This window comes from Macaca nemestrina, chromosome 10, assembly GCF_043159975.1.
Source record: "Macaca nemestrina isolate mMacNem1 chromosome 10, mMacNem.hap1, whole genome shotgun sequence".
Lineage (NCBI taxonomy): Eukaryota > Metazoa > Chordata > Mammalia > Primates > Cercopithecidae > Macaca > Macaca nemestrina.
In genome coordinates, this window is record NC_092134.1 from 86064589 (window position 1) to 86186484 (window position 121896).

General features: G+C 39.8%; 1 long non-coding RNA gene and 1 pseudogene across 1 annotated transcript; one reads left to right on the forward strand and one right to left on the reverse strand.

Annotated features, from left to right (window-relative positions):
• Nucleotides 1-856: 856 nt before the first annotated feature.
• On the forward strand, nt 857-11791 carry LOC105470166 (starch-binding domain-containing protein 1 pseudogene; annotated as a pseudogene).
• Nucleotides 11792-53813: 42022 nt separating this feature from the next.
• Nucleotides 53814-117613, reverse strand: LOC105470074 (uncharacterized). The gene is made up of 3 exons (XR_980252.3): nt 116819-117613; nt 115051-115110; nt 53814-54165 (listed from the first exon to the last, which is right to left on the reverse strand). It is a non-coding gene; the product is annotated as an uncharacterized lncRNA (long non-coding RNA).
• Between the last annotated feature and the right edge of the window lie 4283 nt (nt 117614-121896).

Genomic DNA, 121896 nt, shown 5'->3' on the forward strand with positions numbered 1-121896 from the left:
AAAGTGCTATACAAATGTTGATTGTTTTTTCTAAATCAATTCTTCAGAAGTGTAGGCATTATAGGAAAATAAGATGGAAAGGCCGTAATGCTAACAGAGATTACACTTTATTGTTGATTGTATTATGAGATTCTGCTTTATGGCAAATACTCCTGGGAATATGTTTAGCCACCTTTAGTTCATGTGACTACCTGATGTCAGTCTAACAACCCTATTTGTGTGACAAACCGCATGCTTGAGTCAGTTGCAGAGCTCTATGTAATGTTATAAAACAGAGGTTTGGTTTTGTTTTTTTCCAAGATAATTGATTAGAGGTTTTCAGTGTGCCTTAGCTGCTTGGAAATAGCAAAATCAGTCATAAAGATCAACTCTGTGGGCTTGAATTCAAGAAGGAAAACAGGAATCCACCAGAATAGTGAAGGACATCTCATCCCAGGTCCCAGAGAGGAGAAGGCGGGCAAGCTGCCCCGATGATGGCATTTGTCTGACAAAAGTGAGTGAAGCCCCAGAACGGGACAGGAGGAGGTAGAAAGCCTCCCTCTGTGATTCACCTTTGCACTGGGAATCCATACAACCCAGGCTAAGGAAGAGCACTTTGTTTCTCCAAAGCCTTGGCACGAACTTGGGGAGAGGCTTGGAGACACTGAAAGGAAAGGACACCAGATAAAGCTGCAGGCAGTTTCCCAGGCCTGAGTTGGAGACTGCGGCACCATTTTTAATCTGGGTGCATAAAACATCAGTCATTATTTGGTAGCCTGGCACCATGGCCATGCAGCATTTTAGTCTTGGACTAGAGATTGGAGCACCTGCTCCGGAGCTGAGTAGGAGCCTTCACAGTCAGAATTGAGTGACAAGTATGGAAAAGAGCCAAGCTGTAGGAACTGGAATTGTTCTCTCCCCAGTTGCAGGTCTGGTGCAGGAGGAGAAGGCCAACAGCCAGTTTCTCCTTGGTGAGAAGATGTGCAGCCAGGGCCAGTTTGGGGACCTGGAACTGATCTACATGTGCCATTGCTGGGTGCCCCAGCCTGCTCCCCTGAGATTGTGATGTAGTAGAGCCCTTTCTGCTCCACACACAGGCTGATCTCCAAGCATTCAGAGCACTCGCTCTTCTGGATCAGCATCCTGAGCTGCTCCACCTTTCCTGTGCACAGATTTGGATGCCATGGGGCCTCTTCTGTTCCATATCCAGGCAGATCTCCAGGCAGTTAGAGCACCCCCTTGATGGAATCAGCAGCTTGAGCCACCCTACCCTTCCTGTACATAGAATGTGGTGCAGCAGGGCCCTCTCCACTTTACTTCCAGCAGATCTCCAGGCATTTGGATCTCCCACCCACCTAGACCAGCAGCCTGAGTTGCCCAGTCATCCTACACATAGATTGTGGTGCAATGGTGCCATCTCTGCCCCATGTCCAGGCTGATCTCTAAGCATTTGGAGTGCATCACCTGCATAAGCAGCCTGAGCCACTCCACCCTCCCTATGCAGACATTGTGGTGGAATGGGGCCCTCTAAACTCCATGCCCAGGCAGAGCTCCAGGCATCTAGAGCAGTCATTCTCCTAGATTTGGAATTTAGGTGACTGCATTCCCTGTGCAGAGAACTTGAAGCTAAAGAAGTTCCTCTTCAGCCCCAAGGCACACCTAGACACACCTCTGGGCACTTGGTGGCTGTGCTCTGGACCTCCCTTGGTGCTGGTGCTTGTGCCTGCCATTGGGTGACTTGTAAGCAGGCCTGATCTAGCCCCAACGATCTTTATCCCTCAGCTATGGTGCTGAATAGGGTGCTCAGGCCACTGTGAACTCCACAGATCTGCCATTTGCCCCCAGAAACAGAGACCTTCTCCAGTAAACAAGGATTAAACATATACCCATTTATGTTGGCCACATCTGGCTCTTACTCATTAGAACCATTAACTTGTCTGTAGGTTGAACTGCCCAACATAAAACTGGCTGACAGAAGTGCATAGAGATATTGAAACAAAGGCAAAAGATTCTACCCTACATTCTCTACAGTCATATCCCCTAGGGAGAGGGGGAAAAGGGAAGAAAATAGTAACGCAGGAAAAGAGAGAAAGGAAAAAAAATCCTATCTGCATGAAAATAATGACAAAATTTAGAAGTGTCAGTGGCCTCAGATGAGAAGGAACCAGTGCACAAATTCTAGCACCATGAAAAATCTGAGTGCTGTGACACCATCAAAGGATCACACTAGCTATCCAGCAACAGTCTCTAATCAAAACGAAAACTCAGAAAGGAAGGATGAAGAATTCAAAGCGTGGATTACAAGGAAGCCCAATGAGATCCAGGACAAGGTTGAAAATCAACACAAAGAAACTTCTAAAGCAATCTAGGAAATGAAGGCAGAGATAAACATCTTAAAAACAAATCAATCAAGTGAGTTTTTCAACTCACTTAAGGAATTTCAAAATACAACTGAAACCTTTATCAATAGACTAGCCCAAACAGAAAAAAGAATTTAAAGCTAGAAGACTGATCTTTTAAACTAACTCAGTCAGAAAATAAAGAAAAAAGAATTTTAAAAATGAATGAGATCTTCAAGAAATATGGGATTATGTAAAGCAACCAAACCTATGAATTAATGGCATTCTTAAGAGAAGAGAAAAAGTAAACAACCTGGAAAATATATTTGAAGGAATAATCAAATAAAATATTTCCAGTTTTGCCAGAGAGGTAGACATTTGGTACAAGACATCCAGAGAACACCTGCAAGATACTATACAAAATGAACATCACCAAGGAATATAGTCACCAGACTGTCCAAGGTCAATGCTAAATAAAAAATTGTAAAGGCAACAGAAAAGATCAGGTCACACACAAAGGGAACCCAATAAGACTAACAGAAAACTTCTCAGCAGAAATCTTTCGAGCTACAACAGTTTGGGGGCCTATTTTCAACATTCTTAAATAAAAGAAATTCCAAACAAGAATTTTATATTCCACCAAACTAAGCTTCAGAAGTGAAAGAGAAATAAAATCTTTTCCAGACATGCAATTGCCAAGGCAATTCATCACTACTAGACTGGCCTAACAAGAGTCCCTCAAAAGAGGTCTAAACATGGAAAAGAAAGAACAATACCCACTACCACAAAAACACACTTAAGTACATAGTCCAGAGATGCTATAAAGCAATTATACAATACAAACTACAAAGCAACCAACTAATGACTCCGTGATAGGATCCAAACCTCATATACTAATATTAACTTTGAATGTATATGGTCTAAACACCCCAATTAAAAGGCAAAGAGTGGCAAGTTGGATAAAAAAAAGGAAGAGCCATTCATTCTGCTGTCTTCAAGAGATCCATCTGACATGCAATAAAACCCATAGTCTCAAAGTAAAAGGGTGAAGAAAAATCTATCACTCAAATGGAAAACAAAAAAGAACAGGAGTCACTATTCTTATATCAGATAAAATAGACTTTAAACTTACAGCAGTAAAAAAGGACAAAGAAAGGCATTATGTAATTATAAAGAATTCAATACCACAAGAAGACTTAACTATCCTAGATATATACCCCCCCAACATTGGAGCACACAGATTCATAGAACAAGTACTTTTAGACATACAAAAAGACAGCCACACAATAATAGTGGGGGACTTTAACACCCTCACTGACAACATTTGATGGGTCATCAAGGCAGAAAACTAACAAAGAAATTCTGATCTTAAATTTGACACTTGACCAATTGGACCTAACAGACATTTATAGACTACTCCACCCATCAGTCACAGAATATACATTCTGCTCATCTGCACATAGAGCATACTCTAAGATTGACCACATGCTCAGCCATAAAGCAATAAATAAATTCAAAAATTCAAAACTATACTAACCATACACTCAGACCACAGTAGAACAAAAATAAAAATCAATATCAGGACGATCTCTCAAAGCCACACAATTACATAAAAATTAAACAACTCTCTCCTGAATGACTTCTGGTAAACAATGAAATTAAGGCAGAAATCAAAAAAGTTTGAAATAAATGGAAACAGAGATACAACATATCAAAATTTCTAGGATGCAGCAAAAGCAGTGTTAAGAGGAAATTTAATAGCTCTAAATACCTACATCAAGAAGTTAGAGAGATCTCAGATTAATGATCTAACATCACACTTAGAGGAACTAGAAAAGTAGGAGTAAGCTAACCCCAAAGCTAGCAGAAGAAAAGAAATAACTAAAATCAGAGCGGAACTGAATGAAGTTGAGACAGAAAAAATCCATACACAGAATCAACAAACCAAAAGTTGACTCTTTGAAAAGAGAAATAATGTTGATAGACTGCTAAGTAGATTAACAAAGAAAAAGGAGAGAAGATACAAATAAACACAATCAGAAATGACAAAGGTGACATTACAACTGATACCACAGAAATACAAAGAAGTCCCAGAGATTATCATGAACACTTCCATGCACACAAACTAGAAAATCTAGACTAAATGGATACATTTCTGGACACATACATCCTCCCAAGACTGAACCAAGAAGAAATCGAATCCTTGAACAGACCAATATTGAGTTTTGAAATGGAGTCGTTCATAAAAATCCTTCCAACCAAAAGAAACCCTGGACCAGATGGATTCACAGCTGAATCCTACCAGATGTGCAGAGAAGAGCTGGTACCACTTCTACTGAAACTATTCCAAAAAATCAAGAAGAGACTCCTCCCTAATTCATTCTTTGAAGCCAGCATCTCTCTGATACCAAAACCTGACAAAGATACAACAACAAAATAAGAAAACTACAGGCCAATATTCATGATGAACATAGGCAAAAAGAAAAAAAAAATCCTCAACAAAATATCAGCAAACCAAATCCAGCAGCACATCAAAGAGTTAATTCACCGTGATCAAGTAGACTTTATTCCTGTGATGCAAGGTCAGTTTAGAACACACAAATCAATAAATGTGATTCACCACATAAACATAATTAAAAACAAAAACCATCTGATTATCTCAATAGACTCAGAGAAAGCTTGTGATAAAATCCAACATCCCTTCATGATATAAACCCTCCAGAAAGTAAGCATCAAAGGAACATACCTCAAAATAATAAGAACCGTCTATCACAAACCCACAGTAAACATCATAATAAATGGGCAAATACTAGAATCATTCCCCTTGAGAACTGGAATAAAACAAGTATGCTCATTCTCACCACTGCTATTCAACATAGTAATGGAAGTCTTAGCCAGAACAATTAGCAAGAGAAAGAAATAAAAGGCATCCAAATAGGAAAGTAAAAATTCAAATTATCTCTCTTTGCTGATGATATGGCTTTATACTTAGAAAACCCTAAAGACTCCATCAAAAGGCTCCTAGTCTTGACAAACCACTTTAGTAAAGTTTCAGGATACAAAATTTATGTACAAAATTAGTGCTATTTCTATATATCAATAGTGTTGAAGTTGAGATCCGAATCAAGAACACAATCCTATTTATAATAGCCAGAAAAAAAGAAAGAAAACCTTATGAATACACCTAACCAAGGAGGTGAAAGACCTCTAAGAAAGAGCTACAAAATTGCTGAAAGAAATCAGAGATGAGACAAAAAAATGGAAAAACGTCTCACACTCATGGATAGGAAAAAAAAAAAATATTATGAAATAGCCATACTGCTCAAAGAAGTCTACAGATTCAATGCTATTCCTATCAAACTATCAATCTCGTATTTCACAGAACTCAAAGTGTTGTAAAAGTCATATTAGACCAAAAAAGAGCTCTAACAGCCAAAGCAATCCTAAACAAAAAGATCAAAGTTGAAGGCATCACATTACTCAACTTCAAACTATACTATAAGAAGACAGTAACCAAAAAAGCATGGTACGGGTACAAAAGTAGACACATAGACCAATGGAACATAATAGAGAACTCAGAAATAAACCTAAACACCTACAGCCATCCAATCTTTGACAAAGTTGGAAAAAATAAGCAATGGGGATAGGAGTCCCTATTCAATAAATGGTGCTGGGATAGCATCAAAATGCAAGGTCTGAAAAATACCTCAAACATTAGTCTTAGGTTTTACAATTGCGATGTTATCTAAAAGAGAAATTGGGGAGGTTACAAATCTTTTGACCTCTGGCTACGTTACTCTTGAACTACAATTCTAATTTTGTGGCCAGTTTGTTAGTTTTACGAAGGTGGTTTTTATATCCAAGCAAGGAGAGGGTTAGTTTTGGGAAGGGACTAATATCTTTGTTTTTAAAGTTAAACTATAAACTAAATTCCTTCCATAGTTAACTTAACCTATGCCCAGGAATGAGCAAAGACCATTAGCTTGTGAGGTTAGAAGCAAGGTGGAGTCAGCTATGTCAGATTTGTCTCACTTTCATAATTTTTCAAAGGTGGTTTCATTCCAGCTATTGTCACCTCTTTGTGTGTGTGTGTGTGTGTGTGTGTGTGTGGTTGTTGTTGTTTTGCCTATATGCCTCTCCTTGCTTCCATTTTCACTTTGACACTTGTACGTGCCAGATTTGAGACCTTGGGTTGCCCTGAGAGGGAGAAAAGATATTTTTACTACCACATCCTGCCATCTCTGTGACTGGATATGTAAGATCAATAGACAGTAACAGATGCTGAGGTGGCTGCGAAGCCTGTGAGCTTAAAATGGATTAGGATGAATAACCATAGCACCACTTGTTAGGGTTCAAAGCTTCAGGGCCCAGGGAAATTCTCTGGCGTGGAGAGAAGGAGGATAGCAGGCCCACCAACCCAGAGGTCAGTGGGCACTGAGAAGTTGCTGGTGGGTGCTCTGTCCTCTACCCCTCAGGTACTCCCCACCAAGGGGCAGAAGCTCAGAAATATGTGCAACCTGTTTCCTGGAGATAAATGACCCTAGGGATGATTCACACCTTATTTGCCTCCTTCTGCTCATTTTCATATTACCTGTCAGTTCAGATTCATATGCTGTTTGCTGCTTAAAGCCTTATTTCCTAAAATAATGAGAACACAAACATTTTCTATACTTTTCCAGTGTTATGGCTGTATTTATGGGCTTATTTTATTTTATACCTGTGGGTAGAGTTCAATTATATCCCTGTCTTTTTCAGATATATAAAAAATAGGGCTTTCTTTATGATTCAAGATAGCTCTCTACAATGAAAAGAGCAGGGAAATAAATCAAAGGGATGAGAAAAATACTCATAGAGAAATGATGTTCTGGACAGGAGGGTCCCCATTTTATGAGCATCAGAGTAGATGGATTTCACCTAGGTCTAGAGGGGAAACAAATGGGCTGATGGCTTGTGATCTCTCTCTCTTTTTAAAGAAAACATTTGCTGAGTTCTTAAAGTACACAATGTTTCTGAAGACAACTGTGCAATATTTGGGGTACGAATACAAGCACAGAAAAAAACAACAAAGCAATTATTTTTTATTCTGTGAAGTCTCTTGGGATACAAAAAATATTTGCTTTTTCCTCAACACGATTTATCAAGATAAATCCATTTGGATTACAACATGAGAGAGAAAGAGAATTATTCAAGCCAATTAAGGCTAAGGAGAAAATTAGGCATCAAAAACTTTTCTGTCATTCTGTCCTCCTAAAATAGAATGTTAGATAAAAAAATCTCTTCAAGAAGGCATTAAATACAATGTAGAGAACTTGAATAATGAAATTGGGAAAAAACAGTGAAGCCCAATATAATCCAATATCTGGTTATCAGTAGAATGAGAATTGTAGAACTGACTTCACAGAGTTTTAAATGTTTAACATCACAATGAACCAAGGATACAGTAAACAGTGCCCTAAAGTCTAGGGAGGAGTTGGGATACAGTTTCTCCAGCTATTACTATTACAGGTATAATACAGTAGACCATTCACCTTGTAAAAATTAAAATGTTACAGGTAAGGCTAAATTCTTTTCTGCCTACTTCCTCAAATCCTAGTGCCCTCTGCACAGGAAAAATTTGTGAGCATTCTTGACTATATTTACTCATGCAGTCACAAACATTTAGTACATGTAGAAAATATATACTATTTTGGGGAAATATGTATTTTTAACAAACACAATGATTACATTCTATATGTGTAGTTTTGCAACTGCTTTTTTCCCTCAACAGTCTGTGTTCAAGATCTTCCATGTCAGTATGCATAAGTGTATCTTATATAATACATATCTCATATTATCCACTTAAACATCAGCTGTTGTAAAGATGTGCTTATTTGGCCATTCTTATATTGGTGGACATTTAGCGTGTTGCCAATCTCACTCTTACATACCTTGAACATAGAAAACAGAATTATCAGAACATAAGATATGCCCCATATAGAATCCTGTTAGCTGGCTATGAGAATACACATTTACCTATACTCTCTGCTACAGCTGATAATATCAAACAATTTTTTTTTTTTTGCCAACCTGAAGGGTATAACAAGAGTAAGTGATTGTTTAATTTTCATTTTCTTGATTTCTAACGGAATCGAGCATTGTTTTCTATATGTTTAATGCCCTATTTGTGTTTCCCTTCTGTGAATTGCCCACTCAGGTTTTTTTGGTCCATTTTTACATTAGATTGTTTGTACTTCCTTCCATTTTTAGAGAATTTTCCTCTGTCTATCCAAAAACCAATATTTTATCTATCATATGTTGATATATCGTCTCTTAGTCTTCCATTAAAAAAACTTTCTGTATATTATTCGTCATATTATAAAAGTTTTATTTTAAAGTAGTCAATTTACCAATTCTTTCTCTTATGACTTAAAAAAAATCCTAAGAAGGATCTATCTACTCAATTTCATGCATGCATTTTCATTTATTTGTTTTGAACACTTTTATACACTTTTTTTTTCTTTTTCTTTTTTTTTTTTTGAGATGGAGTCTAGCTCTGTCACCCAGGCTGGAGTGCAGTGACGTGATCTCAGCTCACTGCAAGCTCTGCCTCCGGGGTTCACGCCATTCTCCTGCCTCAGCCTCCTGAGTAGCTGGGACTACAGGTGCCTGCCACCACACCTGGCTAATTTTGTTTTTGTATTTTTAGTAGAGACGGGGTTTCACCATGTTAGCCAGGATGGTCTCGATCTCCTGACCTCATTATCTGCCCACCTCGGCCTCCCAAAGTGCTGGGATTACAGGCGTGAGCCACCACGCCCGGCCAAACACTTTTATACACTTTTTAATCTTACCCTAGGATTTTAATCTAGTTGTAATTTACTTTGTAATTAGCATGAAAAAATGATATATTTTATTTCTTTTTACCAATGGATACCCAGTTGATATAACACCACTTATTACATAATTGTCTACCTACAGATTTGAAATGTCATTTTTAGCGTATACTAAATTTCCATATACAGTATATGTATACTTTCTGTTCCATTGCAAAGATCCGCTTACCTATGCTTACTTCAGTACTATATTGCTTGTTACTCCACCTTATAATAAAGTTTGGTTTTAGAAATTAAAGAACTAGAATTTATTTTTTATTTCCAAAATTACCTTGATTACTGCTCTGCATTGACTCTTACATATTAATTTTAGCGTGATACTGCTAAGTTATATAAAAAATAGGTTGGGGATTTTTAATAGAATTGCATTGAATTTACAGATAAATTTGTGGACAATTGAATGTTTACAAATATTGAATCTTGTCCCTCATAATCTGATATACTTTTCAGTAAAAATTTACAGTGTCTTGGCCGGGCGCGGTGGCTCAAGCCTGTAATCCCAGCACTTTGGGAGGCCGAGACGGGCGGATCACGAGGTCAGGAGATCGAGACCACCCTGGCTAACACGGTGAAACCCCGTCTCTACTAAAAAAAAATACAAAAAACTAGCCGGGCGAAGTGGCGGGCGCCTGTAGTCCCAGCTACTTGGGAGGCTGAGGCAGGAGAATGGCGTGAACCCGGGAGGCGGAGCTTGCAGTGAGCTGAGATCCGGCCACTGCACTCCAGCCTGGGCGACAGAGCATGACTCCGTCTCAAAAAAAAAAAAAAAAAAAAAAAAAAATTTACAGTGTCTTGCACATTTTTGTAAATTCATTTGAAGTACTTTACAGTTTTGTTATTGTTGCAAATGGCATTTTAAAAATTACTTTTTCTTCAGGTATATAGGATAGGATAGGATAGTACCTTTTAAATCTTTTTTCATAATAGAACTTACTCTTTTCAATGCTGAGAAAATCTCTTTAAGCTTTAGAAGGGTGGACAGAAATGCATACAAGCATTTTTTTCATCAAGATGTCAGGTCTATTCTCCCCAGTGTTTGAGTAGCCCTGGAGTTGCCTATTGCTCAAATTGTTTTAAATGCAGCTTCTGCTGCTCCTCTGATCTCTCATATGAAGGTGTTCTGACATTTAAATCAAACAAGGCCAAATAGATATCAATCTTACATGCACTAACCTTAAATGTAGATATATTTTTAAAACAAACCAGTAAATACATATTGAAAACCTTTTATGCAAGACACAGTTACTGTGAAGTATATAAAGATGAATAAAATGTTTCCCCTATGCTCGGGTGCTTACAACAGAGTTAGCAGTGGATGTGTTTTGAAGTTCAGTGACCACAAATTCAGTAAGATAATAATAATAGCTAACACTCAAAGAATGAGCATTATATGCCAGAAATACATATTACTTTAATCTTTATGAAATGCCCATGCACGGGGCATTATTATTCTCCTCATTTTAGAGATGAGTCCTCTTTCTATAGGAGTATATAATAAAGAATTTGGGTGACTCTTCCTGTGTGACCTGAGCCCCTTCCTGGTCCCATTGTCTCCTGGAGTCACAGCCTCTCAGCCATTGGTGCCATATTGTCTGCCCTGCTTGTTGGAGAGGGTCTTGCCAGAATGCTTTTTGCCTGGCTGCTGCAGGGCAGCCTCTGGACACGGGGAAGGACAGGGACACGAGGAAGGACTGGGACATAAAACAAGAGAAGGATGCTTCTCTTGGGGAGGCTGCGGTTCTGGGAGGCAATCAGGGAGTCAGTGGTAAACTTAACCCTGGATCTTCCAGGCAGGAGCTGTTCACCAAACCAGAGCATCTTCAAGAAAACAGTGGACATTTGATTTCTAAAACCAAAGACCCACAGGAAGCAGCATGGAAACATCTGTGACAATTCAAGAGAACACGTTCCTGCTCGACAGATTTCAGACACAGAAGCTCTAGTTACCTTTGAAACTGGTAACTTGAGTTATTCTGAAGTTTCAAGAAATGAAAGACTTGAATCTCCTATAGCAGAATGGGTATTCTGGAAAAGGACAAGAGACACCTGCTAAAGCAGCTACATGTTTTGCAGAGAAGTTGCCTTCTAGCAACTTGCTCATAGACAGAGCCAAAGAAGTGAGCCTAGCACAATTGGACTTAGTTGACTATGAGAAGGAACTCTTCTAGGGGAGATGTTGGTTTCGGTGGCAGTCTTGAGGCTCCAGGGTTAAACCTAAAGCAGGAAATGGATAATGGCAGAAGTACTCTAGTGGAAGAAAGAGTGCACGGAAAACAAAGAGGGTAGTAGCAATATCTTCAGAGTCTCAGCAAGTTAGTGTCAGGTTCTAGATCCATTATATCATAAGTACTGATGTGCAATTCATTGCAAACTGGAAACCATGAGGGCCTTAGAAGATGGAACACTTACATCACACCTTACTATTGCAAGGGTGCATTCTAGACTCATATTGTTTTCCTGCCAGCAGGTGCGGTGGTGGAATGGAAGTTTGTGTTGGTAGAGAATGGGAAAGTTATCTGCTGGGAAAAATGCTGCAGTGGATTCCTAGAGAATGGCCACGAGGATAAAGTGGTTCACGCATGGTGGGGATTCACTCATTGAGTTTGCCTAGTATTGCAGAGGCTGTAGAAGAGTGTGGGAGATGCTGAGGTTGTGAAGTGCACTGAATAATTTAAAATAAGATAAAGACAGTGTGACTCCAAATTCAGCCATCTAAGTTGTTTTAGATTTGCCAGTGGCATTTGTCTAATGTGCAGAAAAAAGATATTAATATACACACACATGTGCAGATAATGCTTCCAGTGAGTATGGACTTTTTGTCCCCCTCTAGTATCATTGAATGATGAATTTGTACTGAATCGTGATTACTTTAGGGTTTGATCTTCCTGGGGAGTGACTTGGCTAAGCTTCAGGTAAGGACTGTGGTCACGGAGCAAAAAAACTAACCAGCTGCAAATAAACTAACCAGCTGGAGCAAAGAAACTAACCAGTTGCACAGGGTTCAAGCTTGAGCCTTTGGGTGATCCTTAGACCACGGTAGCAAAATAAAGCTCACTCAAACATAGCTGATCTCCTATTGATACACTTTGAGAAACACTCTTTACTACATGCACATTTTATATTAAAAAATAATATGGAACTGTGATCAGAAAATAATGTGATCTAGATGTGATTAATAAGGATATGAAGAGATACTCCAAGACTTCCCAACATTTTTCGCTTGATTTTACATGCCAGGCACGGGTTTGAAGGTAGCAAGTATGTCTTTGTCTTAATGATCTAAGGCTGAAAGAGAAACCAGGGGCCTAATCAGAACCAGTCATGATGGAAGTCAGGCACAGGAGCAGCCCATGAGGAAAGGGAACATGAATGGGATTAGGGACTGGGCTGAGTGAGGTGGCTTGAGTGACACCTCTTAGAGGACTGGGAAGTATAGGTACAGCCTGACTGCAGAGAGGGATGCACCCATCATTTACCCACGGGAGCCTCTGTGGGACCATCTCTCTCCCACCCTCACTCCCCTGTCCCAGTAGATTTGGAAGGATGGACGGTCCTGTAGCAATCATTTCCGTCCATCACCCTTCCCTCTCCTTTCATATAAGTAGCTATCTTGGCTAACAAATTTATACAGAATTGGCCAGGCACAGTGGCTCACACCAGTAATCCCAGCACTTTGGGAGGCTGAGGTGGGCAGATCATGAGGTCTGAAGATCGAGACCATCCTGGCCAACAAGGTCAAACCCCGTCTCTACTAAAAATACAAAAATCAGCTGGGCGTGGTGGCACGTGCCTGTCATCCCAGGTACTTGGGAGGCTGAGGCAGGAGAATTCCTTGAACCTGGGAGGTGGAGGTTGCAGTGAGCCAAGATTGTGCTACTGAACTCCAGCCTGGAGACAGAGCTAGACTCCGTCTCAAACAAACAAACACACAAACAAAAACAAATTTATACAGGATAGTGATACAGAAGTACACCTTTGCTCTGAGAAGAAATACAGCATACATTTAAACTTTAAGTTTTTATAACTGAACAAATAAAAGCTGAGTTTTAATATCTTTTAAAAAACAAAACCAAACAACTACAACAACAAATAATTTGGCTAGCATTTGTCCCCCATTCCTGGGAAGGGGCCTCTAAACTCTGGACATTTCCTTGAGTGGTAGCATTATCTATGTTATTCATGGTGGGCCCCTCAGATCACACCTGATAGTTTATGCTAATGTGGTGACTCAGCATGGGGGCTGGACACACTGGAAAGACCAATCCTATGATTACAGGTTTGGGGCTTTGAGCCCAACCTCCAGGGAAGGGAGAAGAATTGAAGATTGAGTTTAATCACATTGCCAATGAATCAATCAATCATGCCTGTGTAATGAAGCCCCAATAAAAACTCTGCATGCTAAAGTTTGGGTGAGTTTCTCTGTTTGGCAAAACTCTTTGAGTATTATCACACATCGTATCCTGGAGGAGGTAATGTTGTGTGGGACTTTGCAGAGACAGGATGATTGCGACCCTCCCAGAACTCCCCCTCTGTGTCTCTCCCTTGGCTGGTTGTGACTTGTATTCTTTTGTTATAACAAAATTGTAATTTTAAGTATAGTTCTTTCCTGAGTTCTATGAGTCATTCTAGGGAATTATTGAATATGAGGGGCTTCATGAGGACCTCTAGATTTGTAGCCAGCTGATCAGAAGTGAGGGTGGCCCTGGGGACCCCAAACTTGCAGCTGGTGTCTGAAATGAGAGAAGTCTTATAGAGGACTGTGCCCTTAACCTGTGAGATATGGCTTAACTCTGGGTAGTTGGTGTTTACAAGTAACAGTGGAAAGTTTGTCGCTTATAAACACCTGGAGGTGCCTTGTGCAAGGCAAACGACGACCCTCGAATTTGTCTTTCTGAAGTTTCAATGTTTGTATGTTTCATATTTAGAAGGGGGAGGGGAAATTCCCTTCTCTAATTATTTTCCATTCTCTGTGCTGGGAGTAACCATGCTGTGGCTTTCTTGTTTGTATATAAGCAGGAGTCTGTAAGGGGAGAAGCTCACTTTATATTATCAGTGCATCCCAGCTGAAATTTGTCAAAGAAAACCAGGCATCCAGGCTAGTGGAGAGCTGTATACAGGCTCCTTAAGAAAGAAAACTCCCAGGCGAGAATTCTGTGAGCCTCTCGAAACTTATTCATCTTGCACCTTAATTAATAGGCACTAAACACAGAATATGTAAAATGCAATTAAGATGCAGATGTGAGTCAATTTTATAGCCACTGGCTCAGAAAACGTGTGCTTTCCCATTTGAGAACTGGAAGACTTTTTTTTATGCCATGCAGCCAGAATGATACACATTAAACTTGCTTTCAGTTAATAGTTCTGTTAAAGTGTCCTGTGTTCAGTCTGCATTGACTAAGCCCCTATCTACATAGATACCCCAGCATGTAGAGCAACCTCACCTCCAAAACAAAACCACTGATATGATTTGGTTGCATCCCCACCGAAATCTCATCTTGAATTGTAATCTGAATTATAATCCTCACATGTTGAGGGAGGGATCTTGTGGGAAGTGATTGGATCATGGGGGTGGTTCCCCCATGCTGTTCTCATGATAGTGAGTGAGTTCTCATGAGATCTGATGGTTTTATAAGGGGCTTTCCTCTCCTTGGCTCTGCACTTCTCTCTCCTGCCGCCCATGTAAAGAAGGACATCTTCGCTTTCCCTTCCACCTTGATTGTAAGTTTCCTGAGGCCTCTTCAGCCATGCAGAACTGTGAGTCAATTAAACCTCTTTCCTTTGTAAATTACCCAGACCTGGGTATTTCTTCATAGCAGCGTGAGAACAGACTAATACAACCACCCTCCCAGGGATTTTTGTGAGTTCCAAATAATATTAATCACATTGCCAGTGAATTAATCAATCATGCTCCTATGTAAAGAAGCCCCAGTGAAAACTCTTGTATGCTAAAGTTTGGATGAGCTTCTCTGGTTGGCAAAACTCTGAGTAGTATCACATATTGTATGCTGTAGGAGGTAATGCTGTCCAGGACTCTGCAGGGAGAGGATGATTGCAGCCCTCTCAGAACTCCCAAACCAAATACTCATATAAAATATTGGACAGAGTTCCAGAAAGTCTATTCATAAAAGAATTCCAAAAAGTGTTCCTTTTTTAGCCAGTGAAAGTTTCTTGAAAATGTTATGAATTTAGGTGTTTGAGTTCCTGAGCTGGGTTGGGATGCTTGTGAGTTTCACTGGGGGCTGAAACACCATGGACTCCTTTTCTGAGTGAAGCCTTTGTGAGTCTGTCTCATTCTTGATGGCTGAGACAGCAGAGGTGATTTCTTTAGAAGCCACAGGAGCTACAGCTGATTCTGTGCTTCATTCTTTTTGGAGGCTGGTTTTATAGAACATTTTTGAGCTGTGACCACCATGCATATAGGAAAGAAGTGACGAATTAAAACAAATCTCCATATGTGACATCTGTGTTAGTTTCCCAGGACTGTTCTAACAAATTACCACAAATTTGGTGGCTTAAAACAACAGAAATGTATTTTCTCACAATTCTGGAGGAGAAAGAAACCAAGGTGTCAGTAGGGCCACATCCCCTCCAAAGGCTTTGGGGGAGAATTCTTCTTTGATTCTTCCAGCTTTTGGTGGCTCCGGGAGTTCCTTGGCTTGTGGCTGCCTCATTCCAAATTCTGCCTCTGTCTTCATATCTGTGCCTCCTTTTCTGTGTCTCTGTGTGTCAAATACCTCTTCTTTTGTTCTTAACAAGACACCAGTCATTAGATTCAGAGTCTACCCTAAATCTAAGATAATTTCATCTAGAGTTCTTTAAGTAATTACATTTGCAAAGACCCTATTTCCAAATAAGGTCACATTCTGAAGTTCCGGGTAGATGTGCATTTTAGAACGACACTATTCAACCCACTACAGCATCCACAGATGCGGATTTGAGTGATGTATTTGTTTCATCTCATTTCCCTCATTTTTAAACCAAGGCTAATAATGACACCTACTCTAACCCCCTCACAGCACTGTTAAGATTAAAGGAGATAATTGGTGTGAAAATCCTTTGTAAACTATTACAGGAGTAACAGGATGGATATAAAACAAAAGATCTTAACAGCTGGCCATAGGATTTACTATTTTTGTTGAAGAAAATAACCTAATGAGACTGCTTGCTGTGGCAGGGACAGGCTGAGGCTCCCAGGTGGGCAGTAACTGAAGTAACAAATATGGATGCCTGATCTGTTTTGTATATGGCAAAGAGAGGAAGATTTTATTTTGTTTTTCATTTCCCCAAAGAGGGAGTGTGACCTGGGAGAAGTTAGGACACTATCTGGAGCTAAAGGCAGCAACTAAAAGCAGGGAGACCGCAATAATTCTTAAAAACAGAAATTGCTGATTTGTGTTTTATGTTGTTTGCTTTCTGGTGTGTAACGTGACCCTCTTCCTATGATGACCAAGTCCTCAGAAATGTCAACTGCACTCAGAGGTGTTTAGAGCAGATAGAAATTTTTTGGACAAGTTTTGGAAATCGTGTCAGGGGATCAGTTTCAGGTTTCAGCAGACATGACTTGAGAAAGAAAATGCACACATATAAACTGGCACCAAGAGATAAAGAAGACTATGAGAATGTCATCCTTTCCCCCCCACTTGGGAATTAGCAGAAACTTGGGGGAGGGCTTTGGTTTCCACCAAGGCATGGAATTAGGATTGAGCTATTCTACATTTCCCAGGGCAGAATGGCCCCAGTTAACACGGGGTTACTTAGCACTAGATGTAGGTATTGAGAAACTAATGTGGTTTGGAGAGCGACACAAAACATTTACAAGTGGCAGTGGAAGATCCCTCCCCAAGATTGTAACCTTGTGTAAGGTACTGGGCTCATAGCTCTTAAAGGTATATTCTAGAGAAGCTCAAGTTCTAGATGAGATGGTCTCGTGAACAGGCAGTATTCCACATAATGATGAGCTCATGGAGAGTGATAAGTAGGTGCAGCTAAGGAGCAGGTGGGACTTGGCTCAGATACCTAATCCAAGGTTGGATTTGGGGTGGAGAGGTGTCATAACAGCTTTCTGGAACTTGAGACTTCCCAACTGTCTTAATTCAGAGTTGGCTGGGGAGAAAACAAAGTGGAGAAGATACTTCCAATGCCCCTTGCCTGACTTGCCTATCTGTTAACACTTTCCTTTTCAGTAAGAATATCAGGAGCTCAGGAAGAGATGTTTTGGAGAGGGCAGGGTCTAGTTGTGCCCCTTAAATCACACTTCACTGGGAGTACCACTTCCCTATATAGCTAATAATCAACTGTATTCAAATTGGTTGATTGCCACTTCACAGAAGCTAACATAAAAGCTAGCAAGAAGTTCCAGTGATGGTTATAAAAAAGCAAAAATAGTTATAAGATAAAAATAAAAGCAATGGAAATATATTAATATTCAAGAAGTTAAAATTTTGTTAGAAAGCTAAAGAAATTGTGTAAGAAGTAAATTACTGAACAACTAATCACTTGCTTAGTCATGAAGGAAGTAGCTACTGATGTTTTGAAAGCTTTGTAGTACCAATTGAACAGCCCTTCTCTCCAAAAGTGGCTCATTACTTATCCAGCTTTGATTGCACCATCTGAATCATTAGTTGTTAGGGTGGGTCCTCTTGTCATTTGCTCTGGAGAATGAGGCTTCTATTCCCCAAATTGTGCATATACATACATATACATATGTGTATATCTGTATGAATAAAAGCTGGTAGCTTACAAATACAGGCATAAAAGTATGTCATATATGTATACACAGTCAATCCTCATCATTTGTAGATTTCATATTTGTTAATTTGCTTACTCATTAAAATGTATGTGTAATCCCAAAATCAACACTCTTGGTGCTTCTCCAGTCATTTGCGGATATATGCAGAGTGGTGAAAAATCTGATTCGCCCAAACATGTGCATTCCCAGCTGAGCTCCAGCAGAGAACTGTTCTGCCTTCTTATTCAACTCTCTCCTACAAAGATGGCCAGAGGCTGGAGCCAGTGCAGGGTGGTGCAGGAAGCTCTGGCTCTGGGGCCAACTGGACCAGGCTTGAATCTCAACTCTGGCACCTGATGGTAGGACGTCCTCAGGCAAGTCGTTGAACATTTCTGACCATAATTTTCCTTTCTGTAAAATAAAGTAAAAAGAACCTACCGGGATGAATTGTTCTCAGGAATTAATACTATAATCTGTGTAATACACAAACACACAAATAAAATATATATTATAGATATGTATTTTCCCTGCATGCAGTGGTTCAGTTTTCACTAATTTTGTGCCCACAGCAACTTCATACAGTATAACTACCATGAACATACCATATACATATATATGTATGTATACACACATGCACATATGCAGTTACATGGAGAGAGGAACACATACTTACATGTTTGTCCATCTTTGCTATATATTCTCAAATCAATACAGGTGTAATCAACAGACTATTGTTAATGGCTCTTGTTTCTTCCATTTTTAGAAGTGAAGAAATTATCTCTCAAAAGAATTTTCCTCCTTATGAAAAGGAAGTAAATTGCTCACTTTTTATAGATGCATTCAGTCTTTTGGGGAATGTCTACGTGAGCCCATTCAGTAAACTACCTCTTTCAATACACTGAATAGTATCCCATTAGTCTGACCATGTTAATGCAACTTCAAAAGGAAAATAATTCACTCTTTTATCATAAGTATGATGAGAACTATAATGCACATAATCTCCAACTCTTTTTCTATTCATTGGCTAGGACTGCTAAATGAAGCTTACATTATTACTGTAAAAGGATGGCTGCCCATGACAAGTAAAAAATAATGTCACTAACTTCACAATAGCATGGAAATTTTGAGAATTTTTTTCAAAAGTTATAATAATAGGTTTGGAATATTCTATTCCCATTCTTCCTCTAATAACTCTCGGTGACCAAACGAACATATTTGCAAGACAGCTGAAAGGCATCAGGGCATCTGACCTTGGAAGTGAGTGAACTAACTAGTCTACGATGGCTATGGACCTTCAGTCTTGACCTCTGTAATCCTATAATATAAAGCCATTGAACTAGTGGAAAGTATTCAGAAATGGAAGTGTGGTGTTTAACTTGCCACAACTAAGGGTAAAACCATTGTATATTTATATTTGATGTTACAAAGAAAGAATTCCTGTACACAAGTCTTCTTACTAGATGGGAATTAAAGTTGTGTTCTAAATGTATTAGTTGGCATAGATTAAGTCAAAGAATAAACAGACCCCCAAACTAATGATGGCCCAAATACGAGAGGAATTAGTATCTCTTTTATATAAGAGTTCAAATGGGTGTTTCTGGATGACAGGTGCATTTCCTCTGTGAAATGTTTAAGGGATCCAGGTTTCTTATATCTGTGGCTCTGCCATCTCTTAGGCCCTCATTGTCATCTTCATCTATCAGGAAGAAAGAGAAAAGAGTGTGGGGCAGGTAAAGTCACTTTGTAAAAGCCTTGGCTGAGAAACTCTGTGCATTATTTACAGATTCCATTGGCTAGAACTCAGTTCTGTGGCCACACCTAACTGCAAAGGATCCTGGGAACTGTGGTTTCCTTATGTGCCCAGGAAGGGAAGGAGATCATGGGTTTTGGCAAGCATCAGGCCATGTCAGGCATAGGTGTTGTTATGCTGAAGGAGGAACATAGACCCTTCCCCCTCCTCCCTTGACCATGGCCATAGGTAAGGGATGAGATTTCAGAAGAGGGATAGAGGTATTTATGGGGTAAATATCCTGGGGAAGATGCTAATTGCTATTCAGAAGCAAGAACCAAGACGAAAAGATCAAAGGCAGAGGGCAATCCGTCATTGTCTGTCTCTCACTTGATTTTTCTCTTAATCTTAAAATTGACTGAAAAAATAGTTGAGATGCTTAAAAAGCAGTTCCTCACGTGAAAGTAAGAAACCCAAGCAACATGTCTATGAAATTATGCCAGCAACTTGGAACTCAAAGCTTCTCCCTCCTGGCATGTGGAAAAGTAATGCCATTTGTAGGAGTGAGTGGACATTTTCATAGCTCTCCATCTGTTGAGACCTCCCCACCCCTCAACAAAGTAATTACACTTTCCAACCTCCCTTGACCCTAGGATGCACATATGATGTATGTTCTTAGAGGTATACTACCTGTGGAAACTGGCAGAACATTGGGGCACCTGAGTCACTGGTGTGGAAATGAACAAGACAAGGTATTCTGGGGGTTGACAGTAGTGGAGGCAACCTCTTGGTCACAGAAAAGTTTGAGTGGTTCTGGAGTTGGTGACAGCAGCTGTCCCATTACTAGGCCAGCTTTGTGGGCTAATTCTGGAAGTTGTCCCTGGTAGCTTAATCTAAATGCTATTCTTCCAGATCGTCCAATGATTCTGTGACCTTTCTAATATTTTTAAATGCATTTCTTCTGCTTTAACTAACTAGAGTGAATTCTGTTGTCTGTGACTAGGAACTTTTTACCAATACTGAGATCCAGCTAGCCATTGTAGAATCAGAATGCATTGCTTTGCCTATAGAATGATTGATATTCCTTAAACTGTTTATTCACATTTTCTTATTCCAACCAGAATTAGTGCTGTTCTAAAGATGTGCAAAAGAAAAGTTTTGTCTATGTCGTACAGAATGTTAAAACTCGAGCAAAACACACTTGGAAGATAGCACATTTGTGGCTGAAATTCTGAAAGCAGGAGAACCCCAAGAGGGGATGTTACATTTCATGACACTGAGTCAAGACCACTTGTTCAGCAGCCCCTCTATCCTAGGGAATTCTCCTTCCTTAGTTAAACCCTGAAGGTTCTGCAGCATGATTTATTAAAGAAGAAAAATCCCTTCAGAGATGGACTACAAAAAGAAATCAGCTACTCTTTACAAATAGATATCTCACATTTTATTCTGATTGCTCTAAAAGGCAATGATTACTTGGGCGTAATGTTTGGAGAAGTTAGTTATTTCAAAAACTCAAAATTTTCAAAATTCAAAAATTTTCCACACCAAGTAATGTTCCTTGTATAATATAGGCTTGCCAGAGACTGAAACCAAGGGCATGCCATGAGTACTGGATATGCAGAAGAGAGATGGCCTTGGTTTTTGAGAGGAAACTTGGTGTAGTGGAAATACCATTTGGGTTCTGTTACTTACCAGCTGCCTGTGACCTTAAGCAAGTCATTTAATTTCTCTGGGTCTCATTTCCTCATCTGTAAACTGGAGACAATAATCATAGGACCTTACTCAAAGGGTGATTAGGCTTAATTAAAAGTGTGTCATGACTCTTTGTTGCAGGCAGTAGAAACCAATTCTGGCTGACTTAAGCAGAAAAGGAATTACTAGGAGACAACTGAGATGCTCACAAAATTGACAGAAAGGTGAAAGAACCGGGGCCAGAAAATGAGCAGGTGCTAAGAGAAATCAAGCAAATAAAAATGAAATCCATTGTCAACACTAGGAATGGCTGGTTGGGATTCCCCCACTGGCTGCCTGTAACTGGTTTCTCTACCACTGAGGCTAGTTCCTGCTGCTGCTGCCTGGGTGGGTCAGACATTGATGCCATGGCACTCTCACCTCCACTGACTCTAGGCATCATCCCCTCTCGATGATGACTTGAACCTGAATGGAAACTACTTATGAGACACAACTGCTAAATATTCAGGAATTTCACCAGCTGGTGTTAAAGAGTTTTAGTTTGAAATCAGCCACGGCGGGAGTTATTTACAACCTGGAAAGTGGCAAACATTACAAATCAGGTCTGTTTTTGTTTTTTGTTTTTTGTTTTTTTCCTAAAGAGCCAGTTTACCTGCAAAATACTGCCTCAAATAACAAATTTCTAGGTGTGAGTGCCTGATTGGGTGAGTCTAAGATACATGTCTGTGTTTTAGCTACCAGGGGATGGGGAGAGGAAAAAACTAGCTTTTTAAATAGCAGGAGGAGGACTTCTCTCTTACCAAGACTGAAACGGTTGGAGGATTCCTTTCAAAAGGATGAGGATTTCAAGGCTGAATAGCCTCCTGAAATTTCAAATATTCTCTGCAGTATGCAAAGGGCCTACCTAAATCTATGTATTTACCCATAATGAGTACCAAGTACATTTTGTGTCCTTGCTCATTCATTTTCTCTTTTCCCTAGTTTTTGCCACATGTATAATCCTTGCTTTTCTATTTGATACATGCTTTTAAATTCTGCCCATAACAAAATAAAGCCTTAATAAACCCTGTCCTAAGTTATATCTAATTAAGGAGAAAGGTTAGCTCAGAGGTTCCAACTTTAAATTGATGACTGTAGAATGCTGTTCTCTGTGAAGGGAATGTGTGTCTTTAGAAAGAATCATTCTTCACATGTAAGTGTTTTTGAGATAAAAATAACGAAATACGTGCAAACATTTACACCAAGATAAATTTCTTATTAAGATACTGAAGGTCTTTCTATTTATTAAATTATCCAACATCCTATCAAAAGAATTTTTATTTAATTTTTAAAGTTTCAACCTCTGGGAGTACAGAACAAGGAATTTTTATCTTAGAAAATTTAAAGTAGAGACTCTTCCAAGTAAGAGGATATGACAAGCAGCTACTATTATTTTTCCTCCAAATTCATAAGTGTAAGGTACCTGTTTAATCAACTAGAGGTTAGAAAAAAAATACAAATAAAATATTTTTCATGAAAGCTGCTTCTTTATATTGGCTACAAATGATTTATGTCCTTGGACTTGGATGAAGGGGAACAAAAAATATTTTAATAATAGAAATTGCATTGCAAAACTTTTTTCATATGTATCTTGTTTAATTCTTTATGTTTCATATTCATCACTTTATCCATATAACTGGTGGGTGCCTGAACTCACATTTGAAATTAGGAAAATTTGTCACTGTTCAGAGTCAGCTTTCATTTTTCTAAATGTCGCAAAAAGAAGGGAATTTTTTCCTAGGTGAAGATTATGCATTCTTAAAGAGGCATTTGGAAGTTCCTTTACCTGCAGCTTTTACTCACGTATTTGGAAGCGGTGATACAAAGATACTGCTGTGGATTGAGGGGATGAAGCACTTCACTGGGTGCTGGAAGAACAGAATCTACTCTGACCCCAGAGTGGTCAGTGGCTTGAGCTAGTTTCTCCCTTCCTGGGTTCATTCAGTTTCTCCATTTGAAAAGTACGTACCCATCCAGAAGTGCTTTATATTTCCTTCATCCTTAAAAAATTCTGCATCCTGAGGTTGGAGCGTCACCTCACCCAGGAAGTGCAAGGGGTTGGAGAACTCCCTCCCTTAGCCAAGGGAAGCCATGAGGGACTGTGCCATGAGGAACAGTGCTATCCAGCCCAGATACTGTGCTTTTCCCACTGTCTTCACAACCTACAGATCAGGAGATTCCCTCGGGTGCCTATACAACTGGAGCCCTGGGTTTCAAGCACAAAACCAGGTGGCCATTTGGGCACACACTGAGCTAGTTGCAGGAGTTTTTTTCATACCCCAGTGGCACCTGGAACACCAGTGAGACAGAACCATTCACTCTCCTGGAAAGGGCACTGAATCCAGGGAGCTGAGTGGTCTTGCTCAGCAGATCCCACCCCTACAGAGCCCCACAAGCTAAGATTCACTGGCTTGAAATTCTTGCTGCCAGCACAGCAGTCTGAAGTCAACTTGGGACTCTTGAGCTTGGTGTGGGGAGGGGCGTCTGCCATTACTGAGGCTTGAGTAGGCAGTTTTCCCTTCACAGTATAAACAAAGCTGGGAAGTTCAAACTGGGCACATAATCCACCGCAGTGCAGCAAAGCCACGGTAGCCAGACTGCCTCTCTAGATTCCTCCTCTCTGGGCAGGGCATCTCTGAAAGAAAGGCAGCAATCAGGGGCTTATAGATAAAACTTCCATCTCCCTGGCACAGAGCACCTGGGGGAAGGGGTGACTGTGGGCACAGCTTCAGCAGATTTAAACCTTCCTGCCTGCCGGCTCTGAAGAGCACAGCAGATCTCCCAGCACAGCACTCAATCTCTGCTAAGGGACAGGCTGCCTCCTCAAGTTGGGTCCCTGACCCCTGTGCCTCTTGACGGGGAGACATCTCCCAGCAGGGGTCAGCAGGCACCTCATACAGGAGAACTCCAGCTGGAATCTTGCGAATGCCTCTCTGGGACAAAGCTTCCAGAGGAAGGGGCAGGCACCAATCTTTGCTGTCCTGCAGCCTCCACTGGTGATACTCAGGCAAACAGGGTCTGGAGTGGACCTCCAGCAAACTCCAGCAGACCTGCAGAAGAGGGGCCTGACTGTTAGAAGGAAAACTAACAAACAGGAAGCAATAACATCAACATCAACAAAAAGGATGCCACACAAAAACCCCGTCCGAAGGTTACCAATATCAAAGACCAAAGGTAGATAAATCCACAAAGATTAAAAAACAAAACAAAACAAAAAACAAACAAAAAAAAACCCGTGCAAAAAAAAAAAAACCCTGAAAACTCCAAAACCCAGAATGCCTCTTCCCCTCCAAAGGATCACAACTCTCCAGCAGCAAGGGCAGAAAACTGGACGGAGAATGAGTTTGACGAATTAACTGAAGTAGGCTTCACAAGGTGGGTAATAACAAACTCCTCTGAGCTAAAGGAGCATGTTGTAACCCAATGCAAGGACGCTAAGAACCTTGATAAAAGGTTACAGGAACTGCTAACTAGAATAAGCAGTTTAGAGAAGAACATAAATAACCTGATGGAGCTGAAAAACACAGCATGAGAACTTTGTGAAGCATATACAAGTGTCAATAGCTGAATTAATCAAGCAGATACCAGAGATTGAAGGTCAACTTAATGACATAAAGCATGAAGAAAATATTAGAGAAAAAAGAATGAGAAGGAATGAACAAAGCCTCCAAAAAATATGGGACAATGTGAAAAGACCAAACCTACATTTTATTGGTGTACCTGAAAGTGACGGGGAGAATGGAACCAAGTTGGAAAACACACGTCAGGATATAATCCAGGAGAATTTCCCTAACCTAGCAAGGCAGGTCAACATTCAAATTCAGGAAATACAGAGAACACCACAAAGATACCCCTCGAGAAGAGCAACCACAAGACACATAATTGTCAGGTTCACCAAGGTTAAAATGAAGGAAAAAATATTAAGGACAGCCAGAGAGAAAGGTCAGGTTATCCACAAAGGCAAGCCCATTAGACTAACAGCAGATCTCCCTGCAGAAACTCTACAAGTCAGAAGAGACTGGGGGCCAATATTCAACATTTTTAAAGAAAAGAATTTTCAACCCAGACTTTCATATTCAGCCAAACTAAGCTTCATAAGTGAAGGAGAAATGAAATATTTTACAGACAAGCAAATGCTGAGAGATTTTGTCAACACAAGACCGGCCTTACAACAGCTCTTAAGGAAGCACTAACTGTGGAAAGTAAAAACTGGTACCAGTTACTGCAAAAACATTTCAAAGCGTAAAGACAATTGACGCTATGAAAAAATAAATGTGGTTCTTAGAGACCTATAAAGAGACTTAGACTACCATGCAATAATAACAGGAGACTTTAACACCCCGTAGACAGATCAATGATACAGAAAATTAATAAGGATATTCAGGACTTGAACATAGCTCCAGACCAAGTGGACTTAATAAACATCTACAGAACTCTTCACACCAAATCAAAGAATATACATTCTTCTTAGCACCACATAGCACTTATTCTAAAATTGACCACATAATTATAAATAAAACACTCCTCAGCAAATGCAAAAGAATGGAAATCATAACAGTTTCATAGATCACAGAGCAATCAAATTAGAACTCAGAATTTCAAAACTCACTTAAAACCACACAACTACATGGAAACTGAACAACCTGCTCCTGAATGACCAGTGGGTAAATAACAAAATTAAGGCAGAAATAAATAAGTTCTTTGAAATCAATGAGAATGAAGAAACACTGCACCAGAATCTCTGGGACACAGCTAAAACATTGAAGTTTTGCATACAAAACTATGAAGAAACTGCAAAAACATTCCAAAGTGTAAAGACCATTGATACTATGAAGAAACAACTGATGGGCAAAATAACCAACTAGCATCATAATGACAGGATCAAATTCACACATAAAAATATTAACCTTAAATGTAAATGGGCTAATTGCCTCAGTTAAAAGACACAGACTGGAAAGTTGGATAAAGAGTCAAGACCAATTGGTGTGCCATGTTCAGGATACCCATCTCACGTACAAAGACACACATGGGCTCAAAATAAAGGGTTGGAGGAATATTTAACAAGCAAATGGAAAGCAAAAAACAGCAGAAGTTGCAATCCTAGTCTCTGATAAAACAGACTTTAAACCAACAAAGATCAAAAAAGACAAAGAAGGCATTACATAATGGTAAAGGGATCAACATAACAAGAAGAGTAAACTAACCTAAATATATATATGCACCCAATACAGGAGCACCCAGATTCATAAATGTGGTTCTTAGAGACCTATAAAGAGACTTAGACTACCATGCAATAATAACAGGAGACTTTAACACCCCATAGACAGATCAATGATACAGAAAATTAATAAGGATATTCAGGACTTGAACATAGCTCCAGACCAAGTGGACTTAATAAACATCTACAGAACTCTTCACACCAAATCAAAGAATATACATTCTTCTTAGCACTACATAGCACTTATTCTAAAATTGACCACATAATTATAAATAAAACACTCCTCAGCAAATGCAAAAGAATGGAAATCATAACAGTTTCATAGATCACAGAGCAATCAAATTAGAACTCAGAATTTCAAAACTCACTTAAAACCACACAACTACATGGAAACTGAACAACCTGCTCCTGAATGACTACTGGGTAAATAACAAAATTAAGGCAGAAATAAATAAGTTCTTTGAAATCAATGAGAATGAAGAAACACTGCACCAGAATCTCTGGGACACAGCTAAAGCAGTGTTTAGAGGGAAATTTATAGCACTAAATGCCCACATTAGAAAGTGGGAAAGATCTAAAGCTGACACCCTAACATCACAATGAAAAGAGCTAGAGAAGCAAGAGGAAAGAAATGCAAAAGCTAGCAGAAGACAAGAAATAACTAAGATCAGAGCAGAACTGAAGGAGACAGAGACACAAAAAAACCCTCCAAAAAAATCAATGAATCCAGGAGCTGGTTTTTTGAAAAGATTAACAAAATAGATAGACCTCTAGCCAGGCTAATAAAGAAGAAAAGAGAGAAGAATCAAATAGGCACAGTAGAAAGTGATGAAGGGGATATCACCACTGATTTCACAGAAATACAAACTACCATCAGAGAATACTATAAACACCTCTATGCAAATAAACTAGAAAATATTGAAGAAATGGATGAATTTCTGGACACACATACCCTCCCAAGACTAAACCAGGAAGAAGTAGAATCCCTGAATAGACCAATAACAAGTTCTGAAATTTAGGCAATAATTAACAGCCCACCAACCAAAAAATGCCCAGGACCAGATGGATTCACAGCCAAATTCTATCAGAGGTATAAAGAGGAGCTCATACCAATCCTTCTGAAATTAATCCAAATGATAGAAAAAGAGAGACTCCTGCCCAACTCATTTTATGAGGCCACCAACATCCTTATACCAAAACCTGGCAGAGACACAACAAAAAAAGAAAATTTCAGGTCAATATCCCCGATGAACATCGATGCAAAAATCCTCAATAAAATACTGGCAAACTGAATCCAGGAGCACATTAAAAAGCTTATCCACCATGATCAAGTTGGCTTCATCCCTGGGATGCAAGGCTGGTTCAACAAATGCAAGTCAGTAAACATAATCCATCACATAAACAGAATCAATGACAAGAACCACATGATTATCTCAATAAATGCAGAAAATGCCTTCAATAAAATTCAACATCTCTTCATGCTAGAAACACTAATTAAACTTGGTATTGAAGAAATGTATCTCAAAATAATAAGAGCTATTTATGACAAACCCACAGCCAATATCACACTGAATGGTCAAAAATTGGAAGCATTCCCTTTGAAAACCGGTACAAGACAAGGATGTCCTCTCTCATTACTCCTATTCAAAATAGTATTGGAAGTTCTGGCCAGGGCAATCAGGCAAGGGAAAGAAATAAAGGATATTCAAATAGGAAAAGAGGAAGTCAAATTGTCTCTGTTTGCAAATGACATGATTATATATTTAGAAAACCCATCGTCTTAGCCCAAAATCTCCTTAAGCTGATAAGAAACTTCAGCAAAGTCTCAGGATACAAAATCAATGTGCAAAAATCACAAGCATTCCTATACACCAATAATAGACAAACAGAGAGCCAAATCATGGATGAACTCCCATTCACAATGACTGCAAAGAGAATAAAATACCTAGGAATCCAACTTACAAGGGATGTGAAGGACCTCTTCAAGGAGAACTACAAACCACTGCACAAGGAAATAAGAGAGGACACAAACAAATGGAAAAACATCCCATGCTCATGGATAGGAAGAATCAATATTGTGAAAATGGTCATACTGCCCAAAGTAATTTATAGATGCATTGCTATTACTATCAAGCTACCAATAACTTTCTTCACAGAATTAGGAAAAACTAGTTTAAATTTCATATGGAACCAAAAAAGAGCTCATATAGCCAAGACAATCCTTAGCAAAAAGAACAAATCCTGGAGGCATCATACTACCTGACTTCAAACTATACTGCAAGTCTACAGTAACCAAAACAACATGGTACTGGTATCAAAACAGATATAGACCAATGGAACAGAACAGAGGCCTCAGAAATAATGTCGCACATCTACAACCATCGGATCTTTGATGAACCTGACAAAAACAAGCAATGGAGAAATGATTCCCTATTTAATCAATGGTGCTGAGAAAACTGGCTAGTCATATGCAGAAAACTGAAACTGGACCCCTTCCTTACATCTTGCACAAAAATTGACTCAAATGGATTAAAGACTTAAATGTAAGACCTAAAAGCATAAAAACCCTAGAAGAAAACCTAGGCAATACCATTAAGGACATAGGCATGGGCAAGGACTTCATGACTAAAACACCAAAAGCAATTGCAATAAAAGCTAAAATTGACAAGTGGCATCTAATTAAACTAAAGAGCTTCTGCACAGCAAAATAAACTATCATCAGAGTAAACAGGCAACCTACAGAATAGGAGAAAATGTTGCCATCTATTTATCTGACAAAGGGCTAATAACCAGAATCTACAAGGAACTTAAACTAATTTACAGGAAAAAAACAAACAACACCATCAAAAAGTGGGCAAAGGATATGAACAGACACTTCTCAAAAGAAGACATTTATGTGGCCAACAAACATGAAAACAAGCTCATCATCACTGGTCATTAGAGAAATGCAAATCAAAACCACAATGAGATACCATCTCACACCTGTTAGAATGGTGATCATTAAAAAGTCAAGAAACAACAGATGCTGGAGAGGATGTGGAGAAATATGCACACTTTTACACTGTTGGTGGGAGTGTAAATTAGTTCAACCATTGTGGAAGACAGTGTGGCTATTCCTCAGGTATCTAGAACTAGAAATACCATTTGGCCCAGTAATCCCATTACTGGTTATATACCCAAAGGATTATAAATGATTCTACTATCAAGACACATGCACATGTATGTTTACTGCAGCACTATTCACAAAAGCAAAGACTTGGAACCAACTCAAATGCCCATCAATGATAGACTGTATAAAGAAAATGTGGCACATATACACTATGGAATACTATGCAGCCATAAAAAGGATGAGTTTGTGTACTTTGCAGGGACATGGGTGAAGCTGGAAACCATCATTCTCAGCAAACTAACACAGGAACAGAAAACCAAACACCACATGTTCTCACTCATAAGTGGGAGTCGAACAATGAGAACATATGAGTACAGGGAGGGGAATATCACACACCAGGGCCTGTCGGGGGTGTGGAGGGCAAGAGGAGGGAAAACATTAGGAGAAAGACCCTAATGTAGATGACAGGTTGATGGGTACAGCAAACAAACCACCATGGCACATGTATACCTATGTAACAAACCTGAACGTTCTGCACATGTATGTCAGAACTTAAAGTATCATAAAAAATAAACAAAACTATAAAAAAAGAAGAGATACCAGAGAGTCTGCTAAAAAAGAAAATCTGCATCCCAATTACTAATTCTAATCTCATTTCTCAGTTGAAAAACACACTTAATTATTAGTAGCTCAGCTGGGCACTAATGAAAACTTGTCAAACAGCCATGAAAGGAACAGAATCTCCAGTTCACACCTGCATTACAGAAATCCCCTCCTCTGGCCTTTTTCAATGAGTAAACACTTATTTTTGGCAGTGTTGGCTTGGGAATAGTGTCTCTATAGAAACCACTGCCTGGGTGAACACTTTCCTTGGGAATGAGCAGCTTCTCAACATTTACATGTCATCTCAATTGATAGAACAAGTAGAACTTTCAAGATCTCCAAGCCTTTTTGTCAGCTGGCAGGTTAAATTCTAAATTAGATGCAATGCCTGAAGGAGCATGTGAGCTGAGAAGCATCAGTGTTTTCATGACAGCTGAGAACGCCATGTCTCCATACAAATGTTAATTCCACTGTCATTGTGGGTTTTTATATACCATTAGTTTTATTTTCAACATTGAGTGGAAATGAAGAGACATTTTGGGATTTCTTTTGGGATTTCAAAGCCATTTGTGGTTGTTGTTGTTGTGTTTCTTCCTGTGCTACCACCCCAAGCTGGGTGCTTTCAGAGCTGTAGGTGTGGTGGGACACAGTTCCCTCAGTACATCTCCGGAAGCTCTGAGCAAGCTTTGGGGGCTGGATCCAGAACAGTGAAAATCTGGAGCACCTCCCATTTCATGCCTTGGAGTCTCGACAGATTCTCAAACAGAACGCTGTAAACCTACTCTATACGTTTGTTAAAAATAAACAGAAATATATGAAGTCCCCCAAATGTATCACCCCAGTGCCATTACACCCAGAAATAGCTTCCATTTGACACCTAAACTATAAGATGTACAATGTTACTGCTTTTTCCTCCCTCCACCCCACAATGTATGGATAATTGTCAAAGTCCAGAGTACCACCTGGCCTCTGGGGAAAGTGGAATGGTAAATTTGGGGGAGGAAAATTTTCTTATGGGTCAGCTACAAAGGCCAGTTTTAGCAAGCAGAATCTTCTTGTGCCTGATATGTTTGAGTGAACCAAGAGGCGAAAACAACTCCATGCTCTGGATTGGAAATCCGAGCAAGATTGGTGTCCAGGCAGGATGATAGGAAATATATCTTAATTTTGAACAAAGCATTTTGCTTAGAATGTTAGGTGAATAGGGAAATCGCGATGCAGAGCTGCTCAGGGCTTTCTGATTTGTGGCTGTGGCACAGGTAGCTTTGGCCTCGTTTAGAAATGGCTACTTGATGTCTCACCGTGAAGTGCTCCCAGCGTTCTGATAAGAAGAGCAACACTCTCTGTTCTGAAGCATATGTTGTTCCTGCTCTTCAGGAGGGATGGGGACAAAGAGCCCAAATGAACGCACACAGTTTTTAATGTTTTGGGAGCAGTGTGTGCCTCTAAATTCACTTGGTGCTTGCTCAATTTTTCATTTCCTGTGTAGATTCATTCTTAGATTGGAAACAACTTCATTATCCACATATTCAGATTAATTCCTGAGTCATGCCTGGTTTCTTCTCTTAAAAACAGATAACAAATCTGGACTTTGAGAGCCAGAGTTTGACCATTTTTCAATCTGAATGTATTCAGGATAAGATGTTCCATAAAGATCAACTGTGATGGGACCACTTCTGATTTATTAGGCAGGCTGAGCATCCCAAATCGTGCAGAGAAAAGAAACAATAATAATTCAACAAAATGACTGCCATTTATTGTCTGCTAGATTCCAGGAATTTTGCACATATTAACCTCGTGTTATCTGCACAACAATCCTGTGAGTTAGATTTTATTTTCAGATAAAGAAGCTTGTTTCAGAAATTAACTTGCCCAGGCCACACACAGCATGCAGTGGTCAAGCTAAGATGCGCACCTGAGTCAGACTGACTCTTGAGACCGATGGTTACATACTGCCTTATGAAAGGACTACTTCTGCAAAGCAACTCTCAAATGCTGAAGAGCCAAGAAACCAAAGAAGGCAGACAAATCCAGTTTGTATTGGGTGATGTATTGAGAAAACTTACAGACAGACACATGGTCTTGGGTGGCTGCAAGAAAGGTAGATCTCCATGCAGTTGTCCCTCAGACCCAAGGCCTATATACCACAGGAAAGGGGTATATGTGTTCTACCAAGATAGTTAAAGGCGGTTCTCCAGAACAGGCAAGAATGCGGTGTGTGTCCTAGCCTATAACTTGTGTTATAACATCAAAATTGCTTTTTTCTTGCACTAGGAGCAGTAAATAAAGTAGAAACCAGGAGGCATTCCCAGGACTGGGGCAAATCAGAAGCCAACATGGCAGATTGGCATTCAAGATGGAGTCACTTTTGTCTCCACATATACTCAGCAATGCTGCATCACCAGTCAATAAGCCACATGGCATGGCATATTTTTCTTGTACCTGTGAGTTTCGTATTTAGTATTTTTGTTTGTATTCTAGAAGACTGTGGCTCTCTACTATAGCTAAGCCTACTAGAATCCTTCATAATAATGGAGAGGCAAATACTGGATGAAAAGAAATTGAATGGTGATAAATAGAAACCATATTATGTGAAACGCAGAGAAGATATTTCTTATTAACTAAATGAGACTGTAGCCTGGAATATGAGAGCCAATCCTTCAGTAGTTATTGAAATGCCAACATAAGCAGAGTCCTATAGTATGGTCCCTAGCAGAATTCATTGTAAGTTATTGGTCAACAACTATTAGAGGAAGTTTTAATGTTTGTGAAATACAGCTATAAGGGATCAGTTGTACTCTGTGAGGTACAATTGTTTGAAATTGTGAAACAACATACAATTGTAACCGTGTTTGAAAGAAGACATTTTAGGAAAATACTGGAGCATGAAATATCATTTTAAAAAATCTTCCTTTAGTTTTTCTAAGAAATAGGATGAAGTAATGTAGGGCAACTGTGGCACACAAGAAAAAGGGTTGCCATTTGCACAGATTGCAGTGCAAGTGGTGCCAGTTGGATGTGCACAACAGTGAGGGGCAGCCCTCACTGAATTAGGAGAAATCCTAAGAATCTTCTCTACTTAGACATATGAGGCTTTCTGCTGGTTTCTGAGCAACTCGGTAGATGATGATGCCATTTAGTGAGATACAAAATATTGGGGAAGAAATGAGTTTGCTTGGGGGAAAACAAAAGGTTCTGTGGGGAGGTTGAGTTTTAGAGGTTGACTATGCTGTTGGGTACATGAGACTGGAGCTGTGGGGAGAGGTTGGGACTGGAGATAGAATTTGGTGAGTTATCAGTGTATGGATAATTCTTAACCCCATGAAACTGAGGAAGATGTCTTAGGGAGAAGGGAGAGAAAAAAGAGGCTGAGGACTGGTGTCCGCCAACATTTAGAGGTCAGGAAAAAGCAAAGGAGACTGACAAGGGAGCAGCCAGTGCAGTTCAAGGAAAACTAGGATAGTTTAATGTTCAGGATGGAAACAACTGAGAAGAGCGCTTCAGGAAGGAGAGTCAAAGGCTGGGGCACACGCTGCTGAGAATTAGCAGAGTCTCACTGACTCTCTCTTCCTTGTTTTTCTAAATATGCTTCCTTATCCCCAAACCCATGACTGCTCTCTTAGTTCAGAAATACAATGGCCTCTCAATGAAGCTCCTCGCCTCTTGATTCAGCTTCCTACAGTCCACATTGCATGCTATCCTGGGAGAACAATCTCTCTAAAATGTCAACACGATTATGTCACACCCAGATTTAAAACTGTGCAATGGCTGTCCATTTTATGGGTAATTATAAGTTATTGGTTAACAACTACTAGAGGAGCTTTTAATGTTTGTGAAATACAACTACGAGGGGTCAGTTGTACTCTGTGAGGTACAATTGTTTGAAATTGTGAAACATACAATTGTAACCGTGTTTGAAAGAAGCCATTTTAGGAAAAAAATATTTTCTATGAGGCTATCACCTGGAGCTTAACTCCCTCCCCACCAGATCCAGCTTTATGGTCTCCCACACATCCTGTGCTATACCCCAATTCACCACATCTAATGTGCCATGCTTTTTTTCTTTAACCTCCATGGAGTTCCTCTTGGCTGGTACTGTTCCCTCTGACTGAAATACTTTTCCCCACTCTAGTCCTTCTGACATGTCTCAGTATATAGGTCTCGGTTCTAGAGTTATTTTCTCTGTAAAAGTTTCCCCTGATCTCCCCTAAACATATTAGACATTGTCCATTCTACCATCCCATAACTTGCCATAAACATCTCAATTATAGCCCTGTCCATGTGTATTGCAACTGCTTTTTATTAATATTATGATACGATTAAACCATGAATTTCCTTATGAGTGGGGGCCATGCATTTTCTTTTTAATGTTCCCAGTGCCAAGTACAGCATTTTGTTCCTATGAGAAGTCCATAAGTAAACATTGAAAGAAAAAGACCTCACAGATTTTATAAAAGTTCAAATGTCTATATTGACTATGCTTCCACAAAAATATTCCCTCTCTCTCAGGGGATTAGTGATCAATAAAAACCAGTGCTAATTAACCTGGCTCTTATCTGCATGTTTGGGATGAATATACTGCCCAAATAGTGCCAGATTAGGGGCTCCTGGTGATTGTTCCATTTTATGATTCACCAGAGGCCATTTCTGACCATTTCCTTCAGGTGCTCAAAATTGTGAGCCATGCAGCTAGCTCCTTACATAAGGAAAAAACCCTGCTTGTCCCATTTATTGGAAGCCCAGAGCAATATTACTTCAATTAAATTGATTCAGTATTTGTCAAAGTTCTCCCAGCTACAGAAATTGTGCCTTGAAACAGTCAGAAAGAAAATTTAACCTGGAAAGACTCTGCATTTTTATTAATATAATTTTTAAAGACAATGCCTTATATAACCGAGTCATAATCCCTCTAGGATAAGATAGAGGGAGGGGAGGGAAGAAGACTACGTTAGCCTGGAGTTGAAATAATTTATTGTGAAGATTCAGGGAAAGCACTACAAAGTCAGATTCTGGCATTTAAGAAAATAGAAAATACTTTAGTATTTCCCCGGCACTAGGTTACATAATAGCAGGCACATAATCACCCTGTCTTGTTTTTTTCTGTCTTTGCACATAAAAAAAAAGTTATTTAAAGATAATCTACTGCTGAAAAATCAAAAAAATAAAGTTCAGGCTTCAGAGTGTTATTAAAGCAGCCACTTTGACCTCCCAAAACTTGACCTCTTAGAGGTCAACTATTCTAGCTCTTCCCTCTGTGTTTCATCAGAAGTAATTGAAACATACCAGAAGAATGAGAATCTTCTATTTTTAGAGGCCTAGAAAATAAATCTCCATCATTAACTCATTTCTCTGTACACTAACCCTCTGAAATTTCTTCCACATGTCCAAAGGCCCTCAGGCTTCCTTTGCCTTCCTCCCAACCTGATCAATGCCATCCATAAAACCACATCTTGCAATTGGAATGCTCTGGGCTGCACTTAACAGAAACCCTGATGCAAACTAACTTAGGAAACTTACAGTATCTCCCCACAGCAAATCTGAGGTCATGTGGACTCTGGAGTTGTTTGATTTTGTGACTGAAGAATATCCTTGAGGATGCAGGTTTTTCCATCTTTCCTTACCAAGCGCAGAATTTGTTGTAATGTCAGGCTGGTAGCAAGATCCAGTACACATCCAGACAGGACAAAATCCAGAGGGAGAAGAGCCATCACTTCTTCCTATGTATCCTTTTAGAAAAAAGAAAGCCTTTTTTTGGAAATTCATCAGCAGACTTCCTTCCATGTTTCTTGGTCAGGATTGGCCATTCTTGAACGAGGTATTGCAAAGAAGGATACAATGTTCACATTCAACTGATCACAATTAGGGTAGACCACAAAGACCACTACATCTGTTTGTCCCTCCTTCTGCTGTTTCTATCTGGCTTCTGGCCCTCTCCTGTACCCTATACCATTTACTCGGTCAGGATTGGCCATTCTTGAACGAGGTATTGCAAAGAAGGATACAATGTTCACATTCAACTGATCACAAGTAGGGTAGACCACAAAGACCACTACATCTGTTTGTCCTTCCTTCTGCTGTTTCTATCTGGCTTCTGGCCCTCTCCTGTACCCTATACCATTTACTCAGCTAATTGGGAAGAAAGACAAAAAAGAGAAGGACAAGAGAACAAGTAGGAGTGCAGGGATAGATCGAGACTGTAATTGGGGATACAACTTAAAAGTGGGAGAATTGAATTTATTGAACAGAATATTTTCCATATTTTTTTAAGTAAGCGAGTTAGATCACATGTTACTAGAGTTTTCATTTAACCTTAAAAAGTTGTGATCTGACTATTGATGGGGGCATTGTCAGTGAAGTCAGACAAGCACTTGTGTCTTTAGGTCAAGCAGTTTAATTGTATTGAGCCTCAGTTTCCTTGTCTGAAAAATAGAAATAATAATCACCTTGTTGTTTGCTGTTATCACTAGAAATATCATACAACCAGTGCTAGCATCACGCCTGGTACTTTATATATAGATAATTAATTAAAAAAAACAGGTGTTTATAATTAAAAAAGAGAAGAAATTTGAGATGCTGGAGAAGCCACCAAGAAAGTTGACATCAGGGACCCCAGCAAGGCCAAACACTTTTGATTGGTGATCGTAGAGGGTAACTGCCAATATTGAATCATTCGTTGTACTAAATGCTTTACTTATGTTGTCTCCCCTAAACTTGTATTTCTTTCTTCATTTTACAGATGGGCATTCAGAAGGTCATATGACTGGTGAGTGGACAAGCCTGCTTGGAGATCTGGATTTGTCTTGTGCTGAAGCCCAGGCTCCAGACCAGCACGTGATCATGTTTCCAGACATAATTCCCTTTACTCAAGGTTACCTGGGTTGTTCATTCTGAACAAACCAGGCTAACATAGTATCCTAGCTTTTAGACTTCTTTGACTTGTGCTTTATTTATATATAGAATCTTTTAAAAGAGCATGTATATTGATAATTTATTATCATATACAGTATGTTTTCACCCCATACCAACACTGATAGAGAACAAAAAAATCTCTTCACGTTTTCCAGAAAGAAGCTGCTGGCACCAAAAGATTAGTGAACAATGAAGATTTCACTAAAGACGTTATGGAAGGCACAGAGGAGGGAGGTTACATTGCACATTGCACAGCAACCTGCTGACACTTCTCATCCAAACTATCTGCTCTCGAGATTCCTTCTTTTCCAATGAACCTGCAGCATGAGGAATTGTTCTTAACGCTTTCCCATGGCAAAGCCCCATGAAAGGTCAATTCCAGTTCCTTTCACCTTGCTCCCACCCCCACATAGAATTCTACCCTTCCCAACCTGTACCATGCAGAACACTCAGCACTTCTCTGTTTTTGGCTTTTACATCCCAGTTCATCTTTGGAATCAAATAGAAGTGTCTCCCCCTTACAGGGACCCAACCAACTTAGAAAATGGGTGGAGAAGAGAGTGATATGTAATCATTTGTCTTTTAAAAATGGAAGCTGCCTCACATCTTCTTGAAATGAAGTGAGATATAAATAAATACCTCATCTACACTTCCCAGGCTTACTCTCCAGTATTCCTTGATCTCAAGCTCTATTGAACTGTTTACTCACTTTTATTAAGATAGTCTGAGGGCCATTTGAAAATGTTTATGAGATTACATGGCTGTTAAAAAGAACAGTTTCTCCTCTTTACTACCTGAAGATATCTATATATCTTTAAAGATTTTTTCCTCTGACTCTAAAAGTAATGCATGCTCATTGTAGGTTATTCGGAAAATTCGGGAATGTATCATAAAAAATAAAAAAATCTTTTATAATTCTACTGCCCAGAGTGAAATTCTGTTAAAATTTGGGTATATTTTCTTATAATCTTTTCTTCTATTCTCTTTCTTTCTCCCTCTTAGTGATTTAAGAAGTGAATAAGAACAGAAAACTCTCTTACTTTTGCTGGTAGGAGAACAGACGGGCAAATGAGAGTTGGAGGACAGCATCAGAATGACCCTATTCTCACAAGAAAGAAGAGAAAACTCCTAAATAACAGCATAACTTCTGTAACTGTAGTCCCCAAACTTAAGCCACTCAGGAAGTGATATGAAGGTATAACAAATATCTTTATAATTTTTACTTTTTACTTTTTTTTTTTTTTTTTTTGAGACGGAGTCTCGCTCTGTCACCCAGGCTGGAGCGCAGTGGCCGGATCTCAGCTCACTGCAAGCTCCGCCTCCCAGGTTTATGCCATTCTCCTGCCTCAGCCTCCCGAGTAGCTGGGACTACAGGCGCCCGCCACCTTGCCCGGCTAATACTTTTGTATTTTTTTTAGTAGAGACGGGGTTTCACCGTGTTAGCCAGGATGGTCTCAATATCCTGACCTCATGATCCACCCGTCTCGGCCTCCCGAAGTGCTGGAATTACAGGCTTGAGCCACCGCACCCGGCCATAATTTTTACTTTTTAAGAAGATAAAAGGCAAATATGCTAATGCATGTTGAAATTGCAATTTATTTTTAAATAGAAATGAGTTAACATAATGTTTTTAAAGAGATGAAGTTTTAAAGAGTTTTCACCCATAATTTAATTTCTGCTGAAAACAACCTGCATATATGTTTTTGGAATCAATGTTAAAGGTATCGTTTACTTCTTATGCTTAATCGGCTATCCTTAATGGGTCTCTCACTCTGTTGCTAAAGTTGGTTATGATTAGGGGTATTATGGAACCCTGTGGACTTTGTTTATCCACATAAACAATTGCATTCAAGTCCATGGATTTTAAGAATTAAAAAATCTTAAACCAAGCCAGGCGAAGTGGCTCATGCCTGTAATCCCAGCACTTTGGGAGGCTGAGGAGGGCAGATGGCTTGAGCCAGGAGTTGGAGACCAGCCTGGCCAACATTACAAAACGCTGTCTCTATGAAAAATACAGAAATTAGCCAGGTGTGGTGGAATGTGCCTGTAGTCCCAGCTACTTGGGAGGCTGAACTGGGAGGATTGCTTGAGTCTGGGAGACAGAGGTTGCAGTGAGCTGACATCACACCACTGCAGTCCAGCCTGGGTGATGGTGACAGAGCAAGACCCTGTCTCGAAAATGAACAACAACAAAAGCCAGCTGTTGTTATTGTCCACTGAGCACTTACAATATGCCAGCTGTGAGGCTACGTTCTTTTTTAAAAATACACAATCTCATTTAATTCATATAACACCTTTAGAAATGAGTTTTATTATCTCTCATGTTTATTGCTTGTGGAAGAAATGGAGTTTCCAGATTTTATGTTATAAACTTGCTCATTGTAGCATATTGCATGAATGACATTATTGTATAAATCTAGATTCGGTGTTCTTAGCTAATAAGTACCTTTTCTGTATTGTCATGCCAACAGTTCAGACACTTTTAGGTAATGCCATTTGGTTGTGGTTATACATACGTGGGTCTGGCATCAGCCCTATAATATTAGTGGAGGGCCAAGAAGGCCTTACCACTCAAACCTCTTAACATGAAATCTTTGAATTGGGGCATAAATGTTATCCTAGGAGTGCATTGAGATGTGGGGAAAGAGATTAAATCATTATCAACCATTGACATTTTATCTTGAATTGGTTTATTGATTAGTTCACTGGCCATCTCACAGGATTCTGAGAAAATAAAATTGCTGTTCCTTTTTCTAATGAAAAGTCTATTTCTCAGAGTGTGATATGGGAGGAGGGCATCTGGAAAGCCATGGGGAAATAGGGAGACAGGAGGGAAGATCAAATGCCAAACTCCAGGAGTGGAATGAAATGTAGAGATGGGACTCCACATACAGTTTTCTCTAAATTGATAGTTGTGCCCATGTCTGGCCAATGTACTGAATGTCCTTACCTATACAAAGACCATAGTCATGAGACAGAAAATCCAGGGGCAATTTTATTTTATTTTTTCATTTTTTCCATAAGTTACTGGGGTACAGGTGGTATTTGGTTATATGAGTAAGTTCTCTAGTGGTGATTTGTGAGATTTTGGTGCATCCATCACCCGAGCAGTATACACTGCACCCTGTTCATAGTCTTTTATCCCTCGCCCCGCTCCCACCCTTCTCCCCAAATCCCCAAAGTTCATTGTATCATTCTTAAGCCTTTGCATCCTCATAGCTTAGCTCCCACATATCAGTGAGAACATACAATGTTTGGTTTTCCATTCCTGGGTTACTTCACTTAGAATAATAGTCTCCAATGTCATCTAGGTCACTGCAAATGCCGTTAATTCATTACTTTTTATGGTGGAGTAGTATTCCATTGTATAAATATACCACAGTTTCTTTATCCACTCGTTGATTGATGGGCATTTAGGTTGATTCCACGATTTTGCAGTTGCAAACTGTGCTGCTATAAACATGCATGTGCAAATATCTTTTTCATATAATGATTTTTTTCCTCTGAGTAGATACCCAGTAGTGGGATTGCTGGATCAAATGTTAGTTCTACTTTTAGTTCTTTAAGGAATCTCCATACTGTTTTCCATAGTGGCTGTATTAGTTTACATTTCCACCAGCAGTGTAGAAGTGTTCCCTGTTCACTGCATCCATGCGAACATCCACTGTTTTTTGATTTTTTGATTACGGCCTTTCTTGCAGGAGTAAGGTGGTATCACATTGTGGTTTTGAGGAAATCCAGGGGAAACATTACATCTGGTTTAGCTTGCATTTTATCATGAAGTATTTGAAAAGCAGATCAAGAAATTTGGAAGTATCAGTATATTTTAATCACACAGAATTATGCATTAACAACTGGCTATAAAGTTGGTAAAAATACAAAAAAAAATGAAAAACAAAGTTAGTTTCTCATCACATACCAAACCCCAAATAAATTCCAGATGATTTAAACGTTGGGTCTTTAAAGAAAAAAGTTAACAAAAGAAAATATAGGTAAGTATTTATTGAGAATATTGTGGTAGGTTAAAAATGTCTAAATATTGGGGGGGGGGGGCCTGCCCAGAATGGCCGAATAGGAACAGCTCCAGCCTCCAGCTCCCAGCGTGTGGGACACAGAAGACGGGTGATTTCTGCATTTTCTTTTTTTTTTTTTTTAATTTATTTATTATTATTGTACTTTAAGTTGTAGGGTACATGTGCATAACGTGCAGGTTTGTTACATATGTATACTTGTGCCATGTTGGTGTGCTGCACCCATCAACTCATCATTTACATCAGGTATAACTCCCAATGCAATCCCTCCCCCCTACCCCCTCCCCATGATAGGCCCCTGTGTGTGATGTTCCCCTTCCTGAGTCCAAGTGATCTCATTGTTCAGTTCCCACCTATGAGTGAGAACATGCAGTGTTTGGCTTTCTGTTCTTGTGATAGTTTGCTAAGAATGATGGTTTCCAGCTGCATCCATGTCCCTACAAAGGACGCAAACTCATCCTCTTTGATGGCTGCATAGTATTCCATGGTGTATATGTGCCACATTTTCTTAATCCAATCTGTCACTGATGGACATTTGGGTTGATTCCAAGTCTTTGCTATTGTGAATAGTGCTGCAATAAACATACGTGTGCATGTGTCTTTATAGCAGCATAATTTATAATCCTTTGGGTATATACCCAGTAATGGGATGGCTGGGTCATATGGTACATCTAGTTCTAGATCCTTGAGGAATCGCCATACTGTTTTTCATAATGGTTGAACTAGTTTACAATCCCACCAACAGTGTAAAAGTGTTCCTATTTCTCCACATCCTCTCCAGCACCTGTTGTTTCCTGACTTTTTAATGATCGCCATTCTAACTGGTGTGAGATGGTATCTCATTGTGGTTTTGATTTGCATTTCTCTGATGGCCAGTGATGATGAGCATTTTTTCATGTGTCTGTTGGCTGTATGAATGTCTTCTTTTGAGAACTGTCTGTTCATATCCTTTGACCACTTTTTGATGGGGTTGTTTGTTTTTTTCTTGTAAATTTGTTTGAGTTCTTTGTAGGTTCTGGATATTAGCCCTTTGTCAGATGAGTAGATTGCAAAAATTTTCTCCCATTCTGTAGGTTGCCTGTTCACTCTGATGGTAGTTTCTTTTGCTGTGCAGAAGCTCTTTAATTTAATGAGATCCCATTTGTCAATTTTGGCTTTTGCTGCCGTTGCTTTTGGTGTTTTAGACATGAAGTCTTTGCCCATGCCTATGTCCTGAATGGTACTACCTAGGTTTTCCTCTAGGATTTTTATGGTATTAGGTCTAACATTTAAGTCTCTAATCCATCTTGAATTAATTTTTGTATAAGGAGTAAGGAAAGGATCCAGTTTCAGCTTTCTACTTATGGCTAGCCAATTTTCCCAGCACCATTTATTAAATAGGGAATCCTTTCCCCATTTCTTGTTTCTCTCAGGTTTGTCAAAGATCAGATGGCTGTAGATGTGTGGTATTATTTCTGAGGACTCTGTTCTGTTCCATTGGTCTATATCTCTGTTTTGGTACCAGTACCATGCTCTTTTGGTTACTGTAGCCTTGTAGTATAGTTTGAAGTCAGGTAGCATGATGCCTCCAGCTTTGTTCTTTTGACTTAGGATTGTCTTGGAGATGCGGGCTCTTTTTTGGTTCCATATGAACTTTAAAGCAGTTTTTTCCAATTCTGTGAAGAAACTCATTGGTAGCTTGATGGGGATGGCATTGAATCTATAAATTACCTTGGGCAGTATGGCCATTTTCACAATATTGATTCTTCCTATCCATGAGCATGGTATGTTCTTCCATTTGTTTATGTCCTCTTTTATTTCACTGAGCAGTGGTTTGTAGTTCTCCTTGAAGAGGTCCTTTACATCCCTTGTAAGTTGGATTCCTAGGTATTTTATTCTCTTTGAAGCAATTGTGAATGGAAGTTCATTCATGATTTGGCTCTCTGTTTGTGTGTTACTGGTGTATAAGAATGCTTGTGATTTTTGCACATTAATTTTGTATCCTGAGACTTTGCTGAAGTTGCTTATCAGCTTAAGGAGATTTTGGGCTGAGACAATGGGGTTTTCTAAATATACAATCATGTCATCTGCAAACAGGGACAGTTTGACTTCTTCTTTTCCTAACTGAATACCCTTGATTTCTTTCTCTTACCTAATTGCCCTAGCCAGAACTTCCAACACTATGTTGAATAGGAGTGGTGAGAGAGGGCATCCCTGTCTTGTGCCAGTTTTCAAAGGAATTTTTCCAGTTTTTGCCCATTCAGTATGATATTGGCTGTGGGTTGGTCATAAATAGCTGTTATTATTTTGAGGTACGTTCCATCAATACCGAATTTATTGAGCGTTTTTAGCATGAAGGGCTGTTGAATTTTGTCAAAAGCCTTTTCTGCATCTATTGAGATAATCATGTGGTTCTTGTCTTTGGTTCTGTTTATATGCTGGATTATTTTTATTGATTTGCGAATGTTGAACCAGTCTTGCATTCCAGGGATGAAGCCCACTTGATCATGGTGGATAAGCTTTTTGATGTGTTGCTGAATCCGGTTTGCCAGTATTTTATTGAGGATTTTTGCATCGATGTTCATCAGGGATATTGGTCTAAAATTCTCTTTTTTTGTTGTGTCTCTGCCAGGCTTTGGTATCAGGATGATGTTGGCCTCATAAAATGAGTTAGGGAGGATTCCCTCTTTTTCTATTGATTGGAATAGTTTCAGAAGGAATGGTACCAACTCCTCCTTGTACCTCTGGTAGAATTCAGCTGTGAATCCATCTGGTCCTGGACTTTTTTTGGTTGGTAGGGTATTAATTATTGCCTCAATTTCAGAGCCTGCTATTGGTCTATTCAGGGATTCAGCTTCTTCCTGGTTTAGTCTTGGAAGAGTGTAAGTGTCCAGGAAATTATCCATTTCTTCTAGATTTTCCAGTTTATTTGCATAGAGGTGTTTATAGTATTCTCTGATGGTAGTTTGTATTTCTGTGGGGTCGGTGGTGATATCCCCTTTATCATTTTTAATTGCGTCGTTTTGATTCTTCTCTCTTTTCTTCTTTATTAGTCTTGCTAGTGGTCTGTCAATTTTGTTGATCTTTTCAAAAAACCAACTCCTGGATTCATTGATTTTTTGGAGAGTTTTTTGTGTCTCTATCTCCTTCAGTTCTGCTCTGATCTTAGTTATTTCTAGCCTTCTGCTAGCTTTCGAATGTGTTTGCTCTTGCTTCTCTAGTTCTTTTAATTGTGATGTTAGAGTGTCAATTTTAGATCTTTCCTGCTTTCTCTTGTGGGCATTTAGTGCTATAAATTTCCCTCTCCACACTGCTTTAAATGTGTCCCAGAGATTGTGGTATGTTGTATCTTTGTTCTCATTGGTTTCAAAGAACATCTTTATTTCTGCCTTCATTTCGTGATGTACCCAGTAGTCTTTCAGGAGCAGGTTGTTCAGTTTCCATGTAGTTGAGCGGTTTTGATTGAGTTTCTTAGTCCTGAGTTCTAGTTTGATTGCAATGTGGTCTGAGAGAGAGTTTGTTATAATTTCTGTTCTTGTACATTTGCTGAGGAGTGCTTTGCTTCCAATTACATGGTCTATTTTGGAGTAAGTACGATGTGGTGCTGAGAAGAATGTATATTCTGTTGATTTGGGGTGCAGAGTTCTATAGATGTCTATTAGGTCTGCTTGCTGCAGAGATGAGTTCAATTCCTGGATATCCTTGTTAACTGTCTGTCTCGTTGATCTGTCTAATGTTGACAGTGAAGTGTTGAAGTCTCCCATTATTATTGTATGGGAGTCTAAGTCTCTTTGTAAGTCTCTAAGGACTTGCTTTATGAATCTGGGTGCTCCTGTATTGGGTGCATATATATTTAGGATAGTTAGCTCTTCCAGCTGAATTGATCCCTTTACCATTATGTAATGGCCTTCTTTGTCTCTTTTGATCTTTGATGGTTTAAAGTCTGTTTTATCAGAGACTAGTATTGCAACCCCTGCTTTTTTTTGTTCTCCATTTGCTTGGTAAATCTTCCTCCATCCCTTTATTTTGAGCCTATGTATGTCTCTGCGTGTGAGATGGGTCTCGTGAATACAGCACACTGATGGGTCTTGACTCTTTATCCACTTTGCCAGTCTGTGTCTTTTAATTGGAGCATTTAGTCCATTTACATTTAAGGTTAATATTGTTATGTGTGAACTTGATCCTGCCATTATGATATTAACTGGTTATTTTGCTCGTTAGTTGATGCAGTTTCTTCCTAGCCTCGATGGTCTTTACATTTTGGCATGTTTTTGCAATGGCTGGTACCGGTTGTTCCTTTCCATGTTGAGTGCTTCCTTCAGGGTCTCTTGTAAGGCAGGCCTAGTGGTGACAAAATCTCTAAGCATTTGCTTATCTGTAAAGGATTTTATTTCTCCTTCACTTATGAAACTTAGTTTGGCTGGATATGAAATTCTGGGTTTAAAATTCTTTTCTTTAAGAATGTTGAATATTGGCCCCCACTCTCTTCTGGCTTGGAGAGTTTCTGCCGAGAGATCTGCTGTTAGTCTGATGGGCTTCCCTTTGTGGGTAACCCGACCTTTCTCTCTGGCTGCCCTTAAGATTTTTTCCTTCATTTCAACTTTGGTGAATCTGGCAATTATGTGTCTTGGAGTTGCTCTTCTCGAGGAGTATCTTTGTGGCGTTCTCTGTATTTCCTGGATTTGAATGTTGGCCTGCCCTACTAGGTTGGGGAAGTTCTCCTGGATGATATCCTGAAGAGTGTTTTCCAACTTGGTTCCATTTTCCCCCTCACTTTCAGGCACCCCAATCAGACGTAGATTTGGTCTTTTTACATAATCCCATACTTCTTGCAGGCTTTGTTCATTTCTTTTTCTTCTTTTTTCTTTTGGTTTCTCTTCTCGCTTCATTTCATTCATTTGATCCTCAATCGCTGATACTCTTTCTTCCAGTTGATTGAGTCGGTTACTGAAGCTTGTGCATTGGTCACGTATTTCTCGTGTCATGGTTTTCATCTCTTTCATTTCATTTATGACCTTCTCTGCATTAATTACTCTAGCCATCAATTCTTCCACTTTTTTTTCAAGATTTTTAGTTTCTTTGCACTGGGTACGTAATTCCTCCTTTAGCTCTGAGAAATTTGATGGACTGAAGCCTTCTTCTCTCATCTCGTCAAAGTCATTCTCCGTCCAGCTTTGATCCGTTGCTGGCGATGAGCTGCGCTCCTTTGCCGGGGGAGATGCGCTCTTATTTTTTGAATTTCCAGCTTTTCTGCCCTGCTTTTTCCCCATCTTTGTGGTTTTATCTGCCTCTGGTCTTTGATGATGGTGACGTACTGATGGGGTTTTGGTGTAGGTGTCCTTCCTATTTGATAGTTTTCCTTCTAACAGTCAGGACCCTCAGCTGTAGGTCTGTTGGAGATTGCTTGAGGTCCACTCCAGACCCTGTTTGCCTGGGTATCAGCAGCAGAGGCAGCAGAAGATAGAATATTTCTGAACAGCGAGTGTACCTGTCTGATTCTTGCTTTGGAAGCTTCCTCTCAGGGGTGTACTCCACCGTGTGAGGTGTGGGGTGTCAGACTGCCCCTAGTGGGGGATGTCTCCCAGTTAGGCTACTCAGGGGTCAGGGACCCACTTGAGCAGGGAGTCTGTCCCTTCTCAGATCTCAACCTCCGTGTTGGGAGATCCACTGCTCTCTTCAAAGCTGTCAGACAGAGTCGTTTGCATCTGCAGAGGTTTCTGCTGCATTTGTTATTCTTTACTGTGCCCTGTCCCCAGAGGTGGAGTCTACAGAGACAGGCAGGTTTCCTTGAGCTGCTGTGAGCTCCACCCAGTTCAAGCTTCCCAGCAGCTTTGTTTACCTACTTAAGCCTCAGCAATGGCGGGCGCCCCTCCCCCAGCCTCGCTGCTGCCTTGCCGGTAGATCACAGACTGCTGTGCTAGCAATGAGGGAGGCTCCGTGGGTGTGGGACCCTCCCGGCCAGGTGTGGGATATGATCTCCTGGTGTGCCTGTTTGCTTAAAGCGCAGTATTGGGGTGGGAGTTACCCAATTTTCCAGGTGTTGTGTGTCTCAGTTCCCCTGGCTAGGAAAAGGGATTCCCTTCCCCCTTGCGCTTCCCAGGTGAGGCAATGCCTCGCCCTGCTTCAGCTCTCGCTGGTCGGGCTGCAGCAGCTGACCAGCACCGATCGTCCGGCACTCCCCAGTGAGATGAACCCAGTACCTCAGTTGAAAATGCAGAAATCACCGGTCCTCTGTGTCGCTCGCGCTGGGAGTTGGAGACTGGAGCTGTTCCTATTCAGCCATCTTGCTCCGCCCCGATTTCTGCATTTTCAACTGAGGTACCAGGTTCACCTCACTGGGGAGTGCTGGACAATCAGTGCTGGTCAGCTGGTGCAGCCCGACCTGCGAGAGCTGAAGCAGGGTGAGGCATTGCCTCACCTGGGAAGCACAAGGGGGAAGGGAATCCCTTCTGCTAGCCAAGGGAAACTGAGACACAGAACACTTGGAAAATCGGGTAACTCCCACCCTAATACTGCGCTTTACCAAGGGTCTTAGCAAACGGCACACTGGGAGATTATATCCCACTCCTGGCCCGGAGGGTCCCATGCCCATGGAGCCTCCTTCATTGCTAGCACAGCAGTCTGAGATCTAACTACAAGGCGGCATTGAGGCTGGGGAAGGGACACCCACCATTGCTGAGGCTTAAGTGGGTACACAAAGCGGCCAGGAAGCTCTAATTGGGTGGAGCCCACTGCAGCTCAAGGAGGCCGGCCTGCCTTTGTAGACTCCTCCTCTGGGGGCAGGGCATAGCTAAATAAAAAGCAGCAGAAACCTCAGCAGAGGTAAATGCCCCTGTCTGACAGCTTTGAAGAGAGCAGTGGATCTCCCAGCACGGAGGTTGAGATCTGAGAATGGACAGACTGCCTGCTCAAGTGGGACCCTGACCCCTGAGTAGCCTAACTGGCAGACATCCCCCACTAGGTGCAGACTGACACCTCCCACCTCACATGGTGAGGTACACCCCTGAGACGAAACTTCCAGAGGAAAAATCAGACAGCAACACTTGCTGTTCAGCAATATTCTACCTTCTGCAGCCTCTGCTGCTGATACCCAGGCAAACAGGCTCTGGAGTGGACATCAAGCAAACTCCAACAGACCTACAGCTGAGGGTCCTGACTGTTAGAAGGAAAACTAACAAACAGAAAAGACACCCACACGAAAACCCCATCAGTACATCACCATCATCAAAGACCAAAGGCAGATAAACCCACAAAGATGGGGAAAAAGCAGCGTGGAAAAGCTGGAAATTCAAAAAATCAGAGTGCATCTCCCCCTCCAAAGAAATGCAGCTTATCGCCAGCAACAGAACAAAGCTGGACGGAGAATGACTTTGACGAGTTGAGAGAAGAAGTCTTCAGTTGATCAAACTTCTCAGAGCTAAAGAGGAGCTACGTAACCAGCGCAAGGAAACTAAAAACCTTGAAAAAAAGAATGGATGAATGGGTAACTAGAATAATCAATGCAGAGAAGATATTAAAAGAACTGATAGAGATGAAAACCATAACACGAGAAATACGTGACAAATGCACAAGCTTCAGTAACCGACTCGATCAACTGGAAGAAAGTATCAGCGACTGAAGATCAAATGAATGAAATGAAGCGAGAAGAGAAGTGTAGAGGAAAAAGAGTAAAAAGAAATGAACAAAGCCTCCAAGAAGTATGGGATTATGTGAAAAGACCAAATCTATGTCCGATTGGTGTGCCAGAAAGTGACGGGGAAAATGGAACCAAGTTGGAAAACACTCTGCAAGATATCATCCGGGAGAACTTCCCCAACCTAGTAAGGCAGGCCAACATCCAAATTCAGGAAATACAGAGAATGCCAAAAAGATACTCCTCGAGAAGAGCAACTCCAAGACACATAATTGTCAGATTCACCAAAGTTGAAATGAAGGAAAAAATCTTAAGGGCAGCCAGAGAGAAAGGTTGGGTTACCCACAAAGGGAAGCCCATCAGACTAATAGCAGATCTCTCGGCAGAAACTCTCCAAGCCAGAAGAGAGTGGGGGCCAATATTCAACATTCTTAAAGAAAAGAATTTTCAACCCAGAATTTCATACCCAGCCAAACTAGGTTTCATAAGTGAAGGAGAAATAAAATCCTTTGCAGACAAGCAAATGCTTAGAGATTTTGTCACCACCAGGCCTGCCCTACAAGAGATCCTGAAGAAAGCACTAAACATGGAAAGGAACAACTGGTACCAGCCATTGCAAAAACATGTCAAAATGTAAAATCCATCGATGCTAGGAAGAAACTCCATCAACTAGCGAGCAAAATAACCAGCTAATATCATAATGACAGGATCAAGTTCACACACAACAATATTAACCTTAAATCTAAATGGACTAAATGGTCCAATTAAAAGACACAGACTGGCAAATTGGATTAAGAGTCAACACCCATCAGTGTGCTGCATTCAGGAGACCCATCTCACATGCAGAGATATACATAGACTCAAAATAAAGGGATGGAGGAAGATCTACCAAGCAAATGGAAAACCAAAAAAAAGCAGGAGTTGCAAGCCTAGTCTCTGATAAAACAGACTTTAAACCATCAAAGATCAAAAGAGACAAAGAAGGTCATTACATAATGGTAAAGGGATCAATTCATCAGGAAGAGCTAACTATCCTAAATATATATGCACCCAATACAGGAGCACCCAGATTCATAAAGCAAGTGCTTAGAGACTTACAAAAAGACTTAAGACTCCAATACAATAATAATGGGAGACTTTAACACCCCGCTGTCAACATTAGACAGATCAACGAAACAGACAGTTAACAAGGATATCCAGGAATTGAACTCGACTTTGCACCAAGCGGACCTAATAGACATCTACAGAACTCTCCACCCCAAATCAACAGAATATGCATTCTTCTCAGCACCACATCACACTTATTCCAAAATTGACCACATAGTTGGAAGTAAAGCACTCCTTAGCAAATGTGAAAGAACAGAAATTATAACAAACTGTCTCTCAGACCACAGTGCAATCAAACTAGAACTCAGGACTAAGAAACTCAATCAAAACCGCTCAACTACATGGAAACTGAACAACCTGCTCTGGAATGACTACTGGGTACATAATGAAATGAAGGCAAAAATAAAGATGTTCTTTGAAACCAATGAGAACAAAGATACAACTCTGGGACACATTTAAAGCAGTGTGGAGAGGGAAATTTATAGCACTAAATGCCCACAAGAGAAAGCTGGAAAGATCTAAAATTGGCACCCTAACATCACAATTAAAATAACTAGAGAAGCAAGAGCAAGCACACTCAATAGCTAGCAGAAGGCAAGAAATAACTAAGATCAGAGCAGAACTGAAGGAGATAGAGACACAAAAATCCCTCCAAAAAATTGATGAATCCAGGAGCTGGTTTTTTTAAAAGATCAACAAAATTGATAGACCACTAGCAAGCCTAATAAAGAAGAAAAGAGAGAAGAATCAAATAGATGCAATAAAAAAGGATAAAGGGGATATCACCACTGACCCCACAGAAATACAAACTACCATCAGAGAATACTATAAACACCTCTATGCAAATAAACTAGAAAACCTAGAAGAAATGGATAATTTCCTGGACACTTACACTCTCCCAAGACTAAACCAGGAGGAAGTTGAATCCCTGAATAGACCAATAGTAGGCTCTGAAATTGAGGCAATAATTAATACCCTACCAACCAAAAAAACTCCAGGACCAGACGGATTCACAGCTGAATTGTACCAGAGCTACAAGGAGGAGTTGGTACCATTCCTTCTGAAACTATTCCAATCAATAGAAAAAGAGGGAATTCTCCCTAACTCATTTTATGAGGCCAACATCATCCTGATACCAAAGCCTGACAGAGACACAATGAAAAAAGAGAAGTTTAGACCAATATCCCGGATGAACATCGATGCAAAAATCCTCAGTAAAATACTGGCAAATGGCATCCAGCAGCACATCAAAAAGCTTATCCACCATAATCAAGTGGGCTTCATCCCTGGGATGCAAGGCTGTTTCAACATACGGAAATCAATAAATGTAATCCAGCATATAAACAGAACCAAAGACAAAAACCACATGATTATCTCAATAGATGCCGAAAAGGCCTTTGACAAAATTCAACAGCGCTTCATGCTAAAAACGCTCAATAAATTCGGTATTGATGGAACATATCTCAAAATAATAAGACAAACCCACAGCCAACATCATACTGAATGGGCAAAAACTGGAAGCATTCCCTTTGAAAACTGGCACAAGACAGGGATGCCCTCTCTCACCACTCCTATTCAACATAGTGTTGGAAGTTCTGGCTAGGGCAATCAGGCAAGAGAAAGAAATCAAGGGTATACAGTTAGGAAAAGAAGAAGTCAAATTGTCCTGTTTGCAGATGACATGATTGTATATTTAGAAAACATCATTGTCTCAGCCCAAAATCTCCTTAAGCTGATAAGCAACTTCAGCAAAGTCTCAGGATACAAAATCAATGTGCAAAAATCACAAGCATTCTTATACACCAGTAACACACAAACAGAGAGCCAAATCATGAATGAACTTCCATTCACATAGCTTCAAAGAGAATGAAATACCTAGGAATCCAACTTACAAGGGATGTAAAGGACCTCTTCAAGAAGAACTACAAACCACTGCTCAGTGAAATAAAAGAGGACATAAACAAATGGAAGAACATACCATGCTCATGGATAGGAAGAATCAATATTGTGAAAATGGCCATACTGCCCAAGGTAATTTATAGATTCAATGCCATCCCCATTAAGCTACCAATGAATTTCTTCACAAAATTGGAAAAAACTGCTTTAAATTTCGTGTGGAACCAAAAAAGAGCCTATATAGCCAAGACAATCCTAAGCCAAAAGAACAAAGCTGGAGGCATCACGCCACCTGACTTCAAACTATACTACAAGGCTACAGTAACAAAAAGAGCATGGTACTGGTACCAAAACAGAGAGATAGACCAATGGGACAGAAGAGAGCCCTCAGAAATAATACCACACATCTACAGCCATCTGATCTTTGACAAACCTGAGAAAAACAAGAAATGGGGAAAGGATTCCCTATTTAATAAATGGTGCTGGGAAAATTGGCTAGCCATAAGTAGAAAGCTGGAACTGGATCCTTTTCTTACTCTTTATAAGAAAATTCATTCAAGATGGATTAGAGACTTAAATGTTAGACCTAAAACCATAAAAACCCTAGAAGAAAACCTAGGCAATACCATTTGGTACGTAGGCATGGGCAAGGACTTCATGTCTAAAACACCAAAAGCAATGGCAACAAAAGCCAAAATTGACAAATGGGATCTAATTAAACTAAAGAGCTTCTGCACAGCAAAAGAAATGACCATCAGAGTGAATAGGCCACCTACAGAATGGGAGAAAAATTTTGCAATCTACTCATCTGACAAAGGGCTAACATCCAGAACCTATAAAGAACTCAATCAAATTTACAAGAAAGAAACAAACAACCCCATCAAAAAGTGGGCAAAGGATATGAACAGACACTTCTCAAAAGAAGACATTCATACAGCCAACGGACACACGAAAAAAGGCTCATCATAAGTCGCCATCAGAGAAATGCAAATCAAAACCACAATGAGATACCATCTCACACCAGTTAGAATGGCGATCATTAAAAAGTCAGGAAACAACAGGTGCTGGAGAGGATGTGTAGAAGTAGGAACACTTTTACACTGTTGGAACTGTAAACTAGTTCAACCATTGTGGAAAACAGTATGGTGATTCCTCAAGGATCTAGAACTAGAAATACCATTTGACCCAGCCATCCCATTACTGGGTATATACCCAAAGGATTGTAAGCCATGCTGCTATAAAGACACGTGCACACGTATGTTTATTGCAGCACTATTCACAATACAAAGACTTGGAATCAACCCAAATGTCATCAGTGACAGACTGGATTAAGAAAATGTGGCACATATACACCATGGAATACTATGCAGCCATAAAAAAAAGGTAAGTTTGTGTCCTTTGTAGGGACATGGATGCAGCTGGAAACCATCATTCTCAGCAAACTCTCGCAAGAACAGAAAACCAAATACTGCATGTTCTCACTCATAGGTGGGAATTGAACAATGAGATCTCTTGGACACAGGAAGGGGAGCATCACACACCGGGTCCTATTGTGGGGAGGGGGGAGGGAGGAGGGATAGCATTAGGAAATATACCTAATGTAAATGAGGAGTTAATGGGTGCAGCACACCAACATGGCACATGCATACGTATGTAACAAACCTGCACGTTGTGCAGGTGTACCCTAGAACTTAAAGTATTATAAAAACACACACACAAACACACACACACACACATACACAAAGTCTAAATATGACACATAAGGCAAAACTAAAATGGAAATGAATAATATATTTGAATATATATATAAAACTTTTTTGTATTAATATAATAAAGGCAATAAACAGAAATAGGTTAGACTTTTATAACAGACAAAGGATTATTAATTAATATCTTTAATATATAAAAGGCTATTTTAAATCTCTTAAAAATAATTTATAAATGGGCAAAGTGATATTGTGTCAGTTATCCATTGATACATAACAAATTACCCTCAAAATTAGTGGCTTAAAACAACAAACCTTTGTTATATCACAGTTTCTGTGGGTCAGAAATTAGGAAGTGGTTTAACTGGGTGGTTTTGGCTCAGAGTCTCTTCTGAAGTTGAAGTTAAGATGTCAGTTAGGACCGCTGTCAGCTGAGGCTTGACTGGGGTTGGACAATCCACTTCTAAGGTGGCTCATTCACATGGCTTTGATAGGAGGCTTCGGCTGCTCACTAGCAAGATGCCTTGGTTCTCAGCAACATGGGCCTCTTGAATTGGTGTTGCTTGAGAGGTCTCACAGAATGACAGCTGCCTTCACTGACAGTGAGGAATCCAAGAAAGCAAGAGCAAGGCAGAAGGTATTGTTACTTCTATAGTATTCTATTGGTCACAGAGATGTGAGGTGGAAAGGGACTATACAAGGGCCTGAGTACCAGAAGGCAGGGACCACTGGAAGCCATTGTGGAGGCTGGATGCCACAGATATGAAATGGTAATTCATAAAAGTAGAAAAACATTGGCCAACTAGTGAGAAAGGGGCCTTCATGGTAGGCAGTCTGTATCACTTGAGCTACTGTAGTCTGGGCCTTTCCCAAGTACTAGAATCTGAGGCCCACAGCTAAATGGGCTGCCCTTGTGAGATAGCCCAAGGTAAATTATGGAAGAATTCAAGATCAAATTGGGTTGCCCCTTAAAAATTGACATGACCCCTTATTCTCTTAAGAAAAGGCAGAAGAGCAATACCCAGGAGGTATCTGTGGGTTAGTGGTGATAGGCCACTGGCTAAGAGGTGGTATTATAACTTCCAGTTTAAAGAATTAGTCCAGGAAGATGTGAAGCTCTTTACACTGCAGGATCGCTTGGTAGCCACGAAGGGGTACAATGATAAACAACATAGGAAAGCCCAGTTAAGCACAGCCATAAAGTTCAATTTCTTTGCAATTAGTTCTCTTTGAAAAATTTTTTCATGCAAAGAGAATTGTGCTGGAAAAAGTAAGTATTGAAGCCAAAAAGCAAATTCTGCTGTAAGGATGTATGTCAAAGTCCAGGTAATGAAGAAAACTAAAGCTTTGAACCACTAACAGCTGTTAACTGAGGAATTGATATCATTTTGATTGCTGGATTTTGTCATGAAAACTTCACTGTTAGTGACATTCCATATTTCTCTCCTAGCCTTGTACAAAGGGAGGTAGGAAAGATCAAGACCTTAAGTTTTAATAATAAAAATATAGTGGTAATACATTTTCATAAAACCAAGAAAGAAAACGGACCAAAACCATTGTTTGATTTCACACAGATAAAAAAAAAAAAATCTATCTTATCCTGGCATTCAAATTCCTTCACAAGTAGATGCTAACCTGTTGGGAACAGGTGCCCCAAAATCTGGTCATAAACTGGCCCCAAAACTGGCCATAAACAAAATCTCTGCAGCACTGTGACATGTTCATGATGGCCATAACGCCCACGCTGGAAGGTTGTGGGTTTACCGGAATGAAGGCAAGGAACGCCTGGCCCTCCCAGGGCGGAAAACCACTTAAAGGCATTCTTAAGCCACAAACAATAGCATGAGCGATCTGTTCCTTAAGGACATGCTCCTGTTGCAGTTAACTAGCCCAATCTATTCCTTTAATTTGGCCCATCCCTTTGTTTCCCATAAGGGATATTTTCAGTTAATTTAATATCTATAGAAACAATGCTAATGACTGGCTTGCTGTTAATAAATATGTGGGTAAATCTCTGTTCAGGGCTCTCAGCTCTGAAGGCTGTGAGACCCTGATTACCCACTTCACACCTCTATGTTTCTGGGTGTGTGCCTTTAATTCCTCTAGCGCCGCTGGGTTAGGGTATTCACGACTGAGCTGGTGTTGGCACTAACCTCTTTGTAAATCTTAACTTCAGTTTATTTGTCTCTTTCATCCTCTTCAGTCACATCAGTGTATTCTATGTCTTTTGTTTGTATCTTGCATTTCTGATCACACTTATTATCCTTGCCACCTCACCTATCTTATCTGTTTTTCTTTTCTCCCCCCATATAATTCTTAGACTACTTTTTATGCTTAGCTCAAATATATCTTGTTTCATAAAAATTTTTGCAGATCACTGCATTTTCTTCATTCTGTATACCCTGATAGCACCTTTGGTCTGATTTCTCATCAATTAAGCATTCATTGAGCTATCATTTATTTTTGGGGATAATCACTTAACATTTGAGATACACGCATGCACACACACACACACACACACACACACACACACACACACATATCTCTTCAAATACATTGTAAAGTTTTGGGGAACAGGGATTATGCTCTATATTTCTTTGCCCTCCTTTCCTCATTCTACTTCTTGGTGGCTACCTCCTCATCTTCCAGCAGGTGGTATACACCCTGTAAAAAGTGGGTAACCAATAAATATTTGATGGATTGATTTATTGATTAAAGTGACATGGCAAGAGACCAGACAACAGTCTGGCCCTTTTGCAACAATGTTTTACTGAGGGTGAAAGAGGGCTGTATAAATCTGGTGAAGGGTGGCTGTTGATCTTTGCTTCAAGCTAGATGTGATGTCAGCAAAAGTTATGCCAGCCCAAGAAACTCTGAAAGAATGGATGTGATATATATGCCATCACTTGGGATGCTCAGAATGATCCATTTCTGTTGACATCTCTACAAAGTTGGGCAATTTTTCACTATTTCAAGTTTCAAAGACCTACTTTTATGACTAAGTATGATTCATTAAACGTATTTGAGTGCCAGTCAAGGGTAAAAAACATCTATAACTAAAACTGGCTCATAGTAGGTGTTCAAAGAATCTTTCCTTCTTCCTCATAGCTTTGGGTGGCAAATATTCTGGTTGTTTCCAAAGTCTTTCCAAAGTGAGGTTCTTCCCCACTTCTCCACCTCTTTCCTCAGCATTTTCATGGGATGAGCTTTTGATTGTTGCTAATAATAGTTCCTTACATTTATATCATACTTTATGGTAATAAGGCAATTTCAGGTCCATAATTTCATCTGGGTATCCCATGAATCTAGCCAGATTGGTGTTAATAATCTTTATTTTTCTGGTAGAAAAATGAACCTCAGAGAACTAAGTTACTTGCTGTTGGTAGATTATTTGAAGTTGGATTTTCTGATTTAATAAAGAAGAAGAAATGAAAAGGTGGAAGGAAAGATTTTTTAAAGGTCATTACCTTCAGAGTAACACTGTGCCAGACATTACTGTTTGCCTCCAAAACAGAAGTAGATTTACAACAAGGTAAACAAGCCTAAGTCTCATGGCCTCCATTCAAACAGGCCTTTTCAAAGCCCTGGGAGGGGCCTCCACAATGTGTTTCCAGGTCAGATGTTTTTGTGAAATTTGTTAGCAAAAAGACTTTATTGTTTTACATTACCCCCAGATTGTATAAGCTTCAGGACACACAAAACCTAGTTCTGTCACTCTTCTCAAATAACAACCTCAATTTTTAGCCAGGCATATTGCCACCCAACCAAAAAAACAATATTTCCTAGCGTTCCTTGCAGAGGGGTGGCCATATGATCAATTCTAGCCAATGGCATGTAAGCCAACACAGTATTTGAGATTTTCAGGAGTTATCTTAAAATGGAGGGAAAGGGACACAATTTTCTTTCTACCTTTTCCCATCTGGCTGCTTGGAACATGGATGTAATGCCTGGAGCTTTAGTAGCTATCTGAGACAGTGAGAAAAAAGACCTCACTGGGAATGGTGGAGTAAAGGTATTTCATGGTATAGGGGTACCATGGTTTGTTTATTCATTTTCCTAGTGAAGGACATTTTGTTTGTTTCCAGTTTTTCACTATTACAAATAAAGCTGTTATGACCAAACATGTACAAGCATTTGTAAGGACATGTGTTTTATTTCTTTGGGATAAATAACCAAGAGTACAATTGCTGGATCATATGCTGGTTGCATGTTTTTTGTTTGTTTTAAGAAGCTGACAAACTATTTTCAAGAGTGGCAGTACCATTTTACAATCCCAATAGAAATGTGTAAGAAATACAGTTTCTCTACATCCTCACCAGCATTTGGTATTGTCACTATCTTTTATATTAGCTTTTCTAGTAGTGGTGTAGCGATATCTTATTATGGTCTTAATTTGTATTTCTCTTGTGACTAATGATGTTGAACATGTTTTTGTGTGCTTATTTGCCATCTACATATTCTTTTTTTTGGGACAGGGTCTCACTCTGTATTCTAGACTTGAGTGCAATGGCATGATCATGGCTAACTGCAGCCTCGACCTCCTGGGCTCAAGTGATCCTCTGTCTCAGCTTTCCAAGTAGCTGGGACCACAGGCATGCACCACAATGCCCGGCTAATTTTTAAATTTTTTGTACAGACATTGTCTCTACAAAATTCTTTGTCTCCATGTTACCTAGGCTGGTCTTGAACTCCTGGGTTCAGGCTATGTATCCTGTTTATTAAACTGTCTCTTCATGATTTTCACCCATTTTCTAATTGGATTGTTTGGTTATTTTAATGTTGACTTTTGAAAACTTTTTTATTATAGATATAAATTCTTTGTCAGGTATTTGGTTTACAAATACGTTCTCCCATTCTATAACTTCTCTTTTCATCAGGGTCTTTGGTAGAGTTAAAGATTTTTGAAATTTTGATGAAGTTCAATTTATTGATATTTTCTTTTATGGTATCATGCTGAAGAACCCTACACTGAATCCTAAGTCCTAAAGATTTTCTCCTGTGTTATAAAATTATTAAAATTTTAACTTTTACATTTAAACCTGGGATGCATTTTGAGTTAATTTTTTATATTATGTGAGGTTTAGGTCAACTTATTTTGTTTTCATTTTTCCTATGGATATCAAGTTGCTCTAGCACATTTGTTGAAAATGTTATCCTTCCTCCATTGAGTTGCTTTTACACCTTTGTCAAAAATCAACCATACTTACATGCAAGAATTTCTTGGTTCTCTATTCTCTTCCATCAGCATATGTCTGTCCCTCTGCCAGCAACACACAGTCTTGATTACTGTAGCTATATGTCAAGCTTTGAAATCAGGTAGGCTGATTTCTCCCACAATTTTTATTCATAAGAATTATTATTAGTAGTAGTAGTATTAGAGACATGGCCTCACTCTGTTGCCCAGGCTGGAGTGTGGTGGTGTGATTATGGCTTGCTGCAGCCTCTATCTCCCAGGCTCAAGTGATCCTCCTGCCTCAGTCACCTGAGTAGCTGGGATTACAGGCACACACCACCACACCTGGCTAACTTTTTTGTATTTTTTTGTAGAGATGGGGTTTTGCCATATTGCCCAGGCTGGTCTTAAGCTCCTGGGTTCAAGCAGTCTTCCTGCCTTGGCTTCCCAAAGTTCTGGGATTACAGGCATGAGCCATCATGCCCAGCTTATCAGAAATATTTAAACTATTCTAGTTCCTTTGCTTTTCTATGTGAATTTTAGAATAATCTTGTCTATATTTGCAACAAATCTAAGATTTTGATAGGAATAATGTTCAACTGTATGTCAGCTTGGAAGAAGGCACACCTTTAGGTATGTTGAGTTTTCCAATTCAAACATTCAGAATATCCTTCTATTTATTTTGATCTTCTTTGATTTTTTTCATGAGTGTTGTGTAGTTTCCAGTATGCACGTCCTGTGTGTGTATTGGTAGATTTACACCTAAGTATTTCATTTTTTAACAGCAATTATAATGGTTTTATATATATATATATATAATATATATATATTTTATTTATTTGTTTATTTATTTATTTGAGATGGAGTCTCTCTCTGACGCCCAGGCTGGAGTGCAGTGGCGGAATCTTGGCTCACTGAAAGCTCTGCCTTCTGGGTTTATGCCATTCTCCTGCTTCAGCCTCCCGAGTAGCTGGGACTACAGGCACCTGCCACCACGCCAGGCTAATTTTTTTTTTTTTCATTTTTTAATAGAGACGGAGTTTCACTGTGTTAGCCAGGATTGTCTCAATCTCCTGCCCTGGTGATCCACCTGCCTCAGCCTCCCAAAGTGTTGGGATTACAGGCGTGAGCCACCGGTGGCACAAGGCCTGGTTTTATATTTTTAATTTTAATGTCCAGGTGTCCTTACTAGTATGTAGAAATGTAATTGGTTTTTGTATGTTGATCTTGTATCCTGTGACCTTGCTAAACTTACTTATTAGTTCTAGGAGTATTTTAATTTGGGGGGATTTTCTATGTAGACACTCATGCCATCTGCAAATAGGAAGAGTTATTTCTGTCTTTCCAATCTGTGTGCATTTTATTTCCTTTTCTTGCCTTACTGCATTGGCCAGAATTTCCAACAGTATGTTGAATACCAGTGATGAGTGAATTATTATTTTGAATATTAGTGATGGAAATTCTTGCCCTTTTTCTGATCTTAAGAGGAAATCATTCATTCTTTTGGCATCAAGTAATGTTAGCTATAGGATTTTTTGTTGATTTTTAAAAATTAAGTTTAGGAAATTTCTCCCCCTATTTCTAGTTTTTAGAAAGTTTTTATCATGAATGACTGCTGATTTTGTTCAAATGTTTTTCCTGTATCTATTAATAAGATCATATAATTTTTCTTCTTTAGCTTGTTGATATGGTGGGTTGCATTGGTTGATTTTTTTAATATTTAACCACTCTGCATCCATGGAATAAACTCCACTTGGACATGGCATATAATTCCTTTTATATATCCCTGAATTCTGCTTGCTAATATTTTATTAAGAATTTTCACATCTATACTCATGAAAGGGGCTTCCTTCCTTCCTTCATTCCTTCCTTCCTTCCTTCTCTTTCTCTTTCTTTTCTTTCTCTCTATTTCTTTCTTCTCTCTCTTCCTTTCTCTTTTCCTTCTTCCCTCCTCCCTCCCTCCCTCCTTTCTTTCTCTTTCTTTCTTTCTTTCTTTCTCTTTCTTTCTTTCTCTCTCTCTCTCTTTCTTTCTTTCTTCTTTCTTTCTTTCCTTTTCTTTCTTTCTTTCTCTGATTTTTATATTAAACTAACATCAGCTTTATAAAGTGAATTTGGAGGTGCTCCCAATTTAATCTTCTGCAAGAGAATGTGTGGAATTGGTGCTAGTTCTTCTTTAAATATTTGGTAGAATTATTCAATGAAACCATATGGGCTTGAAGCTTTTGAAAAGGTTTTCAAATCCTAATTTAATTTATTTAATGGCAATAGATTATTCTAATGATCTATTTCCTATTGCATGAGTAATGGTAATTTATGTTTTTTGAATAATTGATTCATATCTTCTCGTTGTCAGATTTACGTACATAGATTTGTTTACAGAATTCTCTTATTATCTTTTTGATGTCTGCAGGGTTTAAGGTGATACTCTCTTTTATTTCCAATATTTATCATCTTTGTCTTCCTTTTTTTTTTTGGCCAGTCTTGCTAGAGGTTCGTTAATTTTATCGGTCTTTTCAAAGAACCACTTTATGTTTCACTAACTTTCTTTATTGTTCTGTTTGCAGTTTCATTGGTTTCTGCTTTTATCTTTGTTACCTCCTTCCTTTTGTTTGCTTCAGATTTACAAGCATGCCTCTGAGATATTGTGGGTTTGGTCCCAGACCACCACAGTAAAAGTGAATACCACAATGAAGCAAATCACAAAAATTGTTTGGTTTTCTAATGCATATACTAGTTATGTTTACACATAATGTAGTCTATTAAGTGTGCAATAGTATTATGTCTGAAAAATGTACCCACCTCTATTTAAAATATTTTATTGCTAAAAAATACTAACAATCATCTGAGCCTTAAGTAAGTTGTATCTTTTTGCTTGTGGAGCGTCTTGCTTCAATGTTTATGTCTGCTAACTGATCCGGGTGGTGGTTGCTGAAGGTTGGGGTGTCTGTGGCAATTTTTTTTTCTGTCCTAATATGTAATAATAATTTATTTATCTTTAATGAAGCATGATATTATACATATTTGTGGGGTATATGTGATTTTTTTACATGCATAGAATGTGTAATGATCAAGTCAGGGTACTTAAGGTGTTACCTCAATTACTTATTATTTCTATGTGTTGGGAACATTTCAAATCCTCTCTTCTAGCTATTTTTAAACATACAATATACATTGTGTTAACTATAGTCAAGCTGCTTTTCTAATGAGCATTAGAACTTATTACATCTATCTAACTAATGTTTGTACCCATTAACCAACCTCTCTTCATCCCCCTCTTCAGCCATACACCTTTCCCAGACTCTGATATTTGTCATTCCACTCTCTACCTCAATGAGATCAGCACTTTTAGCTCCTACATATGAACGAGAATATGTACTCTGTCTTTCTGGGCCTGGTTTATTTCACTTAACATAGTGAACTGTAGTTACATCTGTGTTGCCATAGATGACATGATTTTATTCCATTTTATGGCCAAATAGTACTGCACTGTGTATATATATCACATTTTCTTTATCCATTTGTCCATTGATGGACACTAGGTTTATTCCATATATTTGCTATTATAAATAGTGCTGCAATAAACATGGAGTACAGGTGTCCCTGTGATATTCTGATTTTCTTTCCTGTGAATAAATACCCAGTAGTAGCATTGTTGAGTCATATGGTAGTTCTGTTTTTAGTTTTTTGAGAAATCTCCATATTGTTTGTTACAGTGGTTGTACTAACATTCCCACAAAAAGTATATAATAGTTCTCATTTCTCCACATCTTCACCAGCATCTGGGGTTTTCATCTTTTTTGTAATAACCATTCTAATTGGGGTAAGAGGATATCTCATTGTGGCTTTGATTTGCATTTCTGATGATTAGAGATATTGGGCATATTTTCATATATCTGTTGACCATTTCTATGTCTCCTTTTGAAAAATATCTATTCATGTTCTTTGTCTACTTTTTAATGGGATTATTATTATTTTTTCTTATTGAGTTGTTTGGGTTCCTTGCATATTCTGGATATTAGTCCTTTTTTTAATTATATTTTTTTAAAATGGAGTTTCACTCCTGTTGCCCAGGCTGGAGTGCAATGGCATGATCTTAGCTCACTGCAACCTCTGCCTCCCAAGTTCAAGCAATTCTCCTGCCTCAGCCCCCCAAGTAGCTGGGATTACAGGAGCCCAACACCATGCCCGACTAATTTTTGTATTTTTAATAGAGATGGGGTTTCACCATGTTGGCCAGTCTGGTCTTGATATTGGTCCTTTATTGAATGAAGAGTTTATAAATATTATCTCCTATTCAACAGGCTGCCTCTTCTCTCTGTTGTTTCCTTTGCTGTGCAGAGGTTTTTAGTTTGATGTAGTCCCATTTATCTGTTTTCATTTTAGTTGCCTGTGCTTTCGAGGTCTTAGCTAAAAATCTTTGCCTACGCCAATGTCCTGAAGCATTTCCCCTATGTTTTCTTCTAGTAGTTTTATAGTTTCGGGTCTTAAATTTATATCTTTAATTTATTTTGAGTTGATTTATGCATATGGTGAGAGACGGGGTCCAGTTTTTTTATTCTGCATATGGCTATTTGATTTTCCCAGCACCATTTATTGAAGAAGATGGTCTTTCCCCAGTGTATATTCTTGGTGCCTTTGTAAAAAATCAATTGACTATAAATATGTGGATTTATGTCTGGGTTCTTCATTCTGTTCCATTCATCTGTGCATCTATTTTTATATCAATACCTTGCCATTTTGGTTACTATAGCCTTGTAACATATTTTGAAGTCAGGTAATGTGATGCTTCCAGCTTTATTCTTTTTGCTCAGGATTGTTTTGGTTGTTGGGCTTTTTTTAAAACAAACAAACAAAAAACACCATACAAATTTTAGGTGAATTTTTTTCTATTTCTGTAAAAAATGACATAGATATTTTGATGTGTATTGCACTAAATGTGTAGATTGCTTTAAATAAGGTCATTTTAACAATATTAATTCTGATCCATGAGCATGGGATGTTTATATCATTTGTTGTCCTCTTCAATTTCTTTCACCAGTGCTTTATAGTTTTTCTTCCAGAAGTTTTTCATCTTATTCCTAGGTATTTTGGATTTTCTTTCTTTCTTTCTTTCTTTCTTTCTTTCTTTCTTTCTTTCTTTCTTTCTTTCTTTCTTTCTTTCTTTCTTTCTTTCTTTCTTTCTTTCTTTCTTTCTCTTTCTTTCTTTCTTTCTTTCTTTCTTTCTTTCTTTCTTTCTTTCTTTCTTTCTTTCTTTCTTTCTTTCTTTCTTTTCTTTTTGTAGCTATTGTAAGCGGGATTCCTTCTTAATTTCTTTCTCAGCTAGTTCACTATTGGTGTATAGAAATGCTACTGATTTTTTGTTGTTGTTGGTTTTGTATCCTGAAGCTTTACTGAATATTCAATTTATTTATCAGATGTCAGGGTTTTTTGGTGGAGTCTTTAGGTTTTTCTAGATATAAGATCAAATCATCTGCAAAATGGGGCAATTTGACTTCCTTTTTCCCAATTTGCATGCTTTTTATTCCTTTCTTTTGACTGGTTACTCTGGCTAGGACTTCCAGTACTATATTGAATCGGAGTGGTGAAAGTGGACATGCTTGTCTTGTTTCAGTTCTTAGATGAAAGGCTTTCAGGTTTTTCCCATTTAGTGTGATGTTAGTTTTTGGTTTGTCACATATAACCTTTATTATGTTGAGGCATGTTCCTTCTGCTCCTAGTTAGTTGAGAGTTTTTATCATTAAGAAATGTTGAATTTTATCAAATGCTACTTTGCATCTATTGAGATAATCACATGGTTTTTGTCCTTCATTCTGTCAATGTGATATATCACATTTATTAATTTGCATATATTGAGCCATCCGTGCACACCTGGGACAAATCACAGTTGATCATGATGTATTATTTTTTGATATGTTGTTGGATTTGGTGGGGTAGTATTTTGTTGAGGATTTTTTCTCTAGGTTTATTGGAGATACTGGCCTGTAATTTTCTTTTTTTGTTGTGTCCTTGCTTGGTTTTGGTATTAGGGTAAGGCTGACCTCATAAAATGGGTTAGGGAGAATTCTCTCATCCTCAGTTTTTGATAGTTTGGGAATTAGTGTTAGTTCCTTTGGAACTTTGGTAAAATCTGGCAGGTTCTGGACTTTTTTTCTTGTTGAGAGACTTTATTCTGATTCAATTTAATTATTCATTATTGGTCTGTTTACATTTTCCATTTCTTTCTGATTCAATCTAAGTAGGTTATATGTATTTAGGAACTTATCTATTTTCTCAAGGTTTTCCAGTTTCTCACTATATAGTTGTTCATAATAGTATCTGATGATCTTTTGTATTTCTGCATTATCAGTTATAATGTCTCCTTTTTAATTTCTAATTTTGCTTATTTGCATTTTCTCTCTTTACTTGATCAGTCTAGGTAGTGTTTTATCAGTTTTATTTATCTTTTCAAAAAACCAACTTTTGATTTAGTTGATTTTTTGTAATTTGTTTTTTACTCTCAATTCAGTTTAGTTCTGCCCTACTCTTTATTATTTATTTTCTTCTACTAATCGGCTTGGCTTGTTCTTGCTTTTTAATTCCTTGAGCTGTGTTATTAGATTGTGTATTTGAAGTCTTTCTACTTTTTTAATGTGGATGTTTATTTTTATTTTTATTTTTATTTTGAGACGGAGTCTCTCTCTGTCGCCCAGGCTGGAGTGCAGTGGCGCGATCTCGGCTCACTGCAAGCTCCGCCTCCCGGGTTTACGCCATTCTCCTGCCTCAGCCTCCTGAGTAGCTGGGACTACAGGCGCCCGCCACCGCGCCCGGCTAATTTTTTGTATTTTTAGTAGAGACGGGGTTTCACCGTGGTCTCGATCTCCTGACCTTGTGATCCGCCCGCCTCGGCCTCCCAAAGTGCTGGGATTACAGGCGTGAGCCACCGCGCCTGGCAATGTGGATGTTTATTGCTACAAACTTCCCTCTTAGCACTGCTTTTGTTGTATCACATAGGTTTTGGTATGTTGTGTTTCAATTATTTTTTTTCAAGAGATGTTTCCATTTCCTCCTTAATTTCTTCCTTGACCCAGTGGTCATTCAAGAGTATTCTGTTTAATGTATTTATACAGTTTCCAAAGTTCCTCTTGTTATTGATTTCTACTTTTATTCCATTGTAGTCTAAGAAGATGCTTGATACGATTTTGATTTTTACAAATTTAATGAGATTTACTTTTGTCCTAATATATTGCTTATCCTGGAGAATGTTCTTTATGCTGATGAGAAGAATGTGTATTCTGTAACTGTTAGATGAAATTATCTGTAAATGTCTATTATGTCCATTTGATCTAAAGTTTGGATTAAATCCAATATATCTTAGCTAATTTTCTGTAGAGATGATTGGTTTAATGCTGAGAGTAGGATGTTGAAGTCCTTAACCATTATTGTATTGGAGTCTATATCTTCCTTTAGATCTAACAATATTTGCTTTGTGTATCTAGTTGCTCTGTGGTTGGGTTCATATATATGTTTAAAATTGTTAATTACTTTTGCTGAATTGACCCTTTTATCATTATATAATGATCTTCTATGTCTCTTTCTACTGTTCTTTGACTTAAAGTTTGTTTTATGTAAGTATTGCTACTCCTCCACTTTTTTGGTTTTCATTTTTTTCTTAATCCATTTAGCCCACCTCTATCTTTTAAATGGGAACATTATACTCAAGGTTATTATTGATATGTGTGCACTTATTCCTGTCACCTTATTTATTGATTTCTGGGGTTTTTGCATATTCTTTGTTTTTTTCTTTCTCCCATTGTGTATTATGGCTTTGTGATTTTCTATAGTATACTATTTGAGTCCTTTGTCTTCCTTATTTGTGTGTTTGCTCTACTGATGGGTTTAATACTTTTGTGTGTTTTCATGATGGTGGATATCATCCTTTCACTTCCAGGTATAGGACTCCCTTAAGCATTTCTTGTAGAGCTGGTCTAGTGGTGATGAATTTTTCCAGCTTTCGATTGTCTAGGAAAGACTTTATTTTTCCTTCATCCATGAAGAATAACTTTTCTGGGTATAGTATCTTTGACTGATTTTTTTTTTGTTTCAGCACTTTGAATATAATATCCCACTCTCTCTTGGACTGTAAGGCTTCTTGCTAAGAAATCTGCTGTTAGGCTGGGCACAGTGGCTCACGCCCGTAATCCCAGCACTTTGGGAGGCCAAGGTGTGCAGAGCACCTGAGGTCAGGAGTTTGAGATCAGGCCGGCCAACATGGTGAATCCCCATCTCCACTAAAAATACAAAAATTAGCCGGGCAAGGTGGCATGCACCTGTAGTCCCAGCTACTCGGGAGACTGAGGCAGGAGAATCGCTTGAAGCTGGGAGGTGGAGGTTGCAGTGAGCTGAGATTGTGCCATTGCACTCCAGCCTGGAGGACAAGAGTGAAACTGCATTTCAAAATAATAATAATCATAAAAATTTTTTAAAATAAATCTTCTGTCATTCTGATCAGAGCTGCCTTATAATTGACTAGATGCTTCTCTCTTACTGTTTTTAGAATTTTTTTTAGCCTTTGACTTTTGACAGTTTGACAATAATGTGCTGTGGAGAAGACTTTATTGAATGTAACTAGTTGGGAACATATGAACTTCCTGTATCTGGATATCGATATCTCTTGCTAGACTTTAGAAGTTTTCAGCTATTATTTTATTAAATAGATGTTCTATCCCTTTCATTTTATCTTGCCTTCTGGGACACTAAAAATTCAAATATGTGCTTGCTTTATGGTGTCCCATATGGCACATAGGCTTTGTTCATTCTTTTTCATTTTTTTTTTTTTATTTTTGTCTGACTGGGTTATTTCAAAGGCCTTATCTTCAACTTCTCAAATTCTTTCTTCTGGTTGATGTAGTCCATTGTTGTAGACTTTAAATGTATTTTTTATTTCATTTATTGAATTCTTCAGTTCTAGTATTTCTGTTTGGTTCTTTTCTATGACGTCCCTTTGGTAAATTTCTCATTCGCTTCCTGAATTTTTTTTCTGATTTCTTTGTATTGTTTATCTGTATTCTCTTATATCCCACTGAATTCTTTCATGTCAATATTTTGAATTTTTTTCAAGGATTTTATGAAATTTCATAAATTTCATTGGAATCTGTTGCTGGAGAATTATTGTGTTCCTTTGCAGGTGTCATATTTTCTTGCTTTTTCATGTTTCTTGTTTCCTTACATTGGTATCTGAGCATCTGGTGTAACAACCTATTCTTCCTATTATGGATTTGTTTTCCTAGGGGAGGATTTTTCCTGAAGATATAACCATGGTGTTGGTTGGGGAGGGCACCTTGGCTTTGATTTTGGGTGTGTGAAGTAGTATAGTCCCTGTATAATTTCTTCAGCTATAAACAGCAGCTGTGGAGTCTGTGGTTCCATCAGTGGCTTAGGGTGTAGTTGTTAATGGAGGCTATGGTAAAGTTTTATTGGAGACAGGCATTCCAGGTAGGCCAGTTCTTGGGCCCCAGTAGTGGCAGTGGTGGACCAATCATGCCTGTCCTTGGACCTCAGGGTGGTGTATGCTGACATCAATGTTAGTGGGGCCAAGCAACCTTATTCTTGGGCATCTAGGTTGCTTGAGTGCCAGGGATGGCAGTGGTGGGCGAAGCATGTGGGTTGGTTTTCAGGTCCCTAGGCAGTGGGCATGGGCGATATCACTAGCGGTAGTGGGATGACCCTTTGGCACTCAAATGATCTGTGCTGGTGTTGGTGGTAACTACAACTGGCTAGGTAGGCCATTCCCCCATTCCGCAAGTAGTGCATGCAGTTGGGTGCCGGCTATGGTGGTAATGACAGGTTGGTTGGGCGTGACATCAGGATCCTAGAAGGAGTGCTCAGATACCAGTAGTGGTGGTTGGGGCTGGGTGATCCCCAGACCCCTGAACAGCATGCTTGGACACTAGCAGGGGTGGAGCCAGACTGGGTGTGCCTGCCCTCAGCCCCCATTGATGCATGCAGATGCTGGCTGTGGTAGACAGAGGCAGGGTCATCCCCAGCCCCTGGTGGAATGCTCAGGTGAGAGTGACAGCATCTATGCTTGGGGAGGGCAATGTTGCTTTCTGTTGCAATAGCCACAGGCAGGCAGCTAGGGTGCACACACTTGGGCTTCAGGTGGCAGTTGCAGGTGGAATATCTTTTAAATGTGGGGCTGCCCTGCTACGGGGGCAGCAGAGTTGCTGCCAGTGGTTTGTACTTCAGCTCCAGTGGCAGCAGCCAGCAGTGGTGATGACTGTGGACAGGGAATGTCAATGGGGCTCCAGGGATGTGGAGATGCAGGGCCTGTTGAGTCCCAGGGCAGGATGTAGTGTGTTGGGGATTGGGTGTTCAAAATGACATTGTGCTATAGTTGCTTAGGACCAGTGTGAGCCGCCAGTCTGGAGCAGTGCCATTGTATTGTCTCTGCAACTCCCTATTTTATTCTCGGTGCCCAAGGGAGTTGAGAGGCACTGCTTTATGTAGCATTCCAAATCCTTTGTTGTCATTTCAACAATATTCACAGTATCTTCACTGCATGTACTGAATGTGCACTTCAGTACATTCCATGTCAAGAAACCACTTTCTTTGCTCATTCATGAGAAACAGTCCCTCATCTGTTCAAGATTTTCGGTGAGACTGCAGCAAATCAGTCACATATTTAGGTTCCACTTCTAATTCTATATATCTTGCTATTTCTACCACATAGCGAGTGTGGAACCCAGGGTGAAGTCCCTCTCCAAGTAATGCCATCACATGGTCTCTGCAACTTTCTATTTTATTCTCAGGGTAGATGAAGGTCAAGAGACTCTTCCATGGCTAGGATTTCAGGGCTCTGTGGTGGAAATGTGCACCACTGGGGATCTCCCACTTACTCTTTCCCCTGTTGGGAAGGGTCTCTGGACTCCCAACTGATCCTGGCTGAGCAGGCCGCCTCACTTTCCTCTCCCTCCTTGCTTTAGGTGTTTCCTGCCACTTCTCTGTTGAATTCCAGTGTTCTGTCTTAGAAGATCTATTACAAGTGTGATTGTCTACTTGCTATTTCAGTGCTGTTTTGTGGAGGAGGCAAGTACCAGATGCCTCTAGTCAGCCATTTTTAAGCCTCTCTGAAATTTCTTAAAATAAAGACAATGAGGTTTGCCTCATCAATTGACTCTTCACAAAAGATTTCTCTGTAGCATGTGATGCTGTTTGATAGCATTTTAATCACAGTAGAACTTCTTTTGAAATTAGAGTCAATCTTCTCAAACCCTGCCACTGCTTTATCAACTAAGTTTATGTGATATTCTAAATCCTTTATTGTCGTTTCAACAACGTTTATAGCATCTTCACCAGGAGTAGATTCCATATCAAGAAACCACTTTTTTTGCCCATCCATAAGAAGCAACTCCTCATCCATTCAAGTTTTTTGATGAGATTGCAACAATTCAGTCACATATTCAGGCTTCTAATTCTAGTTCTCTTGCTATTTCCACAACATTAGCAATTATTCCTTACACTGAAGTCTTTAACATCTCAAAATAATCCTTAAGGATTATTTCATCTTATAACATCTTATAACATCTCAAAATAATCCTCCTGTTAAGGTTGCTATTTTGACCTCCTCCCATGAGTCATGAGCGTCCTTAATGGCATTTAGAATGATGAATGCTTTCCAGAAGGTTTTCAATGTATTTTGCCCAGCACTATCTATGGCAACTATAGTCTTACAAAATTTACCTCTCAAGTAATAAGACTAAAAAGTTGAAATTACTCCTTGGTCTATGGGTTGCAGAATGAATGCTGTGTTAGCAGGCATGAAAACAGCATTCACCTCCTTGTACATCCTTGCTCTAAATTAGGCTATGGCTTAGGGAAATGTTGCGGCTGGTTTGATTTTCTGTCTAGCCCACTAAAACTTTCTCCATATTAGCAATGAGGCTTTTTACACTTTCTTATTATTTGTGTGTTCACTGCCATAGAACTTTTAATTGCCTTCAAAAACTTTTCCTTTACATTCTCAACTTGGCCAACTAATTGGTACAAGAGTCTAGCTTTTAGCCTATCTTGGCTTTCTACCTGCCTTCTTCTCTAAGCTTAATTTTTCCTAGCTTTTGATTTAATGTGAGAGACATGCAGCTCTTCCTGTCACTTGAACACTTAGAGGCCAATGTGGGGTTATTAGTTGACCTAATTTCAATATAATTGTGTCTCAAAAAATAAGGAGGCCTGAGGGGAGAGAGAGAGAGAGAGAGACAGCAAATAGCTGGTCAGTGGAGCTGTGAGGACACATGCAACATTTATCAATTAAGTTTGCTGTCTTATATGGGTGCTGTTTACAGTATCCCAAAAGCAATTACAATAGTAATATCAAAGATCGCTAATCATCATAACAGATATAAAAATAATTTAAAAGTTTAAAATATTGTGAGAACTACTAAAATGTGACACAGACATAATTTTTCCACCTGCTATTGGAAAAATGGTACCAGTAGACTCGCTCGACTTACAGCTGCTATCGACCTTCAATTTGTAAAGAGCACAGTGTCTGTGACTCACAAGAAAGCAAAGCACAATAATATGAGGTATGCCTGATTTTTGCTGTTCTTTTTCTATTTTCTTGAAGTGAGAGCTTAGATTATTAATTCAAGACTTTCACCTCTGGGTATGGAGCTGTAAGATTTTTCCTCAGCACTGCTTTAGCTGCATACCACAAATTTTAATATGTTGTATCTTCATTTTTGTTTAGTTCATTTTTGTTTAGTTCACTATATTTCTCAAATTTTCTTGAGACTAGCATGAGCTATTTATATTTGGTTTCCATGTGTTTGGAGATTTTCATGTTATCCTTTTGTTACTGATTTCTAGCTTGAAATCCATGTGGTCAAAAAAACATACTCTGTATCATTTTAATCCTTTTAAAGTTGTTGAGGTTTATTTTATCATTCAGTATATGGCTTCCTTATATGAATGTGTATGCATGTATACATATAATATATGTATACATATAATATATATAAATATGTATACATATTTATCTCCTCTGTGTATTCTTCTTCATCTTTTTCTTTCTTTTTTTTTTTTGAGAGAATCTTACTCTGTCACCAAGGCTGCAGTGCAGTGACACAATCTCGCCTCACTACAACCTCTGACTCTCAGGTCCAAGCAATTCTCCTGCCTTGACCTCCCAAGTAGCTGGGATTACAGGCATGCACCACCACACCTGGCTAATTTTTGTATTTTTAGAAGAGATAGGGTTTTGCCATGTTGGCCAGGCTGGTCTTGAACTCATTATCTCAGGTGATCCACCTGCCTCGTCCTCCCAAAGAGCTGGGATTACAGGAGTGAGCCACTGCACCTGGCCTGTGTATTCTTCTGTTGTTGGTTGGAGTGTTCTATAAATGTCAATTCATTCCTGTTATTTGATGGTGTTGCTAGTTTCTTCTATATCCTTGCTGATTTTCTGGCTAGTTGTTCTATCAATTGTTTAAAGAGGTTATTGATGTCTCCAACTATAATTGCAGATATATCTATTTTTCCTTTCAGTTTTAACAGTTTTTGCTTTATGTATTTTGAAGCTCTGGTTTGCTGTGTGGAGAATGATTTAGAGCAGCAGGTGTGGATATAATAATAGCAGATAGAAAGTGACTGACAAGGTTGAAATGAAAATGCTGGTGGCCTGGATGATGGGAGTCAGCTGTCTCTCTACATTCCAGGTCCCCCAATTGAGATGTTGCGCCTCACTTTTGATATTCTCCCACTTTGTGCCTTCTTCTTTGGTGTTTGTTCTCAAGAGTTTTTGTCACCCCCACCAACACACACACACACACACACACACACACACACACACACACCTGTCCTTTTTTCATTTTGAGGTGTGGACCATTATTAGCTATCTACAAATGTCCACAAAATGTCAAAATATTAGCTTCTATGATTTACCTCTCCTAGGGGTATTTGCATTAAAATGCAAATAAATTCATATTATTTAATAATATTATAAAAGGACTTTTTTCAATAAGCAAAAAAAGTGTTTTTAGGCAATATGAAAGGTCAATACAGAAGATTATTTTGATATAATATAGAGAACTAAATGTTCTACCATTTCTAAGGGAGTCCCAGTTGAGAGAAATGCCTGTGAGGTTACTTTTCGCAAGGCTGGTGGTGGTGGGGTGGGAAGACCTCTTCCATTCCCTGTTTCCTCTTTTTGTTCTCTTCTCTTCTACTTCTGATTCTTTTTACTTCTTCTTTGCACATCTCCATCCTTTCTGTTACTCTCTGCCCTGGGGGCAATGGAAAAATTGCCAGATGTCTGCCTTGAAGTTGTTTCATGAAGAAGGATCATGGTACTCCACAGAACACCATATAATGCCACACCCATTCTGTTATGAATTTCTATTTTTCTGCTTAACATGGTTTCATGCCTGTCAAGCTTCTCATCTCTGCATGGCTTCTCTGCTTGGTAGAGCCCAGACCGAATTCTCATTCACAGCCACTTTATAACCTCCATCCAACCTTTCTTAGTGTGAGCACCTGACTGGAGAAACTAAGCTGGCTTCTTCAGTTGACCACACTACCATAGACCAAGAAGTTCTTGCAGTAGTGCAGGCTAGGCATGTTGTCAGCTCTGATGAGGGTCTAGCAGCAGAGATGGGAAAAGGCAGAGAGATTAAAGATGGATTAAGGAGCTAAGATCATCAAGACTTGGTGATGTGCTTGTCATCTTTGAGGGTCCAGCTTAAATATCTCATATCCATGTAGTTTTTCCTCTATGCATTTCTTTCAAAACATGTTTCTCATTTGTGCTCTCATAGTTCATAGTGCATACTCCAATGTGTCACTTTCTGTTTATATATCTAAATCTTCCACTGAGTCATGATCTGAAGGGAGAGATAATGTCTCATGTCTCTTAGTATTACTAACATCCAGTGCCCAACTTAGTGAAGGGAGAAAGGTGCGAAAAAAAGGAAGAAAAGTCTTCATTAAAATATACATATGAATCTTGAACTAGATGTTGACCTCAAAACAAACCTCACAAATGCCTGGCATTGTAGGCATACCAGAGACCCTTAGGTCCATCCTAGCTACTTGTTGTGTCCTTGACTGTGTGACATCACTGTAATCAGTATCTCAAATGACAGGGGACAGCTGCCTTATAATTGGGTAACTGTTTCCCAGTTGACCAGGGAAACATAAAAATGAACACCCCTACCGACTACCATTCCTCAGGCAGAAATTGAGGAGGACAAAGCACCTTGGGTCCTTTTATGCCATAAACTTGAAACTTTGTCAAGATCTCTGTGTAAAGAGATCTGCCTTTAAGAGTCGTGTGAGTTGGCACTGAGCCTGTTTTCCTTCTCTCAGGTCCCTAAAGAGCATAATTTGAAAACACAGAATGAAGGAAATAAACCAATACAACCCCATGTAATCACGTGGCACACTCACTCTGTTGTAAGAGAGGTACTTTGCAAGTTGTGGGCATATTCTCTTTTTTTTTTTTTTTTGAGACGGAGTCTCGCTCTGTGACCCAGGCTGGAGTGCAGTGGCGCAATCTCAGCTCACTGCAAGCTCCGCCTCCCGGGTTCACGCCATTCTCCTGCCTCAGCCTCCCGAGTAGCTGGGACTACAGTCGTCCGCCACTATGCCCGGCTAATTTTTGTATTTTTAGTAAAGATGGGGTTTCACCGTGTTAGCCAGGATGGTCTCGATCTCCTGATCTCGTGATCCGCCCACCTCGGCCTCCCAAAGTGCTGGGATTACAGGTGTGAGCCACCGTGCCCGGTGTTGTGGGCATGTTCTCTTTAGTGTCAGAAGGATGGTACATTCAGAGGAAAAGAAGCTTACTATGAACTGGGACAGTCAGAGAGGTCCTGATGGATAAGATGAGATTCAAGAGGTACACGGTTCCATGGATAATGTAAAGACTCCATGAAATTAAATAATGAGGAATCCATAAGATATTTTGGTAAATATAATCAACAGTAAATATAATGAGCACCTACTATATGCAGGCCACTGAGACTGGCCTTACGCAGCGATAGGAAGAAATGTAAAACATGGAGGGAGGTGCTTACCCTCAGTGAGTTTTAGTCTTAGAGTATAACACCCTTGAGCCCTAAAAATGGTGAGTCCAGCTCCAAAACCCACAGCTTCATGCCCTCTAATCCATCACTGGATAAAATACCCAAATCCTGACAGATTACTGACACCGTCAGAACATGTCAACACTCCAGGATGTTTTGAGGAGTGGACTCTGCTCCTCAGTCTCATCAGGACTGTGAGGAACACTTTGTGAATACCTGTCATCTACTTAGGAAACAGCTGGAGATGAAGCATGGCTGTCATTGCATTTCTCTTACCGTGATCGTTCAGAATGCTCTGACAGAGCTACCAAGGAGGAGGACTGGCACAACATTATGACAAGATTAATTAGCATCTGCAAGACTGGACATGGCTCCCCAAGGGATTCTTCCCGTGCTCTGCCATGGCTGCCTCTGGTACCCTCCCCCTGCCTTGAGATGTCACCTCTGATGTGTCTGGGTCCCCAGCTGGCTTACAAGCTCTTGTGACATCAGGGGCACATTTCGTGGCATTGCATTTACAAAACTGTAAGCTGGTATATGCACTAGAGATCTGTCCTTCATTTTCTTCATTTTGTATTTAATGCTGTCTTAACTCCACAAAATAGAGACCTGGAAATGTCAACAATTAAATATAGTATAAGAATTTTAAAAGTAGATTTTAAAATCACAAAGGCAAATTTAAGTTCAATATTATGGATAATGCAGTATTCTGTATTTAGTAGCAATGAGATCTTTCAGATCTTTCTTTATTTTGAAATACATTATCTTCTAAGGAGTGTAGGAAAGATAGCCTCTGTCTAAACCAGGGGCATGAAAATTACATCCTCTAGGAATTTGAAGAAACATTGCAGAGGGCATTTGACAGCCCGGAGTCTGTCGGAAAGATAAGGCTTTATATGCTTCAATAATATCCTAGAGCAAAATAACAGCTACTGTTGAGCACTGATTTATGTAACACCCCAGTGTACTGGGCACCCTTGTTTATGATACCCCAGTGAAATAGATATTATTACCATCTTCGTTCCCAAGATTATAAAGTTGAGAGCAAGAACAGTGGGGTAACTCGTCCAGTGTCAATTATCTAGTGCATGTTTAAGCTTGCATAAAGCCCAGATATATTTGACTCCCATCTGTAGTCGTGGCCACTGTCCCTGTTGCTCTTGAATAAAAGATTGAGGGATCTGTCTTAACCTGTTCAGGCTGCATAACAAAATCTATAAACTGAGTGGGTGGCTTATGAACAACAGAGATTTCTTTCTCACATTTCTGAAGGCTGGCAAGTCTAAGATCAAGATAGATTTGCTGTCTAAAGAGAGCCCACTTTCTGGCTTATAAATGGCATCTTCTTGCTGGGTCCTCCCATGGTGGAGGGAGCGAGGGTCTTTTTGGGGTCTCTTTTTATTTTTTTATCTTTATTTATTAATTTTCTTTTTTGAGACGGAGTCTCGCACTGTCACCCTGGCGGGAGTGCAATGGCATGATCTTGGCTCACTGCAACCTCTGCCTCCCGGGTTCAAGCAATTCTCCTGCCTCAGCCTCCCAAGTAGCTGGGATTACAGGTGCACACCACCACATCCGGCTAATTTTTTGTACTTTTAGTAGAGACAGTGTTTCACTATTTTGGCCATGCTGGTCTCGAACTCCCGACCTTGTGATCCGCCTGCCTTGGCCTTCCAAAGTGCTGGGATTACAGGCATGAGCCACCGCGCCTGGCCTGGCGTCTCTTTTATAAGGACACTCATCCCATTAGTGCCATTAGCTCTGCCCTCATGATCTGGTTGCCTCTAAAAGGCCCCGCCTCCTAATACCATCACGTTGGTGGTTCGGTTTTCAACATATGAGTTTTGTGGAGCACAAATATTCAGAACATAGCAGGATCCAATGATTAATTCATTCTGTGAATTGTTACTTGTCCTACAAATATGACACAGTGTTACCTTAGAACATTAATTAACTGTGACCTGCTCTTCCAGGCCAACAATGGTACAAAATCTACAATTTTTTATTTCCAAATATTTCACCTGTTACACTGAAACTTTTCCAAAGCATGAAAACATATTTTTTAATGTTCTTCAAATTAAGTTGATTTCATCTTTCTCCAGTCACCTACTCAGAAATGAAATACTCATGCTTGTTGGGGAGTACAGCCTCAGCTTTCAACTCATGAGATCCAAAGAGACAGTGGAACCATGTTGCTCTCTTTTTCTTTTTTTGTAGTGAGTCAGACACCAGCCTGTGTGTTAGAGGAGGAAGTTCTCCCCTCTGCCTATGAGCTTGTTTTACATCACTCAGGAGATTCTTTCAGACTCTAATCATATTGGCCAAGGTTCTTCCATCATTAGCATGACTATTGACAGGAGAAAGTATCAATAGACATGTTCAGATTTAGAAGGTAGAGCAGAGTGAAACAAAGTGAGTGTAATAATTTCTACAATAATCAGGATTGCGGGCTTTGAAATGGATTGGGAATATCTCTGGAGACAGTGAATTAATAACTATGTCTTCATGGTAATACATAAAAATTGTGGAAATGAATATGCTGCATGAAGCTTTTTTTTTTTTTTCTCTCCCAGTGGACACACAACGTTGAATGATTCATTCACTGCTGGAGCAGAATGTTTTACCCTGGATCAATTGTGTGCCTTCCTGATGATACTTTAATAGAACAAGTGGGCACAGTGACAGATGATGATGGGAGGCTCAGACACAAAGTAGAACTACTGTTGCCTGGAGCCAAACAAAAATTATACCATTTAAAAACTCAGAATCCAAAGACTAATATGTTGCCCACAAAAGAACAAAAGGCAGAAAGTTTATGCTAAAATGAAGTAGGTTATAAATGTCAGTAACTCATAAAATGGGTATGTCCCACTGGGGCCAAAAGAGTTAATATAAAAAGGAAACAGATTGAGGTCAGGTAGCCTCATGAAAATCTCAAATGCTGTGCCGTAGAGACAAACGCGGTACTGAGGACTCATACCTGGACTTGGTCCAAGAGGCCTTTGAGAAAGTAGAGGCCTTTGTCTCTCCAGACCTAAGCCTCCTTATTTTGAAAGGGACTCTCTCTGATGTCCATGGAATTGAAAGAGAAGCTCTTCTTTATTGGAGAAGCTCCTTTCTACAAAATCACCTGCATGAAGGTAGACATTTGCAGGGAGAGTGGGACTGGCCTATATGATTAATTCTACCAAATGGCTTTAAAATTAATCTACAGAAACATAGAAAGAGGAAATGACACTGTGCCAATAGCAGGTCTTCATGATGTTCTTTCCCCCATAAGTTACTCTTAAGTGAAGGTAGAAACCAGGACACAGAATTTTTGTCACAGATGGAAAAAGAAAAAGGGATGCCAGTCATTTTGTTCTAATTCATATGCATTTAAACAAAAAAATCCTTCCCTCCTGGTTTCCATAGCTACTCCACCCCCTCAGTTTTCATTTGCAACTTGTCTGAGGGAGAGGTCAGGGACTAGTGGCACCAGTGCCTTCTCACCCCCACCACAGAAGAGGGTGTCAGAATCGCATGCCCTGCGTGATGCTAATCACCCCAGCCCACCGACGAGACCAAAGCAAACCCAGACAGAACTCTCTCAGCCTAAACAGTCTTCCTTTCCCCTTTCAACTCTGAAGCTCTTATAAAAAACAGATATTTCAAGGATGTCCTTTAAGCTAAATACAAACTAGAACATTGAGGTAAAACACAATTATCTGTCCTAAAGTAAAAATATAGATTTTTAATATTTCCAATAAACATATTTCAAATCACCAGTTCGAGGCACGGAAATAAGTTCATATTTCTTTTAGTGTTGAAACCATAATAAATGGAAAAAAAACCCCTCTAGATTGACAAGAAGACCAATCTTTCTCCTAGGATTTCCTTCCCCAATTGATTTCTAGGAACCTCAAGTCCATCCTGGTGGCTTTTGGTTACCACGACCAGGAACACATTCTCTGGTCCTCTCTTCATCTTCTCACATCTTCCTGACATTGTTCCTCAAGACTGTTTTCTTTCCTATAACTATTCATTCCAAGTGTCAGTAGCCTTCCCTCTCTTAATGTTCTCAAAATATAAAGAAAGGGATCCAGGCAGGGATATTAACAACTCTTTACTGAATGTCCAGAATGTTCATTCTTGGGAACCTGAGTAGAACCTCAGGGTCTATGCCAAGTTCCTGACAAGCTCACGTGATATGGGATGATCTCATCCCCTACTAGGGAGAAACCCCTGGAGCCAGGGCCCTAAACCCCTCTGCTCCCTGTAAACAGAAATGTAAAGGTGTAATGAGTGAACACATGCAAAGACCTTCACACACCTGGTACATAGTGCTTAATACGAGATAGCTGTTAGAATAAAGATTAGGAGCTAGAAAAAGGCAAACTTTGCCTTTGGTTGTCATTGCTTCTTCTTTCTTTGATTCTCTTCCTTCCTTCATCTCTCTGCACCACAATATATCTAATTTTTTAGCCACTCAGTGTCTAAAGTCCCCTAGGTACTGGCCCAGTAGCTTTCAACTTCTGCTCAGTTAAAAACATCAATCCCATGTCTCTTTTTTGTCAGGTCTTTAATATAATGTGACAGTAGTTGACACCAGTTCCCCAAAGGAATGGTTCAGAACCACATAAGAGCCTTGAAAATAGGGAATTTCTGTCTTTTTGCAAACAGAATGGTATCAATGTAAGTTTCAATTATTAAGGTGTTCAGGAAAGGTCGGAAGTCTCTCTTGGCCTTTCTGATTGTACCACTTAAGCAGGTGATTGCCTGTTTTGTTGTTTCCAAATAACTTGCCACAGGATATCCACTTGGCTGGCCCAAGGAAGAAGATTCATATTCCCCTGACTTGTAGAAATATGTGTTGAAGTTTGGAGGAAGAAAAGGGCTTGCCCTGGAGAGTTAACCACTGATCTGTGGAATAAACTTTAATTTTCTTCAAATAAAGGAAGCAGCTTTTATCTTCCACAGAAAACTCCATCTCTTAGCCTCTCACCACAGCAAATTTCCTAGGCTGAATAGAGCATTGCTAGAGTTCCATAGTAGATCCTTGGGTGAACATTTACATAGTGTAAACCTATTTCCCATACAAGGACTGTGTGGTCTATAGTGTAGGGCAGCTGGTGTGGCAGTGGGATGGTAATGGTGGTGGTGGTGGTAGTGGTGGTGGGGTGTGTGTGTATGTGTGTGTGTGTGTATGCACCTGTCAGAGATGGAAAGCAGAGTGGAATAAATGAGTTAGTTCATTACATCTTAACGTTTATGGAGTTCTCCAATTTAGCTCTAAAAAGAAACCGCAGAAGAAACAAAAGGCAACTCTATTTTGTTGGATCTTATTACACCATTTTCAGCCAAATAGCACTTGTTTCACTTTGATTTTACAGGAAATAAACTTAGCATCACATAGAGCTTAGTGATTGTGGAGTGCTACTGTCACAGAATTAACCATCTGCTGAATATCTAGGCAAGAGTTGTTACTGTCTAGATTTGAAGATAGATCTTCCCATGGATTCAGATGATTTCAGAAAAAAAATTAGAATGAGAATTAACTCCAAATGAGCCATCTGCCAGTGGTCTCTGGTCCAAACTAGAGCTGCCTCAGCCACACTGATCGAATACCTCTGAGTAGAAAGGATCTTTGGTCAGCCACACCAACTGGATGTGTGCTCTGAGTGCTTGTTTGTGTGTCTAATCCTACATGAGTTGCTGTTTGTCAGCAGTTATATATTAATATTAATAAAAGGGAAAAGGCTAAATTATTGTTTACAGATTATCTTATTTTACAGTGAGAAAACCTAAAAGATTAATTAAAAGGTTAGAACAAAGTGGCTAGATACATTAAAATCAGCATGTAAAACTGTGATGAGGAAAATGGGGCATCACAGTTGCACATTGGCTGTGATAAAGATCTTAATGACAGGACACTGTCAGCCAATGCTCACAGACAGCCTGGCATGTAAGCCCCCTGAGAAGCTCTCAAGATTTTGAGGAGAATCCATAAGCAGTTAGATTCTGTCCTTTGATAACCCCTCATTAGCCTTCCTAGGAGCAGACTGTTTAGACTGACTTCTTTGCTGGACATGAACCAATCAGTTTACCCAGAAAATGTGCAAACAAAATTCATTCTCCGTGACTGCTTTCAGTTTTTCTGTCCTCTTTCTCCTATAAATTCTGGTTTTGCCTTCTTTTCTTGACCACAGTCTACTGATTTTTCTTCCTTGTACGAGTAAATATGCATGCATATGACAAACTAAAGATTATGCTATGTCAGTAATCATTTGGAAAATAATTTTAAAAAGAGATCACATTGTAAAAATGAATCCATCAAAATGGAAAATCCCCACTTGGCATTAATTTCAATAAAAGTTCTTTTTTAGAAATATATATGGTTGTGTTTTTATTGCTATGTGACAACCCACCCCAAAACTTAGCAGCTTAAAGCAACCACTATTTTATTTGTTCCTGAGTCTTGGTTTGGTTGGGACTCAGCTGGGTGATTCTCCTGCTGGGGGTTGCTCCTGCTGGGGGTTGCTCCTGCTGTTGCACTCAGGTGGTAGATGGGCCCACAACATTCAAGATGGCTACATTCATGTGTCTGAAACCTTGGCGAGGACGGCTGGAAGGCTAGAACACCTCCCCCATCCTCCCCTGACAGCCTTGCTTTCTTTCTCTCCATGTCACTTTCTCAGTACAACTAACTTGGACTTTGCATGATGGGAAAGCCTTCATGTGTGAGCAATTTTCAATCCTCTGCATGCATCATGCTTGCTACTATCTCATTAGCCAATGTCAGTGTGGTCAGGGCCTATACAAGAGTGTTAATATAGAAAACAAGACGTTTTGAGGATCAACAAGGTAAAAGTCCACCACAACGGCCCTCTCTGCTCATCCATCGGTGGCATCACTGTATTCTGTAATTGCTAGTTTATTATCAGACTGTAAGTGCTGTGAGTTACAATCTTATCTTAGTATCCTCAGAGCTTAACATGGTTCCTGGTCAGCGTGGAAATATGCATTAGATGAATGAATGAAGGAATAAACATGTTGAGTAACCTACTTCAATAATTGCTGGGAGAGCTTGTGACATCAATTCTTACCTTGTTTTCCCTAATTCCTGCACTGCCTCCTTCCTGTGCCAGGTGTGAGATGTCAAAACATACAGAAAGAAATGCATTCACTGAGCTCTGCCTGCTTTTGTCATAGCTTTGTAAGTCTCTGGGTCATGTCTCTCTTCACTGCTTTTAGGGAACATTTGAAACCTGCAAGATATTTGGTGTGGAGTGGTTTTGTATAGCAATTTTTTAAATAAGGCGGATTTAGAAAAGAAGCCTAACATTAATCCCAGACTTCATGGAAAAATGCGAGTAGTTAGAGAAGAAAAGCACAGAGAGGGTGTATGGTCCAGGATGAGTCTGACCGAGAGGACCAACCATGCTGGAAAGAATACAAAGAATACAATGCCATCACTAACAGAAGATAAAATGTTTCTTACAAGATGCAATTGTACTCAGAAGAAGCCTGGTGAGCCCAGACAAGCAAACTCTCTTTAAGTATATTATTCTGTTCTTTTGAAAGGTTGCTATGATTTAGTTGAAAAGATGTGCAGGCTCAGCTTTGAGTGTTAGCTTTGAAATTTCATTATTTGTTCTTGTGATATGGGCTGGCATTTTCCTTCTCATGGGCTGTGAAATAACAGCGTTAGGCCACATCTGCAGGTCTCACTCTGTGTTCCTTGCGCCTGCAACCCAGGGAAATGTCCAGGTAGGGTGAGGGGCTCCCTGACTTTAACCAGATCACCTCTGCTTGCATCTTTTTTTACATATATTTTCTCTTATGTTCTGCCTAAGACCTTGTTTGGACAAAGAGTTCTGGTCCTAAAACACACATTATTAAAAAAATTCTTTCATCTCTAGAATTCTATGGCCTTTCTCAAATCCACAGACTCCCTTGAATGTTCAATTATATAGTTTCATTTTATCTTTCTTTCTGGGAAGAGAAAAAATAGGTAAATAAACTGTTAGAAAAGCAATCCCTGGCTTTATATTTTGTTTTGTGTTTATTTTGACATCCATAACAATGGTTAGGTGGGTGTCCAGAATGCCACGTCCTTTGACGGTCTCAAGGATAGAAGAGAAGTTTATGAACATCCCTATCTAAGCCCTGTGATAGCTGCTTTCCAAATTATTACCGATTTTGGAACCCTTGGAGTCTGAAGACTAAATATGCTATTTTTGTTTTGTATTCTCACACAGTCTTTGTTTCCTGGGCTTATTAAATAGAAGATTTTTGGTGTTAGCATGGCAGTCTTTTAAAGCTCTGTCCCATTTGCTGATTGTCAGAATTGTCTCTTGGCTGTGGTGCATGAATATGCTTTCATTCAATCATGAGCAAGCTCATGCTATGTGCCAGGCATTGTTCTAGGCACTGGGGAAACAGTTGTGAATGGAACAGACCTCCTGCGCTCGTGGATTTACAGTCTACAATCATGAGTAGGAGAGGGGTACAAAAAAAAAGGTAAATAAATCAGACACTTTCAGGTAATGGTAAGTGCTATAAAGAAGATGAGCAGCAAAGTAAAGGAAAGAGAATGAATGGTATGGTTGTAGACTCTCTGAAGAGGTGGTATTTTGGCAGAAAAAAAGTGAGAATGAATCCATCATTCAAAAAGCTGGGGCATGGAAGAGTGTGGGGGTGGAGAATGTTCTAGAAAAGGAGAGCAACAGGTGCAAAGCCTGGAGATGAAACAGAACTTTATATTTTGAGGAACAAAAAGAAAGCTGGGATGACTGGGGATTACTGAAGGAGAAAAAAAAAATGGCAGGACATGAAATTGGAGGGAGGTCAGATCATGGAGGGCCCGGAAAGACACAGAAAGGAGGTGAATCTTATTGCAAGTACAGTGCTATTTAGAGGTCTGTTGGTTGCTGAATGAAGAATGACTCTATGCCATTGCCCCATTTTATCTTCTTAATAGCACCCATCATAATCTGGAATTAACTTACCTGTTAATGTGTTTACCTTTTTATTGCCTTTCCCTTCCACCCCCACACCAACAGAATGTAAATTCCTAATGTGACAGTTTTGCCTATCTTATACACCAAAGTGTCTAAAACATTGTAGGGGTTAAAAATTCATTTAGAGAAGGAATGAATGAATGTACTTGTTCATTTAGACAGCTAAGCCTGAGAGAGGCAGGTGTGGTATATGAGAGGGTGACAAAGTAGAAACTAATAAAATACTTGCTAACCTTTTTCTCGTCATACCTGGGGTCAAAGAGACTGTATGATTTTCTGCACACTCCTCACTCACCCCCATATTACATACAGGTGCAATGTGATTACAGTGAACTTGAAGTCCACCCTGGGGTGTGAGGATATATGTATATATCTGTATATCACCTCAAAGTGTGATGAAATGTGGGGAGGGAAGACATTTGAGGCTAGACAGATGTGGGTCCAAATTCCTCTTCTGGCTCTTGCCTGCCATATGATTTTGAGTAACTTATTTTAAAACCTCAACCCTGACAGCATGACTCTCTCATGTGTGTTTTCTATGAGGCAGTTACTCTGCTCTGTGCTTCTCTTCCCAATGTGAGAAGAAAATGGCCAGCCCTGGTGACCGGGAAGGGTTATATGCCAATTACAGGGATGGGGGCAGCTGTAAGATGATGCAGTTGTGTTTGGCACTAGCTAAATTGCCCAGCTCTGTCCTGCCTGCTGCACCTTGAGCCATGCACAAAAGCATCTTAGAGAGGGTGTCACAGAGCCACAGAACCTGCGGTTTCACTACCTGAAAAAACAAAACCAGGAATTATAACGATAGCAAATACCCTGAGTGCTCACTGTATGCCAGGGATTGTTCTAACCATTACTCATATTGATCAACTCAATTATTTATCTTAAGGACCTACTTTACAGGTGAGGAAACTAGTTACATACAAGGCACATGGGTAGTGAGTGGCAGTGCCAGGAGTTGAACCTAGATAGTTTGATTCCAGAGCCTGAGCTCTTAACACTCCCTGTGGCATGATAGGTGGTTCAAAATGCTGGTAAAATGAGGAGTCTGTATCCATGGCCATGGTCTCAGTGGTGTAGTAGTGTCCCTTGCACTCCCACAGGGCCCTTCCTTGGACCAGGCTTCTAGCCAAGCATACCTGTGTCCTATGGCTTAAAGTCGCATGGCCTAGTGGCTGCAGAATGGCCTCAGTCTGTGACACATTGAGTTGATATTCTTCTTCTAGGTGAGAGAAAAATCTCATGGCCTCTGGTGGCTGGTATCTGTCCCAGTTCTTCTCCCACCTCCTCTGCATGATGGCAGGGGCACTGTCTTTCTCAGAACACCTGTGCTGTCATCATACACCAGCATTTTTTCCGTTGCTGTCTTATTTTATCTCCTATGTAAGCTGTATTCCCGCTGCACATACACAGTGTCTAGCATATAGTGGGTGTGCAATGCACACTAAATGAATAAGAAAAAAGGATAATTTCAGATAATGATGAAGAACCATTATAGAAATCGAACTCCTGCCTTCTGCAAGTCCAGGATCTGCGCCAAGTGAAAGAGCTGACTTACGCCATTGGCACAAACAGAGAACCATTTTAAAGTGCAATGGCAAATTTAAACATTGAAGCATGAAGAGTATTTTTGTTACTGCACCTTGCCAAATGGAACTGAAGCAGATTTTGATATAAAAATTGACAGGAAGCAAAAGTGGAATGGATAAAAATAGAAAAGAAATTACCAAGCCTTGAAAGGAAGTACACAAGATGAAAATGGAATTAAATCTACCTTGACTGGTGGAGATTATATTTTTAAAAATGAATAAATTGACAGTAAATTAACATGTAGTACATCTACAGTCTGCCTTTAAGGAATAACAAAAGATATTTTTATTATCTCAACGCAGAAATTTTGGTTGATTTTTTTTCCATTTGTTCCTGATATGAGAGGTTTAGTTTTACATAGAACTAAGTGCTATGCTTTGTCTGACTGCTTGGGTCCACACAGAGGAGCCTGTATTGTGTTTCTCTCTGGATGCAAGTATTTTCTTGGATGAATTTTCTTGATTGCGTGATTGCCTAGAGATTGGGGCATGTCTGTGTGTGTGTGTGTGTGTGTGTGTGTGTGTGTGTGTGTGTGTGTGTGTGTGGTGTGGTATTTGAGGGCATGCAAGATGAAACATTCCAGAGTTGAAATTCTTAGAAGTCCAGTATGGCAAAAGCAGAGCCCAACTCAAAAACTGAAGCCCTGAAGTCTCTTCCCTGAAGCTTTGTGTCACAGTTACATGACCTTGGGTGAATCGCCTTTTCTCTGGGTCTCAGTTTCGCTGTTTATAAAATAGAGATGATAATTTCTACTTTTCCTACTAATTAATGAGAATCCAATTCGATAATGGACTTGAAAGTACTTTGAAGACTTTTGCTATGACCCTAACGCAAGGAACTATTGTTATAATTTTTTTCTAAGCAATAAGGCTCTTGTTGTGTAACTCTAAGATTGTGAGGGGATTTCTTTGAAAAGCAGAAGAGAAGCAGTACATGATAATTCCTTAGGTTTATATAGTCGTTTGTCATTTTTAAGATGCACAATCTATATTCACTACCAGATTTGTCCAATTAATCCTGCAAGATAGGCAGCTCTTTGGGCAGATGGAGAAAGAATGAAGGAATTGTACAGGGTGTCCCAGCTCTTGCATGGAGGAGCCAGCACTAGAGCCCACACAATCCACATTGGCCCAAAAAGTCACCATGCTGGAGTTGCCTGCATTCTTCACAGGTGTGTGTGTGTAAATAACATCTTCTGATTAATAAGGACACACAAAAAATTGAAGTCTTTGTCTCAAACTTTCCTCCCCAAATCTTGCTCTTATGGACATAATATGCCTTTTGGTTGGAGCCTTAGAGGCAGTTATTAATAAATATGTGCTGTGCAGATCCCAGTGCTGGCTATTGCAGAGACACTGGTGAAGAGGGCATTGATTTGGTCTTTGGGAAACTTCTGGTCTAGAGGATAAGACAGACATGTAAACAGGGAAGGGCATCGTGTGATGAATATTATGCCTGAGGTGAGATGACTCTGGGAGGCATCCAAGAGAGACCCTGCTACTACTCTTTGTGGGCCAGAGGAGGACTCCAGGAAGAAGACGTGTCTATGGTGAGACCTGAGGATAAGCAGGAGTTAAGTGGGTCAAGGAGGAAAATGTATCAGGCAAAGGCAGTGGCAGTTTCAAAAGCCTGGAAGGGAAAAAAGCAGGATATTTGGGAGACACAGTATTTCCAAAAGGCTGAGGCACAGAGTGTCTACATACTGTGATGAAAATGTTGGAGTGATGAAAATGTTCTAACACTGGTGTGTGGTGATATGGGCACAACTCTACATTTACTTAAAAACAGCACAACTCTCCATTTGCCTAAAAAAATCATACAACGTGGCCAGGTGTGGTGGCTCACGCCTGTAATTCCAGCACTTTGGGAGGCCGAGGTGGGTGAATCACGAGGTCAGGAAATCGAGACCATCCTGGGTAACACGCTGAAACCCCGTCTCCACTAAAAATACAAAAAAAAAAAAAAAATAGCCTGGTGTGGTGGTGGGTGCCTGTAGTCCCAGCTACTCGGGAGGCTGAGGCAGGAGAATGGCATGAACCTGGGAGGCGGAGCTTGCAGTGAGCCGAGATTGTGCCACTGCACTCCAGCCTGGGCGACAGAGCGAGACTCCGTCTCAAAAAAAAAAAAAAAATCATAAATGTGAATTAAGAAGTACTCTGGAGGTGCGTGGAGAATGAAGAGAAGAAATTCAGTGAGCAGACAAGGAGGCCATTGGTCCATGCAAAAAAGAATGATGGGTCTGGACTTGGGTGATGGCAGTGGAATGGGGAGGTGAAGGAGAGTGAGAAGTAAAGGATGGCACCAAGACCTTCCATCCATGCATATGGAACAGTCGCATATTTGAAAAACCTCAACAATTGATAGACTTTTTTAATGAAACATGATAATTGCATGAAGCTACATTTCCCTGGAGGCCGCTTTTATTTTTCTCCCATCTAAACCAGGGAGCCGAGACACATGGATGGGGTTGTGACTGCCTTTGTTTCCTCTCTTTGCCCCTTGAGGAGATTAATTTACCCCTATGTTCCTTTTTCCACCTTTCAGTTACTGTATTTCTCCTCTCCTACAGCCCCCCAGTTCTTAAGCTGTAGTAACTTAAGTCAAAGCATTATTGATTATGTTCCCACTTTAAATACAATTTGTGCTAAAAAAAAAACAAAACAAAACTGAAAAGGAATGAAAACATATGTCCATGCAAAGACTTCTCCATGAATGTTCATGGAGCAGTATTACTCAGAACTAGAAACTATCCAAATGTCCATCATCAGGTGAATGGATAAATAAAATATGGTATGTTCATTCAATAAAAAGGAAAATCTCCCAACACAAATCTTCAAAACAGTATGCTAAGTGAAAGACGCCAGATGCAAAAGACCACACATTGCATGATTCTATGTACATGAAATGTCAGAAAAGGGAAGTCTATCAAGACAGAAAGTAAGTCAGTGTTGTCTGGGGTTGGAGGTGAGAGTGGGACTAGACTACAAGTGGACATGAGGGGTGTACTGGGTTGATGAAATTGTTCTAACACTGGCATATGCACAGCTCTAAATTTACTAAAAATAAAGTCATGGAATGTAAATTACTTTAATAAAGCTGTGAAAGAAGGAAAGAAAGAAAAGAGAGAAGAAAGAAAAGAGAGAAAGAGAGCAGAAAGAAAAAAGAAAGAAAGAAAGAAAGAAAAAGAAAGAAAGAAAGAAAGAAAGAGATAAAGAAAGAAAGGAAGGCAGGAGAAGTAAGAGGGAGAAAGGAAGGAAGGAAGGGAGGGAGGGAGGAAGGAAGGAAGGAAAAGGAGAGAAAAGAAAAGAGAGAGAGAGAAAAGAATTGTGAAGGAAAGGATGATAGTATAGACGTGCATTTGAAAGGGCCAGTTATTGCCAGGCAGTGTCAGGGAGGAGGGACTGGAGTCTACAATATGACTTTCTCACAGACTTTAAGAAGCCAGGGATCTAGGCTAGCTTCAAAGCACTTTGAGGAACAAGGTCAGTTTCTCAGGGTATGTCAAGTTCTGAGCCTGAAGCTGGAGGGCAATGGGGACAGATGGCTTGTCCTATCATCAACAGTGGTCAGTGGATGTCCCTGAAATGGTAGGCAGTCAGGCTGGGGGTCCAACTGCCTATCACAAGGTGCCCCACTCTGGACTGGACTCAGGAGGATTGTCTAGTCCCCAGGGATGGATACTGTCAAAAACAAGGCACAGCTCTGTCCTCAGGCTTCCTTTAAAGAGAAGATCAGACTCTGAGCTGAAGAAGAGTTACCAAGACAGACACCCAGCTGTTAAGAATTGGAACCTCGGGGAGCATTGAACTCAGAGAGGTCATCAGAACAGGCTTCTAGAATCAGGGTGCCCATGAATCCTCATCAGCTCTGGGCCTAGGTGGAGGGGTTTGGCTGGGCATGGAGATGGCAGGTGGCAATGATTAGAACCAGGATGCAGAGGTTGAGTCTTATATTAGTAATCACGCTGAGCCCAGACTGAGGCTCGTGTACTTCGTGCTCTGCCTGGGTTCTGGACCAGATTAGGAGTTCTAAATGCCCACATTTCCCCCACACCCACCACGTATAATTCAAAATATAAACAACACGAAGCTCTATAATAATTGTATGAAAGACTGACAAAATTCTTATTTTTTCTCATTATGACCTCATCAGAGCCTTAAAAAATATATATCAGGAAAATTTTAACATCCCCTTAACCCACGTTCTTTATCTCCTTCCCTATTATGAGTCATCACCTTCTTACATACTATATAAGGTGTTTTAAATTTTGTTTATTGTCTGTCTGCCCTTATTAAAATCTAAGGGTATAAATTCACTGCTGTGTCTCTAGCAACTAGAACCATGCCTGACAAAGTAGTTCTCCAGATGAATCAAGCATAAATTCTTTCCCTCCTTTATTTCTCTGCTCTGTAGATACTCGAAGTGTCACTAGGCTGCTGGTTGGGTGATCTAGCACAGCCTCAGCCTCAGGTCTCAGTGGGTTCCAGGGACAGGTGGTACCTTTCCATTCCAGGGATCTCCATTCCCACCTTTCCCAGGAATGGAGATCCAATGGGTACTGATTGGGGATTTGAGGGATGCTGTGTGGGCAAGGACCAAGGCTGGGTCTGACAAAACTCATGGTGAGATTTCCATGTCTGAGACAGGATGGTAGTGGACACTTTAAATTGGGCCTTTTCTAGGTGTACCCTGAAGTCAACTGCTTAGTGTGCCTGCTGGCATCAGGGCCAGAAAATCTGGTTTCATTTTTTTTTTTTAATTAATTTCAACTTTTATTTTAGATTCAAGGGGGACATGTGCAGATTTGTTACATGGGTATACTGCACGATGCTAAGGTTTGGGGTATGACTGATCCTGTCACACAGGTACTGAGCATAGTACCAATAGTTATTCAATCCTTGCCCCACCCCCTTCCTCCTCACTCTAGTAGTACCCAGTGTCTATTGTCATCTTTATGTCCCTGAGTACCCAATGCTTGTTTAGCTCACACTTGTGAGAATTTGTGATATTTGGTGTTTTTATTCCTGTGTTAATTTCCTTAGGATAATGGCCTCCAGCTGTGTCTATGTTGCTGCAAAGGACATGAATTCAGTCTTTTTATGGCTGTATAGTATGTCATGGTGTATGTGTACCACATTTTTATTATCCAATACACCATTGCTGGGCACCTAGGTTGATTCCATGTCTTTGCTATTGTGAATAATGCTGTGATGAACATATGAGTGCATGTGTCTTTTTGGTAGAATGATTTATTTTTCTTTGGGGATATACCCAATAATGGGATTGCTAGGTCAAATGGTAATTCTCTTTTAAGTTCTTTGAGAGACCTCCAAACTGCTTTCCACAGTGGCTGAACTAATTTACACTCCTACCAACAGAGTATAAGCATTTCCTTATTTTCTCAGCCTCGCTGACATCTGTTGTTTTTGACTTTTTACTAACAGACACTCTGACTGGTGTGAGATGGTATCGTATTACGGTTTTAATTTGCATTTCTCTAATGATTAGTTATGTTGTATTAGTCCATTTTCATACTGCTGTAAACAACTGCCTGAGACTGGGTAATTTATAAAGGAAAGAGGTTTAATTGACTCAGTTCAGCATGGCTGGGGAGGCCTCAGGAAACTTACAATCATGTTGGAAGGCAAAGGGGAAGCAAGGCATCTTCTTCACAAGGCGGCAGAAAGGAGAAGTGCCGAGTGAAGGGGTAAGAGCCCTTTATAAAGCCATCAGATTTCATAAGAACTCTATCACAAGAACAGCATGGGGAAGTCAACCCCAAGATTCAATTATCTCCACATGGTCTCTCCTTGATGTGTGGGGATTATAGGGATTACAATTAAAGATGAGATTTGGGTGGGGACACAAAGTCTAACCATATCAGATGTGGACAATTTTTTCATGTTTGTTGGCCACTTGTGTGTCTTCCTTTGAGAAGTGTCTGTTCATGTCTTTTTGAATGGGGTTATTTGGTTTTTGTTTGTTCAATTGTTTAAGTTCCTCATTATTCTGGATATTAGACCTTTGTCAAATGCATAGTTCGCAAATATTTTCTCCCATCTTGTAGGTTGTCTGTTTACTCTGTTGATAGTTTCTTTTGCTCTGCAGAAGGTCTTTAGTTTAATTGGATTCCACCAGTCAATTTTGGTTTTTGTTGCAATTGCTTTTGAGGACATAGTCATAAATTCTTTCCCAAGGTCAATGTTCAGAATGATATTTCCTAGATTTTTTTCTAGAATCCTTATAGTTTGAAGTCTTGTATTTAAATCTTTAATCAATCTTGAGTTAATTTTTGTATATGGAGAGAGGTAGGAGTCCAGTTTCATTCTTCTGCATATGGCTAGCCAGTTATCCAAGCACCATTTACTGAAGAGGAAGTCTTTTACCCATTGCTTATTTTTGTCAGCTTTGTCAAAGAACAGATGGCTGTGGATGGTGGCTTTATTTCTGAGTTGCCTATTCTTTTTCATTGGTTTATATGTCTGTTTTTGTACCAATACAATGCTGTTTAGTTACTGTAGCCTAGCCTTGTAGTATAGTTTGAAATCAGGTAATATGATATCTCTGGCTTTATTATTTTTGCTTTGCTTTGGCCAGTCAGGCTTTTTGGGGGTTCCATATCAATTTTAGAATAGCTTTTTTCTATTTCTGTGAATAATGACCTTGGTAGTTTGATAGAAATAGCATTGAATCTGTAGATTGCTTTGGGCAGTGTGGCTACTTTAATGGCCATGAGCAAGGAATGAGTAAGAAATGTTTCTAACTTGTTTGTGTCATCTATGATTTCTTTTAGCAGCATTTTGTACTTCTCCTTGTAGAACTCTTTCACTTCTTTGGTTAGATGTATTCCTAGGTGTTTTAGGTTTTTTGTGGCTATTGTAAATGAAATTACATTCTTGATTTTTCTCTCAGCTTGAATGTTATTGGTGTATAGAAATGCTACTGATTTTGTACATTGATTTTGTATCCTGAAACTTTACTGAAATTGTTTATAAGTTCCAGAGCCCTTTTGGCAGAATCTTTAGAGATTTCTAGGTGTAGAATCATATCATCAGCAAAGAGAGATAGCTTGACTTCTTCTTTTTCTATTTGGATGTCTTTTATTTCTTTCTCTTACCTGATTGTTCTGGCTAGCACTTCAGTGCTATTTTGAATAACAGTGAGGAGAGTGGGCATCTTTGTCGTGTTCTTTTTCTCAAGGAAAATGCTTCCAGTTTTTTTCCATTCCGTATGATATTGACTGTTGGTTTGTGATAGATGGCTCTTATTATTTTGAACCATGTTCCTTCAATGCCTAGTTTGTGAAGGACTTTTATGATGAAAGGATGTTGTCTTTTATCAGAAGTTTTCTACACGCCTATTGAGATGATCATACAGTTTTTTTTTTTTTTTACTTCTGTTTATGTGGTGAATCATATTTATTGATTTGCATATGTTAAACCAACCTTGCATCCCATGAATGAAGCCTACTTGATCATTGTGAATTAGTTTTTTGATGTGCTGTTAAGTTTGGTTTGGTAGGATTTGGTTAAAGTTATTTTTGTTTATGTTCATCAGGGACAGTGGCCTGTAGTTTTCTTTTTTTTCACTGTGTCTTTGCTAGGTTTTGGTATCAGGGTGATGATGGCTCATAGAATGAGTTAGGAAGACATTCCTCCTCCTTGTTTTCTTGGAATAGTTTCAGTAGAATTGGTATTACCTCTTCTTTGTACATCTGGCAGAATTCAACTGTGAATCCATCTGGTCTGGAACTTTTTTGTTGATAAACTTTTCATGATTGATTCAATTTTGGAACTCGACATTGATCTGTCCAGCGTTTCAATTTCTTCCTGATTCAATCTTGGGGCATTATGTGTTTCCAGAAATTAATCCATTTCCTCTAAATTTTCTAGTTTGTGTGCATAGAGGTGTTCATAATAGTCTCTGAGAGTCTTTTGTATTTCTGTGCGATCAGTTGTATTGTCATCTTTGTCATTTCTCACTGTGCTTACTTGGATCTTCTGTCTTTTTTCTTTGTTAATCTAGTTAGTGGCCATCAATCTTGTTTATCCTTTCAAGAAATTAACTTTTGGTTTCATTGATTCTTTGTATGGATTTTTGGGTGTCAATGTTTTTCAGTTCTACTTTGATTTTAGTGATTTATTTTCTTTTGTTAGCTTTTGGGTTAGTTTGTTCTTGTTTATCGAGTTCCTCTCGGTGTGACGTTAGATCATTAAGTTGAGATCTTTCAAGCTTCTTGATGAAGGTGTTTAGTGCTATTAACTCACCTCTTAACACTGCTTTTGCTGCATCCCAGACATGTTGGTGTGTTGTGTCTGTTTTCATTTATTTTATTTCCAAGAATTTTTAAATTTCTACATTAATTTCATTGTTTACCCCAAAGTCATCCAGGAGGAAGTTGTTTAATTTCCATGTAATTGTGTAGTTTTGAGAGATCTTTTTGATATTGATTTCTTTTTGTTTCTTCCACTGTGGTTTGAGAGTATGGTTGGTATTATTTTGATTTTTTTGAATTTATGGAGACTTGCTTTATGGCCAAGCATGTGGTCAATCTTGGAGTATGCTCTGTGTGCAAACGAAAAATATATGTATTCTCCATTTGATGTGTAGAGTACTCTGTACATATCTATTAGGTTGAATTGGTCAAGTGTCAAATTTAAGTGCAGAATTTCTTTGTTAATTTTCTGCCTTGATTATCTATCTAATGCTGCCAGTGGGGTATTGAAGCTTCCCACCAGTATTGTGTGGCTATTTAAGTATTTTTGTAGGTCTAGAAATATTTGTTTTATGTATCTTGTGCTCCAATGTCGAAACCATATATATTTAGGATAGTTAAGTCTTCTTATTGAACCCTCATCATTGTGTAATGCCCTTCTTTGTCCTTTTTTACTGTTGTTTGTTTAAGATGTTTTTTTCTAAGAATAACGACCCCTGCTCTTTTTTGTCCTTCATTTGCATGGCAGATATTTCTCCAGCCTTTTACTTTGAGCCTAGGGATATCATTACATGTGAGATGGGTCTCTTGAAGACAGCAGATAGGTCCTGTTTTTTCATCCAAGTTGCCACACTGTGCCTTTTAAGTGGAACATTTAGACCATTTACATTCAAGGTTGATATTGATATGTGAGGTTTTGATCCTATCATGGAGTTGTTATCTGGTTGTTTTGTAGTTATATTGTCTAGTTGCTTTATAGAGTCTGTGGACTATGTTCTCAAGAGTGCTTTTTTGTTAAGAGGTATCTTTCTTTAGTTTCCATCTTTAGTTTATTTGGTTTCCAGTTTCCATGTTGAGAATTTTTGTAAGGCATGATTAGTAGTAATGAATTCCCTTACAACTTGCTTTTCTGGAAAAGATTTTATTTCTCTCTGGCTTATAAAACTCTCTGGTGGAATATGAAATTTTTGTTTGAAATTTCTTGTCTTTTAGAATGCTGAAAATAGGCCCCCAACCTATCTTGGTTTGTAAGGTTTATACTGAGAAGTTTGCTGTTAGCATGATAGGGTTCCCCTTGTATGTGATCTGATCTCTGTCTTTAGCTGCCTTTAAGATTTTTTTTTCTTTAATGTTGACCTTGGACAGTCTAGTGACTTCATTTCTTTGTTATGTTCATTTTGAATGGTTTGTCAACAGATGTCCTCTGGATTTCTTGTATCCAGACATCTACTTCTCTAACAAGATTAGGAAAATTTTCTTGAATTATTTCCTCAAATATGTTTTCCAGGTTGTTTACTTTTTCTCTTCTTTCTCAGGAATGCCAATAATTCACAGGTTTGGTCACTTGACATAATTCTATATTTCTCAAAGACTATCTTTAAAAATTTTTTATGTAAGTGGGTTAGTTCAAAAGATCAATCTTCAAACTCTGAAATTCTTTCTTCTGCTTGGTTCAGCCTACTGATAAAACTTTCAGTTGTATTTTGAAATTCCCTAAGTGAGTTTTTCAAGTCCAGAAGTTCTGACTAATTTATTTTTAGGATGTTTTATCTCTTCTTTCATTTCCCAGATTGCTTTAGGAGTTTTTTTTTTTTTTTTAGATGGAATCTTGCTCTGTCACCCAGGCTGGAGTGCAGTGGTATGATCTTGGATCACTGCTACCTCCGCTTCCCAGGTCAAGTGATTCTCCTGCCTCAGCCTCCCAAGTAGCTGGGACTACATGCATGTGCCACCGCACCTGGCTAATTTTTTGTATTTTTAGTAGAAACAAGGTTTCACCATGTTGGCCAGACTGGTCTTGAACTCCAGACCTCAAGTGATCCCCCCAGCTTGGCCTCCCAAAGTCTTGGGATTATAGGCATGAGCCACTGCACCTGGTCTGTGTTGATTTTCAACCTTGTCTTGGATCTCATTGAACTTCCTTGCAATTCATGCTTTGAATTCTTCATCTGTCATTTCTGAGTTTCCATCTGGGTTAGGGACCATTGCTGGAGAGCTAGTGTGTTCTTTTGGTGTTGTCACATTCAGATTTTTCATGGTTCCAGAATTCTTGCTCTGATTCCTTCTCATCTGGAAATGCTGGCACTTCTAATTTTTGTAATTATTTTTGTGTGGGTAGATTTTTTGTTTTTCTTTCTTTCCCTATAATGTTATTGCCTTTTCTTCTTTTTCTTTCCTTTCCTCTCTTCCCACACTCTCTAGATATTATACTGGGCTGTGCAGTTAAACAGACAAGCCAGTAGATGTCACTTATGTGTAAGAGCTGGTTGTGGCCAGTGTGGCTGGGTATATACCCAATCCTTGTTTACTGAGAGGAGCTCTCTGTTGCCTCAGGCAATGGGCTCATTTATGGAATGCACAGTGGTCTGAGCTCTCTTCTCAGCTCCAGGGAATAGAGGGGTGGGGCAAGATGGGTGGGGCTGGACTTGGAAGGCCCACTTACACATCCCCTGATGGCAAGCATAAGCACCAGTGCCAAAGGAGAATCCAGTGGGCTGCCACCAAGTATCTAGAGGTGTGCCTAGGCATGGAGCTAGGAAACCTCCTCAGTCCCAAGTTCTCTGGATGGGGATGGATGTCAACCTAAACTCCTAATCCAGGAAAGTGGTGCTCCAGGGTCCTGAAGATCTGCCTGGCCATGAAGCAGGGAAAGTCTCCCACACCAAGATCTCTGTATGGGAGGGGTGGGGTGGCTTTGGCTGCTGAAACAAGCAAGAAGGTGCTTTGAACGTCTGGAGATCTGCTTGCAGTGGAGAGGGCCCTACTGTACCACAATCTATACACAGGAAGGGTGGGGGTGGCTCAGGCTGCTGAACCAAGTGAGCAGGTGCTCCAAATGCCTGAAGATATGCCTAGGGGTGCAGCAGGGAGAGCCACCTGCACGAGGATCTCTGCACAGGAAGGAGGGGCCACTCAGACTCCTAGTCCATGGTAGCAGGTGCTCCAAATGCCTGCAGAGTTGCCTACATGTGGAGCAGAGAGGCCCCTATGAAACTTGGTTTCATTTTGTCATTGGCAGCTGCTATGGTTTGGGTAGGATTTGTTTGTCCCCAGCAAAACTCATGTTGAAATTTGGTCCTCGTGTTGTGGGATTGGGAGGTAGGCTTGTGGGAAGTATTTGGTCATGGAGACAGAGCCCCCATGCATGGCTTGGTATCCTTTTGATAGTAAATTCTTTGTCTGGCTAGTCTAGGTTCATTCCTGAGAATGGATTTCTTCTCATGAGAATAGGTTGTGCTAAAGCCAGGATGCCACTGGGTTTTGACTTTTCACAATTCCCCTTTGACCTTCTCTACCATGTTTGGAGCCACATAGCAGATGCTAATGGTATGTTTCTTGTACTTCCCAGCCTGCAGAACCATGAGCTAAATGAACTCCTTTTCTTTATAAATTACTGAATCTCAGATATTCTGTTATAGCAACACAGAATGGACTAAGTGAGCAGCCCAGCCACCCTTTGTGACTCAGGAGGCAGATTCTCACCTTCAGCAAATCAGTTTGGGGATATCTGCAGGAGCTGTCAACAAGGAGGACAAAGAATGTCTGGTTAGGATATCTCTGGGTTCTATCCTTTCCATTTTAGATAGAAAAAGAAGAAGAAGAGGAAGAGGAGGAAGAAGAAGAAGAAGAAGAAGAAGAAGAAGAAGAAGAAGAAGAAGAAGAAGAAGAAGAAGAAGAAGAAGAAGAAGAAAAAGAGGAAGAAGAAGAAGAATGAGGAGGAGGAGGAGGAGGAGGAGGAGATATGGTGAGATACAGTTGCCCTATATGGGTCTTTTAAGAAAGAAGGGAAGTCCGATTCAGTGAAAGTCCCACAATAATTCTGAAAGGCTAGGCCAAGTGCTGGCTTCCATCACAAGTGTCCTGACAGCTACCCCAGTCTCTACCCAAGTTTTGATAACATTTTTCATATTTCAGATGTTTTTACAAATCCCCATTACTTAACAGTGATTGATTCCTGATTTTATTTTAGTTGAATTAAAAACAAGTGATTGGGCTGGGAGCAGTGGCTCATGTCTGTAATCCCAGCACTTTGGGTGCCTGAGGCAGGTGGATCATCTGAAGTGAGGAGTTTGAGACCAGCCTGGCCAACATGGTGAAACCCCACCTCTACTAAAAGAGCAATTAACCAAGAGTGGTGGCAGGCCCCTGTAATCCCAGCTACTCATAAGGCTGAGGCAGGAGAATCACTTGAACCGGGGAGGCAGAGGTTGCAGTGAGCCGAGATTGTGCCATTGCATTCTAGCCTGGGAGACAAGAGCGAGACTTCATTTCAAAAAAAAAAAAAAAGAGTGATTTTGTACTATAGGAGAAAAATTCATTTGTTTTTAAAAGAGATACATTTTGAATCTCCATGGCCACCAAGAATAAAATCACATATTTTCAAAATGCAGATGTTCTTAATGGTTTTCAAACATTTTCAGCCTAAAATAATTGCTTAATTTTTTTCAAAATTTTATTTAAGTAAATTTTTTATTGAAGTATGACATGCATTCAGAAATGAGCACAACTCATAAATTTAAAACTTGTTAATTTTCATGAAGTGAACACATTTGTGTTCTGATCAAGAAACAGAACATAACTAGCCACTGGAACTCCTTGAAACTCCATTCAATTGCTCCCCACCCCCCCATTATCACCATCACCACCCAACAGTGGTAGTAGCTTTGCCTGTTTTTGAAATTTACATGAATAGAGTCATATCATATGTACTCTTTTGTGTCTGGAATCTTTTGCTCAATAGTACATTTGGGAAGATAAAGTTGTGGACCAAGGGCAAGGGGGGTAGGCATTTAATTCAGAAGACAGCTAGACATGGGGTCCAGACAGGCAATGACCTTGGCCCTGCATCAGAGTCACCAGGGTGGTGAGAAAGACTGGAGCGGGGAGGATGGGAAGAGGCTGGTTAACTGTACAAAGTTACAATTAGAGAGGAGGAATAAGTTCTGGTGCACATTCAGGTGACTATGGTTAAGAGTAAACTAGTGTATATTACAAAATATCTAGAAGAGACACTTTTGGATGTCCTTACCACTAAGAAAGGATAAATTCACAGGGTGATGGATATACTAAATACCAATTTGATCATTATACAACATGTATGTATGGAAATATCAAATTTTATCCCATAACTATGTACAATTACAATGTATTGATTTTAAAAAAATTAAGAAGAAAGACTAGAGTGAGGCCTCCCAGATTTGGACTTTACTAAGTTCCACACTCTGATACTCCTGAAGCAGAATTCCACCCCCATTCCCCGGGGTCATTTCAACTGTGTTTGGAGGTACACCTGACAGCACTCACTGAAGAGTTATTACAAGTGTAGAGAGAAAAATCAAGGATGACTCTTCAGGTCTTTGTGTGAAAACTGGGTTGCTGCTATTTACTGAGTTGGGGGAAGACTGAGGGAGAAACACGTTTTTAGGGGGTGTTAATCAAATGCTTTGTTTTTCACAAAGTAAATTTGAGATGTTTCTTAAACAAAGTCCAAGTGGGTCTGGACTCTGGAGTACAGTCAAAGCCTGAGTTAAAAATGCTAGGAACTCCTGGCATGAGGATGGCTTTTAACTCTGTGGAGGGGCACGGTGAGACTACAGAGTGAAGTGAACATCATGTGGCATCTCAGAGGAAAACCCCCTCTTTTTTCTCATCACTTCCTCTACAACCTACACTCACCTCGGGATGTGATCCACTCAGACTCTAGGCCCACGTCCTTCCCTTGGTCTCCTGCCTCTTCAGTCTCTCTCCTCCCCTCACCCTTTCCCTCAGTTGGTGTTACAAAAGTTCAAGTAACTGGGGAAGAGGGAATTTTCCTGAGAAAGGAAAAAGTTGGAAAAGGTAGGTAGCGAGGTGGTGGGGCTGGCTCTTGGAAAATTATCTTTGACTGTAAAAGGGGAAACAAAGACAGTAAGAAACCCAGTTAGTAGCAGTGCACATACTAATACTTTTAAAATACATATATTTGTTGGAAAAATTGCCTTTTCATCAAAAGTAATAAATTACCTGTGTATTTATTCAATATTTAACAATTCAACAGCAGTGGAGTAAATGTTTACTGAGCCAGTACAGTGTTGTATTTGTGGGTGTGTGCACATGCATGTGTGTGTGTGTGTGTAACTTAAGCAGTCGTAAGTGGACTCCTACATTGCGGAAGCAATGATATTTGGGAGCAGAAGAAGAATCCTTTCTGATTAAACCATATCTTCATTGTTTAAGTGTTCGCACCCGTTACTGGTAAGTAGTTGTTCTTCAATAACAAGGATAGGATGTTGGAACGAAGCCCTGGCAATCCCTGGTAACTAAACTGAAGAACAAACATGTGCCTTCCCCCTCAGATATTTTTGGCAATTAATTCACTTATATCCAACCTCTAACAGATGTAGCACTTGGGGGGAAAGAATAACTTCCTTCATGCCTAGATTCCTCATCTTCTCATAATTAAAGCATAAGCAAAATAAAAGGTGAAATGAAATATACATCATTGCCTTAAGAAGAAATAGAAATGCAAATGAAACGGCACAATCTGTGGATTGACAGACTTACCAGGAGCTCACATCTGGGACTTGGCCGGCTTCCAGAGTATTTGCTTTTTCATTTCCTTACCCTCTCCTCCCTCCTCCTTCAATCTCGTTGCTTTGCCCTGACTTGAGTCCCTCCGCTCTTTCTTATCTTGCCCTGAATGGCTATTTCTCTTTCTTTTGTACGATGAGTATTTTCACATTTCCTTAGGACAGTACTGCAAAATAAGATCAAGTTATAAAAAGAAATTATATATTCTACTGGCAAAATAACAAATTGACAAGTCAATGAGGATCTAGGCAAATTGATTTTTGAAAAAATCGATATGGACAATGTAGTACCACTCTTTTAGGAAACACGCACTGCATTTTAGTCACTTTGGGGACTATTTAGAGACCCAAAGACATACGATAGTGCGAAATAGGATAGATTTTACTCACAGCTGGGGACCAAGTGCCACAGGCTCTAAAATATGTTTTCTACTTCCTCTACCTCAGTAACTAAAATTTCCACTTAAGGACAATATTAGTAATGCTGTATACTTTATTGGTGCTGCTGATTCTATTATTATAAATAGAGTTTTAAACTACACATTTGTATATCTCTGTTCGGCTCACTACTGCTCTTTTTTTTCGAAATGGAGTCTTGCTCTGTTGCCCAGGCTGGAATGCAATGGTGCAACCTTGGCTCACTGCAGCATCCGCCTCCTGGTTCAAACAATTCTCCTATCTCAGCCTCTTGAGTAACTGGGACTACAGGTGCGTACCACCACACTTGATAAATTTTTGTATTTTTAGTAGAGATGGGGTTTCGCCATATTGGCCAGGCTGGTCTTGAACACCTGACCTCAGGTGATCTGATCACCTATTCCTCCCAAAGTGCTGGGATTAGAGGCTTGAGCCACTGCACCCAGCCCCTACTACTGCTTTGAAGTGCCCTTCTTTTGTGCCGCACACTGAACTAAAGCACGATGACACTATCTTGCCTGGTTCTCATAAAACCCTGGGAGAGAGGCATTGTTATGCCCATTTAACAGATGAGGCATCTGAGTCTTGGAGAAAACTTGTCTACATGTAGCAAAGCTAGGAGTTCTGATTGGACCTTCCTGGCATTCTAGCCCAGTTGAGGTCTGACTGTTTTAGTGATTTGTTGGGGGCTTCTGCTAAGCATAGGTGTATGCTTGCCAAAATAGCCCTCCATGAGCCGTGGCTTATTCATCCAACTAGCTTTATTAGAGAACCGGATCCCAAGGAGGTGGGTGGGAGGTAGGTGAGAACTCTGGGAGATGGAGAGGGAGGAGGAACAGAAGCAGCTCTGCAGGGAGGGCCAAATCCTTGCCCTGGCTGGTCACAATGCACCCAGCCCCTCCTAGCATATAGATGGGAGAGGAAGGAGAGGAAACTGATACAACTTCGCTAGACACTGGCCTGGGATGAACAATTAGCCTTCTTTCAAACATGGTGACAGAGACAGACACTGTCAGGGTTCCTCGCCAAACCTCAGGAAACCCACATCCATTGAACCTCGCTGGCTTTAGCCCTCAAGTCTAGTTAGAACAAGGCGATGTTGTCATTACTGACTTCTGGGCCTCCTGTGCTTTTGCTTGGAAGCACCCACTGCCAGTGTGTGGGTATGCGAGGGTGGGGAGTGGCGGCCACAGGGGCAACACATCGGCAAGGCTCCCAGCAGAGAGTCGGTTATTGACTCAGTGCTGGCCTGGTCTGCAGTTGCCTCTCTTTCAGAGACCCCTAAACGTGAGAGTGCATGGCCCAGCATCTCTGCTCTTCATTCTTCTTCCTCCTGCAACGCTCCCATGCCCGTGAATTCTGATGCTTTTCCTTGTCAGAATTTGTTTTTGGGATCTTTGGACTAAAAAAAACCTTTGAGCTTTATTTTACCCAAAGGTTTTCTCTCCCTCCCTTCCTTCTTTCTTTCCTTCCCCAGTTCCTTCCTTCCTTCTTTCTTTCCTTCCTATTCTTTCCTTCTTGCTCTCTCATTCCTATGTTAAATAAACTGGGAAGCCATTAGTCTGAGATAGCCTCAGTACCTTAGGTTCTTACGTAAGAAAACTGTAGCCTAAACTTAATGTAAAACTTGTAAAACTAAAAGGAAACTTAAGCTTAATGAATCAGAAAACCCACCAACTAATCTCTAACTAGGACTTTCCACTACACCTCATAAAAGTTTCCCCATCGCCCCCTAGGTGGAATGTCAAACTACTTCCTGTCTGGTGCTGACTGAATTACGAATCATTGAATGCTCAAATAAACTCATTAAAATTTTGTTGTACCTAAGTGTGTCTTTTAACATCTGCGTATTTTATTATGAAATCTATCTCCTGGCTGTGTGGTGGCTCACGCCTGTAATCCCAGCACTTTGGGACACCAAGGTGGGAGGATCACTTGAGCTCAGGAGTTTGAGACCAGCCTGGCCAACATGGTGAAAACCTGTTCTACCAAAAAAAAAAAAAAAAAAAAAAAAAAAAAAATTAGCCAGGCATGGTGGCGCATGCCTGTAGTCCCAGCTACTTGGGAGACTGAGGCAGGAGGATTGCTTCAGTCCAGGAGGCAGAGGCTGCAGTGAGCCGAGATCACACCGCTGCACTTCAGCCTGGGTAACAGAGTCAGACCTTGTCTCAAAAAAAAAAAAAAAAAAAATTTATTTATATATCTATCTCTCCTGTGTAAGCCATATGCAAGTATCCTTAAAAAGAAAGATTTTCTCACAATGACCGTCACCTTAATATAATCTGATATGTAATAAAATTTGTATTCCCAAAAAAAGGATTTCCCATAATGACTGTATTTCTAGAGGTTTGATTTTGTGGTGTCTGCTACAACATATACTAGTGCATAATTTTATGTCCCAGAGCACATGTGGATTTGCCTGTCCTACCTAAGGTTTGTAGGACTGCACCCTCTTTACCGGAATAAGCTCTCTCTACCATCTAGTTCCTCATGTTAAATAAGGCATGACTTGTAGTTAACTGTTTTTCCCATCACATACTTATGTGGTTTCTCTGTGATAAGAATTCTCTGATGTTCAATAAGGTCAGGGTTCTGCCCAAAGGGTTTTCCATAGTGATTACATTTAAATGGTCATCCCCAGTTTATATTTTTTAAAGGTGAGTAAGAACCGAGCTGTTATAAAAGCTTTCCCACCCTGGCCGGGCACAGTGTAATCCCAGCACTTTGAGAGGCTGAGGCGGGCGGATCACTTGAGGTCAAAAGTTTGAGACCAGCCTGGCCAATGTGGCAAAACCCTATCACTACTAAAAATATAAAAATTAGTCGGGCATGGTGGCACACACCTGTAGTCCTATTTGCTTGAGGAGGCTGAGGCACGAGAATCGTTTGAACCCAGGAAGTGGAGGTTGCAGTGAGCAGAGATGGTGCCACTGTGCTCCAGACTGGGTAACAGAATGAGACTCCATCCCCTCACCACCCCCGCAAAAAAAGGTTTCCCACCCTCACAACTCAAGTAGGTATGTATTTTCGTATGCATTTTATGGTGGTTTTTTTTTTCTGGAATGACTTTCCACACTCATTACACACGTACAATTTCTTCACCTTTCCAAAGTTTGATGGTTTTAGCTGAGGATCCACATTTAAAATTCTTATAGAGTGCTCCTTTAAGAATGCTGAGATTTTTCTCCAACTTTTTGTTTTATATACTCTCCCTCTGGTGAAGACTTTCCTTGCCTGATCTCTACTCAGGTGGAATCAATGCCCAAGGAAGGGGTTTTTCCTTCTCTTCCCCTTCTGCTGTCTTTCCAAGTACCTCAAGGGACTCTGAAGGTCTTACACCCATCTGCTGCTACACAGGCTCACATTCTGAAGTGGATGACTCCTTGCTGGTCTTGGTGTAGCTGTCTGACACAGTGGATAGAAAATGCTACTAACATCATGGCTTGGGTGGGTCAGTATCAGAAACTCTCTCTTCCTAGCTCTTCAGGAAAGCAAGACCCAGAGTTCTCGAAATTTAGAAATCACACTGGGACACTTGGAAATGCCAGTGAGACTTGGGTCTTGTGATTCTCCAGCATCTTATCTCTGGTAAGTTCCTTTTAGGCAGGATTCAAACACAACGTCTCCTCCCAATCCTCAAACTTCAAGGCATCCCCAAACAATTCATCTCCAGTGCAGTGGCCAATTCTTGGATGAGAGCCAGGTGTCGCCGGGCTGAGAGGATGGCAGTCATTACTGTGAACTGTGGACTTTCTCAGAAGCCTGGGGAGGATCAGGTGCAGCATTCACATGAGTCCTCAAATAACTAGCTTCCTGACTGCAAGGTGTGGGTGCTGGGATTGCAGGGAGCATGGATGCTGAGTATTTGCATTACAAGGACTCAAGCCTTAGCTGTGGGGATCAAGTTCTAACCAGGGCACTTCAGGCTAGATCCAGCAGGGGGTGTTGAATTTCTTCTAGTAGCAGCACTGCTAAAATTACCTATTCTACCTGTGTGTGCGTGCCTGCTCCAAGCCACAGGTGCAAAGCTGGGTCCTCAATTAGTCAGGAATGTGAGTCCTGGACTTACCTTTTACTTGGGCTAAGATCTTGGGGATGTCATTTAATCTCGTGGGTCCTTTGGGGCTAGACAACTTCTGTCTGTCTCATGGGATTGCTGGAGTGGTAACAAAAGAGGGAAAAATCTGTGGAGCTGAATTTCGCAGGGGTGTATGCAGGCAAATTGGGTGCTTTTTGTAACCCTGGCCATATTCTATTTGAACCATTTAGCACTGTTATCTGATGCACATTCTAGCTGATGAGCTTTATGGAAAAATGTAGCCAGGCATGGCTGGAGATGGGAATAGATGGGCTGAAAATAGTGTACATCGTAGCTTTTGGGTAAACTTAACTGAGATAATTTCATGATGTATTTTAGTAACTTCTTAGAACAACACTAAAATGGAAAACAAAAAGTCTCTATACAGTTGTTTGTCTCATTGGTTTCAGGTGGACATATGGCAGCAAGGAAAGAGATTGATGGAAATGGTCTCTGATGTCTGGGCAGAACTTTTCTAGTCTTTTCTGAGAATAACAACATTCTTGGTAGACCACGGTCCTGGCTGTAAAACTCCGTGCATGGAAAGGATGAAGAACCACATGAGAGGGTGTGTCAATAACACCCTGTATTCATTTTCTGTTGCTGCTGTAACAAATTACCACAAGCTTAGTGGCTTAAAACCACACAAATTTATTCTCTTACAGTTCAAGAAGTCAGAAGTCCTCTGTTTGCTTCATTGGGCTAAAGTCAAGGAGTCACCAGGACTGGTGGTTCCTTCTAGAGGCCTGAGGGCATAATCCATTACTTTGACTCTTCCAATTTCTGGTGGCAGCCTGTATTCCTTGACTTGTGGTCTCCTTCTTCATCTTCAACGATCACCACTCCAATCTCTGCTTCCGTCATTACATCTTCTTCTCTGACTCTGACCCTTCCAGGTCCTTCTTAGAAGGATCTGATGATGACATTGGGTCCATCTGGATAATCCAAGAGAACCTCCCCATCTGGAGGTCTTTAATTTAATCACATATGTAAAGACCCATTTACCATATAAGGCAACAGTCATAGGTTCCAGGGATTAGGACTTAGACATATTTGTATTTGGGAAGCCTACCACAAAACACACTCTGATTTTTTTTAGTAGAATATAAGGATTTAATTGAATTTTACAGAAATATTTGTAAAAACAACATACCCTTTAATCACTAGCAGAAGAGCAAGAGAAAGAGCTGACTACAGATTCAGAACAGAATGGCATCTTCAAAACACACAGAATGATTTGAGATCAATTAACTGTGTTTCAGTTTCTTTTTCTTTTCTTTTCTTTTCTTTTTTTTTTTTTTTTTTTGAGACAGAGTTTCACTGTTGTTGTCCAGGCTGCAGTGCAATGGCCCAATCTCGGCTCACCGCAACCTCCGCCCCCACGTTCAAGCAACTCTCCTGCTTCAGCCTCTCAAGTAGCTAGGATTACAGGCATGCACCACCACGCCTGGCTAATTTTGTATTTTTAGTAGTGACAGGGTTTCTCCATGTTGGTCAGGCTGGTCTCAAACTCTCGACCTCAGGTGATCCACCCACCTCGGGCTCCCAAAATGCTGGGATTACAGGTGTAAGCCACTGCGCCCAGCCTGCATTTCAGTTTCTTAATGACCAATTTATCCAACTTTAAATTTTTACTAAATAATATTCAACAACTTGTTTCATTTAATAATTCAAATATCATTTTCCTATTTTTCAATCCTTAGTATTATTTTGCAAATTTCTTAAATGGTTTATCAGCCTTAATTTTAAACTTCTAGCAATTAAAACTTTAAATTAAATTGTATTAAGTCAAATTGGATTAAAATAGTAAAGGCTTAAGATAAAAGAATGAAATTTCAACTGGTATTTTCAAGTAAGCAACAGCAAATGAGATTGTTTTTAAATTAGAGTTTAAAATTTGAACTCAAAAGCACCTGAAAAAATTAGTTATATCCCCAAACTATTCTGTAAGAAATTATGGACATTTAAAATTCCTCACAAGAACAAATTTGGGATAAAACAAGCCAAGGAAGCAAAAAGGAAATGAGGGTGCCCAGAAGATTGTATTATAATGATTTTCGTGACCCATGCCTCAAGTTTGATATTCACCAAGTGTAAATCCAAAACTGTCATAAAAGGGTTTTGTTTTAATGGCTTAAAAAAACCTAAAAATACTGAAAAGACTGGTAAAGTGATAAACTGGAAGCTACAGTATCAACCACACCACAAGTAAATATGAATTATTAAATTGTTAGAAAAGTTAGGTTGATAAAGGAAATTCCTAGAATATAATGCCCCAATTTGAGAAACTGGCAGAATAATAACAGATATGCTAAAATGTTGGCAAAACCAGAAAGAGATGAAAGAAATCAGTATAAACTGAAAATTTATTGTAGGAAACAAACACTGATTTTTTGGTTATGGTGTGATACGTTACTTTGTTTTCATATGAATAGACTCTCCCTTAGCTGAGAAAGCCAGACAGACTCCATTTGGCACCTTCATTTGCAAGACGTCAAGGGCTCCTTACCCACCCCTTCCTCAAGGACTTAACTTGTGTAAGCTGACCCCCAGGATATCAAAGAGTGCAATTAACTGATAAGGTACTGTGGCAAGCTATGTCCGCAGTTCCCAGGAATTCGCCCTGGTGATAGTACCCTAAAGCCCCCGCGTTTGTGTCCGTCAGATAGCACCCAGAGCCCCCGCACCTGTCACTTTGTGATGAATTTAAAGTCCCTGCACCTGGAACTGTTTGCTTTCCTGTAACCATTTGTCTTTTTAACTTTTTTCGCCTGTTTTACTTCTGTAAGATTGCTTACAGTTAGGCTCCCCCTCCCCTCTCTAAACCAAAGTAAAAAAGAAAATCTAGCCCCTTCTTGGGGCTGAGAGAATTTTGAGCGCCAGCCATTCTCTCGATCACCAGCTAATAAAGGACTCCTGAGTTAGTCTCGAAGTGTGGCGTTTCTCTGTAACTCGCTTGATTACAACAATGGGGTGATTTTTTAATTTTGAATACATTTTGAAAACACTTAAAGACTTCTTTAAATGTTGCTACAAAGACAAAATAAAACCTTGTCAATGAAAACCGTAGAAATTCTCCAAAACTACTAAAACTGTTCCATTGGAGACAAGTCACTATACGTTTATAAATAAGATAAGCAAAGTATTTTTTTTTTTAATAACACGTTAAATTTGATGAATTGATGACAAATTGTTTTTTGGTAAACTGGTCTTTCAGTTGCTTGTGCTTGGGTAAGCTGCCCTGCTTTTCCTGGTGAGTGGGGTTTATAGTGAAGATGCCAGGCTACCCAGTGGCACTGGAACAGGAGGCAAAACCAATTGTTTCTCTCTTTGCACTGCCTGGGCCCTGTTGCTGGTGAATTCAAGTTGCCTGGAGACTGTCTCACTGGGGATATGGTGTTTTCCTACAATAAAACTTCTCACTCCAGGGTCCTCTCCCATCCTAGGCATCCTTCTAGCATATCTCTAACAGTCTGTGCATTTGTGATTTATGTGTTTGTCAACCAAACCTTAAGGTTCTTGGGCAGCAGCTATGCCTTATCTTTCTCTTTCCAGACCTGGTGCCTGACACATTATATGTGAGTAAAAGGTGACTGTTTAATAAATGGAGGAAAGTGGGAAGGACTTCTTAAAAACTGTGTTATTTTTCCAGGAGTCGTTTTCTGACCCCTTCCTTGTGGGTCCAGTGCCTCTGTGCTTCCCTCTATGATGAATGAGACAGGTCTCAATCCATTTAGAGGTTTATTTTGCCAAGGATGAGGACGTGCTCAAGAAATAGAGACACAAGCCACAGTAAAATCTGTCCACTTTTTCCAAAGTGAGTTTTGAGTGCTTCAATATTTAAAGGAGCAGGAGGGAAGGGAGGAAAGAAAAAAAGGGAAGGTAGATAAATGAGACAAGTGATACATTCTTTTGCACATGAAAAGAAGAGGGCAGAAGAACAGTCAATAATGTATTCATCTGGTGCTCAGTGCATCTGCCTTTTACATAAGATAAATAAATGTAAAGGAGAGGCAGAAGTCAAACATGCATTCCTCCAGGCGTGGGCAGGGGGATGATTTCTAGTCTTCTCTTGTCCTGAGCCCAAGAAGATAAGCTGTTAATACACATTCACAGGGTGCTGGGGGCCACCTTGGGAGACACCTGTTTAGGAACAAAAGGAAAGGCTGTTCTGTGTGTGTGTGTGTGTGTGTGTGAGATTCATTTTCCAAGCTTAACTTTTCCTTTCCGCATAGTGAGTTTGGGGTCCTGAGATTTTATTTTTCTTTCACAATGACAAAGATCATACCTGTTTCCTCGTTCCCCTCCACCTCACTCAAGCAGGGCAGCGCTGCTTTATGGCTCCAGACCAGCCGCAGCCATAGCGGGGCCTCAACACTTGGTGGTTGAACTAATTGTTTAGTATCTCAAATGAGCCCCTGAAGATCAGACTCAATTCTGATACCTGGTCTTTCTAATGCGACATTTCAAACTCCTTTTTTATGTAAAGATCTTCAAAGGTGACTTATTTCTATTCATCTTAGCTTATTATTCATTATCTTTTGGCTGATGGGCAGCCACTGTATTCAACAACTTCTTTGGAACCTACGTGGTGTCACTGTCCTAAGCAACAGGACAAACTCTACTTTGTCAAAAAAGCAGACAAACTCTATTCATGGGCATTGTATTTCAGCAATTTCTTTCATTTCTATTTTCTTTCTAAAAATAACATTATTGGCCATAACTGTTCCTATATTTTTCACTCCTACTGTATTTGTAACATAAATGGGATTTCCTGACTGTCCTTCATTGCCAAAATAAACACATTTTTAAAAATGTTAGTTTACCTTATCCATGAATATTTAGGCATAATTTATCATTGCTTCACCTCTTTTCTCATTTCTATTTTCACAGAAACAAATTGTGTATTAACATTTTACATTCTGTTCTCTCTCTTCCCTTTTGCATTTTTCATTTAATATTTGAAAACCCTGTATTGGTTCTTGCAGTGATGAAGGGTGCATGATTTTGCTATAATAGAATCTGAAAAAGCTGCTGATGTACAACCTGAGTCCCATTTAGGTAAATCAGTGTGATGACTTCAGGTTTCTATAAATATTTCCTGGACATTTTCCAAAAGGCCTTTTCTAGAAATCCTTCCTTCCTGTTCCTGTACAGGATTGTGCATAGTTCTGTTACAGCACTTCACACACAGCTGTTTCTCTCTCCTTGCTTTCCTTCTTCACTAGACTTCAAGGATCTTACCACATTTGCATTCTCAGTGCTTAGTGCACTGTAGATGTAACATCAATGTCACTGAGGTCAAGGAATGATTACAAGGGGTCATTTTCATCTCTCTGTTAGTAATAATACCAACAGCTAATGTTTAGTGTCTATGTTCTTTGGACCAGGCATTAAGCTAATCTCACTACATGCACTATTTCATAATCCTCTCTTCATCTCTGTCTGTAGTGCAAATAACTTTATTATCTTTCCTTTTACCAAAAAGAAAATGATTGGAGATTTAGAGAGGGGTAAGTTAGCTTTCCCAAGGTTAGAAGCAATCATGACAGAGTGGAATGGGAACCCACATCTGACTAACATGCGAGTCCATATTTTGACATTACTCTACATCGTTAAGGCATTTCAGTTCACCATAACTTAAAACAGTTTAAAAAGACTTCCTCAGGCCGGGCGCAGTGGCTCACACCTGTAATCCCAGCACTTTGGGAGGCTTAGGCAGGTGGATCACCTGAGGTCGGGAGTTCAAGACCAGCCTGGCCAATATGGCGAAACCCCATCTCTACTAAAAATACAAAAATTAGACAGGGGCGGTGGCGTGCACCTGTAATCCCTGCTACTCCGGAGGCTGAGGCACAAGAATCACTTGAATCTGGGAGGCAGAAGTTGCAGTGCGCCCAGATCGTGCCATTACACTCCAGCCTGGGCGACAGAGCAAGACTCTGTCTCAAAAAAAAAAAAAAGACTTCCTCTACCAGTATTCTTTTTATATAGGATATGATGGCTACATCCATAAGCATAATATTTCACAAGCGAGTTCAAAACAAAGCCAGTCTAAGTAGGGGAGCATGTATAGGAAACCAGAAACAAAGGAAAATAGACAGGAAAATAAAGGGATGATCTATTTGGTGCTGGATGGGGAATGAAAGTGAAATTTTTACCTTATCATGGTAATGTTTCTAGGTATCCACCCCTAAATGCCAGCCCTAGTGATTAAGTCCTGAAGACAAATAAAAGCTCCCATCATTTTTCTAGGCAAATACTGTCCAAAGAGTAAAGTAAATTAAAGACAGAAAGAAGGAAAGAAGGCATAGAAGCCAAGCAGCCATTTAAACCAGAGCATCTCCACCGTAGCACTATTGACATTGTAGGTTGTGTTATGGTTTGAATTGTGCTCCTCCAAAATTCATATGTTGAAGTCCTAAATCTCAGAACCTCAGCATGTGACCTGATTTGGAGATAAGGTCTTTATAGAGGTAATTGGGTTAAAATGAGATCACCAGGGTGGACTCTACTCAAATATGACTGGTGTCCTCATAAAAAGGGGAAATTTGGACAGAGAAATACACATAGAGGGAAGATGATGTGAAGAGACACAGCGAGAAAACAGCCACCTACAAGCCAAGAAGAAAGGTCTAGAGCAAAGCCTTCCCTAGAACAGAGCCTGCAGAAGGAATCTTGTTTTTGGACTGCTAGCCTTCAGAACTCTGAGACAATAAATTTGTGTTACTTAAACCACCCATTCTGTGGTGCTTTGTTATGGCAGCCTTAACAAACTATTATAGTCTGGTTAACTATTTGTGGTGGAGGCTGTCCTGTGCACTGTCAGATAGCAATACCCCTGGCCCCTGCCCACTAGATGTGGCAGCATCCTCCTGTGCCCAGTTTTGACAACTCAAAATATCTCCAAACATCTGCAAATGTCCCTCTGGGGCAACCAGACTAGACTGTCTGGCCTGGACACAGCTGTTAATCTCAGCCATTAGATCCATTGCCAATTTTACAGCACTCTCCAGGGCCTGATGTCCCAAGCAGAGCAATATACATAATTGAAACATTTTACTCCATCTGAACAGGGACCTCCTACACATCATGGATATAATGGAAACAAATTCTAATCAACTGAAGATCTACATAAGATACTGAAGAGGATCATAATATGCCACCTGAAAATATACTACTTTGGCTTAAGAATTATTTTGAGCTGAAGACATCTGAGAGTCAACAAATGTAGAAAGATAGCTTTTTGGAGCTTCCTTTATCTAACTGCAAGCAGAAACTCCTGAGAAATAAGGGCTGCAATAAGTGCCCTTTCCCAGGGAAATTTTATAGCCATGAAGGAGAAAAAAAGTTGGCACTGCGATGAACCTGCACAAACAAACTTATTAAGATAGCCTTTTTCTCCCACTAGTGTCCCCCATCTATTTACCTTCCCACAGTTTACCACCGTGGAAGCCCAAAACCCTTTTCCTTGTCTTGTGACATTGCCACAATTTATCATTCTTTGTTAAAAATGATATATAAGCTTTCAGGCTATCTGCTTCTTTGGGTCTTCGCTTCTTTTCTGGGAAGATATCACATAAAAATTAACATTAAATAGGCTGGGCGTGGTGGCTCACGCCTGTAATCCCAGCACTTTGGGAGGCTGAGGCAGGTGGTCGGGAGATTGAGACCATCCTGGCTAAGACAGTAAAAAGTTGTCTCTACTAAAAATACAAAAAAATTAGCCAGGCATGGTGGGGGGCTCCTACAGTCCCAGCTACTCGGGAGGCTGAGGTAGGAGAATGGTGTGAACCTGGGAGACGGAGCTTGCAGTGAGCTGAGATCATGCCACTGCACTCCAGCCTGGGGGACAGAGTGAGGCTCCAGCTCAAAAAAAAAAAAAAGAAAGAAAGAAAAAGAAAAAGAAAAAAATTAACATAAAATAAAGATTATATGCCTTTCTCCTGTTAATTTGTCTTTTGTCAGTCTAATTTGCAGGGCCCCAGGCAATGAAATTAAGAGGCTAGAGACAAAAAATTTTTTCGTCTCCTATGATGGGAAATCCCTCAGTCATACCCTAGTGGGACTTTATTTTTCTTAAATCTAAACAGTGGCTTACTCTGAAGACAAAAACAATTTGCAAATGTCACCCTTTTGCAAAAGTGCTAGTCTTACCCTTCTACAGGAGCAATTACAGAAGGGAAATAATGTTTCTGTGCTATATGAAAACGCAAGCAGTTCACTGCTTCCATGTAAAAGCTGTAGAAGAAGGATCTAAGGACATATTCAGTCGAGAGGCAATATTTTAATAAACTATCACAAATACTTGATTATGTTACCATGCAGATAGGTAGTTGTAGTGAGTGGAAACAAACAACCACAGCCATATTAGTGATATAGCTAAATCCTTTCCACATCCTTTAATTCCAGAGGGATTCTAAAAGGTCACATTTTCAGAGCTTCCATAATTTTATTTTTCTCACAGCATGAACTCTTCCTAATGGCAATGCTGCAAGCCGCACTCAGGTGATGAATTTTTCCCAATAGGTCAATGCATCATTTTAAACAACAGGAAACTCTTTATTTTTTGCTAATAGTTTCAGCATGTTTACAAAGTCTATATTATAAATAATTATAAATATGTAAGAAATCCTTTAATAGATCCACCTAATAATTCCATTCTCTCCAAGATTTACCTGGCAGTACTAGCCCATAATCAATCAGACTTTAGTTGTTATTTTTCTCATATTTTAAGTGCTTTTCTTCCTCCTGTCTTCATGTACACATTTGTATATATAGGAAAACAGCTGTTGCGTGGCAAGAGTGAGGCTGTCTTGAAGCAAAAGAACCATGGTAACTGATGTTTGACCCCCATAGGCCAGGGTGTTCTGCAGCAAGGTCTTTAAACAATGCCTGTAGTATAGATTACCCTTTACAAAGAAGTGGTCACAAGTCTTGGCAAGAAAATCTGAAGGCGTGACAAGCAGCAGCACATGCTGTACCCTAAAAGCTTGCTATGTAAAGAATACTTTCTGGAGGGTGGGTGCAGGGATCCACCATTTCATGACTGCCCAAGTCATCACTTCTATAATCCCTATTGAATGTTTTTCTGAGAACTCGATTTGTCGGCCTCTTCAGTCTCAGTGTTTTTGCTTTGTCATGAGTTAGAACTGAAAGTAACTGAAAACATGGAGCCTTCCAATCCCCTCCAACTGTTTGAGTTGGCATCTCCTGAGCGTGGCCTTTGTGTCTTCCAGATGACCATCCCCTTGTTTTCTAAGAGCAAATTGAGTTTCGCAAGAATATAGGGTGACTTAAAGGAAGATATGTCTCTTTGGGCCCACCAGGATTGGACTTTGCCTCCCGAAGGAAAAGTTTATAGCTCTATCATTCTGAAAGAATTGTTTCCCAAAGCTTCGTCACTTACAGTAGAGGAATTATTAAACACCAAGATAATCTGATTTTATGTTACTCAGGTAGGAATTGCTTTACTTCACACAGTGTGAAACAAAATATGCCTGAGTTTTTATATAGGGGCTCTACAGACAGGACACTCACTCAAGGGGATCTTGAAATGCGATAGGCATTTTTCAGGCAGTGGAAGGGAAGAAGAGTTTTACAGAGAATCCAGACAACCAAACCACAGACAAGAAGGAAAGCCACAATGATGGGAGGGTCAGGTCACAGGACTCGATGGGTGAATGAGCAGCTGCAGGCCTCAGTCCTTCTCTGACCCCCTACATCTCATTAGTCCCATGCAGCATTTTCAATGTGAACCAGCTCTCCCTATCTAATCCTCACTCCTGTGGAAACGTTGGCTCTTCACTGTTTATCCAGCACTCTGTCTGGGGGGTTGCAAGGCAGGTGTTCCTTTTTTCCCCATTTTTACAACAAAACCAAGGAGGACTCAAGAAGTTAAGACACAACACAGGGTTTCTAAGGGAAATTCGTATACCCATGTTTACAGCAGCATTATTCCTAACAGCCAAAGGAGGAAGCAACCCACATGCCTATCAACAGATAAATGGATCAACAAAATGGGATACACAATGGAATACTGTTCAGCGTTAAAAAGCAAGCACATTCAGACATGTGCCACAACATGGATCAACCTTGAAGACATTATGCTAAGGGAAATAGTCACAAAAAGACAAATGCTGTATAATTTCACTTACATGAGGAATCTGGAGTAGTCAAGTTCATAAAACAGGAAGCAGAATGGTGGCTGCCAGGGGCTGGAGGATGAGGAAATTGAGGAGTTATTGTTTAATGAGTTTGGAGTATTCGTTTTGGAAGATGAAAACGTTCTGGCGGCCGGGCGGGGTGGCTCACGCCTGTAATCCCAGCACTTTGGGAGGCTGAGGCAGGTGGATCACGAGGTCAGGAGATCAAGACCATCCTGGCTAATAAGGTGAAACCCAGTCTCTACTAAAAATACAAAAAATTAGCCAGACGTGGTGGCAGGCGCCTGTAGTCCCAGCTACTTGGGAGGCTGAGGCAGGAGAATGGTGTGAACCCAGGAGGCGGAGCTTGCAGTGAGCTGAGATTGCACCACTGCACTCCAGCCTGGGCAACAGAGCAAGACTCCATCTCAAAAAAAAAAAAAAAAAAAAGAAAAGGTTCTGGAGATTGACTCACAAGACTACTGAACTGTACAGTAAAAAATGGTTAAGGTGGTAAGTTTTATGTTATTTGTATTTTACCATAATTAACAACTTTAACTTTTTTAAAAAGTTAAAACATTAGTGCAAACACAAGTAGCTACAGTTAAAACTCTTTGAATTCCACTTTTAACTAATTGGTAAAGCTCCCTTGTAGTATAAAGAAGTGAAAACGAAAACAATAACAACAACAACAAAAGGAGGAGGATGGTGACTCTCTCTTCTCCCTTCCTCTTCAAAATAGTGAAAATGAAGGTCAGTATCTGGAGACCCTCAGAATAAAACTCCTTTCTAAGAGATGGTATTATAAGATACTCTTTTTCTTCTGTTTGTGTTATTCTGTATTTTCTTAAGTTTTTATAATGATATGGATTACCTTTTTAATTGGAGGAAAAAAGTGCTGAGGCCCTACTAAAACAAAGCTGGTCCATCAACACTGAGATGCTTGGGTTAATCATAACATAAGAATGTTTTGCAAGGGTAGAGTAGCCCTGTTATTTCCTATATGCCACTAGCCAACCCCAGGAAGGCTCTGGCTCCATCACATGGCTGCTCTAGTTCTAGGAAGAAAAAGACACCCAAAGTTCCAAATTGGTCATCAAGTTAGAACTAGAAATCAGGCCTTGTAATCCCCACTCCAGTGCCCTTTGACCTAGTTGACTATTTCTCTGAAAGCTGGGGTGTTTGTTGTGCAACTAAAGTCATATTTATATGCAGCTCAGCTTCATTTACACCAGTTTCTCCGCCTTGACACTATGAACATTTTGGGTTGGATAGTTCTTTGTTGAAAGGGGCTGTCCCATGCATTGAAGGATATTTAGCGTGATCTTTCGCCATTATTTACCAGTAGCACTCTCCCAACCCTCCAACCAAAATTGTCTCTAGACATTGTTAAATGTCCCCTGGGGGCACAGTTATCTCAGCTGAGAACCACTGATTTACTGCTGGTGAAAATTCATATAATCAGCAAATTTTCTCTTGGACTTTTGCTTCACCAGTTTACAGGACTGAATTTAGAGTCTGAGAAGTTTGTGTGAAAAACAAATCCTGATAAAAATTTCTGGCTTGTTCCCTGGCTCTCCCTGGAGCTCAGCCTTGCTCATACTGTGCTGCTGCTAAAAGTAATCTGGGTGGTCAGAGAGAGATGCTGCTGTGATCGTTTTGGCTGTTTTGTTGATACTGATCTCAGTCTCATCCTTAGCCAAACTTTCTAGTGACTCACCAGCTTTCCTGCTGCCTGTGCCCTTGCCGCGATCCCTTTCAGCCATGACACAGTCCTTACCCATTTCACTCTTCCCAGCTGACAGCCATGTCCTCCCCTTCGATGGCCCTGACATCAGTAGTGGAGAGGGGCCACCCTGGTGTTTCTGTGAGGAGTGAAGCTGCACTGAACTTGCATCAGAAAACCTGGCCTTGACTCAGCCCTCTCAGTTTCCTCATCTTGTTTTCAACATGTCCTACTTTGTAAGATTGTTGTGAGAACATAATGAGATGACGTATTCTGAGTGCTTAGTACCATATCTGATCAAGACACCCTTGTTTTCATTAGTGTCACTGTGATTTTGAACAAGCCACTTAACTTTTCAGGGTCTCAATGTCATCATCTGAGAAAATAAGGGATTGAGTTGGGCTAATTTGTAGGGTTTCTTCAATGTCAGATTTCAAAGATTATTCATTTCTTCCAGCTGTAAATGGAATAATTAATAATGCCTTACAAGGTTGGGGTGCAAACAAAATATTATGAGAAATACTTTGCAAACTCTATATCATGTCAACATCAGGTGGGTTTGGCCATTTGGATGGAAGGACCATGGGCAAGTGACACAGACATGGGGCCATGGAGGTTGCTGGCCAGAATGATCACAGAGCACAAGCGCTGCTCAGTCTACTTGTGAACATGAGTCCTGGGCCAGCCAGTCAGACCCCATCTACATAAGGTGGCAGCCTCCCAAAATCCTTTATAGTAGTGGGTAGTCACAATTAACTACCAAAATGGGAAGGAACTGAGGAACCATGCCATTCCTCCACAAAGAAGCCAGTTTTCTTATTCTCAGAGGGTTCTGGGGACCAAAGTGGAGGGGATAATACTTCTTTTTTTCTTTTATTTTTATAATTTTGACTTTTATTTTAGATTCAGGGGGTACATGTGTAGGTTTGGTACCTGGAAATATTGACTGATGCTGAGGTTTGGGGTTTGATTGATCCTGTCACCCAGGTGCTGAGCATAGTATGCAATAGTTTATCAACCCTTGTCCCTCTCCCTTCCTCCCCACTCTAATAGTCCCCAGTGTCTATCGTTGCCATCGTTATGTCCATGATTACTCAATGTTTAGCTCTCACTTATAAGTGAGAATATGTGGCTTTTAGTTTTCAGTTCCTGAGTAAATTTGCTTAGGGTAATGACCTCCGGCTGCATCCATGTTGCTACAAAGGATATGATTTAATTCTTTTTATGGCTGCATAGTATTCTATGATGTATATGTACCACATTTTCTTTATTCAATACACCATTGCTGGGCACCTAGGTTCATTCCATGTCTGCTATTGTGAATAATACATGTGCATGTATCTTTTTGGCAGAACAATTTATTTTCTCTTGGATATATACCTAGTAATAGGATTGCTGGGTCATGTGATAGTTCTGTCTTTAGTACTTTGAGAAATCTCCAAACAGGGGCTGAACTAATTTACATTCCCACCAACACTGTATAAGCATTCCCTTTTTTCTGCAATCTTGATGACATTTGATATTTTTACTTTTATTAATAGTTTTTTACTAATACCATTTTACTTTTATTACTAACTTTTTACTAATAGCATCTCACAGGTATGAGAATGGTAACTCATCGTGGTTTTGATTTTGAGTTTCTCTGATGATTAGTGATGTGAACCATTTTTTCATATATTTCTTGGCCTCTTGTATATCTTCTTTGGAGAAGTGTCTGTTCATGTCTGTTTTAATGAGGTTGTTTTTTGCTTGTTCAATGGTTTAAGTTCCTTATAGTTTCTCTATGTTAGATTAGACCTTTGTTTGGATGCGTAGTTTGCGAATATTTTCTCCCATTCTGTAGGTTGTCTGTTTACTGTGTTGACAGTTTCTTTTGCTATGCAGAGAAGCTCTTTAGTTTGATTAGGTCTCACTTGTCAACTTTTTGTTGTTGTTGTTGCAATTGCTTTGGAGGATTTAGTCATAAATTCTTTCCAAAGGCCAATGGCCAGAATAGTGTTTCCTAGGTTTTCTTCTAGAATTCTTATAGTTTGAGGTCTTACATTTAATCTTTAATCAATCTTCAGTTAATCTTTGTATGTGGTGAAAGGTAGGGGTCCAGTTTCATTCTTCTGCACATGGCAGGCCAGCTATCCCAGCACTATTTATTGCATAGAGAGTCTTTCCCCATTGCTCATTTTTGTTAACCTTGTTGAAGATCAGATGGCTTTAGGTTTGTGGCTTTATTTCAGAGTTCTCTCTTCTGTTCCATTGGTCTAAATGTCTGTTTTTGTACCGGTATCATGCTGTTTTGGTTACTGTAGGCTTATCGTACAGTTTTAAGTTGGATAATGTCATGCCTCTGGCTTTGTTCTTTTTGCTTAGGATTCCCTTGGCTATTTGGGCTAATTTTTGGTTCCATATAAATTTTAGAATAGTTTTTGTCTAATTCTGTGAAAGATGACATGGTGGTTTGAAAGGAATAGCACTGAATCTGTAGATTGCTTTGAGCAGTATGGTCATTTTAATAATACTGATTCTTCCAATTCATGAGCATGCAATGTTTTTCTTTTTTCTTTTTTTTTAAATTTTTTGAGACGGAGTGTCGCTCTGTCACCCAGGCTGGAGTGCAGTGGCGCGATCCTGGCTCACTGCAACCTCCACCTCCTGCGTTCACACCATTCTCCTGCCTTAGCCTCCCGAGCAGCTGGGACCACAGACTCCCACCACCACGTCCAGCTAGTCTTTTTTTTTTTTTTTTTTTTTTTTGTATTTTTAGTAGTGACGGGGTTTCACCGTGTTAACCAGGATGGTCTCGATCTCCTGAACTCATTATCCTCCCACCTCAGCCTCCCAAAGTGCTGGGATTACAGGCGTGAGCCACCGCGCCTGGCTATGCAATGTTTTTCTATTTGTTTGTGTCATCTATGATTTCTTTCAGCAGCGTTTTGTACTTTGCCTTGTAGAGATCTTTCATCTCTTTGGTTAGATGTATTCCTAGGTTTTTTAGGGTTTCTTTGACTATTGTAAATGGCATTGCATTTTTTATTAGGCTCTCAACTTGAACGTTATTGATATATAGAAATACTACTGATTTTTGTACATTTATTTTGTATTCTGAAACTTTAGTGAAGTTGTTTATCAGTTCTAAGAGGCTTTTAGTGAAGTCTTTAGGGTTTTCTAGGTGTAGAATTATATTGTTAGTGAAGAGAGATAGTTTGGCTTCCTTTCCTATTTGGATGCCTTTTATTTCCTTCTCTTGCTTGCTCTGGCTAGGACCTCCAGTACTATGTTGAAGAGGAGTGGTGAGAGTGGACATCCTTATTCTCAAGGGGAATGCTTCCAGCCTTTGGCTGTTCAGTATGATACTTGCTTTCGGTTTGTCATAGATGGCTCTTATTATTTTGAGGTATGTTCCTTCTATGCCTTATTTGTTGATTTTTTTTTTTATCATGAAAGGATGTTGAATTTTACCAAAAGACTTTTCTGCATCTATTGAGATGATCATATGGTTTTGTTTCTAAATCTGTTTATGTGGTAAATCACATTCATTGACTTGTGTATGTTGAACCAAACTTGCATGCTAGTAATAAAATCTACTTGATTGTGGTAAATTAACTTTTCGACGTGCTGTTAGGTTCAGTTTGCTAGTATTTTATTGAGGATTTTTGTGTCTCTGCTCATCAGGGGTATTGGCTTGTAGTTTTGTTTTTGTGTGTGCCTTTGCCAGATTTTAGTATCAGGGTGATGCTGGCTTTGTAGAATGAGATAAGGAGGAGTCTCTCCTCCTTGACTTTTTCTAATTAGAATTGGTATCAGCTCTTCTTTGTAAGTCTAGTAGAATTCAACTCTGAATCCATTTGGTCTGGGGCTCTTTTTGGTTCATAGATTTTTTTTTATGACTAATTCAGTTATGGAACTCAATCTTGTTTTGTTCAGAGTTTTAATTTTCTCCCCATCCAATCTTGGGAGATTGTGTGTTTCCAGGAATTTTTCCATTTCCTCTAGATTTTCTACTTTGTATACATAGAGGTGTTAATAATAGTCTCTGAGGATCTTATGTATTTCTGTGGGATCGGTTGTTATGTCACCTTTGTCTTTTGTTCTAGTGTTTATTTGGATCTTCTCTTTATCTTTGTTAATCTGACTAGCAGTATATCAATCTTGTTTATGCTGTGAAAGAGCTACCTTTTGGTTTTGTTGATTCTTTGTGTGGATTTTTCGGTCTCAATTTTGTTCAGTTCTGTTCTGAGTCCCTCTCTTTCTCCCTTCTTTACTTTTCCTCTTTGCCTTCCCCCATCTTTCTTTCTTCCCTTCCTTTCCCTCCCTTCTCTCTCTCTCTTTCTTTCTTTCTTTCTTTCTTTCTTTCTTTCTTTCTTTCTTTCCTTCTTTCTTTCTTTCTTTCCTTCCTTCCTTCCTTCCTTCCTTCCTTCCTTCCTTTCTTTCTTTCTTTCTTTCTTTCTTTCTTTCTTTCTTTCTTTCTTTCTTTCTTTCTTTCTTTCTTTCTTTCTTTCTTTCTTTCTTTCTTTCTTTCTTTCTTTCTTTCTTTCTTTCTTTCTCTCTCTCTCTCTCTCTCTCTCTCTTTCTTTCTTTCTTTCTTTCTTTCTTTCTTTCTCTTTCTTTCTTCCCTTCCTTTCCCTCCCTTCTCTTTCTCTCTTCTTTCTTCTTTCTTTCTTCCTTTCTTTCCCTTTCTCTCTTTCTTTCTTTTTTTGTTTGTTTCTTTGTTTTTCTTTCTTTCTCTCTCTTTTCTTTCTTTCTTTCTCTCTTTCCTTTCTTTCTTTTCTTTCTTCCTTTTTCTTTCTCTCTTCCTTCCTGCCTGCCTGCCTGCCTTCCTTTCTCTCTCTCTTTCCCTCCCTCCTTCCTTCCTTCCTTCCTTCCTTCCTTCCTTCCTTCCTTTCTTTCTTTCTTTCTTTCTTTCTTTCTTTCTTTCTTTCTTTCTTTCTTTCTTTCTTTCTTTCTTTCTTTCTTTTTCTTTCTTCCCTTCCTTTCCCTCCCTTCTCTTTCTCTCTTCTGTCTTTCTTCTTTCTTTCTTTCTTTCCCTTTCTCTCTTTCTCTCTTTCTTTGTTTCTTTCTGTTTTTCTGTCTTTCTTTCTCTCTCTTTTCTGTTTCTCTTTCCTTTTTTTCTTTCTTTTTCTTCCTCTCTTCCTTCCTTC